We start from the raw sequence: 144,179 nt of genomic DNA on the forward strand, positions 1-144,179 counted from the left end.
GGAATGTTACCTTCCTCTATGGGCAATTTATACTCACAAAGTGCCTAAACAACTAGTCCATGCTTAAAATGACACCGGATCCCAACAAATCAAACACTATTAAATATGCTTCCAAAATAACTCCACCTATCTCTGAGGGGCATTCTACAACGACTTTGGTGCAAAATTCATTGCTCCATTGGGTAACATTATTGAGACTCCCTGCCACATCGATTTCGTTCGAAGACTAATCATCCTAGCAAATGCAATGGACACGAATGATTGGGAAGCACCCGAGTCAAATAATGTACTCGCATAGAAATGTGATATTCTAACTCGTCCCAAAATGATCAACTGGCTTACTACTCAAACTACATTCCTACAAATATGACTAATTAATCATGGGTTGAGATTTCGTACTTGTGATGACACCTGCTTCTTGGGTCTCTAGGGCATCTTCGTCGACTTCTCTTGGAGTGAGGGCATACACTCTCGCTTGTATGCCCAGTTTGTGGTCTCCACATCATCCATCATAAGATGCTCGCTGCACTGGTATTGCCTAGGGGCAATCTTTGGCATAGTGTCTCGTCTGCTTACAGCGATAATACAAGATTGGGCTGACACTCTCCCTTATAAGCCCTATGACAACTACTACACACTGGCGTTCTTCCTCCCATGCGCATTGCAGGGATAATTGGCAGTCGTCCTCCCACCCTAGACATGAACTTTTTAGGGGTACTCGAACTGCTTCCCTCACTAGTAAATGTTCTCCTTTTAAAACCCGTAGGCACAGCCAACGAATTGCACTATTCTTGCTCAGCGATGGAGGCCACATGTACCAATTTCTAGAAATCCTTAATCTCCAATCACGTTTACTTGAACCCTAATTCGCATCTGCAACCCATCCTAAAATTGCTTCTCTCTCATGCTCTTAGTAGAAATGAGGTGAGGCGTAAGCCTCCACAATTCCATAAACTTAGCAGCATATTGCTCAATAGGCATGTTGCCTTAAACCAAGTTAGTGAAATCTTTTGACTTCTATTGTCTCACAATAGTAGGAAAGTAACGATCGACGAACACCTTATTAAATCTTTCCCACGATATCCTTTCAATGGCTCCCAGCTCCATGGTAAGAAGTTGTCTTTTGGAACCCCTCCATAGTGCCACCTCTGCTTGGAGCAAATAGCTTGCATACAAGACTTTTCTGACTTTCGGTGCAATCTCATATCTCAAAAGTCCTTTCAATATCCGTAATCCACCTCTCCTTGACTTCATTGGACCCTCGTTACTAAGGAATCTCAGGTAACAGTAAGCCAAAGATCTCTTCCCTTCGAGAACCTAATGATTGAACCTACAGGTGACGTGAGTAAAGCTCACGTTGCTACCCCCAACACGTTTGAGATATGAATAAACGCTCTTACTAACTCGCTATCTCTCTTTCCACTCGGTGGCTCTCCCTCAAGACTACCCGATTCACCATGCGAAACTCTCGGTCGCACCATTTTTTGACCCTGCCACATAACCTAAACCAATCACTTTCTACCTTAACCTTCACCCACTAAACACAATTTAAGCCTATCATGATCTACGATTCAAGCTTATGATACTATAGATCAAATCCTATGTGTCTGGTACTTCCCCTATGTGACAATATGGATTTACCCAGAGCCGTATAAATGCTTTGATACCATGTTGTGGTGCCCTGTTCATCAGTAAAGGACCTGGTGAGGATCCATGGTGCAAAGGGTGCCAGCTGGTCGGCAACACAAGGTTCAAATCGAGTTAGACATGCAATGTTCACTAGAAAGTGCACGTGTAAGGAAATAGATATCTAGATCGCAGAAAGAAAGTAATTGTATAGTCCGCAGGCTAAACATTATAGTGCCAAAAGTCTAAACCATCTATACATTTGCACAACGTCCATTGGTTACTTTATTTCACAAATAAATATACACATGCCCAACTGTCTAGTTCATACAACCAAGATGAGGCAGACCAAACAGATATGGTCACCTGACCAATAAATATGTACAACTCCTAAGAGGTAAACAAGTCCTACAATGGAAACAGGCCTTCATGCCTATTGCTCAAGCAGGGTCGGTTCTTCCACCTCAGGTATCACTCCTGCATCTATCTCTTCATCAAAGTCTATGGTTTTGACATCGAAACCATAGGCAAGTTGGGCATCTATGACAAAATCGTTGATGAGAGACAATGCTTGTAAAAATGCAATGTACAGTTTCATGTAACGAAAATGATGAACACATATATTAATGTGTGGCAAGGAATCACCCTCTCAAGCAAAAGAACATATGTATTCGTAGATATGGCAAGAAATCACTCTCTCAGTAAAGCACAACTATATAAGTATGGCGATAAATCACCTTCTGAGGACATACCCTCTATACAAAACTCATTATGCATAAGTATCACCGAGATGAGGAATCACTCTCTTCTTAAGCATGTAAAATTCATCATATTCATCACATAGATGTACATGTTACACTGGGAAAAAGCCTATCGACTAACCAACTCGAAGACACCACACGTGATATGCCTGGGATATTCTCCTTCATGTTTATTAGGTGTGGCCAATACGATAGTGTCACACCCCAATCATCACAAGGGAGTCTCTTTTCAAGTATGAAACTTGTGGTAATGCACCACAGGAATGGTTCAAGGAATCCTCCTTCTTGTCCATGATGATTGACACATGATAAAGGTTACTCATACAAAGATATCACTTAAAACAACTACATTCAAGATCTCAGAAAACATGAAGTAAAAATATTCATAAACATTGTGGCGAAAATATTTATTAGCTCATGATCAAAAGGGGGTTATAGAGTATGCATATGCCAAATTACATAACATTCTCCAGCACTATCTTAGAAGTTAACTTACCTCATTGCCTTAGAAATTACGACGGCGCTACACTACTCATTTTTTTGTCTCCTTTGAAGTCACTTGCTTTCTCTGAAGAATCCGACTCCAAGGACACTCAGGTGTATGCAATCTCAAAAGTGAGATTTTATCCATTGTCCAAACCTTTTATAGGGTAGGATCGTCAGATATCCTTCTGACATACTTCTTCTAGTCATGCTTAAATAAAAGTCTTATAGTCTCAATCACTCTACTGCATGATGATAGATACAAACTGGCAAGACATGGTTCATACGTCCTTACGGCCTACCTTATGTCCAATCCTCAGTCTCTCTCCGAGTAAGGGTCTCCCATGTGGCGTTGAATCATATATTTGAGTTCAAATGATATGATCTGCCGAGTCGTAATGTTTTCTTTAAACCCACTCCGGATCTGACTCTGTAGATGGAGTGTGGGTTTCTATGTATGACATTGTCACCTTCAAAGCGTTTCCATGTTATTCTCAAAAACTCCCATATCTATTTCAGTCTTTCCTTGATCATTGATCGCGTTGAGCTTGTTCCTCGCCTACATACGAATGGCTCATTTTCCATAACTACAAGCCTCTTCAGCTCCTCGTTCTCGTCTACACGCATTAGGCAGCCTTTCTAGCTCACCTACCACAAGGTGAAAAGTCCTTCATTACCTTGTGTTGGGATGTATTTGCCAGGCTTTATACATAGTGTCGCTTGCCCATATGTTGGACTAGCTGCACTTTGCAACTAATGGAGTTGCTCTCTTTGCCTTTCACTCGCACTCGATTGGTGGTCTATCCCCTTGCGTTGGTGAGATCCTCACACAAATGCACATCCATGTGAACTATTACATCAAGGAATGATTGTCAATATGTGTTTTACAACTTATATAGTATGGCAATATCTTATCCATTCATTCCAAGGCATTCAACTTCAATGTTTGAGAACCTAGATCCTTGAAGAATGTACCCCAACTTAGTGTACCCAATTTAGTCATTGCCATGAACATCCGTCATCAATTATCAACAAATCCCAATCAATAACAAACATTACAAAAATAAATGGCAACCAAGGATTTTTATCTCTCATATCCAACGTACAAATGCATACATGCCTTTATGTTTAAGGCATATTCATTTGGTAACTTGACTTTTATCAACCATTAAAAACAATATTTTTTCATCTTTTGAAAATGTATATCGTCCAAGTGGTTTAGAAATGAAGGAGCCATATGTTGGGAAGTGCATCTCCTTTTATACTAGCATGAGAGAAACTAGGATTTCGGCTTGCACGAGATAGAAACATACCGATGAATCTAAAAAGGTGATGATCAAAGGTCTGACGAATGATGGCGGTCTCTGCGATGGAAATGGCGGCAAAAGCTTAAGATTAGAGAGAGAATGTAAGGTTTTGAACACAGAGAAAGAGTGAGAGAGAGAGAGAGAGAGAAAGAATGGGGTTGGGGATGGATAAACACTATCAAACCTAAAATGACATCATTTTGTGTATAAAGTTATGTTTTTTTTATAAAAATTAAAAATTCAGGTTGCGGGTGTCGATTCTAAATCTAGTAGGGGTGTAACGGGTCTGTTTTGGTCTCTTTTTTTATATATTTTATAACCGAATAGGTATACACCCGTTTTGAGAATTAAAGAACTGATACCGGACTGATTCATCATCGAAACTAGAATTTCCAATTTTATCAGTTCTAGTCGAGTTCAGTCTGGTTTTATCGATTTTTTCGGTGAAACTTTAATGATGAAAACCTCACAAAGTTTGCTAGAGCAAAGAAATATAGCAAGAGTTGTGCCCAATTATTTAGGAAACTAAAAATACATATTTAAACACTAGTTGTCAAACATTCAACACTAGCTGCAAACAAATAATTTGGCACATAAAAAGAGTGGCACGCTAGTTCATACACAAGCTCCCAAACCAGCTCATAAAAAATCTGGCACATAAAAAGAATGGCACACTAGCTTATACACAAGTTGCCAGCCTGCCACATTAGCTCATAAAAAATCTGGCACGTAAAAAATCTGGAACCAAGAGCCCAGATTACAAAATAAAACTAAAAAAATAGTATTAACAGTTTCCAAGTGTCCAGATTACAAAATAAAAATACAGTACCAAGAGTCTAGATTACACGATTACAAAAATAGAATCAGCCTATATAAGCCAACTCCAAGAGTCCATTCAAATAAACCTTACAATTTATATTAGGACCACAAGTATAACGAGTCCCACAAAAATTACTTGCAACCCTAGGTTTTGACTTATCTTTACTTTTAATATTTGTAAAATATTCTGTAACACTCCGTATTTTAGTATATTTTCACTGAAGGATTATTTTTATTAATTCAAAAATTTATTCTCTTGTTTTAAAATTATCGGATATTTTAAATGGTTTATTTTATGATCTTTAAATTGTGAAAATTAATTTCTTATGTTTTCTTGATATTTATTTATTGTTGTACATTTAAATTGTTCTTCTTTTTAAATTAATTGATTGTGGGATTTAATTATTTTATTTTCATTGTATCATTACGTTTAAATTATTTTAATTGATTTGCTGTTTTAAAATCATCTTCGTTGGATCATTTTTGTGACCTAAGAGGTGAGGATTGGACCTCATTTCTTTCCCCTTACTTTTCTTTTTCTCTTTTTCTTTTCCCTTTCTTTTCTTTCTTCCCCTTTTCTTTTTCTTCCTCTGCTTTTCCCCTTCCCGCGCGACAGCCTCCCTCTCTCTCCCCGTGCGTTTTCGTCCCTCTCCCAGCCCACCGCCGCTGCGCCGCTATGGCCCTCACCGCCCAGCCCATTCTCTCCCCCACCGGCCAGCGACCACCTCCCTCTAGTCTCAGCTCCTATTGCGCCGTCGTTAGCCTCCACGATCCATCCAAAGCCGCGGCGTTCTCTTCGATCGCGCGCCGCCATCGCGCCACCACCGGCTACCATCTCTTCACCACTTCATCCTTGACCTCCTAGCAATCCAATGGACCCAACCCCAGCTCCGATCCGTCACCGGTGAAGCACATCCAACCCCATTTCCAATTTGAGTATTTTTGGTCTTCAACTACCTTTTGTGCCGCCACCCACGGCAAACCACCACCACCATTGGCTTCACCGACCTCTCTAGGCCCTACCCTATCAATTTTGGGTCTTGGTTTGTCTTCGTTCAAAAGTGAGTTTTTGAGACCCACGGCCATAGTGTATTTTACACTGTTACGTTGCTGAGCCGCCACTTCTTGCAGCTTTGTGATCCTTCGAAAATTATTATATAGCACTGTAAGTATTTTTCCAAAGAACTTTCATGATTTAAATGTATTTTTACACTAACACATATTATTGTGATCTGGTTGGACATGTCGGACTGAGTCCGAGGAGTTCGGGGGTTGAATGGATTATAGACAGAGTTATTGTGTGATTGGTTTGCATTATTGGTTGTTGTGGTGTTGTTTCATGTATATGGCATATTTGCATGCATGTTCATGTTTGTAAATGAAAACTGGGTTTTCACATGATTGCATACATGTTCATGTGTTTATCTGAAAATTAGATTTTCATGTGAAATGATTTGAGTGTGTTTGAAACGACTAGATTGACTGGTTTGAGAAAAAGGAAAAGAGACTGTAGGGATGGTGGTAAGCAGGGATGGTGGTAGAGTCCCGCCTGTGATTCCCTCCTACGGTGCACGCGGTAGGGATGGTGGTAAGCAGGGATGGTGGTTGTGTCCTGCCTGTGATTCCCGCCTACAGTGCACGCGGTAGGAATGGTGGTAAGCAGGGATGGTGGTATAGTCCCGCTTGTGATTCTCGCCTACAGTGCTCTGATAAGTATTCATAGTGTGTGATAAATATTCATTTTGTGTGATAAGTATTCATTGTGTGGAAATGAACTGTAGGGATGGTGGTAAGCAGGGATGGTGGTAGAGTCCCGCCTGTGATTTCCGCCTACGGTGCACGTGGTAGGGATGGTGGTTGTGTCCCGCCTGTGATTCCTGCCTACGGTGCACGTGGTAGGGATGGTGGTAAGTAGGGACGGTGGTAGAGTCCCGCCTGCGATTCCCGCCTACAGTGTTCGATAAATGGTTTGTTTTGTACGAATCATTTTCTAGGAAAATGATAGACTATGTTTTTGGGCCAAAATGAGATTTTGGCGTGTGTTGGAAATAATCATTTTTAGGGAAAAACGGTATTTTATGGCTAAGTGGATTTTGTCGTATGAATGCATGTTGGTTGCATTAATATGTTTTTATCCCGAGAGTTGTTTGGTTTATACTTACCTGTGGTACCATTTTATGGTATCGCAGATTTTGATGCAGATGAGGATGATGAGCCTTAGCTTGGCTCCGTTGGTGGAGTGATCTGGGATTGCTCCTGTTTATCGAGTTTCGTTTTTTATCAATTTATGTATTGCCTTTGTAATTTATTTGGGATGACTGTATAACTCTTTAAAGGTAAATTGTTTTGAATATTTGTATTTAAACTTCTGATACTTAGATGACTTATATTATCCGCTGCGATTTTTATTGTGCACTTTTGTATGTTGCACACACTTGAGCACATTTCGTTGGGATGCGTGACCCGTGTTGTCATCATCCTGACGTCACGATTTCCTTGTTTTTGTATGTGGGAGTCGGGGCGTCACATATTCTCAAACTACAAATCTTTCCCTACTAGTATCGACAATTGTCTTACTTACATTAGATTTGGGTGAAAGTAGACCATTAGTCATTGCTGATTCAACCGTCTTTTCCATTGAGGGTTGAACATTGGTGGGTGTTCATTTAAAGCATCCATCTGTGACAACAAAACAACTAATTTAACAACCTTTATCAGTAAGGAAACAACCAGGAGGAAAAAACTGTCAAACTCTAATTTAAACAACATTTATCAATGAGAAACCAAACAAACAATCAGCAACCAATGTTTTATTAAACCCTAAATCAAAAAATACATGGGGCCAAAAAAATTACTCGATTCGTTGATTTAATCCAATAGCAATCAGTAAAAAATGGAATAAAGCAATGAAACACTCAAAGTAAATGTAAGATTTTGAAAACATACCGAGTGGCAAGAGGGAAGACATCGAGGATGCCGAAAGGAGAAGAAAACGATGGTGAATGGCAATGGTGGCCGACGGCGAGGTGCAGTAACCTGTTAGTTTGTGATGGCCACACAAAGTGATTAAGGGGCTGCGTGAGTGTCTAAGGAGAGTGAGAGAGGAAGGAACTAAGGAGTGAGGAACTACTGAACCGAGGTACAGGGGGTGGGGTAACCCCATGTCCTAGAGTACAATTAAAACGGTTTCATTTACTTGTCTAAAAAAAACGTCGTTTCAATTAGATGGTGGTTGTGTGTTGGGAAGGTATCATTGAACAACGTTGTTTCGGATGTTTGGGCTTGGATGTTCCCTACTGGCCCACTAAGTTTTTGTTGTTTTGGGAAATTTTTTGGCCCTTTGGGCTTCTAATTCTAAACCCTAAAACCAAGCCCTCTTTTTTTTAGAACCCTAAATTTAACTTTAATATTTGTCTTAGGCTTTTATCCATAAGTCTTTTTTATTTATAGTTTTTATAATTTTTTCAAGACTAATTCTATTTGTTAGAAATTAGTATTTATTATTATTGTAAGTGGTTTTTCCCCTATATCTTAGTGGGCCTGAGAAGGGTAACAAGGGGACCAAGAAGTGAAGGCCCAGCCCAAAACAGATAAACTCTTCAACCCGCCCCACGGGTAGTCCGCCCATGAACACAATCTCCTTAAGGGAGCGTACTACTGGGGGATGGGACTCACCAACCTGGAGACCCCTCGAACGGTGTCTAGCCCTTAAGTACCTATCTACGTAAACGGGCAGGAAGTAAGGAGAACCCTCGATCCTCTGACATGGAGACATCGACAGACCACCAAGGATGCCAGCAAGGTAAGGCAAATCTAGAAACCACGCTGCATTAATAGCACCACTACCCAAACTATACGCCACATCAATGATGCCGTCGTAAAGGCAGGCTACATTAAATGACTCTGACAAAAGGAACAGTAAAAGGACAAGGACTCCACAGGGGTAGACAAGATTTATCCTCCCAGACTCCTAGTATAAATAGCAAGTCCCAAGTATGAGAAACTCTCTCTGATCCCTAAACTCTCTTACTTATTTACAAACTTCTAAGAGACTTTATTGAGTTTGGCATTGGAGACTCCCAGTCCCCAAAGCCGTACGAAACACGATGTTAACAGTGATGCTGTCTGTGGGATCACTATAGATCTTGCGTGTTTTTTGTATGCCTGCAACAACCCATTCTGGATAGCTTAGAAGAGACAAAAAGGAAGCCATGGAAGCAAGGCTACAAACTATGGAGGAATGGGTGACAAAGCTAATCGATGAGGTGCAAACACTTCGCAAAGAGAATTAGGAGCTCAGAAAGCCTCAACGAGGGCAGGACGAGGAAGCGGAGCCCAACGATAGTGAGCACATGGGGTCCCTGAACACAGGAGCTGGGGCAAATAGGGAGGAGGAGAGGAAGAACATGTTGGACGAGCTCTACAATCTCAAGGGAAGTACGAAGAGATTGCAAGGAAGGTGGGCACATTGTCGTCGGTGGACCAACTGCTCACGAGCACTAGTTTACCTTACACAGAGGAGGTGATGGTCGTGCCCTTACCACTAAAGTTCAGGGTACCAACCATGGAGATGTACGATGGAGGGAGAGACCCCCATGAGCATCTGGAAACCTTCAAGGCTCACATGACGTTGTATGGCTTCCCAGGCGAGGTGGCATGCAGGGAGTTCCCGCTGACCCTGAAGAGGCCAGCACGAGTATGGTTCGGGTCTATTGCGCCAAGATCCGTAGATAGTTTTGGCAAGTTGGCCTGACTTTTTCTAACCCAGTTCATGTCGAGTTAGAGAAGGTGGCACCCAGCAGCGTACCTTCTCACCATCAAGCAGGGAGAGGAGGAGAGCCTAAAGTCTTACTTGTTCCGGTTCAATAAGGAGTGCATGAACACTCACTACTAGGACGAGAAAATAACCCAGGCAACGCTTCTGGGAGGGGTCTAGCCACGATCCCAGTTCATGGCCAAGTAGATAAGGAGAATTCCCATGAAGCTGCGGGAGTTCATGGATCAGGCTGGCAACTTCATCAACTCTAAGGAAACTCTTCGGGCCCTGATGGGGTCAAGAAAGAAGGAGTTGGAGCGAACGGAGAGGAAGACGAAGACCCCAGCTAGGGCTAAGAACCACGAGAAGCTGGAGAAGAGTTCCCAAGATAAAAGGAGGGAGGAGGCTCCGATGAGGGGACCAGGATCTCGATTCAACCGACTTACATTTACCATCCATGAGGCCGATAGCTCCACTGCCTGTGAAGATGATGACTGAGGTATTGCTCTCCGTTACTGCACATACCACAGGTCCACCTAGCACAACACCGAGAACTGATTCTTTCAACAAGGGAAAAGGGAGCATGCGGAGCGGACGAGGTAACATTATCCCCCCCCCCCCCCCGCCCAGAGACTAGAGCAGGAAAGAAGGGGGGAAATGAGGGAAAGGAGAGCGGACCGAGTCGACTGGTGCAGAAGGGAAGAAAGCCCTCGGGGATGACCACCAGCACGAAGGCCATAGCAAGATCACCTTCGCTCACCACCTCAGAGGGGACCTCCACTTGGGGAAATCCAGACCATAGCGGGAGGATTCGCAGCGAGGGCACTTCCTCCTCAAGCAAAAAGGCACATGCCAGGTGGGCTCGGTACCACGAGGTGTATTCGGCGAAGTAGCACCATGCCAAGCACCGAAGGGGCGAGTCGACCCCGGTCATCTCCTTTGCAGAGGCTAACGAGGAGGGGGTCTTGTACCCCCACGATGATGCGTTGGTGGTGACCATGTTGGTTGCAAAATTCACCACCCGGAGGATCATCATTGACAACGAGAGCTCTGCGGATATCCTGTTCTGGGAGGCCTTCACCAGGATGAGAATAGATGTTGTCTGGCTGCACCCAGCCCCCATGCCATTGAAAGCCTTCTCCAGGGGTATGGTTCATCCTATGGGAATCATCACGTTGTCGATCCTCGCATGCAATGCCCCCTGCACGACCTCAATCATGTTCGATTTTCTAGTGGTGAGAACCCCGTCGTCGTACAACGCCATCATCGAATGCCCACCCTCAACAGCTTGCGGGCCGTCACATCAACTTACCACCTCAAGATGAAGTTTCTAACCCCTCGTGGAGTGGGAGAAATCCAAGGCAAACAAGTCCTGGCGAGGGAATGCTACGTTTAGGAGCTAAAGTAGAAGGATGGTTGAGTTACCCCGGACGACACCTCCAGGAGAGAGTAGGCCATGCACTACTTGGAGAGCCCTGGCACACTTTAGTTTGTGACTTGCCCTGTCGGGCTTCAAGGGGAGTGGAAAGGTGCATGGCCCCAGAGGCAGAGACAGAACGAGCGAAAGCTCCCCAGGTGAAGGCTTTATTTCCTTTCTTTTGTAATGCGTTATTTCAATACTGTAAATTCATGTTATTTAATGAAAGGAATGATTTTCCAGGACAATGAAACACATCTACTTCAAACTTTCACTTTATCAACAAAACATCGACAAGACGATCTACAATTAACGAAATCTGCAATGACAAAATCAATGCCTACCTTCCCTGCGATGTCAACGGGCGGGAGCGAGTCCAGTCCCAAACTGCCCGAACAGCATACCTCCTGTGGGATCAAAGGGAGAGCTAGGTCGAAGGCCGCTCTACCCCTCATATAATGGAGAGCAGTTCCGACTCCCCTGCAGCTTTAACAACTTACCCTGACCCCCATCGCAGTAAAGAGCGAACCAGCCACATCGTTGTCCGAATAAGTTATCTCCCTCGCGGGTACCAAAACGAGAAGTACGACAAAGGCTACTTCATCCTTCCCACGGCAAAGTGTAGGCCAGCCCTTGGCTGCCCGAAGACAAAGACTTATCTTTCTTGTGACCATCAATAGGCGGGAGTGAGTCTAGTCTCAAACTGCCTAAACACCGTACCTCCCTCGAGATCAAAGGGAGAGTTAGGCCGAATACCGCTCTACTCCTCCCGCGATGGAGAGCGGGTCCTCCCCCTTACAGCTTGAACAACTTACCCCGACCTCCACCACAACGAAGAGTAGGCTCAGTGCCATCCTGACCCAACACTTACCTTCCCTGCGATATCAACGGGCGGGAGTGGGTCCCGTCTCAAACTGCCCAAACAACATACCTCCAGCGGGACCAAATGGGAGAACTAGGTCAAAGGCCGTTCTACCTCTCCTGCAATGGAGAGCGGGTCATGCCCCCGGCAGTCCGAACAACTTACCCTAACCCCTATAGCGGTGAAGAGTGGACCAGCTATATCGCTGTCCAAATTACCTCCCCACAGGGTACCAAAGGAATGGGTGTAATGTGTAAGGCTGAGTGCGGGTCAGTCCTCAGCTACCCGATGATAAAGACTTACATTCCTTATAAGCATCAATAAGCGGCAGCAGGTCCAGTTGCAAACTGTCCAAAAACTTACCTCCCCGCAGGGTTCAAAGGGGTGAGTCATGCCAAAGGCTGCTTTATCTCTCCCGCGGAGGAGTGCAGATCTAGCCCTCCTGGCTGTCCCAATACTTACCCCGACCTCTGTTGCAAGCGAAGAGTGGGTTCAGTGCCAGCCTAACCTAAATCTTACATTTTCCTACGATGTCAACGAACGGGAACGGGTTTCGTCTCAAACTGCCTGGACAAATTACCTCCCTGCGGGGTAGCAGGGACGAGTTGAGCTAAAGGCTGCTTGAACCCTCCCGCGAAGGATAGCGGGTCTAGCCTTTCAACTACCCAAATACTTACCCCGACTCCCATTGCAGCGAAAGAGAGGCCCGGCCCCAAGGTCATCTGAAGGGAATCAAAGGGGTGGGTTTGACTTGAGGCATCCTGACCTCTCCCTGATGGAGTGTGGGCCTAGTCTTTTGACTACCCAACATGAACAAAGTCTCCAAAGATGAAATGTCGAAGCAAGGGGCTACACGATGTCAACGAGTGGGTGCGGGTTCAGTCTCAAACTTCTCGAACAAATTACTTCCCCGCAAGGTAGCAAGGTTGAGTTGAGCCAAAATCCTCTCGAACCCTCCCACGGAGGAGAGCAGGTCTAGCTTTTCGGCTACCCATACACTTACCCCAACTCCCATCAAAATAAAGAGCCCACGGTTGCCCAAAGAAATTACCTCCTCGGGGGTTAAAGGGCAGGTCGGCTTAAGGCATCCTTACCTATCTCCGGTGGAGAGCAGGCCAGGTCCTTGACAGCCCGAAAACCACCAAGGAACACGAGCGTCAATAATTTGACAGAAGTAGCAGGCAAATCGCATCATAGGCCATAAGGCCCAGGTTTGCGAAGTCTAACTCCAACAAAGCAAAAGGATAAAATGATGATACATTCTTATCTTACAACCAGGGATTAAATGCATTATACCAACGGATGGGAGCGGGTCCAGTTCCAAGCTACCCAAAAAGCCTACCTCCTCATGGACCAAGGAGACGGGTCGAGCCAAAGGCTGCCTTGTCTCCCCACGGCGAAGCTATCAGCCCCACGACTACCTGAATAAACTACACCGACCATCAATGCAGCAAAAAGCAGCCCAATATATTTATGGTCAAACTCCGCGGCCAAAAAGCCACTTGGGGGGGGGGGGGCAAAGAGGCGGCTAAGCAGAGTGGTTCCCAAACTCTCCCCCAAGGAGGCGACCAAAGTCTCCCTAACTCAACTTAACTCTAAAGGGGGGTTTCCATACCCTCCAAGCCAACAGCAACGAGCAAGGGCTGACACGCGTTGATGACACTTCTCACTTCTTTTAGTTACGTACTAGAATAAAGTGTAGAACTCAAAAAGGAAGAACAAATGGACTAGGCGGGGTAAAGCACCTCCAAGAGTCAGAGGACAAACAAGAGAAAATCGGCGAAGAGACATTGGCCCATCAAACCAAGTCGTTAAAGGCCCCAAGGGGACGACTACCTAACAAAGGCAAACGAAGGCAGCACAAGCATAAGAACAATCAACCAGTGGGAAAAAAAAGGAAGAAGAAAGGTAAACATCGAAGGAAAAATCGGGGAAGAGCAAAATCACAAAAAGGAAATATCGAAAAGACAAGTAGCCCGGCACAACAAAGTATAAAGCAATTTCATTAATGATCAAAAATTACATACAAGCCGCATGGCGACGACACACTAGTATATACATTTACAAAAAGGAAAAGAAAGAGAAAGAAGAGCAAAATAAAATAGCAGCAGTGGCACCAAGAAGCTAGGGCATAGCGATGTCAGGCACCATGACCGGAGTGTAATAGCCTACTAGAAATTTACTGGTGGAATTTCTATTGACTTTAGGAACCTCGTGAAAACCTCATAAGTCTTTACGAATCGACCAATTGCTCAGATTTTAATCTGTCAATATAGTTAGTGTTATCACTCACTATGGTGCTAGAAATATGAGTTTAATTATTTGAGGTAGTTAGAAGTGTCATAATGTGTTATGGTCTATGTCATTAGACTCAGTTGATTATTTAGGATTTTATGGCGCAATAACTCATTTTCATAATTTCAGACCAAACGGTTGTTCGAAATTATGAAATTTTTTTTAGGGAAACTTCGGGGTTGAATTTCGGTAAACGATTTTCACTATAGGTTAATATGAATATTTAGAATTTTTTCAGTACTAAGTTTTTATGCATTTTTTTGGAGTGAATAGTAACCTCGATGAGCACACCCAGTGCAGTGTTTTCAAAATCACAGTGTGGAATGTCTAAATTAGGTTAGAGAAGTTGTATTTGGACACTTGGCAAGATCTTAGCCACACAAAGTGAATGGTATTAGACATTTGGAACAAAGAGGAACCATTAGATAGATTTGTGAAGGAAATCAAGTTGTGAGATTATGCCACCTAAGCAAAACTTTGTTTCATCTGTTCAACCAAATTGTGTCAGACCAAAGAAGGTTTCAATCCTAGCGAAACCCTAAATGGTTGGAATCAAATTGAAACCCCAAAAGTTTGGTTGAAACCGAAACCAGAAACGGTTTTCCAAACCCTAAAGTTGGCCTCCAAACCCTTTTTAACCCGATTTCTAGCATTCTGTTTAATCATTTGATTAAATCACTTCCACATGCTATTAATTAATCAAATCTTTGTTATGACATATGACATCGGCTTATCCGTTATGCCCTAAGTGTGGAAAGCGTCATCCTGGAGAATGTCGCAGTGGTTATGGAGTTTGTTATCGTTGCGGGATACCGAACATTTGATCAGAGATTGTCCCAACACTGCACAAGGTAGTGGAGCTGGTGATCACAAGCCAAGGCCCCACATCCCAGCATGCATGTATGTTGTAACCCTAGGTGATATCGATGCTGACTCATCAGAGGTTGAGGAAGCTAGCGTCATCACTGGTATTTTCCTTAAAGTCTTTATGCTTTTATTATTAACTTGAGTGTTGGAAATGTAGTTATTAATAGAATCGCGTTATTTTATTAGGAAACGTCAATCTATTAAGGTTCACAGCTTGTGCGCTAGTTGATTCTAGCGCGTCGCAATCCTTTGTGTCTGGAGTGTTTGCACGGATTTGTCATTTGCAAACTGAGCTATTACCTCGACGGGTTGTAATGTTAATTCCTGACAGGAATACGGTAGCTTGTACCCATTTCGTTAAGGATTGTCCTGTTGAGCTAGAAGGGAGGACGTTGAAGGCTAACCTACTAGTATTCGGTCAGATGGAGTTTGACCTAATCTTGGGTATGGACCGGCTATTCAAGCACTATGCTAAGATAGACTGTCAGAAGCGAGAAGTGGTGTTTGAATCCCCAAGTGAAGACATAATTAGGTACGCGGGAGCATCAGTTAAGGCCACCCTGCCAGTGATTTCGACTTTACAAGCCAGGAAGTGTATTGAGGATGGAGCCTCAGCTTTTCTGTTGATGTTTATGGAGAAGACAATTGGGAGTGAAGAAATCTGTGGGATACCAGTAGTTGAAGACTTTCCTGAAGTTTTTGTCAACGAGCTACTTGGTTTACCATCGGATAGAGAAACTGAGTTCAAGATAGAGTTGGAACCGGCAACAACTCCGACTCACAAGGCCCTGTATCATATGGCCCCTGCCGAATTGAAGGAGCTCAAGGTGCAGTTGGAAGAACTTTTAGATAAGGGTTTTATCCACCCCAGTTCCTCATCGTGGGGAGCACCTGTGCTATTCATGAAGAAGAAAGATGGATCTATGAGGATGTGCATAAACTACAGGGAGCTGAACAAGGTGACAATCAAGAATAAGTATCCGTTACCCAGGATCGACGATTTGTTGGATCAATTGCAAGGAGTATCAGTGTTTTCGAAGATCAACATGCGATCTGCTTATCATCAGCTGAAAGTTAAGGAACAGGATGTGCCGAAAACTACCTTTAGGACAAGGTACGGCCACTACGAGTTTTTGGTAATGTCTTTTGGGTTAACCAATGCTCCAACCGCACTCATGAACATGATGAACAGAATATTCAAACCTTATCTGGATAGTTTTGTTGCCGTATTCATTGGTGACATCCTAATTTACTCGAAGAGCGAGGAGGAGCACAGAAAACATCTAATTATGGCTTTAACTATACTCAAGGACCAAAAGCTATATGCCAACCTCAGCAAGTACGAGTTCTGGCTTGATGAAGTGAAGTTTTTAGGTCACGTGATCTCTAGTGGAGGAGTAGCAGTGGACCCAAGCAAGATTGAAGCCATAACAAACTGGCAGAGACCGACCAGTGTGCATGAGATTCGAAGTTTCTTAGGACTGGCTGGTTATTATAGGAGGTTTGTTGAAGGATTCTCTAGTTTGTCTGGACCACTCATAGCCTTGACTAAGAAAAATGTGAAGTTTGTTTGGAACGATAAGTGCGAGGCAAGTTTTCTTGAGTTGAAGAAAAGACTTACGACTGCACCGGTACTTACATTGCCAGAGCCTCTTAAGCCTTTTGTAGTGTATAGTGACACATCTAAAGCAGGACTCAGATGTGTGCTGATGCAAGAAGGTAGTTGCTTATGCTTCACGTCAACTGAAGAATCATGAGCAAAATTATCCTACGCACGATTTGGAATTAGCTGCAGTTGTTTTTGCTCTTAAGATTTGGAGACACTACTTGTATGGCGAAAAGTGTGAAGTTTTCACAGATCACAAAAGCCTCCAGTATCTGTTCGAGCTGAAGAACCTTAATATGAGGCAGAGAAGATGGTTGGAATTAATCAGCGATTATCAGTGCAACATCAAGTACCACCTCGGAAGGGCCAATGTGGTATCTGATGCTTTGAGTCGCAAGAGCAAATCAGAGGATTTGTCTATCTTGTCGTCAGAAGTAAATTCACTCTTATGTAGTATGAGGAAACTGTTGATCGAGAACCGTAGTCGGGAAGTCGTTCTGACCACCGTTCAGGAGTTCATTCCATTGGATTGGGAAGAACTAAAAGACCGTCAGAAGAAAGACAGTAAGCTTGCATAAGTCATCGGGAAAATTGAGAAGTCGGAAGGACCGAAGGACTTTAGCATCAAAGAGGATGGAACTTTATATTTCAAGAACCGAAGGGTCATCCCAGCAGACCAAGAGTTAAAAGGAAAGGTAATGAAGGAAGCTCATAACATACTTACACTGCTCATCCCGGTAGTACAAAGATGTACCGGGATCTGAAGCAGCATTTTTGGTGGGAATGAATGAAGAAGGACGTAGCAGAATTTGTGAACAAGTGTTTAGTATGCAGATTAGTTAAAGCAGAACACCAGAAACCAGCAGGTGAATTGCAGCCACTGCCAATCCCAGAATGGAAATGGGAGGATATCTCGATAGATTTTGTAGTGGCATTTCCAAAAGCCTCAGCCAAAAATAATGCTATCTAGGTAATAGTGGACTGTCTGACAAGAGGTGCTCACTTTATACCTATCAAGAATACAGATTCTTTGGAGAGATTAACGAGGATTTATATAGCAGAGATTGTCAGATTGCATGTAGTGTCTAAGACGATTATGTCTAACAGAGACCCTCGTTTCACGTCACGTTTCTGGCAAAGTTTGCAAGACTTGATGGGAACTAGATTGAAGTTCAGTAGTGCTTACCATCCGCAAACAAATGGGCAAACAAAAAGGACGATACAAACTTTGGAAGATATGCTAAGAGCCTGTGTATTGGAAAATGATGGGAACAGGAGAAGCAACTACCTCTGATAGAATTTGCTTACAACAATAGTTTCCAGGCCACAATTCAAATGGCACCTTATGAAGCCTTGTACAGCCGAAAGTGTAGATCGCTGTTGTATTGGGACAAAGTAGGGGAAAGCAAAGTGTTTGGGCCCAAAGTCTTGCACGAGATAAAGGATCAAGTCCACATGATCAGAGCAAGGATGAAAACTATACAGAGCCGACAAAAGAGTTACGATGATAATCGAAGGAGGAGTATAGAATTCGAACTTGGAGATTGGGTCTATGTGAAGGTATCCCCTATGAGAGGAGTAAGCCGTTTTGGAGTGAGGGGAAAATTAAGTCCAAGATATGTGAGACCCTATGAAATAGTGGAGAAGGTGGGAACAATTGCGTACCGTCTAGAGTTGCCAACTGAATTCCATGGAATCCACAATGTATTCCACGTGTCCTCATTGAAGAAGAGTTTTGAAAACCTGATACCAGCAGTGGTGGATCCCGCTAGTGTACCTTTACAGTCCAACTTGACCTACGAGGAGAAGTCGGTACAGATCATTGACTGGAAGGAAAAAGAATTACGGAACCGCAAGATTCCATTGGTCAAAGTACTTTGGCAAAACCATAATATTCAAGAGGCAACTTGGGAGAAGGAAGTCGATATGCGAGCCAAGTACCCCCAGTTATTTGATACCTAACCCAGTCTTGTTTTGTTTTGTTTTCGGCTCAGTTGATATTTTATGCTTCACTTTGTATGGAACTGCTATATCAAATGTGGTACTTCGTTGTTTGGATATCAATAAAGTATATGTTTCCATTTCAGAGTTTTGTGGGCCATTTTTAGTGTGTATGTTGTAGAATGTTCTCTGTATTGATTATGTTCTTTTGCAGTTCCATGGCTCGAGAGTGCAAGATTGCCCGTAAATCGACCCTTTCCGCACAGCAAGTGCGTGAGATGCGAGAAGAGCGTCGTAGAAGACGACTAGCTAAGCTGAATAGGAAGGTGTCCGTTTATTGGCATAAGATGGAACGCCAAGAGCACCACTGCACACACATTCTAGACAATGATAGTAACGAAGCAGGTTATGAGAGGAGAGCTTTACCTCATGAGGAGCGTTACCCTCCGTTGCACCAGACCACATGGCTTGATCGAGATAGTTTCAATGCTAGGATGGCACGAGACCGAGCAGAGTCTAGCAGAGCAGCGGAGGAGCATGATGCCGTCGTGGACTCTAAGCTCGCTACCTCAAGCTCATCCATGTCGTCGACTCACCGTGAGCATTTGTTGGATGATGGTCAGGAGCCTGATAGCAGTGATGAGGAGGTCGTGCAACCCCCCAACCTAGGTCATTTTGAAAATTTGGTGTATGATTCAGAGGATGATGTGTTCTACTACTTACCCCAACACACTGTGCCAACGGACATCAATGCACCTCCACCGGAGCAGACCAGTAGTGATACGTCCAGTGATGGACAATAGTTCTGGTGAGCAACATCTTTTACTTAGCTTGTTAATGTTTGTTCTTACGTCGATTTCGAGGATGAAATCTTTTTTTTAGGAGGGGAGAATGTAACAGCCCACTAGAAATTCACTGGTGGAATTTCTATTGACTTTAGGAATCTCGTGAAAACCCCATAAGCTTTTACGAAATGACCAATTGCTCAGATTTTAATCTGTCAACATAGTTAGTGTTATCACTCACTATGGTGCTAGAAATATGAGTTTAATTATTTGAGATACTTAGAAGTGTCAGAATGCGTTATGGTCTATGCCATTAGACTCAGTTGATTATTTAGGATTTTATGGCGCAATAACTCATTTTCATAATTTCGGACGAAACGGCTGTTCAAAATTGTGAAATTATTTTTAGGGGTACTTCGGGGTTGAATTTCGGTAAACGATTTTCACTATAGGTTAATATGAATATTTTGAATTTTTTAGTACTAGGTTTTTATGCATTTTTTTTAGTGAATAGTAACCTCGATAAGCGCACCCAGTGTAGTGTTTTCAAAATCACAGTGTGGAATGTCCAAATTAGGTTAGAGAAGTTTTATTTGGACACTTGGCAAGATCTTTGCCACACATAGTGAATAGTATTAGACACTTGGCACAAAGAGGAACCATTAGATAGATTTGTGAAGGAAATCAAGGTGTGAGATTATGCCACCTAAGCAAAACTTTGTTTCATCTGTTCAACCAAATTATGCCAGGCCAAAGAAGGTTTCACTCCTAGCGAAACCCTAAATGGTTGGAATCCAACTGAAATCCCAAATGCTTGGTTGAAACCGAAACCCTAAACGGTTTCCCAAACCCTAAAATTGGCCTCCAAACCCTCTCTAAACCTATTTCTAGCATTGTGTTTAATCACTTGATTAAATCACTTCTACATGCTATTAATTAATCAAATTCTTATTATGACATCATTATTCAACCTTTTAAACCTTGTAAATTTGATTGGGTCAAGAAAAATTGGTTTTGGGCTTGATAGCATCTCAAACCCTAACCAAACCCCCTTTAAATCCCAAATTGAAGCCCACTTAGTTGGGGCCCACCAAGGGCCCACGAAATTGGCCACCTTGGCAAAGCTTCTTGAAGAAGTTTCCTCCCTCAAATGGCAGATCATCCACTACCATTGGCTGCACCCATTAGTGCATTGATGTGAAGGAGAAGTTCATTCCATCAACCTCCATCTCTCACGGCTGCTGCAGGCAGTCCTTTGCCCTCATTACTCTCCACTTTATATCACATAGCCAACTTCAATCAAGGGTTTTTCAAACCCATAACTTCCCCCTCCAGGAGTCTAAAGTTGTATAAGACACACTTCTCTCCATTTTATCACTTTTTCCCCTGTTCTTAGAGAGAAACCCAAAAGAGCTCTCGGGCAGATTTCTGGGTCGTTTTGCGTGGCCATTTTCGACCCTTTTTATGTATTTTCTTATGATTACTCTTTCATAAAAGTTGTTCTTTTTTTAGTCTAGTTTCGGTGGATATCTTCTTAGTCTCCTTCTATGCTCATTTGTTCAGTCAAAAGTATTTTTAACCATGGAAAGGTCATTCTGGGCGTGAAACTAGAGAGTATGATATGTTTTGGAATTTTTTACCAAGCTAATGGACATATCTTGGTCCGAAAATTTTATGGAGTGTTTTTAGCATGTGTTTATGAATGTTCATTGAGATTTTGTTGCATGAATAAATTTTTTGATAATAGATTTCCTTAACTTTAGAAACTTGAAAACTGGAATTGGAAAAACTGTTTTTGTTTTATGAAAGTTTGAATATTTCGTGGTTTAATCTTATTCCAAAGGCTTTGATATTTTTATATGATGATCCTAAGCCTCTTATATACATGTTAGGATGTTATTTCGAAAATATTTAGTATTAGTTTTAAAGATATGATTTTCTATGCAAGAGGATTTCGGTTTGGCTTAAGATTTGATTTTTTAGGTTAGATCCATGTTTTGTTGAATTTTAGCCATGAGATTTTAAATTTGATGGTTGGATCTTCTTTAGTACACATTTTTAAACCATGAGATGTTTTAGTTTGAAGATCACATGTCTTTAAGCCATGGATAAAGAGATTGACCAAAGTTATTGGAGAGAAAAGTTTCTGTTTTGGACTAAGTTTAAAACCAAAAACTCCAACTGTTGTTTTGTGATTTTTGGTAACTTTTGTTTGATGATTTAAAACATAGTTGATCTTAGGATGATGTTATGAATGTGTTAGAAGTAAGATTTGATTTTTTGAGAATTCTTGGAGATGTTTTTATTAAGGTCAAAACTTGTGACTCAAAAATTTACTTTTTGTTAAAAAGTTTGGGTCTTTTTACAAAAAAAAAAAAGTTTAGTGTTGATGATTAGCTCTTTCTTAATGGATATTTTTAGTGTGTTTTTAAACTTAGGATAGAAAGATCTTTGTTACAAAATTTTGGTTTAATCATTGGTTTTGAATATGGAAGAAAATCCTATGAATGTTTCGGCTATAGTGAGTTTTCCATTGTTGTAAATGATTTTAAATTTTTTTGATTTGATATTTGAGTTTAGGACAAAATTTACATGAGTAAAGTAAATTTGGTAATTTTTAGAATTAGGATGTGAAATCTTTAAAATAAGGAATAAAATAGTCATTTTTCCCTATGTAGAGGGTAAAATGGTAATTTTACTCTAAGTTGTCTCTTTCACATTTTTAATTGTTAGTAAATTAATTTCTAACTTTTAGAATACCCTCTTACAGTTTCTCATGTTTCGCACTTTATTCTCATAGAACGCAATTATCGAGGTAAGTTAACTCTTAACTTACTATCAGTTTACGGTGTATGTGTGATGGGTAAGAGAACTACAGTTTATGTTCGTATGTTATTATATATGTCATGTCATCACATGTTTATCTATTACATGAATTATTCTGTCATGAAAATCTTATCTGTTATACAATATATTCTGTCACATATTACTATTTGTTGCAAGTATCTCACATTATGTACACCCATCTGTTACATGTATATCATGTGACATAATATTCATTGTCACATGTTATGCCATGTTACGAAATATTGTCTGTTATATATATGCCATATTATGAAATATTTTCTATTATATTTATGTCTCGAAGTATGTCATGTCTGTCATCTTACATTCACGTCACGTTATGCTACATCAGGACTTCTGTCTTTTCGTATTCATGTCATCTCGTCTCGAATACAGTTTGTGTATCTTGATAACAGTCTTGTTAAGTTATTCATGTCAATCACGACCCTAAGCGCTAAGATGGGTTAATATCCTAGTGGAACTCCTTTGTTCATGCTGGAGTGTCTAAATATGTTTGAAATTTCCTGAGTTGACGAAGTACAATCAACAGGTTGCGAATGGGGCCTAACTAGCTGGTCACCGGAGCGCACCAGACACTAACGCTGATGGACCCACACTTTATTTTACGTGTGTCCACAGCAAGTGTGGCACAAACAATTCATGGAGCCACAACAACTATAGAGCATACACTGCGTTAGACACAGCAATTGTGACACGCAGAATACGTGGGGCCACAACAACTGTGGAGTACGTATTAACGCACTCACAGGTAGTATAGACACTTGTGTTGTGATGTGTTAATCTGGAGGACACACGGCTCAAAGGGACCCGTGTAGCACCCACATGGTCACTTTATGATTAAGTCTACTGAATAAGAGTACAAGTTCATGTATTTCACATTCAAGTCATGTTTTACGTTATGTTATGTTCAAGTTTACGTTCATGTCAAGTTTCAAGTTTATGTCACGTCAAGCTAAGTTTCAGTTTCAGTTCAAGTTATGTCAGCTCATACCATGTTATGTCAAGTCACGTTTTGCTTATTATTTAATGCCATGTTATGTCAGGTTATATTATGTTTACTATTTACTTTAATTGTGCATTTATGTCTTTATTGCCATACATACATCATTAACCTGTGTGAATGTTTTTTGTTAACTTGCTGAGATTTGTAATCAAATCTCACTATAGTAGTCCCAACTACCACTCCCCCCGAATGGTAGATCTTGTTACAGGATCTGAAGGAGAACAGGGAATCGACCAACTGGAAACGGTCGACTAAGAGACGGTGCGATATAGATATAGTTGTCTTAGATTACTACTTGTATTTTGTGGAGTTCAATCTCCAGCACTCTTTTGTTCACAACCATTTTGAACTAGTGTTGTGATCTTAGTTGTTTAGTATGTCTTTATGTATGAAGTATGTTTTAAGTATTTGGGATATTATAAGTTTGGTGCATAGTATTACTAAAAAAAAAAAATTATCTGTTGCGAATATTGCATAATGCTAGATGCATGTTAGGATCATTGCATCTTATATGTCATGAACGGGGGCAGGTAACTTTGTGTTGCATGTCCTGACACTTCAGATGTCCGTCCGATCCAAGCGGAATCTGTGGGCGTCACAGACCTTGGCTTCGGGAGCGCCAGCCTCAGGAACGTCGAGATCAGGATCGCGGGGCTCAGAAGAAGCAGGCCTGGACGCGGTTGGGAAGACATGACCCGCAAAAGCATCGAAGATCTCTATCCTCCCCAACCTACGGTTGAACGCGAAGGCTTCTTTGTCAACGACGACCTAGATAAGGTCAAGGCCCCGCAAATATTTCTCGAGAGTCGAACATAGTTGCAGTCTCTCCAGGATGTGGTCCCTCATCAACCTAAGACCCTCAGCATACCCATGCCCCCACGCGATATTGCAAACTCCCGGGACCGACTTCAGCTGCCTGTCCAGGCGGGAGGCGACTTCTTGCACCCGGGATAGGTCGTCTCGAAGATCTATAACAAGTCGCTCCATCCGTTGGCCGCCTTCCCTCACATTCTTCTTTAGCCTCTTCTGATGGTGGTTCAGCTTCTCGAGTTTCCTGTTCTCTTCCTCCAAGGCAAGTCATACCCTCATCAGCTCTTACTCCAGCCGCTCCCTCTCTCCCCTCTTGCGGCGAGCACACTAAAGGGTAGTCCAAGTCATCGTGCGAAGGTCCTGGTTTTCCTGCTCAACGGCCTCTTGGCCATCCACAATAAATGATGCTAGCTGAGAGAAACCTTGACAACAAGAGAGGATGACATGGAATGGTCAGTAAAGGGAATTTAAGAAATAGCAAAAGAAATGAAAAAGACGCAAAAAGAGTCGCCAAACCTTGTGGAAAAAGCCAGACAAACACTTAGCAACATGGCTTATAGCTTCGGCGCGACACCCCCCCATTTCCAGCCGGGCCAAAGGGGGATAACTTCCACCAAACCCTCAGCATTAGACGCTTATGCAGTCACCTCAATCCGATGAGGCCTGTCAGCAACCTCTTCGGATCTCATTCTCACTTGGGTGGGTGGATCCCCGCGTGGACCCCCCAAACCTGAGCCAACTACAACATCTAGAAGGAGACCACCTTCTGCTTAGTGCTCCGCTTAGGCAGGCGAATCTTCACACGGACCCCCTGAACCTGCATCGACCACAACATCCAGAAGGAGACCACCTTCTGCTTGGTGCTCCACCTCAGCGACAAGGTTATTGGAAGTAGCGGGCGCCACCCTCTCAATAACGGCATCCAAGACTCCAAGTGACTCGAGATCCTCCCCACCTGTCGCAGAGCCAGGACCCCCAAGCGAACCTTGACCTCGCCTTCAAAGGAGCAACTAGTGGCAGCAGAACAAGCAGAAGAAGGGAAGGAGACCCCCGGAGAATGCCTCCCCACGACGGGCCGCTGAGGAATCCTGACCACCAAGACTCACTAGAGTAGGGCGTTAAGGTCGGCAGTTTTTGGGAACTAGTCACAAGCATCAATCAGTGGGGGCGACACCACATGAACCTTAGCCGAGGAGCCTTTCGCCGATGGGTCAAGGGCTCCAAAGGAAAAGGTCCTACTGGCACCTCCATGCCAACAGAACAACGGGACGCTTCCACTGGCGTAACCAGGACAGCGAGATAATGGACTTCAAGCATAGCCAATGCTCACCCTTCAGGAATAGGGGTGCTAGAAGGGGCCTGCTGGTGGCCCCAGCCCCCTCCAAGCGAGGTTTCTTCCCCTTACCCGGTGGAAAAGGATCCAAGAGGGGCTTTCGGCCAAGAGTAACCCTAGGCTAGGCAACGGTCACCCTGTCTTCAAAAGGAACGTGACTGAAAGGAGGCAAAGAAACCCTTAGTCTCTCCTCGGAAAGAAGGGCTTCCGAGAAGATGTTGTTGGAATTCTTCTTCACCCACTCCCAAAAGATAGCGATACGCCACGACTCGATAGGAGTGGCTGTTGGACGCACCGCACCCGCTTATCTTCCAGAACCCTTCCCCAATCAGTGCAAATCAAGAACTTTGGAGACTAGTACTTCACCTTACGATATCGCAACTCCAAGTTGACAAGGGTGTGCATTGCCCTGAAGCTGCAAACGTTCCCCTTCTGCCACAACACCTTGTGAGTAAGGAGGAACTCACGACTGGTGAGGTCAGCTAGCTCCGGGTTCGCCTCCAACAGGGCTTGTCACCCAATGATACTGCAACAAATCAGGATCCTCTAAGCATTCAGGTGAAGCTGGGACGGGGCTAGGCCAAGACAATCCAACAAATCGCAAACGGAGCAAAGGAAATGAAACCTCAAGCCACACAAAAACATAGAATGAAAGAGGGCAACTCGGGAAGAGCGACCCTCAGTGTCGACAACACCCTCGTATGGACCATGGACCTCAAAGAGCACCGATTCTGGCACCTATTAAGTAAGGGCCAGTGATGCCAACATCGTTGCTTGGATGTTGGAATGCCAAGTGCTGCCCAAGAAAGATGGCCCGGCATTACCAACCTCTAGAGCGTCTCCCCCGTCGGAAGCCGTGGGTTGGGTGGATTTCTCAGAGGCCATTGACGAAGAAGTAGTATATAGCAGAGAAAAGAGAAAATAATATAAGTGAAAAGTAGGGAGAGTTAGGAGAATAAGGATGACAAAGGGATTACAATGTGGTGAAAGGAAAGAAGACCCTAATCTAAATTGCATTTATATAGAAGGAAGGCAGCAGTTAATCTCCCACGCTCCGTGGCAGAAGGGAGAGGTATGAGATGTTTCGAATCTCAAAAAATAAGCACCACGAGGTGACGTGAAGACAAAGAGCTGCCTGACGTCCTTGATACTAATACAACTGAAAAGACACCATCAAATTTACTAAGAAATGTGCCAACAAAAGTGGAAAGGGAAACGATATCAGGATAGCCAAGTGACAAGGAACCACCTCAAACTTCAGAGTCGTGTACACATCAGTAGAGGGAACCTCGGCCACAATGATAAGGCGAATTTAAGATTAATAAGAATTCACACCGTACGAGTCTAATGAGAATTAGCGGGGTAACTATAAGGGGTTTTTCTTTCTCTGTCTTAGCAGGCCTGAGAAGGATAACAAAGGGAATAAGAAGCGAAGGCCCAGCCCAGAACAGATAAACTTTTCGACCCGGCCCACGGGTAGGCCTCCCCTGGACGCAATCTCCTTAAGAGAGCATACTACAGAGGGATGAGACTCGACGACCTAGAGACCCCTCGAACAGTGTCCAGCCCTTGAGTACCTGTCCACATAAACGGGAGGAAAGTAAGGGAAACTCTCGATCCTCTGACACATCGATAGGCCACCAAGGATGCTAGCAAGGTAAGACAAATCGGGAAAGCACGCCGTATTAATAGCACCACTACCCTATGTAACGCCCATCCTTGTGGTGGGATTTTTTATAAAAATATTTTTATAAAGGACGACGGGAATTACCGTCCGATTTAAAACTTTTACTTGCATACCCAAGGTGCAAGACTCTACGTTTATATCATAAAATGTGCTTTTAGAATAAAAGAGGTTTACAGCAGAAAACATTATTCTTACAATAAAAGGGTCCCTCGTACGATTAAAACTCGTGCCTAGACTTCCGTGCTCCATCCCATGGGCTGTGTCCGTCCTGATCGTTTGGTTCCTGTGAGGGGGAGGGACATGCATAAAAACTAAAATGAGTCGATGACTCGTAAGCATTACTTCATACAATTAAAATATACCAACATAGGTTTTTATTCATGCATTCATCATTCATACATACTATACGTACATGCATACGTGCGTTCATTTGAAAACTTCACTGGATGGGGTTTCCTTTTGAAAAGGGACTTTCTTTTCATAAAACGTTTCCCCCGTCAGTGCCTTCATTTCTTAAAAGTTTGTGCGTTCGTGCGTATGTGCATACATGCGTACATACATTCTTTCTCATCACTTTCATAGGTCAGTACACACTGTTACGTCCCGTGTGTTGGGGTTAGCGGCCTTCCTTTGGACCTGGACTCCGCCCGTGGCCACGGGTTGGGAATCCATTTCATAGGGGGCAGCACTGGGTGCACTTCCAGTACTACTTACCCGGCATTGCAATCTGCCCATTCATTGGTACCCTTTCATTCATACATGTGGTTGTTACGTGTCTTCATACATTTCATGCTTTCATGGCTTTCTTGCTTTTCATTCGTTCATGCCAGCTCTAAAGAGCAGGAGCTTTCATTCAGTTCTTTCTTTCATTTAAGATTCAAGTCATGAGAAAATATTCATTTTCGGGAGAAAACATTTCTTTTCATGAGAAAACATCGTTAACAGTTCGTTCGTGGAAAACTTCATTTTAAGGCATACATGAGCTTAGACGTCGGCTTTCGTGGCATCCATAAGCGTCACCTTGAACGTCATCTTTCACGGCATCCACAAGCATCACCTCAAGGCACACGTGAAAGCCTCGGTTCGTAGGATCCGTAAAAGCGTCCGTCTTCATGCCTTTCGTGCAGTTCGTGGATTTTCTTAGAAAATACATACAATAGATACATCATATAGTCATCCATTCACATGCGTACAATTAATACTTTGATTGCGTAAAAAGGGCTGCCAAGGAGGGCCGTACATACGTATACCATTGAACACTTAGCATTTTCTTTAGTAAAAACGTCCTTCGTGTCTTTTCGTAAGGCATCATGAGGAAAATCGTTTCTTTTCATTTCTTTTCGTTTCTTTATATTTTAAGAAGACTCTAGAAGGGTATGAACGTAACACTTACCTGGACTCCATGCTACTTGCATATCATGCAGTCCATTCATATGCGTGTCAGATGACAACCTACATGCATACACATAACCTTAACGTCATTCTCTATCAAATGCATAATCAACTTAAACTAGAAATAGAACTATGTTTTACTTAGAACACTTTCCTTCTACCCCGTGCACTTACGTGCCCTTCACTATGCTAAACCCTTCGGGGACCATTACGGTCACCACATCTTCCAACTCAAGGTCTTGCCTCGAGTGCTCATCCACTAAAGTGAACCCATGATTCACCTTAGGATTAAGACACTAAGACCTTAGTCTTACTCTTCTTACTAACCACATTCGACGCATGATTCCGACCGATGGAATCACGCACCTCAATCCTAACAATACACTCGTCACTATCTTCATACACCTTAGCCCATACTAAATCCTCATTCCCATCCATACAAGCTACACGGCCCTAAGCCAACTCTGAGGTTTAAGCATTGTGTAACTGTGCTCAGGACTGATTACCCATTACATATGGTGAATCCGTCCGGCACATGTGTCTAACCAGATTACACATGTACCTTACCCATTTATCATCTAAGATCAACATATGACACGTTGATCACCTGCTCGCAGGAACAAGGGTCATACTCCGATACCAACCTTGTCTTAACCCGGCTAGCATGACTCTTCATGCTACCCGTCCCTTTTGACAGTTCATCCCAACACTTAACATAATAAGACTCCATTCACAACCACATCTCATGTCATGTTATATAGCTCGAGACTACATCCGAGCTACACCATGAACTTGTCACGTCACCTGACATCCCGCTACGTCATTTCTTACATCAACCCTTAACTCATCACGAGTACGGTCCCTCACGTACTCTTGTCACATCGTGACATTTCGTCACGATCCTGCTACACCATTTCTACACTAACTCACCCATCATAAGCACGACTATCAGTAACCACGTCACTTCGTGACGTTGCCCAGTCATGCTTCCGCTGCGTACTCTTATACTTGTTCTGCTACTTCACGCATATTCCTAGCCATAAGTCCATCACGGTGACACTTGTCACCTTAGACTACAGGCTATGCCATAACTATTTTGAGACACTATTCCACAGTTCTCGACACTATTCACCACGTTCTACGCCCATCAATCACACAACCATCCTTATCTCTACGACACGCCACACGGAGTGTCACTGCCTCCCTATTCACACACATTACGCCACATCACCATCATGGCATACCCGCCATATGGTGCATTACTCTACCGCATAGAGTACACTCCACGTGTACTGTTCCCATTCCACAATACGCCAGGAGGGTATATTCTACATACACTCTCCTTATTCCACACTACGCCATGTTACCATTATGGCATACCCGCCATATGGTGCATCACTCCATCACGTGGGGTACACTTCTCATGTACTCCCTTCATACACACTACAATCCATCACCATTATGGCATACTTGCCATATGGTGCATCTCTCCACCACATAGAGTACACATCACGTGTACTCCATTCACACACGTTATGCTACATCACCATTATGGCATACCGGCCATTTGGTGCATCACTCTACCACATGGAGTACACTCTGTGTATACTCCCTTCATACACTCTACGCCATATCACCACTATGGCATACCCGCCATATGGTGCGTCACTCAACCACATGGAGTACACTTCGTGTATACCCCCTTCATACACTCTACGCCATATCACCACTATGGCATACCCGCCATATGGTTCGTCACTCCACCACATAGAGTACACTTCATGTGTACTCCATTCACACACTACGCCACATCATCATTATGGCATACCCGTCATATGATGCATCACTCCACCACATGGAGTACACTTCACGTATACTCCCTTCATACACACTACGACCTATCACCATTATGGCATACTTGCCATATGGTGCATCTCTCCACCACATAGAGTACACTCCACATGTACTCTCTTCACACACGTTATGCCACATCACCATTATGGCGTACCTGCCATATGGTGCGTCACTCCACCACATAAAGTACACTTCATGTGTACTCCATTCACCATTACGCCATACAGAGTACACTCTACGTGTACTTTTCCCATTCCACAATGCGCCAGGAGAATATATTCTACATATACTCTCCTTATCCCACACTACGCCACACACACAGAGTACACTCAGCGTGTACTGTTCCCACTCCACATGCCATGTCACCAATACAGCACATACTCCACAACCACACTACATTACACAATCCATAACACTGCACAGCACAATTCCCCACTACGCTCCACACTTCACAGCGCACTACACAGATAAGCCCAACACTTCACTACATAGAATGCCCAACACTTCACTACACAGAATGGCTAACACTTCACAGCACAACACATCTCCATACTACACAGCCACTCCCCTAATACTAACAGCACAGTCCACAACCTAATCAACTAATCAATATCTAACATAAATAACGAGAGATAGAGGGTTATACCATCGACGGGATAACCCATGCGTTGCTCGCTGATCGTCACAGCCAATGACGTCGGAAAGGTCGTACGTGGTGGCTAACCCACATGCGTTGACTGTTTAGGTGTTTGGATAGCTAAGTGTGGCCTTGGAATGGCTCGTGAAGGCCTTGTGATGGTGGCAAGGAACGTAACACGGTGGATCTGGCTGTGTACAGTGGCGGTCAGTCACGCGCAGTGACTGTCCATCACATGCAGTGGTAACCCACCACATAAAGTGGTGGTTTGGGACCTTGGGTTCAGCTAAGGGAGGTGCGGTGGGACTCGTGGTGGCGTCGAGGTGGCGCCATGGTGGCTCACGGCTGCGGTTCAAGGTCGTGAAGTGGATGAGAGGCCGTGGGAGAGTGAGAGAGAGTGTGCGTGCATGGGTGGCAGATCGGGGCCATGGGTGGTTGGGTTGACTTGGTGGTGGCCTGAGGAGGCTCATGAGGGTGGTTACCCGTCGTGGGTGGCAGCACACGATGTGGATGTGTGCAACCCGTGCACTTGAGGGAGAGGGAGAAGCCGTGCATGGATAGAGGCTTCTGGCCATGGGTCACATGGAGGAGGAAGGGGGAGGCTAGGAGGTGCCTGTGGTGGTGTTCGGTGGCTAAGGTGGCCGCGCACGGCAATGCTAGGAGCATCGATGGCCTTGAAGCCGTGCGAAACCCATACATGGGTTTCGTGCGTGTGCTCGACGGAGGAGGAGAGGGAGGCTGAGCTTGCTAGAGGATGATGGTCGGCAGAAGGAGAAGCTGCCATGGGAGTGGTGGTGCCGTTGGGCGGCGCACGGCGGTGCAATGGGCATCATGCCCATTCGGGCTTTGCACTTCCGAAAAGGAGAAAGGGAGAGCATGAGGGAGAGAGATCGGGCAGGGGAGGCTTGCCGGCGTGAGGTGGAGCTGGTGGTGCTGGTGGTGAGGCTCACCGGCGCACGGCGGCGCCGGGCTGTGCAACGGAGGCTTCGGAGTGAATGGGTTACGTACAACGTACGCCGAAGGAGATAGGGAGGAGAGAGAGAGAGAGCTGGGGAAAAGTGAGGGAGAAGGAAGAGGGGTCTGGGTATTTAACCCAATCCCTTCGTCTGGGGATCTTCAAAACGATCTAACGATGAGATATTAAAACACTGATTTGAAAATGCGTAAATATTAACTTAATTAAAAGCACTTAGAGGAATTAAAGTAGAATATTAGTTAAACTAACTTTAGTTTATAAAATAATATTATTCATCATTAATAAATGATAAAGTCTTATTTAATATATTTGAAAGGATAAAACCATTTAATTAATTAAAGCTTTCAACATATTAAACCCCATAATATTTTAAATGACTGAAATAATTTTAATAATTAATATTGAAATGATTTCCATCAATTATAATATTTTTTGAACTCTTCAAGAATATTATAATTGTTGTATTTAAAATCAAGCTTAGTTCAATAACACTGAAAATACTCCTTATAAATATTTTCAGTACATTAAAAACATTGGGCGTGCCTCATAAGTCACCTAATATCTTGAGAGACACGTCATCGTGGTTCGATACGCATGAAGAGGCTCGCAGTCGCTAGATAGAAGGGGCAGATAGATCACATAATCTCTGCCCTCGGGATTTGCTTACGTCATAAAAAGAGAACGTATGTCAGAAAGAGAGAAGCGTACGTAAGAAGGAAGGAGTAAGGTGTTATACCCTAGCTACAAGCCACATCAATGACGCCATTGCAAAGGCACACCACATTAAAGGACTCTGACAGAAGGAATAGTAAAAGGACACAGACTCTATGGGGGCAAACACAATCTGTCCCTCCACAGACTCCTGATATAAATTAACAAATCTTAGGTACGAGAAACTCTCTCTGATCCCTAGACTCTTTTACTTATTTACAATCTTCCAAAAGATTTTACTGACTTTAGCATCGGATACTTCTCGATCTCAAGGCCACCCTCTCCCAATTATCTTCTTCTCTATTTTCACAGGCATAGTTTTGAAAACCTGAGTTGTTGAAACCTGGCCCAAAGGCGTATGAAACACGACCTTAACAATTAGTAATTACTAATTTATTATTGTCTAATTATATTAATATCTAACTTATTAGTGAGATTAACTTATTAGTTATTACTATTAGTGATATTAACTTAGTATAGTATAATTAGTGAGATCAACATATTATACTACACTTATTTCTATATTAGACTACTAGTAAGTAGTATAGTGGTGTTTAATTTATTTCCATACTATTGTGTCTAAGTCCATATTATTATACTAGTGCCTAACTTATTTCTATATTTGATTATATATATTAGTGATAATATGATGGTTATATATACTAAAACTATTAATCTATTTATATTATAATATAGGTATATTATTTTATAATAATTAGTGCATACTAGTATAATATTAAAGTTTCCTACAGTTTATATAAGTTATACTATACACATTTTATATGAGTACATATGATCAAATGTGTAGAAATTTATTTATAAAAAAGGATTTATATTATAATTCATTATGCTATAAAATGTTTTTATCCTTGATATATATATTTATATCAAAAGTAGGTTTATTTGAAAAACTTAAAATTAATGATCATGTTTAAGATTAAAATTTTATATTATATTAATTTTAATATTTTATGTTCTAAATTTAAAATTTATATGTTGTATCAAATGTTATTACTTATATTAAGATTTGTTATATAAATTTTATGTTATTAGATTGTTAGACATGAATAATAAGATTTTAAAATTTAATGTTATATTAATTAGCAATTTAACATATAATATTTATAATATAACTTAGAAAAAATTATATATAATATAAAAATAGTTTCTATATAATTTAAAAAACAGAAAAAATATATACATATATGAACCGGTTTGGTCCGGTGTTATAAAAAAGCAAAACCAAAACCAGATTGATTTTGAACCAGTTTTGCAAAATTGGAACTGGTTTTATATTGAACTGACCACACTGATTTGGTGCGGTCGGTCTGATTCACCGGTTTTTCAATTTTTTTAGCCTTAAAATCTAGTATCTACATTCTCTATCTGTACCCGCCTACATGTATGGGACGGGTAGGTAGGGAATCCAATTATCGACCTGGTAGAAATTGGGTAGCTACTCGTATGAGTCTAGATTTTTTATGGAATAAAGAAAAAATCGACCCAAATAAATAGTCTAAGGCCCCGTTTGAATTTTGAGATGGTCTCAACCCATCTCATCTCATCCCAATATCCAAATACCATTAAAAAATAAACATTTTTCAATTTTAAATTTTTAACTTTTTCATCTAATAATTACCTAATGATTACAACTTTCTCAAACTTTCATACAAAATACAAAAAATAATTTAACTTTTTCAAATTTTAAAACAAAAATAATATTATAATAATATTTTAACTTTATACTATTTTTATTCTATTTTTTCCTCTCATTTTCTAAAATTCTATAAAATATATTACTACAAACCATTTCACTACTATTCACAACCCATTTCACTACTATTCAAATATTTCTTATCTCAACTCATCTCAACATCCAAATGAGACATTAACCTAACTAGTAAAATAGTTGTAAAAATTTCTTGGTGTACCATTCCCTTATTAGAAAATATAGAGCATACGGGGATGTTTGGAAATAGTTTTCATTTCATCTAATTTCATCTTATTTCTTTCTCAAATATTACTCAAATACAAACACTTTCAAATTAATTATTACAATTTTTTAAATTAATTATTACAATTTTTCTAAACTTTTAAACAAAAAATAATTCAACTTTTTTAAATCTCAAAATACAAATTATATTAAAAAATTATATTCTAATAATATTTTAATTTTATAATATTTTTTATTTAACTTTTTTTTTTCTCATTTTCCAAAACCCCGTATCACCAAACATGGGTTGTGTTTGGACAGTGAGATCATTGTATTACTATTTAATATTTTATCATTATTTTTTATTAGCTTTTACTATTATTTACTATTATTCAATATTTTATAATTAGTTTTTTATTACTTTTTCATTACTATTTACAGATTATCTAAAATCACCTCTCTACTCAAACATAACCTATCTCAAACTATCTTATTATTATTTATAAATTATCATATTATTATTTATAAAATTCTCATTTCATCTTATTTTTAAACATTTTAGGATATGTTGATTGTAATTTATACCAAAAAAATTACCCTTTTTCGCCATAGATAGAATAATAGATCGGTAGATGATAGGGTAATAGACCAACAAAATCTAGGGCACGATCTTCCAATCGCGTCCCAAGCTCCCAAAATGGACGAAATGGCCGCCTACTACCAACATCCCCACTACCCCTACTATCAACCACCGCCACCGGCTCCTCCTACTCAACTTGGCGCGCCACCGATACATTCTCATACGGCGGAGGCGCCACCGCTACATCACCACCACCTGGCTCAGCCATATCTCACTCACCCGCAGCCACCTTACGGTTCCTACGCGCCTCCTCTTGTCCTTCAGGCTTCGTACGACGAGGTCAGAACCCTTTTCGTCGCTGGGCTCCCGGAGGATGTGAAGGCCCGCGAAATCTACAATCTGTTTCGGGAGTTCCCGGGTTATGAGTCTTCGCATCTTCGGACCCCGACCGAAACGTCACAGGTATTTGATTTAGCCGCACATCTTTTTTTTTTTCTTTTTTGTAATGTGATTTTCAAGTTAATTCTCGTTTCTATGCATGAGTTTAATGCATCACATATTTTGCTAATTTGGTGAATGGCTTGTGTCAAATTTTCATAACCTAAAGATTGGTTGGGGGGGGGGGGGGGGAGGATCTGACTGATAGGTCCCGGTATGAAATGAATATGGATGGAATAAAAAGATAGAAAAGAGATAATTCTCCACTTGGGGCGCGGTGGAAACCACGGTAGGAACAGTTTAGATTTCTAAACATCCTGGTAACTTATACTACAATCCTACAGAACCGCCACTTACACCACTACAAAACTTATCTAGTTGCCATGTACATAAATGATCACACAGATTTAATAGTTACATAACAATTGCTGGTCTACTTAATAACTACTGCCCATGATCTGAAACTTGCAAGTAACTGCTCTCCATTACATAATAACTGCTATTCTCCATGTCAACACGATTCCGGGAGCTTTGGGGGTCTATCAGAAGCTAAGTTGAAGGTATTCAATGAATGGAGCTGTGTTGTCTCAGCTTAATGAGTGCATTATTGGGTTGCTATGGGAGTGAGTAAACTTGTATTTCTGAGGGTTTATTTTCTTAGCTGGCCTACTGGGCACTTTGAGAGTTACTTGTCACAAATCTGATAATGCAGCTTAGGCTGATGGGCGTGTAGTTTTCTTGCTGCTTCCATGCAAGAAAACTTGGATCAGTTGGTTTGCAATAAGCTAAGAAAGAAGATTGACATTGCGCATTACAATGTTGAACAAATAATGATCATGAAAAACTTATGCTTTTGCTATTACAAGCTGCATCTAATGAATTTTAGTGTTGCTTATTTTCTAGCTTGAGAAGCTCATTCCTTCATTGTTGAGTATGAGCCATTGAAAATAAGGTTAACAGTTCATCTGGGAGAGAGGAAGTGCAAGGGGAAAGGAAAGGAATGGAATGGTGGATTTTTGGAAAGATGAAAAGAATAGGGGGGAGTGAATCAAACTTTTACATTCCCTCTGCAAAACATCTCATTCCTATCATCAACCAGAGTAATTCATGGTGGGGGATGGCTCTAAGATATGCTTTTGGCATGATGTTTGGTGTGGGGATCAATCCTTGAGAAGTATTTTCCCAATTCTTTATAGAATCACTTGCATGAAGGAGTCATATGTGGCTGAAATTTATTATCCTTGGTATGATTCATCATTCTATGACAAATTGTACGCATGTATGGTGGATCAAAAAGTGTTGATATGTTACTTTTGACCCCAGCTAAGAGGTGTTTTTGAAGTGGTCTTTCTATAAGATGCTATGTAATCACGCCAAGGAACCTTTCCCATGGGAGCTTATTTGGATAAATAAGGCCCTCCAAGGGTGGCTTTCTTCACGTGGACAGTGGCTCTAAGGAAAATCCTTACCCTGGATATGATAGTGGTCAACCGGTGCTGCATGTGTAGAAGAAATGAGGAGACCAGGGATCAACTACTTTAACACTTCCCATTCCTTTCCAGCCATAGGCACCACATCAAACATAAATGTATCATATTCCAAATATCAGCAATGCAGTGACTACCATAAATGCTTTCCAACAAGCCAAGAGATCCACCACCCTCTTAGGCATCACCCAAGCAATACCCGACCTGTTGAAAATCTCGTCCCAAAAAATCTTGGCCACCTCACAATGCAAAAACAAATGATCATTTGATTCACCATCTTTTTTACACAAATAGTACCAGTCTAAACAGATTTACCGCGCTTTCTCAAATTATCCATTGTCAATATCTTTCCAAGGGACACCAACCGGCAGAAAAAAGCAACTTTACTGGGCAACTTGGATCTCCAAATACACTTCCAAGGGAATTGGTTGACACAATGCCAAGTTAGCGTTTTATAATAAGAGCTGACAGTAAAAATGGAATTTTCAGTATGTTTTCATAGCAATCTGTCCTCCATTCTCTGCACAATTTTCATATTATACAACCTACTGAAAAAAACTGAAACAACGGGCACTTCCCAATCCTGAACATCTCTAATAAACCTCACATTCCATTGGAACAAGAAAAAAAAAAGGCCTGGCGAGGTACTAACTTGGCCAAGCCGTGGAATTTTAAAAAGCTCTTGCAGAAGAAATCAAAGAGGTATCAGCCATTGTAGCTTCTTTGTCCCTTGCAATCCTAAAGAGGGAAGGGAAAGCATTCTTAAGAGCCAAGTCCCCACACCAAAGATCATGTCAAAACTGAATCCTATCTCCTCCACCCGCCTTAAATGAAACATGGTTGAGAAATTCCCCCCAGCCATTCCGAATATATTTCCACAAACCCATACCATACACACTCCTTACTTTGTTAGAACACCAACTCCCCCGAAGCCCTCCCGTATTTAGCATCAATAATATTTCTCCACAATGCATCCCTCTCTAAATGATACCTCCAAAGCCATTTTCCAAGAAGAGCTTTGTTAAAACGCCTCAAATTGCAAATCCCCATTCCTCCACAAGCATCCGTTGAACAAACTTTATCCCAACATACTAAATGGAACATTCTATCTTCCCCAAGACCGCCCCACAAAAAATTACGGAAGATTCTTTCAATTCTACAAGCCACCCCAATGGATAAAGGAAAAAGGGAAAGAAAAAGGAAGATTAGAGAATATACTTTTAATCAGAGTAATTCTTCCCCCTTTGGACAAATAAATCATTTTCCAACCAGCCAATCTTCTCTCTATTTTCTCGATCACTCCATCCCAAATCGATGAAGATTTATAAGGAGCGCCCAAGAGAAGGCCTAGATATATGATAGGGAGGGATGAGATCTTGTTCCCAAGAGAACGTTCGTTGGGAGAATTTAGAGAGTTTTTCTTTCGAACTCTATGTCTTTGGGCAAATGTTCATGTATTGAATGGGGGTAATCTTCTTTTATCTTTTCCTAGTTCCTAGTTTCTAGCTTGTATTTAGGTGTTTCCGTTTGTATACTCCCTGTGTACTTTGGGCTATACCTATTTACTTGCCTTAATAAAACTTCTTAATTACTTATTAAAAAAAACATTGTGAGGTTGTGAACATTTTATGTCGCATGTTCTTCAATCTCTTTGGGATTATGTGGCAATTGCCTTTAAAGGTGGTGAAGTTGTTAACATGTTGGAATGGACAGTTTGGTCGCCATTTGTATGTTTCATTGTGCAGGATGGTCCTATTGTGCGTGCTATGGTGCATATGGAGAGAAAGAAACCGTTGTAAATTTGAGGGTAGCAAAAGATCGGTGTCGGAGTTAAAGTATTATGTTTTAAACACTTTGTATTAGTGGAAAGAAACCCATTATGATGTTCACTTTTTTATTCCTAGTTTTTAGGACTTTATAGCTCTTTCCCACTTTGTTGGCTGAGTAAGTTAATATATACTTCATGTATTCTAGGATAATACCCTTTCTTATTAACAAACTTTGTCCTACTTATCAAAAAATAAAAATAAAAATGAACCCTATCGAATGAGAGCGAATGTAAATAAAAATATAAAATTACATATTCCTCTCCTTTCCATTCCTTTCCTTTATAAGCTCCCAAACACATTAGAATGTTTTTTTTTTAAGTAAAAATATTATATATATCAATAGGAGTAACCAAGTATGCTGGACGTATACAAGAAAACACTTAGCCTATACTAGCTAGCCCCAAATGACCCAAAAAGCCCATGAAAATTTGAAATCTATCCAAAATACATCAAGCCCAAATTGGAATAGAACACACCTCCCCAACTCCCGTCTCTCGTAAGACTAAGGCCTCGTTTGGTTATGCTGTTCAGATGAGATGAGATATGATATTTTGTTAAAAATTGAATAAAATATTGTTATAATAAAATTTTTAATATTATTATTGTTTTGAGATTTGAAAAGGTTAAATTGCTTATTATATTTTGTGTGAGTTTGGGAAAGTTGTAATGATGAAATGAGATGAGATGAAATGAGATAGATTTGTGTATCCAAACCGAGCCTAATACTCCACCCAAAACTCCCTCTACAAGGACGTCTTCATAATGCCCTCCCTTTCGTCTTCTCTTGACTTGGGTTACCTCCCTTAGCGTCATAGTTGATTGTCCAAGAAAGACGTTTTAACTCCCTGCTTTTTTTAAAACTTGATTTGGTTTCAAGCAAGTGGCCCGCCTCTATCGAAGTGAGTAGTGCTTTAAATTAGTCTTCACATCCTCCATATGAAAGCCTCAGCTGAATTTCGTTAACCTTATGCAAAACTCAATCTGATGGTGAATCCGCTATATTGTTTGTCGGAGGAAGAGAAACTAGGGGAACAACATTATCCCCAGACACAGTTCCCAATTGTTTCTCCCGACCCTAGACGTTCCTCCTCACAACACCAATGATAAACCTGTAATTTCCTCCCCTTAGTATCCTTCATTCAAATCCCGAACCTCCTCAACAACTATATTGTTGAGGTGCTCCACCCCTCGACGACCCTTTCTGTGCCACTTTGTCAGACCCTACTACTGCCTCAGGGGGCATAGAATAGGTAGGAGAAGCACTAATTTTTGTTACCCCATTTTCATCTTCTGAAAGAAGCTCGTTTGCTTCTTCCAAAGTACTCAAAACCCTGGAAGGACCCCATCTTCAACTGAAAGTGAACCTTGGAAAAATGTACCAACTCCAATTGCAATTGGTGAATGAGGGTAGTCAGACGGCAAACCGGTGTGAACAGTTATGCTGGTGTCCGACGACCCTATCTGTGATGGTGTTGAAGTGCCCTTTGCCGGCGCAGTTGAGCCCCCACCCCCCCCCCCCCCCCCCCCCCCCCCCCCGCGCCCCGGGGGGGGTGTCCAATTTCAACCCACCACCCAAACCCATGACCAGGTCCAACCCCTTATCCCCATTAATTATAAGATCTCTCACATACTCCATAACTCCTGTCAATTGAGCTTTAACAGCCCACAAGACCCCATCCACTTCTCCCACATTAGAATGTTAATGCTCTAATCCTTTCCATTTCATTCCATGTAATCTTAATTTATTCTTTCTTTTCCATTTATTTAAACTTTCAATTCCTCAATGGGAAGTAGAGTCTATTCAAGCAGCTTAGGATTGTGGTTTTATTACTTCACCTTATTTATGTTAGGTTGTATTCTCTCCAATTAAGATTGCGTGGGGAATACAAGATGCGTTGGAGCATATTGAAGAGGGGTGTCTCGAGTGAAGTCCATTTTTGAAGCACTAGTGAAGACGGGAATCAAGGGGAAGGGGTTGGGGTTGGGTGTTTAGGTAGAGTTTTAGTTCTATGGGAAACAAGGGGCTGGGATCGGGTCTGGTGTATTTTGGGTTTTTTTCCACGGGCTTTTTGGGTCATTTTGGGCAAGGTGTTTTTTTGTATACATTCAGTGTACTTGGTTTCTCCTTTTGATATATAAAATTTTTTACTTAAAAAAAAAATGAAGCACTAGTGCTTCAAGTGAAGTCCTCTGCTTGGATGGCTGCACTTGGTAAGACCCTTCATTTGGGATTTTTTTATAAGTAATAATTATTTATTAATAAGCGCAAAGGCGAAATTTAGACAAGTGGGAAGTATACAAAAGAAATGCCTCGCTAAGAGGCTAATGATGCCATAAAATCATGTAGTCTAGGCCATTAAAGTCTATGGAAGCAGTCCAAGATAGAAGAGTATTGATAAAATAATTTTATGAGCTCCTGCATCGTCCTTTCTTAGTCCTCAATTCCTTTTCTTCCAAATGCGCCAAGGCAAGTGGGAACCGCCTTCCACACATCTGCAATTTGTTGGCTGCCCCCTAATCCTCTCCAAGAAGAAAATTGATCTACAACTCTGTTGGGCATGACCCAAGCTAAACCAATCCAACTTAAAAAGTTACTCCACTCCACATGACACTTACAGTTTTGTAATGAAGTAAAAGATTAGCAACTGACTCCGCACTTCTCTTACTCATACAACAATTGATTATCACCATATGTCTTTAAATTTTCCGTGGTAATAATCTTTCCTATTGAACGCTAAACATCCCATTTTTGGACAGGACCCAGTGAATTGTGTCTTCACTTTTGCTTCTTAATCTAGTGGAATACAACAAATTAAAATACTTGCTAAATGCATCCAGCTTCTTATCTTGAGCTGCTCTGATGAAGCTTATATTCCGTTGAAGAGAGTCACTACTACAAATTATCTGCTATTGAAGCCTCCTTAGAGCGAGCAGATGTTGTTGGGAAAATTTGATCCTGGAGCCATCTCCACCTCAAGTCTTGTGGGCAAGCTTCCCTCATTTTTTCCTTATATTATTCCATAGTCTAACCTCATGGGGTCCTTGTGGACCATATTTGAACACCGCCCACTCCACATGCATCCATTTATAATCCACTACTACTCTCCACCACTCTCTCTCGTTCTGGCAGTGCCAAAGACACTTTTTTCAATAATGGATGGTTAAACATGAGCATGGTCTGAAACCCCAAACCACCCTCAGTAATCGGAGAGCAAATCTTGGCCTAGCTCACTAAATGATGTTTTGCCACTTCCCCTGAACCTCCCCAAAGGAAATTCTGCTCTGAAGTGGAGGGAAAGATATGCAATATGTAGGCAAATTCGTCAAAGTACTTTTATCAATGTAATCCTGCCTCCATTGGATAGATACATCCTCTTCCAGTCAGCCAGCTGACGCTCAATCTTCTCAAAAACTTCATCCCAAATTGTCTTTGCTTTGAACGTAACTGCCAAGGGAAGGGCAAGATACTTCATGGGTAAGAAAGATGCCCTGATCTCCAAAGTATCCGCCAATCTCTCCATACTTTCAACATGGCCCACCGGAACTAACCCGATTTAGCCAAATTAATCTTCAATCCCAAGACAGCTTCAAAGACATAAGAATATAGCTCACAAGCCCCAAAGGTAATGTGGATTTGCCTCACAGAACACCATTGTTTCATTTGCACATCGAAGATGATTTAGGTGAAGCCCCCCAACATTTATATTCCTCACAGAAAAACCTGAAATAAATCCCCTTCAGTAGACATTAATAACATCCTGCTGAGTGCCTCCATAACTATGATAACAAGCAAAGGAAGCGACACATCATACTTATAAAAAAGGAAGCAACAAGTCATGGTGGTAGAATGTGGTGTGTGTGTAAGCAAGATGGGAGTCTCTGAATATGTTTTATTGCATTGTGATGTAGCTAGCACATGAGTTGTTCTCAACTTGTTCTAGCTTGTTGGATAATGCTTAGAAGGGTGGTATATGATAGATCTCTTTGCATGCTACATGGGGCGATTTGTGACCCAGCATGGTGAGACCTTGTGGAGGATGATTCCGAGTTGCTTGATCTGGTGCATATGGAGGAACATTAAGGACCAAATTCGAATGCATAGCAAGAAACATTGAAGACCTCAAGGCTCTCTTTTTTGGTCTATCGAGATTTACTTTCTAGGACTTTCTTGCTCTTTTCTCTCTCTCTTTTTCTCAATAGGTGAATTTGTTATATACCCACCGTGTACTTCGATTATGCCTCTCTTACATTTCTTGATCATTAATAAAATTCATCTTATATATATATATATATATAATCAGAGCAATATCACCTTAGAAATAGTTAAGATGAGAATCTGCTTCAACATAAGAAATTCAGAACCTAAGTTGGCAGATAATATAAAGTATGGTTAATGTGATAATAATTGAGTAAGCTTTTCAAGTGACTTCTCTCTTTTGACTGTTTCTTTGGTTAGGTGAGAGTTGACTACCAATGTTCAGAGGGTAGCTTGTCATCAAAATAATTGCTAGCTGTTGTGCTCATGGAACATCATTTTTCACCTCATCTATCCATGTCATGGTTGTTTCAACTTATTAAAAATAATTGAAGATGTGGATGTTTCATTAATCTCTTCAAGTCATGCTTATCTGTTTCTTAATTGTATCGGACTCCTCATGTCATGTTCTGACATGATTTTGGGATGTGACAGCCATTTGCTTTTGCCGTATTCTCAGATCAGCAGTCTGCAGTTGTGGCTATGCATGGACTGAATGTAAGACTATCACACCACATTGACTTGTCCATTTAGTAGTTGGAAATTGGCATACAAAGTGGATCATTATGTTATATCATCATTTGATTTCTTTGTATGATGTAATGCTGTCCTGATATTTTAGGGTTACAAATGCATATTAAAGATTATGCAAAATTTATATTACATTTAAGTGAAGAAACACTCGGAACCCAATGTGGATGTTCAAAACATTAATACAATATTATATATCTTTAATGAAGAGGACTATACCCCAATTTTATTAGAAGCCTTCACTTATGGCAGATGAATGTCGTGGTTACAAGACAAACTTTATGTAAAAGACAAGAAACACGGATCCTATATAACCAACTATACAACCTGCAAAATACATTGAAACAATACAACTATACGAAATGACTACAAAGCTAAACCATTAACTCTAAAGATAGAGAAAAAATAAAGTTCACTATCTATGTAGGTATTTAAACCTTATGTGCATGGGCCATAGCTATAGACTTTAATGGCCTCGATTTGCATGACTTCCTTGTCTCTATTGATTCCAGATAGATTAGAGTGTACCTTTGTATATCTTCTTGTGTACTTGGGCTATGCCTATCATTACTTAATAAAATTGTTTTACTTATAAAAAAAAAAAATTAAATCTTTGTACTTATCGAAAAGAAAAAAATTAAATCTTTGTAATTTAGTAGCATGCATTTGTAATTCCCCCAAAGCCATTTTAGGTAACTGAGAAGTAAGAAAATAAGCATCTGAAATCCCTGCAGCCCGTGATTTGGCGAAATGATCTGCTACAAGATTACCTTCCCTGTATGTTTGTTGAATAGAAAATGGCAACCCTTGTTGAAATGAAAGAATATCGTCCATAAGCTATAATACTGCCATGGAGGGGAAGCTGAATGCAGGAACCAATGGACTATAACACATCAAGTAATCAGGAAATCCTATTTGTATGCAATATAACAACCCTTGTTTCAAAGCATCAACTCTGTGAAGTGTTAGTGCCAACCCCAAAATGGAAGAGAAAGCCAAAAATAAAAGCACCATTGTTAGAATGAAGAATACCCCCACAACCTGCCATACCAGGATTCCCAAAGGCCGAACCATCAATGTTGAATTTGAGCATCGCATGTGAAGGAGGCATCCAGCAAACTAAAACAGGTCTTTACATCTAACCTGAATGGAATTTAAGCCCAAAGTCCTCAAGGAAAATTTTGAACTAAATCTCCTAAGCTGTGATGCTTAACAAATGCATTAATTTAGAAAAGCCAGCTTGTAATCTTATGAATAACTGCAGAAAATACTGGCTTCTTTTCATTAGAGCAGTGCTCATTCCTAGATAACAATATTTCCCGTTTAATGAGTAAGGGAGTTCTGGAAGCAAGTGGAGAAATTTTATCTTTCCTGTGATTAGTCATCCACCATCTTGATAACCTTCCTTCCAATGAAATTCCAGTGAAGATGGAAATAACAAAAAGGGCAGCATAGTGTCTCTCCATACAACTGAGTCTAATTCCCCCTTCATCAAATGATGAAGGGGGATTGTCTCAATACTTGCATTACTCTTGCAGCAGCAACACTTTGAAGCTAAAGGAATACCACAAATCTTAACAGCTGAATCAACTGGCACAGCATCAACACATCCAACCATAAACAGAGATTTTTTGGGAACTAATGGATTCAATCCATAGAACTTTTGCCAAATGAAAATCTGGGTGTGCCAATTGTATAATCTGCCATGCAAATTTCACATAAAAAGTCCCATCTGTAGTGTTCCAAATTCTCTGATCAATGCCAGGCCTTGAAGATGACTGAAAATTTGGAAATTTCTTGCGCTAAAGCAGGACCCGCAGTCTTTATCATAGAGAAACTTCAGCTAGAGCCCACTATAAGATCTTTGAGCAAAAGGTGACGATGAGTAACTGTACAACCTTTGTGCATAAGAGAGCCATCTCCACATCAATTTTCGGCGCACAGATTAATAATCCCCTCTCTGATCTTCTAGGTTCTTCAGGTAAGATGAGAGGTAGAAATCTACCAATAGATTTCCAAAGGGAGGAATGAGAAGCTCGAACCTTTGGCTGAGAGATTTCATGCGAGTGGGTCATACTCTTTTTTTTTTTTTTTTATAGCAATAAACAAGATTTTATTGATAAAAAAAAAAAAGGCAAAAGCCCAAGTATACGGGACATATACAAAAGCAATGCCTATGCGTGCTTAGTTTAGGGATACAAGGAATTCATGAAATGACAAGCCATTAAAATCAATTACAATCGACTAATGGAGTAAAGTATTGAAAAATAGACTTCTAAGCTCTTTCCGTTGACCGTGCTTGATCTTCAAAACTTCTTTCGTTCCTCTTCCTCCAAATACACCACCATAAACATATTGGAACCATCTTCCAAATAGAGGCAATTTGAGAGTTACCCTGAATGGCTTTCCAAGAAGCTAGGAGGTTCCACTATCCGTCTCGACATCACCCAAGCTAATACCACCCGAGCAAAAACATCATTCCATAATGTCCTGGCAATCTCACAATGATGTAGTAGATGGTCAATCGACTCTACACTCTTTTTACACATACAACATCAATCCAAGACTATGATTTGACGTTCCTTAGATTGTCTAGAGTGAGGATCTTCCCCAAGCTGTCCATTACAAAAAAGCGTTGCCTTTAGGCGCACTTTTTTCTTCCAAATACTTTTTCTTTTTTTTTTATAAGTAAAAATATTATATATATATTCAAAAGAAGTAACCAAGTACACTGATGTATACAAGAGAACACATTGCCCATAATAGAAAACCCCTAATAATCCAAAAAGCCAGTGAAAAAACAATCCAAAAATACACCAAGCCCGACCCAAACCCCTTGCTTTTCGTAGAATTAAAACTCTGCCCAAAAACCCCATCCGAACCTCTTGTTTCCCGTCTTCACAATGCTCCTCCCTTTAGACTTCCCTCTAGTTGAGCTTCCACCCTTAGCGTCGTAGTTGATTGCCGAAAAAAGACGCTGTAACTTCCTACTTTTCTTGAAACTTGATTTTGGTTTCAAGCGCGTGGCTTGCCTCGATCGCAGTTTTTAGTTTTTAAATTGGTCTTCACATCCTCCATGTGAAATTCCCACGAACTGCTGAATTTCGTTAACTTTGGGCAGAATCCAATCTGCTATTGGAGTAAGGAGACCAAGGGAGCCACAATATCCCCAACTACAGTATCCAGCTGCACTCCCGACTCTAGGCATTCCTTTACGCAAGGCACCAACGCCAAATCCATATTCAAATCTCATACCTCCTCAGCAACTCCATTGGTTCTCTCCAATGGTATGACATCAAGTCCCTTCACCTTTGGTGACCCTTTATGTGCAACTTCAGCGGATCCCTTCACCAATGGTATGACACCATTTTCCTTCAACTTCGACGAGGGAGCCATAGTTTCTTCGGGTACATAAGTCACATGAGGCGAATGACATTCTATTACAGATGTCTCTACACCGATACCCGACATAGAACCCACTTCAAATAACCCATACTTCCTTTTGACCCGTCATACACTTCTGGATTTGGTTATAAGAATAGGGGCCGAATCCGATTTTCCGTTTTCCTTTATCTGAGTTTAAAGGATTCGGCCTATCTTAGTCTTGTTCCTTACAACCTTGTTGCCTCCAGTTGAAAGCAGGTCTATTTTCGTATACAAAAAAGCTATCGCTGCCTTCAATTCGACAAGTTGGGTTGCATCGCGACAAGCTGGTTCTGAGGTGTGATCTGCAAATGACTAACATCATTCCCCTCACTATGAAAGCTGCCGCATATGATTGCCTCACCGCCGTGGATGTACTTGGGTCTTTATGATTCACCTCCAAGTTGATGTTCTCATTCTTCTTTTGGTTTTCCTTCTTTGACCCATCAGCAAAAACATATCTGCAGCTTTGTTTAGAAATCCTTCTGACTTGAGCCACATTTTCTCAAACTTGAAGTACCTTGGGCCTTCGCGGAGACCTCCACAATCAAGGAGGATAGGAAAGTGACCTGAACACAACCTACGTAGTCGTTTTTGAATGAGATCAGGATAGTGTGCTTCCCATTTCGGTGATACTGGATATCTATCGATCCTTGACCAAGATGGGAGTTCTCGGTTTCTAGACCAAGTGAAAGAGCCATCTGCAAGAGGAATGTCCAGTTAATCGTGTTCAAAAGTAAAAGTACAGAAATCCACCATAGCTGGGTTAAGATTGGAGCCACCCCCGATCTTTCACTCGGGAAGCAAGTGATATTGAAATCACCACCAATACACTAAGGTAAGTCTCATATGCTACTTAGTTCTGCCAACTCATCTCATAATAGACTTCTAGTATGATCTATATTTGGGCCATAAACTCTAGCAAAAGCCCACCGAAATCCGTCTACAACATTCTTAAATGGACAAGCCACCATAAAATCCCCTAAACATTCCCCATCATTGCCACCACCCTTTTATCCCACATCACTAAGATGCCACCCAAGGCCCCTTGGGATGGTAAGTAATGCCACCCGACATGATGACAACCCCACAAACTCCTTATAATGCAAAGGGGAATAAATTCCAATTTCGTTTCTTGCAAACATACGATGTACACTCTCCATTTATGGAGCATGTTTCTAATTTTGAGGCGCTTTCTCTTCTCATTCAGCCCCCTTACATTCTATGAAACAATTTTTAGATTCATAAAACAACCTCCATTGCCCTTCCCTTCAGTCTTCTACGGTTAGAGCTCCTCTCACTTACTTCATCATTGACTGTCCAATCAAGCCTTTTTAATTTTCTAGCTTTTTCTTAGAAGAATTGAGCTCCCTAGGCAATCTAAGATGAGACTGTCCAGCGTCAATTGCTGCAAGGAGAGCCATGAATTGGTCCGCAAAGTCTTCACACAAGATTTCCACACAACCTTGGATCTCCTTTGCCTTGTGAAATACCCAATCTGAGGCCTGAATGTTGTTGCTGCTGTTGCTTGGGTGGATAGAAACTAGTGGAGCAGGTTCTTCCCAGTGCGCAATTGCATTGACCAGAGGACTTGCTTGTGCCTCCCCCAACTGGTCTGTGTCATGATGTACCATCTTCAAATACTCTCCCTGAGCCCTAGCCGAGTCAACCACTACCAACACGTGGTCTGAAATTTCTTCCTCCCTCATAATACACTCTTCACAGTTCCACTCCACTCATTGAACAAAACTCGGGCTCCTTATCCTTTTGATTTCCATGATCGGTACTGTCTGTGATGAGATCAGGGTGGTCGGACGGACTTTTCTGCTTCAGAAACGATATCCGTAACTGTTGTTCTTGTCACGGGCGTTGCCACCATGGCTGCCTGGATGTCGACCACCGATTCGCCTTCCTTGGTTGACCTTGTTTGTGATGTCCCCGACCGGAGTGACGTCCTCTCCGACGGTGTGGTTGTAGCTCCAGATGTAGACCCAATTTCGAAGGGCAGGTGACCCGGCATTTTAATCCGCCATTGCTGGATCGGATGGCCTGTTGGGTCCTTAATCTTCATTTTCCCTTTCTCGGCACATGTAGCCCACCTTTCTTCTGTGCCCAACCTACTGTCCTAAGCCCCCTTGGACCTAGCATAACGGGCTTGTCTTCCCTGTCTCGAGCCCAGGCCCATATTCTGGTTTATTTTGTGGATTAAAACACCAAGTCGCTCCCTCAGTTCAAATAGTTCATCTCTGATACTTAGATTAGAAACTGTTTCTGCATCTCGCCCCTTGAACAGAGGGCCTCCATCCTTCCTGTGCAAGTACCTCTGGCTTTCAGTGCAGCAGCCATTGTCTCTCTACTATTTTCTTAATGTTAGCTTCTATCTCCTTCAAAATACTCATACTGCCCTTCGTTCCCTGGTTTGGCTACTCTACACTTCTCATCTCCTCTGTTTTCCTGTCAACTCCTCTAATGGCTGGTGCTGAACAAGTGACTGCATCAGTGTATGATTTGGGGGCAACTCCTCCACTTGGAGCTTTTGTGCATAGTTGTTGTTTGAGAGTAACAAACCCGCTCTAATCCTTATCACCATTTTTTCCCGCACTTCCATATATCACACGAAGCTCCGTTGCCATCTTCCTCCAACCTTTACCATCCCCTTCTTCAAGGATGATGATGAGGCTTCTCCTTCCTCCACCTCTGTACTGTACTATGGTCAGATATCGACCATATTCAATAAAGGACCTTTGTGCTATGTAAGCAGTACTGCCTAGGCTGGATGTTCTGATAAATTCCTTATTACTTTCAGAATGAGAGCATTCATCCAAAGTCTGCACAACCCAGTTCACTGTTGGAGTATTGAGTTCTAGCTCTTTAGTCACCTTTCATCCTCTCTATGATGTGCAATGCTCAACTTCCTACCCTTGAAATCTCAAATGTCTTTGTCTCAATCAGGACTACCTTCGAGCATTCCATCCTTACAATAGTCCTAATGTCACTTATAAAAAAAAACAATAGTCCTAATGTCGACCAGAAAATGCTAGAGAATCACCAGCCATAGAACAATCGATTTAGCATAGGATGTGAGAAAGAGTGTTTGGAGAGAATTGTTGGAACACCTCCTACACATAAGCACTACGGTATAGATAATTTCTACGTATTAACACAAAGGTATTGATATTAAAGTGCGAATATAACTATGGCTGCTGCGCCAAAAACAATTAGGCAATGTGCTTTCTTCATAGCAACATTGGGGCAAGTTAACTGACCAAAAGCAGATCTGTGGAGACGTCGCCTATGGGCAATCTTCAATATCTTTTGAACAGTAGTTATTACTGAAGCTTTATTCCTTATGGCTGTAAACAATATATGACAATATTTGCCTTATATAGCTCTCTTGTAGGCTTCTTGTATGTTTGAAGTCATAGTAGTCTTTAGTTGTCTATCTTGTTGAGATGATTAATTGTATGTTTTTCAATCTTGTTTGTGCTTTTGGCAAGTTTGTTGCTATAGGAAAAATATTGGGGTGGCAAGGCATTATGGTGCTGTAGTTTTTAGATATGGTAACATTCAATACTTTTTTATTCATAATCTTGTTTGCAGGGCACGGTGTTCGATCTTGAGAAGGGTTCAACCCTATATATTGATCTAGCAAAATCTAATTCTAGATCCAAGCGCCCAAGAACAGGTCAACCACTCATTGATTTCTCTTTAATTTGACTATAATTTTATTGTACAGCTTAACTGTTTCAAAACTGAATTTTGTGGATTTGTTGACTAATGACAATTAGATGATGAAAGATTTGGCTCAGATAAAAAAAGCTAGAGGATCTGCTTTTCCAAGGGGCACTCCTGATTCTGGTAAAGATTATTTACTAAAATTGCTTTGAGATCACGGAATACTTCCTAAAGGTTTCCTTTTTTCCTTTTTTGCAAAATCTTATCTCAGTTTCCTGGCATACTTTATGCCATCTCTCTCTATACTTGTTTGTTAGTTGTAGTTTTATCTGGCATCTTACTTGGAGTGCAAATTGATTGCTTAGTCACATGGAGGACACATACTTCTAAAAGCTCACATTGCACATGTTTTGCACGCTTGGGCACTAGCAGGTCTTGGCAGCATTCACATGCCTGGAATGGGTAATTCTGCTTACAACACGATTGGTTATCCATCTGCACAAAGGTCATATGCACTGCTTAAGCACATCTCTATTATGTCCAAGTGATTACTTCTAGCTCAATAATAAGCACATTTTTTATTGGTCATAATTACTTCTAGACGAGTTCGAGGGCTTAGTGAAAATCAGCCCTGTTTCCTGAAGTTGGGTATATAGTTTTCCCCCTTTAAGTTATCATTTCTAGCTCATCTAATATATATACTTTCATCTTTCAGTCCTGGAAATTTTGATGGCAGAACTGTAAATGAGACGGCTGCAAATTTGGTAAGGTTACTTTTCAACTTATTTAATTTTCAAGTTATATTCATCTCCTACAACTTTCTTGGATTACCTATTTGGATGACATAATAATATATGCATTGTTTCATGTCTTATGTGTACTCTGTGAGCTAGTGTAACCTTCTTTGTTTCATTTTATCGATCAAATATAAACTGCTCTTTCTTTCATTTTGAAAAATATTTTTCACTTTCTTCTGGAGTTTGTTTTTAATCTGTGTTTTTCTTGAATACTTTGTTTCTGGATCTGAACAAGCGTTTCTTCACTGACACCTGTATTAGTGTGTATAGTTATGTAATAAAGTGGCCTTTCTTTATGACATTGCTGATTGCTCACTGGCAGTTACGGAAAAACGTAAGCAAAAAAATTTTTGAAGCAGGAAAATGATTTTCCGCATTTATCCATGATTGTAGCCAAAACATAATGCATGAGTGCCAAGCCCTGGGGCAGTTTCTTCTTTCCTCCCCAGGCACAGTTCACTGCCAACTAACTGGCAAATGGCCCATAAGTTTCTGTGAAATATGATTTTATTTTGGGAAACAAGCCTGAATATTTGAACAATTTTATCATCCATATATAAGATGCCTGAATATGCTTTTAGACATTGGTCCATGTGAAAAAATTTCCATGTCCATCAAGTTATTCTGGAGACGACTTAAGTAGGCATCCCTATTATCTTTTCAAAAGAGTTGTGAAGTGGGTTGCTATGCAATGGATCACTAAGCAACACTTACCCATGGGGTCATTGCATATATTTTATACAGCATATCACTTGTGAACATTTGGATTCATTTTAAATTCAAAAGCATATGATTAGTACTTGCACTATTCTGTAATTTTTAGAGTTCTGGTGGTATTTCTTACAACAGCATAACCCTCCGCCGCCTGGTGTTCCACAAAATGCACAAAATGCCACCTCATGTCCAACACTTTTTGTGGCTAATTTGGGACCAACCTGTACAGAGCAAGAGCTAATTCAAGTATTTTCAAGGTTTGTAGTAGTTTGTATTATCATTAATTTTCTATTTGTGATGTCTATAGAGCTTGGGTATAAATTTCTAATTATTCATTGTTTCTATCAGATGTCCCGGGTTTTTAAAATTGAAGATGCAGAACTCATATGGTGCCCCAGTTGCCTTTGTTGATTTCAAGGTACTTTTTTGCTGTCCTTTGTGATATCAGTTATAATTTCAAGGAAACTATAGTAGATTTTCTTCAACAAAGGCAAGAATGGTAACTTTATTTTTTCCTTTGTTTTTACGTTTATGTAGTAAATTTCTACTATGCACAGAGATGTTTTTTGAGCAAAAACGCACTAGTAGCTATCTTCTTTTTAATTCATTGTAAAATTGCAAACTTATATTGCATATTTACTGTTTGATGCATATACTCTTTTCATGAAACGACGCATTCTCTCCCTCTCTCTCTCTCTCTCTCTCTCTCACACACACACACACACACACATCTAAATACTAGCATCTTGGTATGTGCATGCTATAAAAAAGGATAGTGAGATTTTGAATGACTAGAGAGGGTAAGAGAGTTGTCGAAAAAGGATCGAGGTGGAGATGGGAAGGAGAAGTTGAAAAGTGGGTGGTTGAAGTCAGTTAAGGAGATTGGAGGGAAATTTTCAAAAGTTGGCGGTTGGAGCCATTAACCTATCTGGTATTATATACTTGTATATACAGACCTCGCATGGGCTATGTCCATATGCATGGTTTGATTAGTTGGAGATTGAAGGTTATTTTTGTTACTCATGTCATTTAGAAATGATGTCTCTTATGGTTGCTTTGTTAGATCATGAGGGGACAATTTATGTTGCAGTTACCCACTCTTGATACACTTTCGAGAGTGTAGCTAGTAGCTCTGTTGTTTGGGGTTATGCCATTTTAATGATTTTCTTGTCTATTTCTATTTAGGGGTTTTCTTTTGTATTCTTCTTTCTACTTGGACTATGCCTTTTGCGATTTCTAATCAAGTCATCGATTATTTTTTTAAGAGGAAAAAAATAGCTATCTCAGTTGCTCGATCAATTTGGTCACTGCTGATGGCATGTTCAACGTCTGAAAATGTTCCATCACTTGCTCTCTTTCCCATGTCTATAGTGTAGATTTTAATTTTGGACGTTCATAAATTACTGTTCATGTTCAAAAGTATGCAAAAAGTGACGAGTTGGAATATGACATTATTTTAAAATTTTCGTGTAATTAATTAATGTTTGTACTTATTAAAACTAGGTGTCAGATTTGCTAGTTTAGGTCGCAGAAAGCAAAACCTCGGATAGTTTGAGTGCAAAATGTTTTTCTCCCATAAAAGTAGTCTCATTCTAGAGATTCTATGTAAAAAAAAGGTACCATCCTACCAAAGTAGCATGAATCATTGCAACAATTGCAACAACTACAACTATGATACTCTTGACTACACAATACTTCATTGTAAAGATATTCGTGTGAAAAATAATCCAGGTTGACTAGTTTTTACTTCCACCGCTACGGTCAGAATTGGATGAGGATGCATAGTGTATGTTCTGTAGTTTGGGGAGCAAAATGCAAAACCTCATATAGTTTGAGGGTGCAAAATATCCTTTTGCCATTCATGTATCTTTAATGAAAAATTTTCAATGTAAATTTTTCTTCATTGCTTTCACATTGTATCTCGTGCTTCAAATTTGAGCGGTTTTGGTTCTGGTTTTGGGGCTTCCCATCTTATTATCAGCATTGTCGCTGTGAACTTTTTGTTATTCACATTTTGTGCTTTTGCAATCATCACATTGCTTGTCCACCCATCTGAAGGATACTGCCTGTTCAAGTGGAGCTATGAATCATCTGCAGGGCACCATTTTGTACTCATCTCCAGCCGGCGAGGGCATGCGGTTACAGTATCCTTTGATAATAACTTCATTTATAGTATTTGTTTACTCTTTTTATGGCTCCCAAGGTTTCACTTAACAAGAAATCCAGGTATGCGAAATCACGGATGGGAATGCGTAAGAAGTCGAGGTAAATTATTGCACATACATGACAAGGAGACATATGGCCATTTGGTTGTACCTCTCGACTACTGTAATGCATATCTTACCGCAGTTTGTATCATTCCCCCTTGGGGTGGAATTTCCTTTTGATTATTCGCCAACTTTTTCATATTGGTAAAATGGATGAGATGCAATTCCGTGTGATGCTACCTTTTTGTTCTTGCACGTACGTGGTGAAATGGTGCCATAAATTGGTGGGGTTAGATATATCATGAATGTAGTAAGCAAAAAGAAGCGGAAATTGATGTTATATTTTGCGGCTATAAATAATTAACTGACATATAAATTGCTGGAAATTAAGGGACAGTCTAAACGTCTTACCGTAATATTCAGCAAAAATCGAAAATATAATAATTAAATTGGAAGATGAGTTCTGTTATTTAGAAATCACATACCTCTCTTGTGACGTCCAAGAATAATAATGAAATAATAATAATAAAAGAGTAATTCTACTCTTAGGCTGGTTTATTCTCAAACACTACACACTAGTGATGTGGCAAACCTGGTTTCTTTTGGTCTAATGAAGCTTCCTCTCTCTCTCTCTCTCTCTCTCTCTCTTCCCTCTCCCTATTGAATCCATCTTCACCCCACCTCTCTCTGTGAATCCCTCTCCCCCTTCCCAAAACCACTACCCTGCCAACTCTGCTCTCCCCCCTCCCTCATTTCTTTGCTCTCTCCCCTCCCTCTGCCGTATCCTTCTCCCCATCCCAAAATCGGAGTTTAGTCATTAAGAGAGAAAACGAGCCCCAAGTTTTCATTACCCAGAAAGGACGTGGAAGAATCGACCAGTTTGGGCCTTACCTAGAAAAGAACACCTTTGAAACTATTAGCGTAAAGTTTTCATCTTTATTATGCTTAGAGCTTCTCACTTGCAATGAAGTAGTGGGAACAAAGAAATAAGTAGACTTTACATAGTAAACTTTTGCTCATAGTAAATCTCAATTCAATGGTATTGAAAAGAAAAGAAGCTTCTCTGTGTTTTGTGGCTTTCCCCTCTTTTGGGCTTCTGTGTATGGATTATTTTCTCCGAAAGGTGTAAACTTTGAAGGTAACTCCAAAAGAGCTACTCTCATCCCTAAAAATGTAAAACAACAAACTCTAAAGCATTAAATCCCAATCCACCCTATACGATCCATCCACGCCATGAAACAATCCACAAAGAGAATGACGTGCCTCGAGAGAGAGAGAAGACAAGAGCCACGACAGAGCAGAGTAAAGCCCACCCCAAGAACGGGGAGGTGGAGAGGGTAGTGGAGGTGGGGCTAGGCGTCGGGGCTTCAACTGTTTGGGCTTGAGCGGTACCGACCAATGAGAGAATAGCGACCATGAGAGTCATCAACAATGAAGCCTTGGAGATAGCCACCATTGGTGAGAATATCTGATCTCTTCCTCTAGATCTTTGAATGAATGAAAGAGAGAGTCCGATGAAGAAGAGTTGGTTGTAGTTCATGAAAGATGTGTTCTTTGGGTGACTATATGGTGCGAAATTCTCATCTTGCTGCTTTTTTTTTTTTTTAATGGGAATAAAAACTTCTTTAAAGGATCAACTGTTATGAGAAACCCTGCACAACAATGAAAGGAAATCGTTGTTTTTCATTTGTAACTATTGCTTGTTTTTGGCATCTTAAGTCAAGCAAGAAAAAGGTCCATGTGTTATTTGGATGGGCTTCGGCAGGGAGGGGGAGAGCAGAGAAGGAAGTGTAGAGGGAGAATGTGGGAGGAGAAATTCGAATGGAAGATTCAGGAAGAATGTGGAAAATGTAAGGAGTAATCGAATCGTTCTGAAAAATAAAATATAAAAGAAAAGCCAGCTTAGCTGGTGTGTGGTGTTGGATACTTAAGTGGCCTAAGAGTATAATTACTTATTAAAGAAAACGCGTTAACGGTCTCTGAAATATCTAGTGCAGGTAAAATCCGTAACGGGAAGATGTACATTGTGTTTGACTATGTCAAGACACTGTAACGGGAAGGTATACATTGTGTTTGACTATGTCAAGACATTGTTTGAAAATCCCACGTCCTCTGCACTGTTGGATAGAGTAGGTGGACAAAAATCACTTCTTGAAATCTCAAAAGCTGGAAAGTGAGCTAGCGCTAGACGTCAAAGAGACATGGTAGATTAACTTTAAGCACCTACAAATAAAAAATAAAAGAGAGGTCGAGCAACATCATAGGTTGGCTGCTGATCGTATTATATAGAGGCGAGATGTTTTGGGGGAGAGAGAGTGGGGTAGCGTATTTTTCTAGTGGGAGATCGGGTGATGATGCGTGCATGGTGGGTGCCATGCCATGCAGCTGGTTAGGGACGCGACCAAGCTGGGTAGATCATGTAAGACAAGTGCGTGTAAGGCGTTTGGGATCAAAGGGTTGTGTAAACTTCGGTTAGCAAGGGGCTGATGAGGTCCACATGCGTGTGGCTTACACCTTGACCATTTGAAGGCAGTGATTGCCTTGCTGAAAACAGAGAGAGAGAGAAGTCACTGGGGCAAGTGTTGGGTAGGGCAGCCGGGGGCCGTTGTCGATTGGAACTAGATGAAAGTACAAAGTTCTCTACAAAAGTAAAAAATAAAATAGGTGGTGCTAGCGGCCCTCCCACTACTTATTTCTGGCATACTGCTGGCACAAATGTGTAATTTGATTTTTTTTTTTATCATTTTTTTGTAAATATTTTTTAACATCCTTAATCATTAAGAAGAAATTAAAAAAGTATATACAAAATACTAATAATCACTTCTTTAATCACTAACTAAAATTAAAAATAAAATAAAATATTTAAGCAGTAACTTTAAACAGTAATATTGAAGGGATTAAGTAGCATTTTTTAATAAAATACCAAAAAATGTAGGAAAATGGTTATAAAAAAGGGTGGATTGACTAGAATGAAGGGTATTGGCGGTGAGAAGGGGAAGAATGGAAGAGGTAGGGCTCCTCCCTCAACCTTGGTGGTGGTCTTTGGAGGGCGCAATATGCTGGTGCTAGTTGTAGTAGTGGTAGTTTTGACTGAACTACACTCTTTAAAGCTTACCTTTTTTTGTTCACGCATGTAATAAAGGAAAAATTTTATTCATCATCTTTACACATCACATACTATATATTTTTTATTTTTTTTATTTTATTTTTTCTCTTATCAAATGTATGGTATATAGATGATAAGTTGAAGAATTCAATAAATTTAAAAAGAATAAAAAAATAAAAGGTTAAAATTTTTTTTTTAAAATATAATATATAATGTGTAAGGATGATAAGTAACAAAACTCGTACTAAAGTAGAGTACCCTTCCAACCCAAAAAGTAAGAAAATGAGTCTTTATTGTTCTTACAACATGGTGCTAGTAGACAAAAGGTACTATTGTCGTTTGGCTAGGTAGCCGCGGACTTGTCCATTAACGTGATGACTTGTACGTGTTGTGCCATTAATACCACTTTCTATTTCATCAAGGGTATATTGTCTTCTGCCAACACATTGATCTTTTAGATTGTTTTTACATTTGTTTCCAAAAACTTGAAAAAAGATAAGACACACTATTTAAATCTAAAATAAATATTGTTTCGATCAACAACATTAAAAGTGTAATATCGCATGTACATTTTATTTTTCTTTTTAACTTGGCCGCTAAGTTCGGACAGAAAAACTTACAAAATTAAAAGTCTAATGTTTCCAGAATAATCTGACCAAATCTGTTGCCCCCAGCAACAAAAATATCCACAACCCTATATGTCCTTAAGCGCCGTGTCTGTCGATTCATTCAATGTTTGAGTATGCAAAGCATTGACGTTATGCAGAAGATGAGAATCAAACCACAAGGAATTCCAAGTACGTACTCACCTAAAGATTGACTTTAATTCATTAATCGGACCACCATGCATGCATGCACCCTTTCCCCCCTCTCTCTGTCTCTCTCTCTCTCTCAAACTATCTTAAAATTAATGTATCTATATAAGCTCATGGCTTCCATCCTAAATTTTCCACGCGTATCTATGACTTCTTTGCAGTCACAAGGCCTCTAAAATTAGCCTAGCTACTAGCTTGTCGCCTCATCATTCGGTGCATCTCTCTCTCTCTCTCTCTCATACATATATATTGATTTAATAAAGTCCAGTAATTAATTAGCTGCCCCCAAAGACTGCTCACTTGGTACATCAACGGTTTGAATTCAGAGATTATTTTAGATAAAATATAAAAGTTAAATAAAATATTATTTTTTAATAATATTATTATTATTTTAAGATTTGAAAAAATTAAATTTAAAATTTTAAAATAATTAAATTATTTATTATATTTTATATAAAAATTTAAAAAAATTATAATGATAAAATAAAATGATATAAAACACTTTTCGATTCCGGCCAAATTTATAATCATTTCCTGGTGGAAGAAGTCATGTTGTCTTGTTGAGCTCTTCATAATAATTAAGCTGTGCTTCAAACAAGCTCTTGATCATCATCATTAAACATGCATCGACCCAGTACGTACTCCTTTCCTGAAGGATGCCAATTAGATGCACGTACGGTCTGAGATCTTCATGATTGAATTGTACGTACGTATGTAACCATTTAAGTACTCTTGCATGCATGCCTTTCTTGTTAGCGTTGGGAGTACTCTTAATCGCCACATACTAGCTACATGCATGCATATATTTTTATTATAAGAAAAATAAATTTTTGTAATCAGTTAATTCTAACGAAATAATTATTTATAACAAATTTTGATTACGAATAGTCTTTTAATTACAATAAATTAATCACAAAAATTCATTTTTCTTGTAGTATTTATACATATATATATATATATATATATACACAACACAACAGTACTACCATGATGTTCTTTCGTTTGTTTTGCTCCCCAACTTCATGCAACGCGCGTAGATCAGCAAGTGAATGTCCATGCATAATCTGTGGTGAATTTATAATATTTTCTCATGAAAAACAAGAAGCTAGCGATCATCACAATCTCCACGTATGGCTTTGATCTGTATATATTCCACTCTTCATGACTGTTTCGATCCTGCATGCAATGTGATCGATCTACTCATGAAAAACAACATAAATTAATTTGTTGTTAGAATATATATATATATATATATATATATATATATATGCTCAAAAGCTGGCCTAGCTATATCCCTAAAGACATTATTTTTTATAAATCCAAATTCACAATAATTAAGTACTACCAGCTCCCTGTTCATAAAATGCGGAATCTGCGGCCACCAACTGATCAATTCATATTAACATTTTTGTTGTCTAGCGGGTGCTTTTAGATACTAAGTCTCAAATATATAAATTTTGTACAAATTTTTTTATAAAAATGTGGATCCCATAAAAAAAAATTTTAATTTAATATTCATACTTTTCTATGATTATATTTCTTTTGCATTGTGTTGAAATCAGAAGTTGACAGGCCTCGTTTGCATTACAAATCCACCTCAATTCATCTCATTTCATAATTATAATTTTTTTTAAATTTATACACAAATTATAATAAATAATTCAATTTTTTCAAATCTCAAAACAACTTTCTCAAATTTTCATACAAAATATATATAGTAAATAATTTAACTTTTATTTTACTATTTACAAACCATCTCAGCTCATCTCAAATTATCTCTGAATCCAAACTACTCCGCTCAAAGGGATGATTTTAAACCTAAAATTTTAACTTATAAATGGATGAAAAGACAAAAGAAAAAAAAAACTTTCAACCTCTCTTTCTACGTAAAAGACATGTATTTTCGAGCTTAATTAGGCCGTCTCTACCCCCTAAGTAAAATTTATTATGATTATAAAAGAAGAAATTAAGGCTTCCGAGCTTGACTAAATGTATAATAGGCCACAAACAAATTGAATGTTTGATATTAGTTATTATTTATTTTCATATTTTATATTTATAATTTTTTTTTCATAAGATATGAAAGTATTTTTTATAAGATATAAGGTGTAGAATAATAAATAGTGATAGATAAAAAGAGTTTTTATTTTCTATATATATCCCTCAAATCGATCGGTAATTGCGCGCGTAGAGGGAAAGTCAATTCCTAACGGAATCCATCCACCGACCAATTGCTACCCACCACTTTCTCTTTTGATCATTTCAAAGTGACATAGGCTGATGGATGTGTTATATATTTTTTTCTTCGACATTTTGTTTGAGTAATTTTATTTATTATTTTTTCTTTTAATCATCCTTTCATTACTTCATTGTCTTTTTAAATGAGTGAAAATTATTTATTATTTATATATAATCATTAATGTCTAAGGTATGTAGAGATAATAATGATAAAAATATGATAAATAGATTTTTTTTAAAAGTTTTTTAATATCCGTAGATTTTTATAAGGTTATATATAGTTGGGATGACATAAATTATAATAGAATTATTTTATTTTTAAGTGGGTGTATAAAGCATACGGCCATCAATATCATTTAAATTATAAAATTTAATTTATAAAATTTAAATTTTAAAATTATTATTTTTTAAATTAAATTATGTCATGTAAATAATTTATTATATATATTTTACATACTGATTTGAGAATATAATTTTTTTTTATTATAATAAAATGAAATTTTCTATTTGAAGTTTATGTTGTTTCTTTTTACAAAAATATATAGAAGGGGAAAAAATAATCTTTTCTCCCCTTCTCGTAGCCAAATAGAGCCCAAAAACAAACTTCATCAGATGGATAGTTTGTTATTCTTTTTTTGTTTTACAATAAAATATCAAAAACCAAATTCCTTTTTTTCCACATGTCAAATTCTTCTCAATAAAATTTAAATATTAATGTGATCTATTAAATTATAATAATAATTATTATTATTATACAACGAAGTCTTCGGTGTCCATCTATAATGTTATACTACTGAATAATATTTAATTTACAGCATTCAAAATTTAAAAAGTATATTTATAAAAAAAAAAATCTATTCTCAAGCACATTTAATATAATGATTATATGACATAATATAATTTAAAAGATAAAATTTAAAATTTAAATCTTATCAATCAAATATCATCATTTAAATGACCTAAATGATATGCTCTACTATTGAGTTGAGAATAGAATAACTATATGAGTAATGATAGTTGTAGTCATGAGTATACAAGCGTTGTATAATTATTTTAAAAAAATAAATAAATATAAAATTTATATAAAAAAAATTAAATTTTTAATAATAAATTTTTTTTTTTAAATAACTGCACGACGCTTACATATTTTACGAGTCTGTATAAGATTACTCGCTCTTAAAAAAACAATAATAAGAAAAGGGCACGGAGCATTTGTCGGTGAATTTTGGACCCTCTTTAATTTATTTTGTTTTTTACCCTTTGGAAGAATTAAAACAACGTGGAGGCTTACCCAGATGACAACCTCCGTCGCATGAAATAAAACCTCCTCTCTTTCGTTCGGTCCTTCTCAATAAATGGCACTGCCGTGTCTTTTACTCGTTTAGTTTTTATATTTTCATGAAGATTCACCTTCTCCCTCTATAATTCACAAGTCGATTTTGGTAGAAAGACAGAGGTGCTTCGGAGGAGAGTTGCAGAGATGGAAGGTGGTGTTGGAGGAGAAAGAGGGGAGGCGAGGAGGAAGAGAGGGGTTGTCGAGATGTGCGAGAAACGGTACAAGGGGATAAGGATGAGGAAGTGGGGCAAGTGGGTGGCCGAGATTAGGGAGCCCAATAAGCGCTCCAGGATCTGGCTAGGCTCCTACTCCACCCCCGTCGCTGCCGCTCGAGCCTACGACACCGCCGTATTTTATCTCAGGGGACCCTCCGCTCGCCTCAATTTCCCAGAGTTCTTGGCCCCCGGTGAAGCGCTAAGGAGCGGTGACCTGTCTGCGGCTTCCATAAGGAAGAAGGCGACCGAGGTGGGAGCGCAAGTCGACGCGCTCGAGACGGCTCTGCATCATCGTCTTCATCATCAGCATGCATCGGCGGCGGCGGCGGCGGCGGCGGATGCGACGAACGAGTTTAATTCTTGTGGTGGGTTTGTGGAACGAGTCGACTTGAATAAGGTGCCCGACCCGGATGATTCGGACGGGGATTGGGAGAGGAACTAGAGGAGAAAGTCCATCTCTTCCTTATGTGAAGGCCTCTGCTATGTTAGTACTCAGTACTTCTCTGTACATTTTGTCTTGGCTTTTATTTTCTTTTCCTTTAACTTTTGTTAGTATTATTATTTTCTAATCAAATGAAATTTTGGCCTTTGTAAAAGAGTGGGAAATGTATATTACCTTTACCATCTTAATTATTAGCATGTTTGGAGTTTTTTATTTATTTTATTTTTGGGGTCTTTTTCTGTAGTTTATGAATGGAGTTTGAGTGAGATAGAACTTGTTGGTGGGAATTAGGAAAGTTCAAAAAAATGGATACTTGGGAAGAAGAAGGTAAAAGTAGGAGTGTGTATGTGTTTGAGTGAGGGGAGGCAAAACAGGAGTGACCTCCACTACACTGCATAGACAGCAGTTGGGTGCAAAGAGCCATGCTAATTGCTGCTAACCACTAAAGTTGACAAGTACTAAAAGAGATAAAGATTTTTAAAGAGTTAGGTATTTCTGCTTCTGCAATGTAGCTGATTGTGATCTGTGTGGGGTACCCCACAGAGAGAGAGAGAGAGAGAGAGAGAGAGAGAGAGCTGGTTATATGATGATGCCCTGCAACTTATGGTCGGTGGGGTTTATTTCTTTCTTAGTCATCTCTCAGATAGTATTATATATGTAGATGGCTGTGAAAATGACCAAAAAATATGTACTTTTTTTAAGAATGGGAAATTAGCAAGCTGCTTGGCTTGCTTAAAGAGTGTTGGTTACACCCAGATCCCAGTTCCGATGAAAAGGTTGTTTGACTAGACTGATTTGGCTGTTAATCCATGTTTTCTATGCCTTTTCCATTAGAGGACAAGAGGATTACTCCCTAATTAGCGGCTAATACCTGCTTTTGAGATATTATCAAATTTTTTAACAAGATTCTTTCACCATAGGAAACTGTGGGGTTGCAGATCTATAATATCCCTTTTGCTATATAGAAGGACGTTCATCTGTCCAAAAACTGTTGGGAGGGTTTGTTTTATCGGTGGATACTCACTAACCTCTATATTTTATTGATTTAAGGATGATTTTGAGTAAACTCAGCGTTCAGAATTTTCCATTCCAAATACTTATCAGAATTTTTTTTTCTTTTTATTTATTTTTAATTTCTAAAGTAACATGATACATTTTCGCATTCATTTGTCAAGATAATGTGAAATGACTCAAATATCCCGTACTTTTTATGCATATTATCCATTTCAAAGTGAAAAAAAAAAAAAAAAAAAAAACTTTCTTTTACCATTAAATTCTAGAAATAATGATTCCAAATCATAGTAGTAGCATCATCATCAATCATCGAAACGGCTAAGGCTTAATTGAAACTTGTTATATAGAACTTGGTTTGAGTGAGTTTGCCTAGTCAATCCACTGCAGCCGATTTTCCTTATGTAATAGCTAAATGTGGGATATTTTTTGCTTTTGCCTATTCAGAATGCTCTAAGGGTATAAATGAAGCAAGTTCGAGCGAATAGTGGGTGATCAAGTCTTGTTCGTTTAATTTTATCAAATATCCTGTTTAGTTATTAGGACAAAATTTTCTCTAATCTCTTTAAATATTAAAAATATTTTCATTCATCCATAAAATAATAAATATAAAATTATTCAAGTGGAGCCAAGTTATTGAATTGTATTATTTAATAATCGATCATAATTTAAATAAAAAAAAATCAATTTAAACTTAAGTTATTGTATTGAACACGGGCTTTACACGTTTGGACACATCCAATAGCATCGATATTTTTGAGTCATTTTACTGTTGACAACAATTCTTGATTTCTGGTCTTTTTTTCTCTATCTGGGGAAAAATTTCAGGACAATTGGTGGTAGGGGTGTAAATTGGTATGGTCTCAGCTTTGGTCCGGTCGGTTTTTCCAGTCCGGACCGACCACGTTACAGCCCTAATTGTTGGTACCTCATACTAACAATCACATCAGTGATTTTATACATATACAAGCCAAAATTGTACAATAGAAAGAAGCTGAGATCCTCTGACCTCTCTCTTAGCAGTGTTGGGGGGAGAAATTCAGAAGTACCTCAATTCAGAACAATTGTTGGTACCTCAACAACCTTGGCCTTTGTAATTACGTATAACAATCACATCAGTGTTCTTATACATATATAAGCCAAAAATTGTATGTAGAATGAAGCTGAGATCCTCTGACCTCCCTCTCAACAGTCTCAAGAGCTTGTATGAATAGACTCATTCCTGCTTGCCAAATCGGACAGCCTCAGATTCATACCACAGAGCTAAATTTTATGCCTTCATTTCACTAGCACGTTTTATCTTAAGAGCAGCTCCAACTACATTTCCTCTGGTGATAATCCCAACCTGCAAGTTATACAAAGTGGGTAATTAAGAAGCGGTAAACAGCATGGCAAAGATATAAGGGTGATTTTCGAAGGGAAATTACTTACCAGCTTACCATCAGCATCTACAACAGGAAGCCGGCGATATTTTGTCTCGAGCAATATCCTAAATTTGATAAACCGTCTCAGAATTGTCTAGCTGCAGCTATCCAGAAAGCTGGAAGAAGCAGTAGTAAGGGAAGTGGAGAAAGTGCAAACAGAGAAAAGAACCTGGCAGCGTCCTCAAGATTAGTGGTTTCACGAACTACAACTGGGGCTGGCGTCATCAAATCACCAACCAACTTACCATTGGTTTTACTGAGCAATTTCTGTACCTCATTAAAAGTCTGCAGTGATATATATGCAATTAGAGAATCCCTAGGTTGGACAATATAACTATTAGAAGGAAAGAAATGAAAAAATCTTTTAACCAGTACTCCAAAGAAATGAAAAAATCTTTCCCAATTTATCCACATCTTGATTGCATCTTGCACTTCTTTAATAAGGTCATCATATCATAATGCTTCACCACATTGCTTTGAACCCGTAAGGCACAGACAAGGGACTCAAATATAGACAAGACGAATCACAGCAGTAGAGGTACTAAACAAAGAGGGCACAGAAAGAGCTGAAGTACTTTGGATTGGGATTCCAGCTTATGGGGCTAGAAGTGTTTTAAGTATAAAAGCAACTGAGCAATGAGGATGAGTTGAGGGGAAAATGACTGATGGAACTCATATACCGAATCCAAAAGATGCACAGCAATAGGGAGGAATTATTTCAATGAAGTGTAAGGCCACCCAAAAGATTCAAGAAAACCCAAAAATATGGTGGTCAACATGGTCAGATAACACTTGAATGTGACAGATAAGTGAAAGTTAGGGATCTTGAAGGTAAATCCTAAATAGATAAAATATAAGGAACTACCAAGTTACGGTTCGGTTGAGTTGAATAGCAGATTCTCCCTTCTTCTTCTTTTTTTTAAACGTTTATCATGTTATATGATCCACACGAGTGGATCAATCCCCCTTTATCTAGAAGTTAATGCCTCGTTTGTTTTCAGAAAACATTTCATCTCATCTCATCTCATCTAATCATTACAAATTTTTCAACTTCCAATACAAAATAAAATAAACAATTCAACTTCTTCAAATCCCAAAACAAAAATAATATTAAAAAATATATTCTAACAATATTTTATTTAACTTTTTAACTTTAATCTCAACTCATCTCATCCCATCTCATCTCATCTGCAAAAACAAACGAGGCCTAAATGTAAAATGTGCATAAAGAAGACCAAAAAAGAACCTAAACAAAAAACCACTTTCTAACTAGATGTGAAAGCCAAAATAACATACAAAAATAGGCGGATAATTTGTGCCCCACAAATGATCATCTTGGGGCCATGGAATCCTAGGGGCATAATTCAACCAGTTTGCAGTCACCATATAAATGAAAAATCATCCCACTCTTATCCCACTATGATGAGGTACATTATCCATCAAGCTTTGATTTTCTTTTTCAAAATAAGAGATGAACCAAGGAAAAGTGTCACATCTACAAAGTGAGATAAAAGTGGGATAGGAGTGTAATACATAGCTACTCCTATATAAATATGCCCAGCTACAATGGTTGAGGCAAGGGGTGACAATTTTTACTCAACCATAGAATCAGCCCCACATAATCCACTAGACAGTTCTCTATGCGTATGGTTGCAGCTCTTAGGCACTGTGTCCAACCAAGAGCGGAGGAAAAAAAATATCTTCTGCAAATTAATAATCAGTTTGCCCCTATTTTCTTCTGTCCTTATTATTCTACTCAACAAAAGAAAGTCTTGATAAATTTCTTTTATTCACTGCATTGGGACATACTATAAACAATAATGGTTTTGAAAACAGAATATTCATCAGACCACATGTGTAAAATAAAGGTGAGAAAAGGGTAACCATGAATATATAAATTCATTTTAAGAGCGGGAAGGCTCTCCATACTTTCCAAGAGCTGTCAACTTCAGGAAACAAGCTGGTGTCGTTTGGCGTGCCACCTAATTTAAAATATCGAATCCCATCATGTAAGAAACTAACAGTACAAATTGTTCAAAGAAGACAATTCAAATCATGCATTCACACCATTTTCCTCTCGCACCACATAAATTGAAGTCTAGAAGTTCAAATTATTCTTCAAAAAAGAGTTTCATTCAGAAAAGTAATATGGTCAACATGGTTTATGCTTTTGTGGCTTTAATTAGTGAGTATGAAAAACAAGTTCTAAGTGGCAACAAAGAACAAATAGAAATGTTATGACAACACTTCTTATGATCATCTACTGATGGGAAATATTAACTCGTTTGTACTAGTTTGAACCAACGTCCTATCTTCCATCGTTTGTGTGAGGCGCCAGGAGATGTCACTTCCAAAAACAGTTGATGCATTTAATTTAAGCATTGTAAAACAGCAAAAACTTCTCTCTTCTTGCAATTAACAAAACCATAAAAAAAAAAAAAGATGAAAAAATAATAAATATTATTCCACCAAATCGGATATCTTGATTTAAAGCCAACAGTTTCCCTCGTACAGGATAATTATTTCAAGGCTAGCAACTATAAGCCTCTTAAGGAGTGCTTTTATACAAATGAATAACACCAACAAATATTTTTTCTTAGAAACATTAAAAAGGCAGAATATAGGAAGAAAATTAACCTAATATGGAGTCCAATGCCAGTAAGTCATAATCTGAAACAAGACCGACCTGCGTTTTAAGAGAACATTCAAAAATCATTCTAGGATATGTTCAACCAATCCACATCACGTCATTCATACAACGTGCATTTGCAAAAGAAAACACAGAGAAGTCAAGAAACTGAAATTAACTACGGATGCATGAGTACAGATAAAACAGCATGAGAAAGTTTATATATTGATTTGGAATCTGGATATTTGTTTTGAGTGTAGCAAGAGGTTTTGACATTATGCTGAACAAATTGAAGGAAAGTTCTCTATCTCAGGGAAGCAGGCGAAATTCCTATTTTCAACAATTCATTTTTTCTTTTGAAGAGATGAGACGGGAAGTGACACTTGGATTTGGGGACCTGTGGGAACAGTTGAAATATCTAGTTCTTCTACTTAACTCAAAATGTCCTCAATAATTAGAATATACGCTCATATGGAATTAGAAAGCATTTGCAATGTCTGATACTGGACATTAAAATACATCCAAAACCCATAAATCAGGTAAGCCATTATATCCAAAGACGAAAATATATAAATGATTTGTGAAGGGGTCAGCACATCTTACCAATTTCCAGTCATCATCAATGACTGGAAAGCCAGTGATTCTGTTTTCTACAAGAGCGTCCAGCGCTGTTGGCATGAAGGCTCATAAATTAGGAGATTAAAAAGTTTTCTAGGACGAGTTGTAAATCCAGGGATAACAAACTACCTTCATCCACTGTTGTCGTAGGCTTTACCACAAGCAATTCTTCTCTTCCTGTCATAAAATCACCAACGGTGTATACTCCACTTCTTGACTGAATGTTAACAAGTCAATGTAGAAGAAGGATAAGGTCATGGAAATCATCATATACTCATCCAAATCATACTTGTTCTTCTGTTCCACCATTAGTAAAAAGGTTGAGCATGCAAATACCTAACTTATTATATACTTCTTATTCAAAACTTTCGACTAGACGGCTACTAGCCTCCTCGCCATTAATTTGTGCTAACTTGCCACTGAAAATCTGTTGCAAACAATATGAATCATAATGTACCGCAACTTCTAATTACTTGATGCCCTTCTTACAATTTACGATGTATTTTTGGGTCTCTTAAGAGTGGAATTTTGTAGATGAAACCGGACCCCATTTCCTACAGCTATACAAATAAGCATAAAAAAAAACTGAGATTCAAAAAAAGATTAGGAGGCGAATACTATTCTTCATAAAGACTCGTTAATAAATACCCAAAAAAACAAATTAGAGAGGCGAACAAGGATGAAGATAACGTACGGGTACGGAATTAGCCATCAAGGTGCCAGTGGAGGCGAGAGCCAAGGACCTCCGGAAACCCAGTAAACGATGGGTGGGCACCTTCACAAGTCTCCTCCCGGGAGGCAATAGGAGAGGGCATGGTACGTGGTAACTGAATGAACGGTGAGCCACGGCGGCGGCGCGGGGGTTACCGACGGCTAGAGGCTCCGAGAGAAGGATGGAGTCCATGTCCTCTTGCTTGGCTTCTGGTTGGAATTGACGAACCGTGGGCTCGGAATGGGAGGCTGAACTGTCTGGGAAAGGATGAGATAAATTTCAACTGTGGCTGCATATATATCATTATATTGTGAGGCCATACGACAGAGACCGCGCTGTTTAGTACAGAGTTGAAGCATATACCAGCCAAAAATATCATTGATTTCAAAAAAGAAAAAAAAAAAAAAAATTTAGGCTGTTTCCCAGAAACAAGATAAAAATAAAAGTAAAAAAAAAAAAAAATTGTAATAATCAAATCGGATTAAATAATACTAGAAATGTTATTTTAAAATCTCTACATCATATATGATATACCATCTATATATAAATTGATTTATAATATTTAAATTTTAAAATTATCTTTTAAATTAAATTATATCACATACATAATGTGTAATAATATTATAAAGATTTAGAAAAATCTCAATCACCTCGTACTAGTTTCCTCTCGACTCGAGAACTTTTTGGTGAGGAGGAAGTTTGTCCTTTACTTTCGGTGGAAGGGATCTTTGCCTAGGGCAAGTTATTACTAGCTTAACTTTACTTATGTTAACTCAGTTTAAGCTTTGCTTTACTTCTGGTTCAGAGTTTGGTTCAAATGGATGAGGAACTTTCATAATTATGGAGTAAGTTTTCCTTAACTGAAGAGGAAAGGTATGAGATTGTAATAACTGACCATGAAATTGAGAATAATATGAAGAGAGGGAGATTATGTCTGGTGAGAAAAGTAATAGCTGATAAAAAGATTAATAAGGATGTGTTCAAGAACACGATGTTAAAAGTGTGGAAATCTTGTGTTGGAGCAAAAATTCATGAGGTAGGAGAAAATCTTTATGTGTTTGAATTCCAAATTGAGGAAGATTTGAATAAAATTTGGGGAGGTCAGCCCTGGTTATTTGACACAAATCTAGTTTACATAAAAAAATTCGATGGTGTTACTCCACCTGCTGATCTGAATTTTAATTCCACTACTTTGTGGGTTCAACTTCATAATCTACCTCTCAGATGCATGAATAAGGAAATTGGAGGTAGGATTGGATCCACTATAGGTAAAGTTATTGAGGTGGAGGCTGATTATGATGGGAATTGCTGGGGAAAATGGATTAGAGTGCAAGTTGAGGTTGATTTAATTAAACCTTTAATAAGAGGGAAAATTATGGAGCTGATGGGATAGAAAAGTTTTATTCCTTTTAGATATGAAAGGTTGCCTAGATTTTGTTTTAAATGTGGGACTATTAAGCATGGTGTTCAAGGATGTATGGGGATACACAAACAGACGGAAGATACAAAAGATTACAATATGCAACAGTATGGATCATGGTTGCGTGCTTCAAGCTCTGTTGCAGTTTCCAGCTATGGCAACACTTCAGGTCCATCCTTTCCTACTATAATAAAGCTAGGGTCATGCAATAAGGTGGAAAAACTGGCTCCAAAAGAAATTCAGTTGGTTGATGTGGAGTCAAGTCAGGAATTGTTGAAGCATCATACAATAGAAGAGGATAAAGCAGAAAGTAATGTAGGCTAGCTTCAAATTACTAATTTAACTGTGCTCGACAGGGAGGCAGAATCAAAAGAATTAGTACTTGATAATTCAAAGCACTTACTGGACCAGTCAGCAGTTCAACCTTTATCAATAGTGGTGATGCCTAGTCAGCCTGCTCAGTTAGAACTCCTGCAAGATCAGGAAAAGTTGTGTCAATCTAAGCAAATTCCTTAGGTATGTACTACTAGATGGAAGAGAAGGGCAAGGGGACAACAAACTACTAAAGTTATGAAACCTGCTAATCATGCTACTAGGAAGAGAAGAAATGATGATGAATATGATATGATGGTAAAGGAAAATCAGCAAAATAGTAAGGGCAAAAAACAAGCTTTAATATTTGATTTTGATATATCGGCGGAGGTTATTAGTCAGCCCTGCCGGGAGAAATGAGGCTTCTAAGTTGGAACTACCGAGGGCTTGGCAACCCTCAGACAGTTAGAGATCTTAGCCTGTTGGTTAAGATCCACAAGCCTAGCATTTTGTTTCTTATGAAAACAAAATTGCATAAAAAGAACTTAGATGCTTTGAAACTGAAATTGGAATTCAAGTGTTTATTTTTAGTTGATAGTGTGGGAAGAAGTGGAGGTATGGTTCTGTTATAGGCAGAGGATGTTCAGATCAATATAAGCACCTACTCACAAAGACATATAAATATGTGGGTTGTTCAACCAACAGTTGAGTGGATGCTCACTTGTTTTTATGGTAACCTTGAAACAGACAATAGACATGAAGGGTGGGGTATCTTGAGACATCTAAATCATCTTCAGCCTAAAAGATGGTTATGTCTAAGTGACTTTAATGAAATTTTATATCATAGTGAAAAGTATGGTGGGGCTAGAAGGGATGAAAAACAGATGGCAGATTTTAGAAGTGTTTTGCAGGATTGCCAGTTGAAGGATTTGGGTTGTATCCAAGGTAAATATATTTGGTCTAATTTAAGAGAGGATCATAATTTCACAAAGGAAAGGCTTGATAGAGTCACTGCCAACTCTGAGTGGTGTGCAGCTTTTGGTGGGGGAGAGGTACAAGTGTTAGCATCATACTCTTCAGATCATTGTCCTATTTTGATGATAGTTGGGCAAGAGAATGAGTGGACTGGGCAACCAGCTCATCTTTGTAGATATGAGGATAGTTGGTCTCTTTTCTCTGATTGTGAGGAGGTTATTACTAATGCTTGGCATATACATGGGAGAAACAAAGAAGGTCTTTCCAAAATAAACACAAAACTTGAAGGCTGCTTACAGGTGCTGAGACAGTGGAGTTACCAAAAAGAATGTGATTCTAGAGCCAGTATCTAATAGAAAAGGAAATCCCTTTAGGCTTTGCAACAATCTGTTACAGCAACATCAGTTTAGCAACTTAAAGAATTACAAAAATAAATTGATCACCAGCCGGAAAGAGAGCATGTGAAATGGAAACAAAGGGCAAAAGAGATTTGGCTGCAGAAAGGAGACATAAACACTAGATTTTATCATCTTTGTGCAACTCAGAAAAAGAAGAGAAATAGTATATCCAAGATTATTGATGAGAATGGAAGGACAATTTCAGATTCCAAGCACATTGGAGAAGCTTTTACTCAGTATTTCAAAGGGGTTTTTGCAACCTCCAATCCCACAAATATGGAAGACTCGATGCAGGCAGTTACAAGGAAAGTTACTCAACAGATGAAGGAAGCTCTATTGGCACCTTTTAGAAGAGAGGAAACTGAGGAAGCTATTTTTCAGATGGGACCACACAAAGCACTAGAACCAAATGGGTATGGAGCTTGTTTTTATCAGAAATACTGGTATGTGATAGGGGAAGAGGTCAGTGAAGCTATTCTTAATTTTTTGAATTCTGAGTAGGGCATGGAAGAAATCAATTATACCTATTTAGTGATGATTCCCAAATGTAGTAACCCTGTGCACATGACTGACTACAGACCTATCAGTCTTTGTAATGTTCTTTAGAAAATTATCACTAAATTGCTAGCCAATAGACTCAAACAGATCCTCCCATCTATAATCTCTCAAAACCAGTCTGCCTTTAGTCTTGGTAGGCTAATAGCAGATAATATATTGGCTGCTTATGAAATCTTACATTCCATGAGGACTAAGATGAAGGGTAAGAAGGGATACATGGCTTTGAAACTAGACATGAGTAAAGCCTACGATAGAATTGAGTGGAATTTTCTAAAAGAATCTATGTTGAAGATGGGTTTGATATTAGGTGGACTGAGCTTATTTTGAGGTGTATTTCCTCTTCCTCTTTTTCTGTGTTGTTAAATGGTGTCCCTCAAGACTATTTTAAACCCACTAAGGGACTTAGACAAGGCTCTCCTTTGTCTCCTTTCTTGTTTATCATTTGTGCTGAGGTGTTAACTGATCAGTTAATGGAAGCAGAACAGAAAGGGCATATTACTGGGGTTCCTATTGCAGAGGACAGATCAAAATGACTCACTTGTTTTTTGCTGATGATAGTATGCTATTCTGTCAAGCTACTATACAAGAGTGGGTTAATTTGAATAAGATTTTATATAGCTATGAGTAGGCCTCAGGACAAAGGCTCAATAGAAATAAGACTTCTTTATATTTCAGCAACAACAATATGTTGCAAGTTGCTAGTTTGAGAGCCTCATCAAACATGGAGAAATATTTGGGATTGCCATCAATCATTGGAAGATCAAAATCAGTTGCATTTAAAGGAATAATTGAAAAAGTGAGTAAAAAACTGGAGAATTGGAAGGTTAAGTTCCTCTCACAAGCTGGTAAAGATATTCTAATCAAGGTTGTTGTCTAGGCTATACCTACATATAGTATGAATGTGTTTCTTCTTCCAAAAACTTTGTGTACTAAGTTGAATTCATTGATTTCCAACTTCTGGTGGGGCACTCAGGACAAAGTTGCAAAGATTCACTAGAAAAGATGGGACTGTTTGAGCAAAAATAAAGCAAGTGGGAGACTTGGTTTTAGAGATTTGGTGGCTTTCAATTTAGCTCTACTGGCCAAACAGGTCTGGAGAATTCTCAATAATCCTACAACTTTAGCAGCTAGAATTTCCAAGGCTGTCTATTTCCCACACAAATCTATTCTGGAGGCAAAAGTTGGTTTTAGACCTTCTTATACATGGAGAAGCCTCAGTTCAACAATTAATATTGTTAAAGATGGCATGATTTGGCGAATTGCTAATGGAAAATATGTAATGATATGGCAAGACCAATGGATTCCAACTAATGAATCTGGTACTATAAGGTCTCCGGTGAACACTTTGTCAACAAATGCAAAAGTGTCTGAGCTCATTGATCCAATTACAAAGTGGTGGAATATACAAATGCTCAAGAATATTTTCTGGGAAGAGGAAATGCAACAGATTGTAAGGATACCTGTAGCACATACTATCATTTCAAGAGACAAGATGATATGGAAGCATACAAGAAATGGTTGTTTTACAGTTAGAAGTGCCTATCATCTTTATAAGTAGAGGCAAGATCAGAAAAAGGGAAAACTTCAACACAAGGAGTGAACAAAGAATTATGGAAGCAAATTTGGCAAATGAATACTAAAAATGCTGTTAAAGTGTTTATTTGGCTTGCTTGTAATGATGCTCTACCCACAAAGCAAAATCTGTGCAAGAGGAAAGTGATAAATGAACCTTTTTGTCCCAGGTAGAAGAAACTCCTTCTCATGTTCTGTGGGATTGCCCTTTTGCACAGGATTTGTGGATGTTAGGAAGCAAGAAATTTCAGAAAGCTGCATTTACTCATCAAGAGTTTGGAAAGATTTTTATGCACATACTTCATAGACTAGGAAAATCAGAAATCTCTTTGTTTGCTAAAATTGCTAGAATGTTGTGGATAAGAAGAAACAAGATGATTTTTTAAGATGGTCTTATAGCCCCTTCCATTTTGATTATGAGAGCAACACAGGAGTACAATGATTTTCAACAGCTGTATGATCAACAACTCAACTCCAGAAATCATGGTAGAATGGCCCAAACAGATTTTGTACATTGGCAACCTCCAAAGACAGATTGGATAAAAATAAATTGGGATGTTGCAGTCAGAGAGAAAGGGCATAGACTTGGAGTTGGGATTGCAGTTAGAGACTCGGAGGGAGATATACTGGCTTCATGCATGCAACCACTACATTTCTGCCCACAAGCTGAAATAGCAGAAGTTAGAGGTTTAATTTTAGCAGCCAATTTGTGTAATGAGATGAGTTTGCAAAAAGTAATTTTTGAAGGTGATTCATTGCAGGTTGTAAAGGCAGTGAAACAGACGGTTCAAAACAATGGTTTGCTGCAATGTCTTGTGAATGATGTGCATTTGATCTTGGCTAGTATTACTTGGAAGATATCACATGTCAAAAGGGATGCAAATCAGGTGGCTCACTTGCTAGCACAGAAAGCACTTTATCAGAGTTGTGAGATTATTGATGTTGATTGTCTCAACCCTGATATTAGTGATCTGGTTATGGCTGAGAAACATAGAGCAGGTTTTGGTACAAGTGTGATAGATGTAGCACAGTCTGATGTCAATGTTCTAAACTCTTGTTATGCAAAGTCAGTTTCTAATCTTGTACATTTTGATCATAATGTTGTAAATTCTGGTAGTGGTGTGTCTGCTCCTGACCTTATCAATGTAATGGCTGAGGGCCATAGTGTTGTTGAATGAATTTTCAATGGTTTTTTTCAAAAAAAAAAAAAATTATAAAGATTTAAAATAGAATTATTCAAATAATATAGACATATAAATCAATAATATTAGGGTGTAGAGCAAAATATAAATTAATATTTTAATCCCAATGATTAGTCCAAGTGATGAAAGCCTTCATTTTGAGTTATCACTTCTTTCAAAGTTCAATATTTCATTAGTGCAAACAATTTTTTGGAACCACACCGCTGGTGAAAAGCTAGCGATTTAATCGGTTCTATGTAGGAAAATTTCTGAAAATGCATTACACAGGATCAAAATTTACTCTGTATGGGTGGATCCAAAGAGCTCTCCTTTGGAGAGCTTCTGACGTTAAAACAAATATAAATTAATATTTAGATATTAAAATAAAGCAATAAAAAAATATGTCACGAGTCTGCCTTCAAGCATGCCACATAGCTCTCTGAGTTGCTCGCAACGAAGTGTCCCTAGTACCTGATGATATTTTTTAATAAATAAAAAAATGATAATTTTTTTATAACAACAGCAGGACACATCTCTCCCCGTTTGACAACAGCAGGACACATCTCCCACCGAAGAAATAGTGGCAGCTGCTTGCACTGAGCACGTAGGAATTGAGCTGCCTTCGTTTGACACATCTCCCATGAAAGACCAAACTTGACTTTTGTTCCTTGTTTCTTTGGTCTTACCCGTAGCCTCCATTTTCTTTTTCTTTTTTTTTTCTTCTTCTTCTTCTTCTTCTTTACACTTCATTTCTTGATCTCCCTCGATTTCAGGTTTGCAAATCCCTTGTTAATTTTTTTGTTTTTTAATTTTCACATACCATTTAAACCATATCCTCCAACATGTATATATACCGACGCTCAACCTAAAAACCAGCGGAATATTTTGCAAGCTTTAAGGACTTAAACCGGTAATTAGTTTTCTATGCTTCTAAATTTATGTAAATTTTTAATTTATAGTACTCATGTTAGTTGTTATTATAGATTATTATATGTGTGATTGAATGGTAAAAATTTTGAGAAAAATGGGTCAGGGATCTTGGTTTTACCATGTAAAACTTGGGTTAATTTATTTTGTGTAGTTAGTGTATATATCATGATCGTGGGATGATATTTGAGGTGTTTGGAGTTGAATTAATGATGAAGAATTGTAGTGATAATTTTGAAGAGAGATTTTAGGGTTTCGGCTAGCACTTTAATTTTAACATTTTGAATTTTTAGTTAATAAACCATTTATTTAAATGGATAAAAAATATTATTTGAGGTTAATTGTGTGTATAAAATTAATTTGGGGTGAAATTGTAATTATAGAAGATTTATAGGTAGTTAGGGGTTTTCAATATTTAAAAAAAAAAAAAAACTTAAAAGAATGATGAAATCAGTAACCTAGTTTAATGGTACATTAATTTTGATTTAAAATGAATCCAGAAAGTTCTTGGAAAATTAATATGTAACAAAATCTCTATGAATAGTGAAATTTAATAATAAGTAGGAATTAGGGTTTTAGAATGTATTTAGGTGTTAAAATGAGTTTTTAATAAAAATAAGTTTATGAATGAGTGAAGTTTATGAAGAAAATGATTTTGATGATAAATAGTAAAACTAGAGGTTAAAATGTAACTTTAGCAAAGTTTAGGGACTAAATTACAATTAATAGAGAGTTGGCAAAATTGTAGTTTAACCTAATGTTAGGGGTAAAGTTGAAACTTAAATAAGAAATAATATAAAAATATATTTTAATGATCTAAATTAAAATTTTGGTAAGTTTAGGGATTAAAATATAAATAATGAAAAGCTAATGGAAGATTTTAATTAAATAGAATAAGGGAGAAAATTGAAATTTCCATAATTTATAGGGTTAGATGAGAAGTTTTTAGAGATTTTAATGGTTAACTAATAATTTTGAGAATGATTGCATAGAAATCAAGGAGCGCATAGAAATCAAGAATTTTAAGGGAGGTTTGGATTGTAACAGTCCGCTAGAAATTTGCTGGTGGAATTTCTATTGGCTTTAGAAACCTTGTGAAAACTCCATAACTTTTCACGAATCGACCAATCACATAGGTTTTAGTCTGTCAACATAGTCAATATTATCACTCACTATGATACCAGAAGTGCGTTTTAATTATTTGAGATAGTTAAAAGTGTCATAATGCATTATGATATTCACCATTAGACTATTTTCACTGTAGGTTAATATGAATATTTAGGATTTTTCAATACTAAGTTTATTATGCACTTTTTGGGAGTGAATAGTAATCTCGATAAACGCACCAAGTGCAGTATTTTCAAAATTACATTGTGGAATGTCCAAATTAAGTTAGAGAATTTTTATGTGAACACTTGGCAAGATTTTAACCACACATAGTGAATAGTATTAGACACTTGGCACCCTGAGAAACGTTTGATGGATTTAAAGGAATCAAGGTGTGAGATCATGCCACCTAAGCAAAAAATCATCTATTCTTTATACTTTTCTTTGATAAAACACAAAAAACACTCTTGGGCAGCTTTTATGAGCTCTTTTGCACGCCTTATTCAAAGCTCGTGTAAGTTTTTCTCACAAAGTTTCATCATGAAAATTGTTCCTTTATGAGTATAGTTTACATGGATACCTTATTTGTTCCATTAGAAGATCTTTTAATCGGTCAAATGTTGTTTAAACCCCATAAAGGTCATTCTGGACTATAAACTGGAGTGTGTGTCATATTTCGGAGTTTTTTACCAAACAAATCGATAGATCTTGGTCCATAATTTTTTATAGAGTACTGTTAACATATGTTTATGATTATTAGTTGAGGATTTGTTGCATGATTAAAGGTTTTGATGAAAGATTTTCTTAGATCTAGAAACTTAGAAATTGGAAGACGAAGCACCATTTCTGTATTAAGAAAGTTTTGATTTTTTGTGATTTAGACCTATTCCAATGACTGATGATTTTATTGGAGGATACTAAGCCTCTTATATACACGTTAGAATATTATTTTGATGGTATTTGATCTTATATTCAAAGAGATACATTTTTATGGAAGGAGATATTCAGATAGGTCAAAGAATTGAAGTCCTTAGCTAAATCCATATTTTGATTGATTTTTAACCATGTGATCTTGAGTGTAAAGCTTACATATGTTTTAGGAAACCTTTTTAAACCATGTGATGTTTTTATTTGAAGATCACATCTTTATAAGTCATGGATCAAAAGGTTGATCAAAACTAGTTTAAAAACAAAAATCTATTTTTGAACTTAGAAAGAAATCAAAAATTTCAAGTATTCTTTTAAGTGATTTTGATGATTTTTGTTCATGATTAAAAACATGATTATTCTTAGTAATATGTTATGAGTATATTAGAATAAAATTTTTGGTTTAATCGTGAGTTTTTAAATTTGAAAGAATTGGAACAAAAATCAAGGAAAATAGCCTATGTAAGTTTCGACCCCTATAGAGTTTTCATGATAGTGTTTAGTTTTAAATTTTTTTGAATTGATATTTGAGTTTAGGACAAAATTTACATATCTCATATAAATTTTGGTGATTTTTGGAGTTATGATGAAAAATCCTTAAGTTAGGGGTAAAATAGTTATTTTCTCACTTGTAGAGGATAAAATGATAATTTTACTCAAAGTTAAAATTTTTCCATATTTCTAATTGTTAGTGATTAAGTTCTAACTTTTAGAAATCACTACTTTCAGTTCCTTGTGATCGCGCTTGAGTTTTGCTTAAAAACGCGAAGACTGAGGTAAGTTTACTTTTAACTTACTATCAGTTTAATGTGTATGTGTGATGAGTAAAGGAACTACAGTGTATGTATGTATATTATCATATGTGCCATTACAAGTCATGACATATTCATCTGTTATACAAAATTTATTCTATCACAAATTTTTCATCTGTTACACAAGATAATTGCTATACTTGCAAGTACGTCATGTTAAGTTTGTCATCTATTACATGTATATCATGTCATATAATATTAACTATTGCAAGTATGCCATGTTAAGTATGTTGTATGTTACATGTTATGCCATGTTACAAAATGTTGTCTGTTACATGTTATGTTATGTTACAAAATGTTTCTATCTCAAGTAAGTTGTGTCTTTTGAGTTACGTTCAAGTCATGTTTTGTTACGTTAGGGTTTCTGTCCTTTCATATTCCAGTCATGTTTCGTCTAAAATACAGTGTGTATTTTGAGAACAGTCATATCAAGTTGTTCATGTCAATCACGACCCTAAGTGCTAGGATAAGGTAATATCCTAGTAAAACTCATTTGTTCACGCTAGAGTATCTAAATAGGTGTGAAATTTTATGCGTTAACGAAATACTGTCAACAGGTAGCAAGCAGGACCTAACTAGCTGGTCACTGGAGCGCACTAGGCACTACTGCCGATGGAGCCACATTTCAGTTCTCTTGGGGCCCACAGTCAATTTGGCACACAAAGTATGGGGTCCACAGTGAGAGTGGCATAAACAACGCACTCATAGTTGGTGTAGATACCTGTGTTGCGATGCGGTAATTGGCAGGGACACGTAGCTCTAGGGGACCCATGTAGCACTCATAAAGTTAAGTTTAATCAGTTAAAGAACAAGACTCTAAGTTCATGTTAAGTCAAGTCTCAGATCAATTTCATGTTAAGTCAAGTCTCAGATCAAGTCCATGTCAAGCAAGTCAAGTTTAGTTCATGTTTCAGTTTAAGTTATGTCAGTTATGCTATGTTGTATGTCATGTTATGCTTTGCTTACTTATGACTTTGATTATACATTTATACTTTTACTGCCATGCATGCATTACTAACCTGTGTGGAGGTTTTCTGTTAACTTGCTGAGATTTGTAATCAAATCTCACTGTGGTAGTCCCAACTATCATTCCCACCCAATGGTAATTCTTGTTACAGGATTTGAAGGAGAGTAGGGAATCGACCAACTGGAAACGGTCGACTAAGCGACGGTGTGATGTCAATGATAATATAGTAGTTAATTTAAATTACTACTTATACTATAGAGTTGAATCTCCAGTAATCTTTTGATCACATCCATTTTGGACTAGCATTGTGATTTCAATTGTTTAGTATGTCATTATGTATGAAGTATGTTTTAAGTATTTATGATATTTTTAGTTTGGTGCATAGTATTGCTAAAGAAAAAAAATTATTCACTGCAAATATTGCTTAATGTTAGATGCATGTTAGGAACATTATATCTTATATGTCAGGAACAGGGGCAGGTAACCTTTTGTTGCATGTCTCTACACTTCAAATGTCCGTCCTATCCCAAATGGGATTTGAGGGCGTCACAAGATGGTACCAACGCAATATGTCTCTGGGTTATAAATCTACATCCTTAGGAAATGCACCAAATATGAGAGGTAGCACGTGGTTATAATACGTGTACTTGTGTGTTTCAAGAAAGGACACATGACTTATGGTAGGATACCTCGTAACCCTAAGGGAGGCACCAATCAGGGGAATTAGAATCCCCAATGGATGGAGGATTTACTGAAGCTATTCGTCTGATTGCTTAGACATTATTTGCAGCAACAAGCGCACATACCCAGACCCGAAGTTAGGGTTTGTTCGTATGAGAATTTTTTGATTCACCATTACCTGGATGTTTCTGGTAATGAAGGGCCACTAAGAGCCAATAAATGGATTATGGATCTCAAGAGGACGTACGAGATTGGTGGATGTACTGAGGACCAGAAGGTCCCATATGCTAGATACCTATTCGAATGAGAAGTTGGAATATGGTGGGATACACGTAGGCAGCTTAGTTGGGGAACTAGGAAGTTTGGCTTCACTGCCATGGGAGAGGTTCAAGGAAAATTTCGACAACAGATTCTTCCCAGATTCTGTCAAACAGCTAAAGGTACAGGAGTTTGCATCTTTAACTCAAGGCAGTTCGACCATAGAGTAGTACGCCGCTAAGTTTATGACGTTAGGAAGGTTTGCACCATACTTGATTTCTACTCAAAGGATGCAGGTGCAGAAGTTTCAAGAGGACTGCAGCTTAGGATCCATAGTCAAATAGCTTGCCTTAGAAAAGAGAATTACTAAGAGCTGGTAAATGTGGCCGCGATAGCAAAGACTGAGTAGAGAGGTTTGGCGATTCATAACCTTATTGAACAGAAAAGGGCCATGCCGTTTACTGCAAGTGGTAGTGTCGAGAAGAAGAAGTCTTTTTCCAGCCCGGCAAAAGGCAAGTGAATAGTGACTGGAAGGCAATTGTCATCTTTTTTTTTTGTCGTGCCCCAAGTGTGGAAGGCAACATCCTGGAAAATGTCGCAGTGGTCTTGGAGGCTGTTACCAATGCGGGAAACCTAGACATATAGTCAGAGATTGTCCCAGCGCCATGCAAGGTAGTGGAGCTGGTGATTAGAAGCCAAGGCCCCACATCTCGGCATGAGTATATGCAGTAACCCTAAATGATATCGATGCTGACGCACTTGAAACTGATGAAGCTGGCGTCATCACTGATATTTTCCTTTTAGTGGTTATGCCCTTGTAGTTAACAGGAATGTTAGAATTAGTACTAATACTAGTATTGTATTTTACTAGTATTCGGTCAGATGGAGTTCGACCCGATTTTGGGGATGGACTGGCTATCCAAGCACTATGCTAAGATAGATTGTTGGAAAAGAGAAGTCGTGTTTGAACCCCCAAGTGAAAACATGATGAGTTACACAGGAGCATCAGTTAGAGCCATCTCGCTAGTGATTTCGGCTTTACAAGCCAGGAAGTGTATCAAGGATGGAGCCTCGGCTTTTTTTTTACGACTATAGAGAAGACAGTCGGGAATGTAGGAATCGGGGGATACCTGTGGTTGAAGACTTTCCCAAAGTTTTCGACGATGAATTGCCTGGTTTACCATCGGATAAAGAAGTAGAATTCGACATAGAGTTGGAACCGGCAACAGCTCCAACTCATAAGGCGCCGAATCATATGGCCCCCTACCGAATTGAAGAGCTTAAGGTGCAGTTGCAGGAACTTTTGGAAAAGGGTTTTATCCGCCCCAGTTCTTCGCTATGTGGAGCACCTGTGCTATTCGTGAAGACGAAAGATGGATCTATGAGGATGTGCATAGACTATAGAGAGTTGAATAAGGTGACGATTAAGAATAAGTATTTGTTACCTTGGATCAACGATTTGTTGGATCAATTGCAAGGAGCAGCAGTGTTGTCAAAGATCGGCCTGAGATCCGGATATCATCAGCCAAAAGTCAAGGAACATGATATCCAAAAACTGCCTTTAGGACAGGGTACGACCACTTCGAGTTTTTGGTGATGTCTTTTGGGTTAACCAATGCTCCAGCCGCATTCATGGACATGATGAACATAATATTTTGGCCCTATTTGAATAGTTTTGTTGTCCTATTCATAAATGACATCCTAATTTACTTGAAGAGCGAGGAGGAACACATAAATCATCTAAGTTTGGCTTTGACTATACTTAAGGACCATAAGCTTTATGCCAAACTTAATAAGTGCGAGTTCTGGCTTGAAGAAGTGAATTTTTTAGGTCACTTGATCTCTAGTGGACTAGTAGAAGTGGACCTGAGAAAGATTGAAGTCGTAACGAACTAGCAGAGACCGACCAATGTGCATGAGATTCAAAGTTTCTTAGGACTGGCTGGTTATTATAGGAGGTTTGTGGAATGATTCTCTAGTTTTTCTAGACCACTCACCGCCGTGACTAAGAAGAATGTGAAGTTCGCTTGGAGCAATAAGTGTGAAATAAGTTTTCTAGAGTTGAATAAAAGACTTACGACTGCATCAATACTTACACTGTCGGAGCCTCTTAAGCCTTTTGTGGTGTATAGCGACGCATCTAAAGAAGAATTCGGATGTGTGCTGATGCAAGAAGGGAAAGTAGTTGCTTATACTTCATGTCAACTGAAGGATCATGAGCAGAATTATCCTACTCACGATTTGGAGCTAGCTGCAATTGTTTTTGCTATTAAGATTTGGAGACACTACGTGTACGACGAGAAATGTGAAGTTTTCACGGATCACAAAAGTCTCAAGTATCTGTTTGAGCAGAAGAACCTTAATATGAGGTAGAGAAGATGGTTGGAATTAATCAGGGACTATCATTGTGACATCAAGTACCATCCTGGAAAGGCCAAGTGGTAGCTAATGCTTTAAGTCGCAAGAGCAGATCAAAAGTTTCATCTGTTTATACGTCAGACGTAAGTTCCCTCTTATGCAGTATGAGGAAATTGTTGATCTGAAACCATAGTCAAAACATTGTGCCGACCGTAGTCCAAGAGTTCATTCCATTGGATTGGGAAGAACTAAAAGACCGTCAGAAGAAAGACAGTAAACTTGCGGAAGTCGTTAGGAAAATTGAGAAGTCGAAAGGACCGATGGACTTTAGTTTTAGAGAGGATGGGACTTTGCATTACAAGAATCGAAGGGTCATCCCAGTAGACCAAGAGTTAAAGGAAAATGTGCTGAAGGAAGCTCATAACACACCTTACACTGTTCATCCTGGTAGTATAAAGATGTATTAGGATTTGAAGCAACATTTTTGGTAGGAAGGAATGAAGAAGGAATTAGCAGTTTGTGAACAAGTGTTCTATCTACAGATTAGTTAAAGCAAAACACTAGAAGTCGGCAGGTGAATTGCGGTCACTACCAATCCCGAAATGGAAATGAGAGGATATCTTAATGGATTTTGTAATGGGTTTTCCAAGGACCTCAATGGGAAATAATATCATCTTGGTGATAGTTGATTGTCTGATGAAAAGTGCTCACTTCATACCCAAAAAGAATACAGATTCTTTAGAAAGATTGACGAGAACTTATATAGCAGAAATTGTCAGATTGCATGGAGTGCCTAAGACGATTGTGTCAGATAGAGACCCTTGTTTTACGTCATGATTTTGGCAAAGTTTGCAGGATTTGATGGGCTCTAGTTTGAAGTTCAGTAGTGCATACCATCCCTAATTCCAAAGTCTGTTTGTGGATGGTATGCACTACTGAACTTCAAACTAGAGCTCACCAAATCCTGCAAACTTTGCCAGAATCGTGATGTAAAACGAGGGTCTCTATCTGACACAATCGTCTTAGGCACTCCATGCAATCTAACAATTTCTGCTATATAAATTCTCATCAATCTTTCCAGAGAATCTGTATTCTTTATGGGTATGAAATGAGCACTTTTCATCAGACGATCAACTATCACCCAGATAGTCTTATTTCCGGCTAAGGTCATTGGAAAACCCACTATAAAAATCCATTGAGATATCCTCCCATTTCCATTCTGGGATTGGCAGTGAATGCAATTCACCTGCAGACTTCTGGTGTTTTGCTTTAACTAATCTGCAGACAAAACACTTGTTCACAAACTCTACTACGTCCTTCTTCATTCATTCCCACCAGAAATGTTGCTTCAAATCCTGTAGACAGAACACTTGTACTACCGGGAATTGACCAACTGGAAATGGTTGACTAAGTGACGGTGCGACGTCAATGATAATATAGTAGTTAATTTAAATTACTACTTGTACTATGGAATTAAATCTCTTGTACTCCTTTGATCATAATTATTTTGGACTAGCGTTGTGATTTCAGTTGTTTAGCATATCATTATGTATGAAGTATGTTTTAAGTATTTGAGATATTTTTAGTTTAGTTCATAGTATTGCTAAAGGGAAAAAAAGTGAGTTGAGATAAGATGACTTGAGAAAGTTGAATAAAATATTGTTAGAATATTATTTTTAAATATTATTTTTGCTTTAAGATTTGAAAAAAGTTGAATTGTTTATTGTATTTTGTTGAAAGTTTGGAAAAGTTATAATGATTAGATAAGATAAAATGAAATAATTTGAGAGGCTTCTTGTATCCAAACAAGACCTAAGTAGAGATGTACAAAATAAATATTTTAGTTATGTTTATAGAATTAGATTGCCTTTGGAATTTATTGTTTATTTGAAATATGAATTGATTATATTGAATATTTATGACATACTTAAGAATGATGTTTTATTGACTCTAAATTATAAAATTAGGATTTTTTTTTTTCAGTACCCCACGTGTTGGGATGGGTATAATTTTAGTAGAATTCTCCTGACCACTCTGAAGCGAGTAAAAATTGAGGGGTATTCCTTAGATTGATGACTAACAATCAATGACCTCGGACGAAGTTTACAAACTTCAAGTAGAGGGCTCGCCTTCTCACGGGTGGGGGTTAGAGGAACTTGGATCACTACAACAAAAAAAATGAGATGTAGCGACGAATTTCAAATTTCATTCCAAAAAAATAACAAAATGTCTTTTCAGTTCGAACAGATTATTTTGGAATGAAAAATTTGTCCCTAATAAGATAACCGTTTGAACATAAAAAAAGAAAAAGAAGAACACACTCGAACATACTCAAATGAACATTAAATAGAAATTATATACGGTCGAACGTTAACTTGGCTCATTTAGTGAAAAACTTTAGTAGGACATTGACTCAACATTCGAACAACATTAAAAAATGTTTAAACTTTAAGGTTAAACAATAACAGATTTTAATTATGATCAAACATTAAATTAGTAGGTTAAGTCAATAAATTTTGGCGGGACATTTGACTTACCATTCGAACATATTACTATACTATTTGAATGATAAGTTAATTCATATTTGAACGTAAAATAAAGTGTTCGAATGGTGGTTAGAGGAATGCTACTTTACATATTGAGTTGTTCTACTTATCATCCATACACCACATAATATAAATCAATAATTAATCTAGAAAAGACAAAAAAGATTTGATTTATAATTAAATCAAACTTACAAAACACCAGATTATATTGTTCATACCAATATATACATATATATATAAAAGATAGAAAGTACTACTATGATCCCAGCTCTTTGCACACATCCTCGACTACAGCTAATTGTCTCTACCATTGTCAGTCGAGTATTGAGCGTAACCTGAGTCGTAGTAGTGGCATGAATCTTTGTACGTAACTTAGAGATGCTAGCATTAAGCTATGTACGCAACTCTAACAAAGTAATACAAACTGCATCGATCACCACTGATGTGTGTCTGCCGATCTCTTCGTACAGTATGTCAGCCATCTCCTTATGAGTAGATGTCTGCGATGCCTTGGCCTGTGTGGATGCCTCACCAGTCGATACTCCAGGATCTCCCGGCTGTGCATCTCTTTGAATATCAACCCGATCAAGAACAGGTCAATGAAGATTAAATCTTGAGTGTCCCGTGCTTCGTGACAGGGTAGTGCTGTTGTTCAGTCTCGTCTACTCCCGTGCACGCTTGGCAACATCTAGCATGACCCCAGAATATAGTAGAAATTTGGTGATCAGGATCTTGAATGGCAGTATATCTGTCGTAATGTACCGGGCCTCTAATCGAATCCTCTCGATTAAATATCCCACGAGGTCGATAGGAATGCCAAGAGCGACCCATATCATAAATTTTGCTCTGTCCATGCCAACCTCGGTCTTGTACTGCCGAGGGTCAATATTGTTAGCGAATTAAAAACTATAATGTATAATTAAAAAATAAGTAATATTTAAATTATAATTAATACTTAAAAAATAAAAAAAACATAAGAATTATTAATAGAATAAAGTTCAAATCTACTTATGCTAGGCCACCATCTCCTCCCTATCCTTTACCTTGTCGTTTTGCAACTCCAAAATCACACACGATATTGGGAACATTACCACAAAATAGTAGGTCATCTTACTATCCATTTTCACCATTAACTTCTCCGAAATTACGAACATACTCCAAATCTGTTTCTCCTTCTTCCTCAACCTCTTCTCAAATGATTAATCCTCCATTATCATCTTAGCCTTTTACATCCCCTGTTATCATTAAGTCTCATTAGCATTCAGTCTTCCCTATTGAGTCCGAAATCCAGCACCTATCTGATCATCAAAAATCACTTGATGTCTTTCTCTTACCAGACTGACATTATGTTCCACAAAACATTCATTTATTTTCATAAAACATCTCATCTTATCTCATTTCATCTCATCTAATCATTACAACTTTCTCAACTTCCAATACAAAATAAAATAAACAATTTAACTTTTTCAAATTTCAAAACAAAAATAATATTAAAAAAATATTCTAAAAATATTTTATTCAACTTTTTAACTTTAATCTCAACTCATCTCATCTCATCTCCGAAAACAAACGGGCTCTAAGAAAATCCAAAAATTTTATGAATTCATATTAGTAGACACATATTCCATTATTCTTTCTGAAATCTCTTGTTCTCTTCAAACTCAACATTCTCCACCTTCATCCCAATTATTGCCTTTCACAAAGTTACTATTAAACAAGTTCTCACCCTGGGACAATGAGGAAAAAATTTCTATTTAACAAAGAGATTTTCTCAACCTTATGATTCTCCATATTATGATTATTATGATTACCAACAAGTATGGACAAAAATGTTCTTAAACAAAACAAAAATTTGCATCATTTCTGGTTTCTCCACTTTGATAAATTACAAGAAATAAAGACACTCCCACGATGGTTTTTACTATGCTGAGATTATTATGGACCTAAGCCCCTTCTTCTTCCTATCCCTCTCCAAGAAAGTCTTCAGATTTTTTCTTCACAAAATGATTATCCACTCTCATTAAAGTATTGTTCACCACTTCTTCTTTTCTTCCTCAAAACAAAATTAAATTGGATTATAAAGTGAAAATATGTCATCAAACCTCATCCCTTTCTAAAAAACAACAATATAATATAATACCAATATAATAGCCAATAACTCGGATACCAATAATGTATCCCAGGTGATATATATTAGATATTAATATTATAATAGGCTGTATAATCAACTATATACATTATACAATATAAACATACGGTATAATTGACCATATGCATGAATTAATAATTCTATATATATATATATATATTTATATACTAGTAAGGCAGCACGTGCTATGAACGTGTGCCTAGTTGATATTTTTGCTACGTCTCATAACTCCAACATTCCCAAGTTTAACTATGAATGGGTAGAGTTTCATCTATATTTTAAGACTTTCTTCCTGATAAAAAAAACATCACATATATTATCTGCAAAATATCCATAACTATAACATAGAAATTTCTACCAACATATTTACAACTACACATAAATATTTTGTACCTATTTATTACAATGATTGAAAGTTTTAAAGAAAAGTTTTGAAACAGTTATTCTATTCTTTCTGGCAAATTATTAATTGACAACAAAATAAGCTTATTTTGGCGTAATTTTCCTGATTCGTTCATAAGTGCGCCAAAGACTATCATCCATTCCCAATCTTTGATTTTGTTTGCAATATTCTCGATATATGAGAGGTGCTCCTATAATGAAAGAAACATATAAAAACGTAATGTATTAACTTTCTTAAACGTACTTAAAAGTATAAATCCTACCTCTTCTGCATGTTCTACTAGATCTGTCGTTGTACAATCCAAAATTCGTTCCATTGTAGATTCGAAAGCGACTACTAGGGTTGATGCGCTGTCATCATACGCTTCTAAATAAACTCGATATCTAAGAATAGTAAAGAAATTATTATTTGTTAATATTAGCAATTAATATGTTCTAATTATAATATAAAAATTTTCAAATTCAGAATATGAGAAAAAATGTTTACCTTGGTTGTGAAGTCGCTATTTCTTTGCAACTATAACATAAAAACTTCTCATTTTTTTCATGTCCAGTTGCTTTGTTGCAATTTCCACATGACATGTAATAGAATGGTTGATGTAATGTAAATTTTCCTCTAAGAAAAAATGATGATTGCTGCGTTAAAATGAAACAATCAAATGCATAAATAAAAATTCAACATTACCATATTAATTCAACCCAACAAACACTCAACATTCCAAATTTAAGCATATGCACAGTTCGAAATCCATAGCACAATTCACAAATTTCCATCTTTCATTTCATCCCAACCAACCTCCCATCTCTATATTTGAAAAAAATATAAAAAAAAAAATCATTCAAAGGAGTTTAAAAAAGTATTTTTTTTAAAAAAAATAAGAGATTTGATTTTAAATAATAAAATTATATCGTCATTGCCGGTACAGATCTGAGACTTTTTGCAATGTCAAATATCTTTACTATCGAATCAACAGAACTGCTGGAAGCTGATGTGCCTGGCCTATCGAAATTGTTTCCAATAATTTCTTCTAGTAATGCATTGTTTTGTGTTGCCATGAGAACTTGAATTAATAATTAAAGTAAAAACAAATACATGTTAGATATATATGGTGGTACATCGAAAAAAGGCAATATAAAATTTATATTGCATTTAAATAAGAAATGAAATCCGTTTTTTTAAATAAGTTGTTTACCACGTACACAATGGAACAACTGATGGAAGAACAAGCTCAATAGTGAAAACATTCATTGGTCTTGATGACAAGGATAAATCTACATTATAAACATATATGAATAAATATATAAATACAGGATGGATAATTAATATGAATGTTAATACTAATAGGAAGTACCATTATAAGAAGAAGTTCTGATTCGTGTTCCAAGAATGATTGGCTTTGCCAAAATAAGGTTATAAATTTCGTGGCACTCATTGTGAACAAATCGATTCCACATCGTTAAACGTAGAAGTTTTAGACTCAAGGTTATAAATGATGTTAAATTTATAATAATAAAAGTATTATAAGATATTAAATTAAAAATTTCATCAATGCAAGAGGATATATATTCATACTTTGGATCAAACAGGTATACGTCTTGGACCAACGCTTTTTTGTGGCTTGTATTCACTTCCTTTGACGGGCTCATATGAATTACAAGTGCCAAAATATCTAATTTATGAAATCTTTTTCGTTAGTCTATAGCGACAGAGAACCATATAAAGATATCGACATATTTATATAGTAGTTACCTATTTCGGGGTCTGTGTCTTTGTATACGCCAAGTTCGTTCAAAGGAATGATGTTATATTCTAGCGGTCTAAGTGCTTGGTTGTCATCTTCGATATCTTCAACAATGGGTTTGGAGTTTATTATCCATTGGAAATCATATGCTTCTCTTTTATGTCTTGGATCTAATGGCTTCATGAAGGCATTGCTAATATAGTAAGATTGGTAGATATGCAGTGTGTCATCATGTAAATCAACGTCTCTCCCAAAACTCACTGCTTGCACGTGATTTCCCTGTAAAAAGGCAAGTATAAAATTTATTTGTTTAATTTTAAATGACAAATAAAATAATAATAAGTAATAAAGAAGAATATTTTAATACCTCAACATCTATTAGTATCAAATTTTGATATTTTGTTGGTGAATTTTGCGTCACACGTTTTGGCGACTTCTCCGCGAAGATCATTTTAATTTTTCAATTTTTCATTATACTCCATTATTGGCTTCTTCAAGAAGACACAAAAAGGGAAAACAAATTTATAATAATTATTATGACAAAAAATGAAAATATAAAAGATCTTATAAAAAGACAAAAGATAAATAAATATAATAAACCAATAAAATATACAAAAAAGTATAATAAAAAGAAAAAAAGATTATTTGTTATAAATGTGAAAAAATTAGACATTACAAGTCAAATTGTAAGGTTAAACAACAGATTAATAAACTAGATATACCTGAAATATTAAAAGAAAAATTATTAAATATCTTTATAATACATTCAAGTGAAGAAGAGTAAAGCTCTTTAGAAGGAGAATAAATCTATCAATTAAAAGAATCAAACTTTTCAGAGTAATCTTCTGATAATGAATCAGAAGAAGATGTACAAGTTTGTAATTGCCTAGATAAGAATAATTGTATTTGTAATAAAATTATTAATGTACTTTCAAAATATGAAGGTATTAGAATTAATTGATAAAATTAATGATCCATAAGAAAGAAAAGATTATTAGGTAAAACTAAAAGATACTTTTACTAATCAAACCACTTCAACACGTTATAATTTTTTAGAAATAGTAAGTAGATTTAAAACAGAAAAATAAAAAGTTACATGACAAGATCTACAACAAGAAATTAATGAAATAAAATAAGATGTTAGAAATTTGAAAGCATCTAATCTTAAATAGATAATCAAATGAACAATTACTACAATAAATTATATTATCAAAAATAGATAAAAAAAAATACTTTTGATAAAAAACAAGGAGAATGTTCAACAATAATTATTAAAGACGAAACAGATAATTTTATTAATATCCTTGATAGATAAAATTTCCAGAAATGGTATACTGAAGCGACAGTATCTATTAACTACGATTTTTCTTTTACTACAATTATCTTATTAGACACAGGAGTAAATTCAAATTGTATATAAGAGGGATTAATACCTTCCAAATATTTTGAATAAACAGAAAAGACATTATCCTAAGTTAATGGAATAAAATTAAACATAAATTATAAATTATCTAATGCACATATTTGTAATAATAAAATTTTCTTTAAAACAACATTTATTTTAGTAAAAAATATTAACATCAAAATAATATTGAAAAATCTATTTCTTGCCTTAGTTTACCTTTTCTCTGTAATAGAAGAAGGAAATTCTACTAAAATACTTGGACAAGAAATTCAATTTAAATTTTTATTTCCTCATGTATCAAAAGAAATTAACTCCTTGAAATAAGTTCCATTAACCAAAGAAATTAATTTTTTTAACAAAAACTAAGATTAAAAGAAAAGAAAAACAGATAAATTTCCTAAAATAAGGATTAAAATATAAGAATTGAAGAACGATTAAAAGATCCACTATTAATTCAAAAAATTAATAATTTTAAAACTATAATTGAAAATAAGTATGCTCTAACTTGCCTAGTGCTTTTCGAAATAGAAATCAACATATAATTGAGTTACCTTATGAAAAAGAATTTTCTGAAAAGAATATTACTACTAAAGCTAGACCAATTTAAATGAACAAAAAATTATTAGAATTATGTAAAAAAATAAATTAATGATTTATTGATAAAAAGATCAATTAGTAAAAGCAAGTCACCATGGAGTTGTGCTGCCTTTTACGTTAAAAAACAGGCAGAATTAAAAAGATGAGTTCCTTGATTAATTATCAACTATAAACTATTAAACAAAGTTCTGCAAGGGATTAGGTATCCAATTCCTAATAAAAATGACTTACTATCTCGGCTCTATAGTGCTACAGTATTTTCAAAATTTGATATGAAAAATGGATTTTGGCAAATTCAAATTGCTGAAAAGATCGATATAAAACAACATTTACAGTCCCATTTAGACATTATGAATGGAATGTTATGCCATTCAGATTAAAAAAATACTCCTAGTCAAGAATATTATGAATGAAATATTTACTTATTTTGCTTACTTTTCAATAGTTTATATAGATGATGTATTAATCTTTTTCTCATCTATTGAACAACGCTTGAAACATCTAATACCTTTGCCCAAATTATTAAATAAAATGGATTAGTTGTTTCATCACAAAAATTAAAATTATTCCAAAACAAAATTTGATTTCTCGGACATAATATCTATCAAGGAACTATTACACCAATTAGTAGAGCGATAGAATTTGCTAATAAATTTCTTGATGAAATAAAAGATAAGCAACAATTACAAATATTTTTGAAAAATCTTAATTATGTTGTAGAATTTTATCAATCTCGCAGGCCATTATGTAAACCATTATTCAAAAGATTAAAAAATAATTCACCCCCATGGACAGAAAAGCATATAAATGTTATAAAACAAATTAAGTCTCACGTTAAGAAATTACCATGCTTAGGACTCCCATCACTTCATACTTTTACAATTATTGAAACAGATGTCTTTGATCTTGGTTATAGAGGAATTATGAAACAAAAATTACCAACTGATTCAGAACAGATTATTTGATTCCATTGAGGATGTTGGAATCTTGCCCAAAAGAATTACAACACTATTAAAAAAGAAATTTTAGCTATTATATTATGCATATCTAAATTTCAAAATGATTTGTTAAATCAAAAGTTTTTACTTAAAATAGACTGTAAATCAGCCAAGGAAATTTTGATTAAAGATGTGAAAAACTGACTGCTAAACAAATATTTGCTATATTGAGTATTTTTTATTTTGATATTGAACATATTAAAAGAGAATATAATTTTGTTATTGATTTTCTATATCGAGAATTCTTACAGGAAAAATCATGTCATCGTCAAAGTCAAGAATAAAATCCAAATATTCTTATGCTAGGACACCATATCCTTCCTATCATTCATCCCCAATTATTGCTCTTCACAAATACTCATAATATTTTATGATAGATATATTAATTTGTATACTTTTTAAGTGCTCATAATATTTTTCTTAGGTGTAATCTCGTTCTAGTTTTGTAAAGGTTGAGAAGAATACTAATCTTTTTTCATATAATCTTATTTGAGATATTCTTTGTTAATCTTAAATTCCTCTTTATTAAGATTGTATATTTGGGCATAGGCTCTAACTATTTGTGAATATATTGGAGAAGAAGGATCTTAATCTACTTATTTCTCTTTGGATATTAGAAATATTTGCTTTTAAAACCTGTCTCAATGAATTCTTTATTTAAATCCAATGATTCCACCACTAGTATTTCCATAAAGCTTGATAACATCAATCAAGAAGATTATAGTATAATAGATATAGAAATAAATTTATAGGATTGGACAATTCCTAATGTTCCAAAAAATCAAATATACAAACAATCTATTTTTTCTTCTAAATTATCACTTCTTACTACTTATACTATTAAAACAGTAGAAAAAAATCATTAGTTTAAATAATGATTATGAATCATTACAATTATTAACAAAAGAAGCTATTAAACATCATAAAGAACAGAAATATTATTTCATACATATTGAATTAGTATAGATTGCTATAAAAATTATAATTAATACTTAAAAAAATAAGAAACATAAGAATTATTAATACTTAAATTTAAATTAATAGTTATAAAATGATAAACATAAGAATCATTAATACTTAAAATAACATTAATACTTAAAAGAAACTTTGATGTTGACCAAACAAGACAGTGAAACAGATTTTCTGTATTTTCCCAACAAGTAAGTCCACTTGGTGCAATGCGTGGTTATGATTTGTGTGGAAGAGAATTCAACAAAGCTTAATGCTATGTGATAAACACTTGCCCCAAGATAGAGAGCTACTTGATGTAAGTTCACATTATCTATTAATGAATATAATGACTTACTTTATAAAATTATACGAATATTATTTTTTTGGTAATGTTTAATTTCAGTGATTATATTAATGTGCTCAAAGAACTGTGAGTAAATGATATAGACCAGAAACATGAAGAGGAGTTCTCGAAATAGTTTGAAAAATAGGTAATGACATTACAGATGCGAGTTTGTACTTGATTAAAAAATACATTGGATTTTTTATTTTTAGATGTTTATGCATAATTTAATATGTAAGTTGTACAAATGCATGCAAGTAATCTAAATGATATATTGACGAATTGTATGCACTGGCACGTGGCTCCTTGAGACATGCTGTTTGATATTCTGCATGTATTTCTTGAGAAAGTAGGTATCACACAATGGATTGAGAACACTATAGGAAAACATAAATAGTGGTGTCCTAGTCGAAGGAAGTCATGAAGGAGACAACGTTGATTTCTATGAAATTATTGTCGATATAGTTGGAATGAGATATTTGGAAGAGCTTGTAGTGTATCTATTTAAGTGTGATTGGTGGAATTTAAGCAATCCTCGAAGGAAAAAATGTCGTGATGAATATTTTTTAAGTATTAATACATCAAAAGAATGGTATGAAAATGATCCTTTTATTTTGGCTTCCCAAGCATCTCAAGTATTCTACTTAGATGATCCTGAGATAGGGAATGAATGGCGAGTAGTACAAAAATTCTCTCCGAGAAATATATATGACGTTATCACTGAGGTGGAAGGACAATATGATGAAGAAGATGATCCCTCTACTCAAGAAGTATACTAAGAGAGTCAACCCGTCTTTAACTTATTTGTGGATTTGTGCTAGTATGAGGTGATCCCATTATATAGGAAAGATATTGAGGCTCAAATTGTTAATGCGACAGTTGAGCAAAATGTTGAGTCATCTGAAGTATCTACAGATGATGAGAGCAAATCTACAAATGAAACTGATACAGGTGATTGACTGGTTTTGTGTTCACATTACACAGTATCTCAAAATTATGTCACCGAAGAGGATGGAAGTTTGAATCCCATCTTCACCTGTTCCTAACTCTCCGTCTGATTTACCACCAGAGACTGACTCTATAGAACAAGGAAAATATCTAATCTAATACAATTTTTTTCAATTAAGATAATTAATAATTGATACATAACTAAATATTTTATAGAGTTAACAGTACAATCTTGTCAAGGTCGAGGCACTACTAGAGGCGTGATGTTGGAGAAATATAGTAAAGTGGGTAAGATTAAGGTTAACATTCCTGATGAATATACCGGAGACAAGGAACAACAAACAGCTTGGCTTGCATCGCATGTGGATGCTCTTACGCAGACTTATGCACCTTTGGTTACGAATGCATAGCCTAAAGTCTCGCAAGATGTGAAAGAATTTATAAAGAAGCATTGTTTGGTATGTAATATTTAAATAATTAATTTATAGTAATATTATTTAATATTCTAAGTGATAATATTTGTGTATATATTTTTTCAAGGATGATTTCGAACTAAATCTTAGTCAGAGAGATGAGCATAAGACTGTTGATGAGCTTATGTGTAATGCATTCTGCAAGTATAAAGTGAGAGGTTATGCGCATTACAATAAGTACGAGAACAAGGAAGATGCATGCCAGCATCCTTTTCAGGATGTTCAACTTTTTGATTGGAAAAAACTTTGTGACATGTTTGAGGATCCATCATATAAGGTAAATTAAATGAATTCTTTACGTATCTTATTTATAATTTTTGCTTACTAATATTCACAACTTCTATGTAGGAGCAAAATTCTATAAATAAAACAAATAGATTGAAGTTGAAGATTCATCATCATGCAGGCTCAAGATCTTTCCATGCCTCTCTATGAAATTGGTAATATAATTTTTATGTTTTTATTCTATTTAGTTTGTTTTTTGGAGGTACTAATTCTAATATTGACTTTATATCTTAACAATGTCTCTTGTAGCAAGAGTTAGACATTAATTATGATCTGACAAAATTATATACTGCATCACATACTGATCGTAATGAAGAGTGAACTCATCTCGATGCTCGTGAAAATCATATAAGTATTATAATCTGTTTTTATTAAATATATTTGAATATTTGTGATGATATTAATTTTTTATGTTGTATGTAGGAAAAAATGGTTGCCCTACGTTCTAAATCTGTGTCAGATCAAAATTCCACAACAAGTGATATTGACATGTTTACACAAGTTCTGAGTCAACGTTTAGGATATTTGAGGTGTTTGGGTCGCTGTGTAAAGCCTTCTAACTCTTACTCAATGTCAAGTACCACTATAGCATTAAAGAATGCGAATTATAGGATCGAAGAATTGACAGCAAGACAACATGAATTAGAGGCTCAATTGGCGAAACAATGAGACATAGATATGCACATGAAACAACAAAAAGAACAACAAAAAGAGTTCAGGAGAGAGATGCAACTCCAAATGCAGATCCTTATGCAACAGTTCAGGCCTCCAAGCAATTGATTTTCATGTTTTGCATACATTTTGTGATTTAATTCTAAAATTCTGTACGGATTATAGTGTTAGTACTATTATTACTATTTTGTTTATTTAGTTCAGACTTATGATTAGTTTTATTTGTATTGAACAATTTGTAATGTATTTTTTTAAATATTATTTAATTATGCCTATTTTGTTTTAAATTTTTGGTTTAAATAAATAATTAACCGTTCGAATGTTCATTAAACATTTGAACATAATACATCGCAAACAACCATTTGAACATCACAACCATTCGAATTTCCGTTAACTAGCAAATCGTTCGATCCTTTCATTATACATTCGAACAACTTACTCAATTTGTAAAATTGTAAAAATATAATTTCTGTTCGATCATCAATTTGTTTGTTTGAACGTTCTCTCATATGTATTTAGTTGAACGAACTAGTATTGATTGAACACAATATCAGTTCGAACGTTTTTTGTTGGAGTTCAAACAACTTTCTGGGACGAAATTCAAATGTCCCAGAAAAAATGGTCGTTCTAACAATCAAACAAATTTTCATCCGAAAAGATATTTTTTGGGATGAAATTAAGATTTTTATCCAAAAATACCTTTTGGGGACAGTGATATTAGGACGACCTTGAGACGCTTTATTTTTGTCCCAAATTTATTTTGGGATGAAAATACAATCTTTTGGGATGAAACTTTATGTCCCAAAAGACCTTATGTGTTGTAGTGGATGGAGGAAGTCACACTGAACGATATTTTCGTGTGTGATCAAGAGAAATTGAACACTTGTGCGGTGTGAGGGGCTATAGGATTTGAATTAAAGTAAAAGTAGGAAAAGTGAAAAGGAAAACAAAAGAATATGGTTATGCTTTGAAAGAAAAGGAAAAATGTAAGAAATAAGTTATGGTTTATGAAATGAATATTTATTAATAAAGTTTATGAAGGATTGATTGATAGTGTACGATACAATTTAGAAATGGTGAATGTATATGACCTTGCGTTTTACGATTAATTGTGAATTGTATATATTTCTTAATGTAAATGCTCATTTTATTCATCAATATATGTTTATGCATTAAATTTGGAAGTGTGAAAACTCATGACAATCATATGTCTAATTTATGGATCTCGAATATCAAGACGAAAATTCCACATTAGTGGTTCACTTGTGGTTTCAGTATTTACTTGTAACGGAATCACAACATTTATTGTAGAAAAATTCTACTCATCATCCCACACATCACACACCATGTATAAATTTTTATTTTTTATTTCTCTTACCAAATGTATGGTGTATGAATGATGTGTAGAAGACCTCAATTAGTTTAAGAAGAATAAAACCAAAAGAAGTATAAAAAATACAAATTAAAATTAAAATAAGTATAGTGTATAGTATGTGGGGATGATGAGTAGCACAACTTTTTATTGTAAGGACAATAGTTCCCGGAATAGAAGAGGAGATCAATCAGCTTGTATTTATCATTCCTCATTTCTCTAAACAGTTTGTAAGCAGTCTTCACACTATACCTACCATTCTTTTACATTGTCCAAATTGGCTTGTTAGCTTGCTTCCTGAACTAAGAACGATTGCTCTTATCTAAATCTCACCACTTTGTGTTGTCATCAATAGGCAATTCACCCAACTATCCTTCCATATGTCAACTGCCTTTCCATTTGCGACCCTCCATCCGCATCCCTGGGTCAGCCTTTTCCTCCTTTGCTTCTCAAATACTTTTCCAAATAAAAGACAAATTATTTCCTAAAGATGAGTTGTGAAAATGTACTTTTGGGAAGTATTTGACCTTAAAGGTTTTGTACAACAATGTGTTCTCTTCTTGCATAATCCTCCATCCTTTTTGCATTAGGCCATATTAAAAGACTTTAAATCTTTAAAACCCATCCCCCTACATGTTTTGATTCACACATCTTGTCCCAATGGAGCCAATGTATCATTCTTTCTTATCCTTTTATATCACTAGGATCTTGCCATTATTCATTCAAGCTCATTGTAGAGGTTACCCAATAGTTTGAAGCAACTCATTGAATAAGTAGGGATTGAAAGAGCCACTGCTTTAATAAGTATCTCTCTTCCCTCTTGTGACAACATTTTCTCCTTTCACCCTTGAAGTTTTGACCAAACGTTATGCTTTATATCAGAAAAAAGTTTGTTCCTTGGCCTGCCTACCATGGGAGGTAGGTCTAGATATTTCTCATATTGTTGAAAGTACTGAACCCCCCAAAACTGCAGTATTTTCTTTTGTTTTCCAGTGTCAACATTTCTGCTAAAAATTGTTGGTCTTTTCTCTACTAATCTTCTGTATCGAGGTCTGCTCATACTTGTTAAGTAGGTGAAGCACCTTCCTATTTTCCTCAAGGTTTGCTTTGTAGAAAAGGACACTATCATCAACAAACAATAAGTGGTTTACTCTTTGGGCTACCCTGCAAACTTTAATCCCAGTGACCAGATTTTCTACTTCAGCATTCTGTAGTAAATCTACCAATCCTTCAGTACACAACAAGAATAAGTATGGGGACAAAGGGTCACCCTGCATTAATCCTCTGGTAGGTGTAACAGGTCCATTCGGCTCACCATTAAGGAGAATTGAAAAAGTAACAGTCTTCACACACTACATAATAAGGTCTATCCATTTTGACTGATATCCCAATCTTTGCATCACATTTTCAAGAAATCCCCACTTAAGCCTGTCATATACCTTACTCATGTCCAGTTTCAAAGACATATAACCTTCCTTTCTTTCCAGTGTGTTTTTGCCTCAAGAAATGAAGCATTTCATAAGCTACAACAATATTATCCGTGGTCAATCTTTTTGGGACAAAATCACTTTGGGATTCAAAAGTGATAGCTGGCAAGATCCTGTTAAGTCTATTTACTAACACCTTCAAGATCAGCTTAAGAATGACATTACAAAGGCTTATAAGCCTATAGTCGACCACCTTCTTCGGATGCTTTTTCTTTGGGATCAAAGTGATAAAAGTGTGATTGATAGAGTTTGGACACTTACAACTGTGGAGGGCTTGTAGCAATGCTTGAGTCACAGACTTTCCCACTATATGCAGTATCTTTGGAAGAAAACAGGTGCCATCCCATACGGTCCTAGAGCTTTTGTTGGGTGCATTTGGAATAAAGCTTCTTTTACCTCATCCTCACAGAACTCCTTCAAGAGCTCATTGTTCATTTCCTTAGTAACCTTGATTGGTATTCCTTCCAATACACGTGTATCCATCCTTGCTTTAGCTTATGCAAAAATATTATGAAAGTAATCAACCACCACCTTGTCTCTTTCTTCTTCTTCTTTCCATACATCCTGATCATCTTTCACTCTTAAAATCAAAATTTTTTTCTTCTCCAATGTGAGACCTTACCTTGAAAGAACTTCCCCTCCCCTTAGCCATAGTGCTTTCGATCATTTCTCCACATAATCTCCTATCTTTCTAGCCACATTTGCATAATGTCTCGAGCAAGTTTTTGATCTATGATATTCAAATAGAGAAGGTCATTTTCTTATAACTCCTTAAATTTCTCGCTATGTACATTGATATTTTTTGCACATGCCCAAAACTATTTTTATTCCACACCTCTAGGTCCTTACTGCAAGTCCATCACTCTCTTCATATAAGCATTTTCAACTCCATTCCCCCATGAATTTTCTATAACCATTTTCACACCCTTCTGATTTAGCCCACATTGCTTCAAAATGGAATAATGTTTTCCTCCTCTTTTGATGAAAACCACCCGTCAAGTTTAAAGTGATTAGTTTATGATCTGAGTGTGCTGCAAAACTATGAGTAACTGTTGCTTGTGGAAATTGGTTGATCCTCATAGAATTGGCCAAGTGATATGAACCAGTGGGAATGGAATCCCTTGAACCTACAATCAATTTAAAAACTCACCCAAGAAAGCCAAAATAAAGTCAATGGAAAATTTAGACTAGCTGAGGAACTCGTTTCAAGAACCTAGATTATATGAAAATCTAGACCCTTTCAAGATCCTGTCTCAGGAATCTAAATTATGAGGAAGAACACTACAGAGGTTGTGATTTGCCTTTGATAAGATCAAAGTTTATTCAAGAACAAGAGGATGTAAACTCAACTCACAATGAATAAATTCATTAAATTTCATAAAACTGATGAACAATGTTGTGGCTAGAGTAACTTATATATCTCTTCCCCTAAACAAAACAAACCCTAGGCCAAAATAAGGCCCCATTGTTCCCAATAGGCCCAAACAATAACTCTAAGTCATGTCTTCCACAGCTTGTATCAAATGGATCAACACTGGTTCTTCTTCTTTAAAGCCCATCTTGTGTGTTGAGCTCTTGCTAGTTTCATTTCAAGTGGATTGCACCAATCCTTGCATTACTTTCTTGATCTTCTTAGCTCTTGATATAATAATTGGCTCATCTAGAACTTGCAAAAGATTTTTAAGACTAGGTCCATATTGGTACCCATCATTCCCCCTCTCCTCAAAAGGATTCTACCTCAAATCTTCACCTACATCAAAAAGAGAAAGGTAAAAAACATTGAAAGTACAAGACATATTGTACTCACTTGTAAGATCCACTTTATATGTATTGTCATTAATTTTTTCAAGAATTTGGAGCGGTCCATCTCCTCGAGGATGCAACTTAGTCTATTTATGGGTTGGGAATCTTTCTTTGCGCATGTGAACCCAAACCCAATCTCCTGGTTCAAAGATGACACACTTTCACCCTTTATTGGCTTGGAAAGCAAACCTCTCTTTCTCTTGGGCAATTTGAAGCCATACCCTCTCATGATGTGACTTTACTAACTCCGCATTCTTTTGTCCATCCAAGTTACTCTTGCCATCAACAGGTAAATGCATCAAATCTAAAGGAGTAAGTGGATTAAAACTATTAACAATTTGAAAAGGAGAATACGAAATAGTTGTATGCATGGTCCTATTATATGCAAACTCTATAAATGACAAACAATCCTCCCAAGTTTTTAAATTCTTATGAACAACAGTGCGTGAAAGCTGAGTTAAAGTCCTATTAACTACTTCAGTTTGACCGTCAGTTTGTGGATAACAAGTAATGGAAAATAAGAGCTTAGTACCTAATTTCCCCCAGAACACCTTCCAAAAGTAGCTAAGGAATTTAACATCCTTATTGGAAACAATACTCCTAGGCACACCATGGAGTCGCTCTTTCTTCTTGAAAAACAAATCAGCTATGTTTGTAGCATCATCTATTTTATGGCATGGAATGAAATGTGTGATCTTACTAAATCTATCCACAACCACAAAAATAGAATCTCTACCCCTTTTGTCCTAGGCAGACCTAAAACAAAGTCCATAGATATGTCTACCCATGGTTCACTAGGAATCGGTAAGGGTGTATACAACCTATGTGGCAAAATCTTAGATTTGGCCTTTCTACATGTGCCTCAAGCACCAATAACTCACGCATAAAACAACTTGGCACACAAAGTTTGCTTTCTTTAAACAAATAACCATCATGCTTGTAAAACTTACCAAATGCAGTCTTATCACATGCTATATATACATAAGAAAAATCAGCGTCATTGGTATACACGTCTTTCACATATTCAAACCCAAGCATTTTGACACTCAAAGAAGTAAGAAGGACATACCTCTGGGATAATGTATCAGCAATAATGTTCTCCTTACCTTGCTTGTAACGGATGACATGTGGAAATGTCTCAATGTATTCCATCCATCTAGTATGCCTTTTATTCAACTTACCTTGACCCTTGAGATGCTTCAATGATTCATGATTGGTGTAGACTACAAATTCCCTAGGCCATTGGTAGTGATGCCAAGTCTCTAAAGCACGACAAGAGCACAAAGCTCATTGTCATAAGTATGGTACTTCAGGGATGCCCCATTTAGCTTTTCACTAAAAAAGGCTATAGGCTGCCTATCCTGCATCAAAACGGCTCCAATCCCTATTCCCAAGGCATCACATTCAATCTCAAAAGTTTTGTTAAAGTCAGGTAGTAAAATCATTCTCTTGATCGACCCCCAATGAAACCCAACATTTTTTTAATTACTTCAATGAGTGGTGCAACAATGGTGCAAAGTCTTTAACAAAATGCTGATAAAAGCTAACTAAGCCATAAAAGCTTCTTACCTTAGTGATGCTCTTAGGCGTTGGCCATTCCTTGATGGCCTTGACTTTCTCTTCGTCTACCTCAATACCTTTTGTACTAACAACATAACCAAGAAAAACAACTTTTTCTATGCAAAAGGTACATTTCTTAAAATTAGCATACAAATTTTCACATCTCAACACATCAAACACATCAAACACATATCTCAAATGCTCAATATGTTCATTTAAATCCTTACTGTACACTAGGATATCATCAAAGTATACAACCACAAACTTGCCTATGAATGCATGTAGGACCTGGTTCATTAATATCATGAAAGTACTAGGCGCATTTGTAAGTCCAAATGGCATAACCAACTATTCATAAAGCCCATACTTTGTCTTAAAAACAGTTTTCCATTCATCACCCTCTTTCATTCTAATTTGATGATACCAACTTTTAAGATCAATTTTATTAAAAATACATGGGCCATGCAATTCATCAAGCATATAATCTAATCTAGGAATGAGATGGTGATACTTTACCGTGATATTGTTGACAGCTCTGCAATCAATGCACATCCTCCACGTCATATCCTTCTTTGGCACTAGTAGTACTAGTACTGCACATGGGCTCATGCTCTCCCTCACATACCCATTGCTCATCAAATCTCAACTTGCCTTTGAAGCTTCTTTGTCTCCTCTGGATTACTCCTTTAGGCTGGTCGATTCAGAATAGCAGCTCCGAGTACAAAATCAATCTGATGCTCAATGCCTTTAATGGGTGGCAACTCATTTGACATCTCCTCTGGGAATACATCCTCAAATTCCTGCAACAAAGAAACAACCAAAATAGGAAGAGACTGGTTAGTTTCATCAAAATTAAGATAAGACTCTTTATAGACAAGAAAAATCATATTACGATCTGCTAAGAAAGCCCTGTTAACCTCACTCTCTTTTATATAGAAACTCACTTTTGTCTTTCATTTTCTCTCCACAGGCTCTCTTTCTTTTTTTTTTCTTGTGGCTCCACTCTTTTTTCTTTACTCTCAACCACCTCTCTATTTTCTCTTTCACTTTTTTTTTTTGCTCAATCTTTTTTTATCACTCTCACTTCCACTCATTCTTTTTTGATCACTCTCATTTGCACTCTTTCTTTTTTGAGCAACCCCACTTTTCAGTTTCAGTTGGTCCTCATGGACCTGTCTTGGAGTTAAAGGAGCAAGTTTGATGGTTTTGCCCTCCTTGAAAAAGTTGTACATGTTCTTGAACCCATCATGGGTCACCCTCCTATCATACTGCTACGGCCTCCCCAACAAAATATGGCCAGCATGCATAGGCACAACATCACAAAGCACCTCATCCTGATACTTCCCAATTGAAAAAGTAACTAACACTTGTCTATCCACTTTAACCTCCCCACAATCATTCAACTACTGCAACTTGTATTGTCTAGAGTGTTTCAAGGTAGGTAAATTCAATTTCTCAACTAAAATAGTGCTAGCCACATTAGTACAACTCCCCCCATCAATAATCATACTACATACCTTGTTGTTGACATGGCATCTAGTATTGAAAATGTTCTCCCTCTGTTTCTCTGCATCATCCATCTTAGTATCTGTATTGAGAGCATGCCTGGCAACAAGAGACTCACCTGTCATAGCATATTCCACTCCATCATCATCACTAGTATCAACCAACTCAGGCATTTCATCACTATCAACCTCACTCTCAGTCACCACCTCCCCATTGTTATGCATAATCATCTCCCGCTTGTTTGGACATTAAGAAACGATGTGGCCTTAACCCAAACACTTAAAACATTTAATATCTCTATTCCTTGAAGGTTGGATATCTACCTTCTGTTTGTTCTTGCTAGTTCCCTCATCTTTTCCCTTAGGTGGTTTGGTCTTTCTCTTTTCAACAACTTGATCATTCTTATCCCACTTTGGTTTCGAAGGAGTGCTAGAAACTGAAGTGTACCTTGTTGTCCCGTTTCTTTTTAACTACTTCTCTACCTTCATAGCCATGTGCACCATGTCCTCTATCTTCACATAATGCTGCAATTCAACTACATTGGCTATTTTCCTATTCAAACCACTCAAAAATATAGACATGGTGGCCTCTTGGTCCTCCTCTACATTAGCCCGAATCATCGTCACCTCCATCTCCTTATGGTAATCCTCAACACTCCTATACTGCTGTGTAAGATTTTTTAATTTCTGGTAAATGCCTCTATAGTAATGGTTAGGTACAAATCTCTGCCTCATGAGAGCTTTCAACTCTCCCCATGTCTCTACAAGCATCTCATAATTCCTCCTCATATTGGTCATTAATTGATCTCACCAAATAAAAGCATAATCAGTGAACTCAATTACTATCAATTTCACTTTCTTCTCCTTGGAATAATTATGACAATCTGAGATCAACTCTATCTTTTTCTCCCACTCTAAATAAGCTTCAGGGTCATTTCTACCTTGGAAAGATGTTATTTTCATTTTGATGCTCTCAAGGTTCCTATCTACTCCATCCTGACCTCCTGGGTTCTCCATAAGTTCTCTTTCACGCCTAACTCCTCTATGTCTGCCCATTCCACCCATCCCAACTTTCGATGTTACATCTTCCTCATCATCACCAGATTCTTCATTCTTATACCTATTTTCAACACTAGGCTCACGTCGCCTCCTAGCTCTCATACCCTGTAGATTTCTAATCACTGCTTCTTGATGATCCATCCTATCCCTCACTTCACCTAACAGCAAGTTCCACTGCTCAAACTGTTGTTGTATGGCTTGCAACACAAAGGATGAGTTATTTGCCATCCCCTTTGGTGATGAGTCACTCCTATGGGACATCGTAATGTGTTGCACAAAAAGAATGTTAGTGAAAAACCACACACACTCACTTACGTGTTTACACTCGAATAATGGCACTTTACTCATGTTTCACTCTTAATTGGTTTTTTCCCTATAATAGTCTCACGCTCTCTTGCCTTTTACCTCAATAGTTTTTCCGCTCAAATTCTTTAAGAACTAGTTGAACTAAATCAAGATAATACAACTTTGTATTATTCCAACCAGCAATAGGTTCAAGGAACAAGAACAAGAAACAAGAAAGGAATAAAATGACACGAGATTCAAAGAATTTATATAAGGAAAATAGTAATTATAAAACAAGTTACCAACTAGAAAGATGTATTCAGCCCCTTTGATGATAAAGCTTAATCAACAAATATTTTTCTTTCTCTTTGTTGTAACTATGTAGCAACATTTGAATATGCTACCATTTATTTATTTTTCTCCTTTTTTTCTCTAATTCAATCACAAACAACAATATTCAATTGTGAAAATCAAGCAATTGAATTGAAACGCACAAGAATTGACAATAAAGTAGAAGAGAATCAATAGAACGACACTCCAAGCAATTGACAAAATTAGAGATGCAAGAAACTCTAGGTGATGCAAATTTCAGTCAAACCAAAAAGCCTAAGAATTTCGGCAGCCTAATTTTTGTTTTGTTTTTGTTTTTTTTTTTTTTGCAACTCTAGAACAATGAAACCCTAGAATTAAATTTAATGATGCAAGAATTAAAAGATAGAGTTAGACATTATTGGAAATCTAGCTCTGAATACCAAACGATATGAATCCGTGGGAATGGAATCCCTTGAACCCACAATCAATTTGAAGACTTACCCAAGAAAGCCAAAATCAAGCCAATGAAAAATTTAGACTCGTTGAGGAACTCGCTTCAAGAACCTAGATTATATGAAAATCTAGACCCGTTGAAGAATTTGTCTCAAGAACCTAAATTATAAGGAAGAACGCCACAATTATTGTGATTTGCCTTTGATAAGTTCAAAGTTCAAAGTTCAATTAAGAACAAGATTAGGTAAACTCAACTCACAATGAATAAATTCATTAAATTTCATAAAACTGATGAACAGTGTCATGACTACATTAACTTATATATCCCTTCCACAAAACAAAATAAACCCTAGGCCAAACTAAGGCCCTCTTGTTCCCAAAATACCCTTGGGCAAAATCCAAGGCATTCCCAAAAGAAACCCTAGCTAAAAATTAAAACAATCCCTAAACCACCCTTAAAAATTTCTCTTGAAATCCTAGTTCATAAAACATAAAATATATGTGGGCCAAACATCCTCAAACCCAATTATTTTAAACTAATAAAATAAATCATTTAAATGATTTAAACAAATTGAAAGCCTTCATTCTAAGTGGATTACACCAATCCTTTATCTTCTTAGCTCTTGATCTTATAATTGGCTCTTTTGGAACTTGCAAATGATATTTAAGACTAATTTCATGTTTGTGCCCATCACGAAGAATCTGTCAAGTCTTTTACTTATGTTGTTTCCTGCTTCCCTTCTTTTGCACCAAATGTATTTCACCCCTCAGAAACCTAAGTCTCTTAGTTCACAATCATCCAGAAGAGTTTTGAATTTAGTCATCTGTCCTTCTGGTCATGTCCTTCCTCCTCTTTTCTCATGCTTTCCTAGGATTTCATTAAAATCGCCAAACACTAGCCAAGCTTGGTTTTCCCTCCCTTTTAAAGCATGTATAAGATCCCAGGTTTCAATTATTTTCACAGTCTTAATATGCCTATATATTCCTATCAAATGCCACTTAGACATGACATTAAAGCCAGCCCCCCATTCCTCCCTTCACAATCCATCGACATACAGCTTGTGAATCCTAAGCTGAATTTCCACTTGTCCATCCTTCCTAACTATGTCATGAAGTGGTCAAATTCTAGGTGTATTCCCAAGCCCATGGGAATTCCAACTTATGAGTTTCATTGCTCCCGATGAGGCTGCACCTACCCTTTACCGATATAACAAAATTGTCTTCCACATCATCATTCTCCATTATTTTTTGTTTGTATCCTTTGCCCGGATGAGCTTCATAGTCTTCATCCAGAGCCTCTGTTGCTCTTCCATGTTTCTTTTTGGGATTAACTTACTTGTTGTCACTCTCTTAATTCGTCTTCATTTTCTATCTCTCGAGATGGAAGGCTTGCCTATCAAATGGGCTAGACATCCCTCCTTTGAGCCCTAGTCTGTCTATTCACAAGGCCCAATTTATGCTGGAATACCCTCAAGGTCCATATAACTTTGAGAGCTTGTATCTTGCTTGTTAACTTCACCAGTTTCGAAACTTATTATCTTCTAATATATTTCCATACCCTTTCGCCTTGTATCATCGATCCTTAGTTCCAGATTTGGTAGTTTTAGTCTCAAACTTGCTCCTTTTTTCACGCTGATCTTCCTCGTCCCATTCTTGTATGTTTCCTTTTCCGTTATTACCAACCCTTAGACAAATCTTGAAGATCTTCCTCCCTATTTATATTTTCAAATCCATCCATATTCTCCGCTGATAATTGGGCTTCTCTTATTCCATCCCAAGCTTGCTTAATTACCTATTATTTATTTATTAACTAACAAAATTATTTACGTTTGCTTGAAACAAGAAGAAGAAAGTCACCGATAATGCCACTTCGGTAAACCAAAATTGAGTTTCACTTTTTAAAAATACTTTCTTTTGAAGGATCTCTACAAAAACGCCACATCATGCACATAACACCCACACGCTAATTTTTTTTTTTTTTTTGGTCCTCGATGGGTCTAATATTTTTTTTGTTTCATAAAATAGAGTTGGAGTATACAAATTTGTGATTTATGAGTATACAAATAGACATGGCTGTAGATTCAGATATGGATCTGGGTGCTCGGCATTACTCGAATCCGTATCTGGGTACTCAGCAATAACTGGATTCGTATCCCGATTTTGAAAAGCAGACATATATTCGCTCAGGTAAATCCGGCCAAAACCTAGAAAGATATCCGATATCCGAGTTTATTACTTAGGTTCTTTTATGTTTTTTCTTTTTTTTTTTTAAAAAAAAAAAAAAATCTTTCTAACACTTTTTTTATGCATGTACAATATATACATGCGCATGCGCGCACGCGCACACATATATAGTTCTACTATACAACTACCCATTGTTCACGCACCCTTCGCACTCCAGCCGACGTGGCATTTTTTTTAAAGAAAACGTGTGTTTTGGTGCGTTTTCTCCAAAAGGTACATTTCAATCCCCCCCCCCCCCCCGCGTTCTTCTTCTCGTCTTCGAAATCCTTCCCACATTCTCCTTCTCTCATCCCCTCCACTCCCCCAGCTGGTGTCCTTTTGCCGGTCTCAGCCTCTCTCCGCCCCGTGTGGCTACATCACTCCGAAACTGTGTGGCTCCATCACTTTGGCACCGTGTAAGAAATATTCTCCTCTGGGTTCACCATTTCCACATAGCTTTTGTCCTTCATTGGTATTGTATTGTAGTTGCTGAGAGCTACCGTATGTCGTCTTACAAGGGTAAGAAATTAAAGAAAAGGGTTTTTATTTTTCTCTTTTCGTTTCATCCTTACATTTCTAGCATTACTCATTTTGTGTGTTTATGCATTTATGGATCTGCAATTTGATGTTTGTTTGATCTGTGTTTTGTGGTTTTTTTTGGTTGTTGATGTTGTATGTATGCCACTATGAAAACCATGCTAGTTGTGTCTGTTTCCTGTTGCTTTTTGGATTCTGATTCGAATAAGTTCGGTTGCTTTAAAAGTTCAAATCTACTTGATTAAACTTTTCTCCGTAGGCAAGGTCCGTATGTGGATGTTATTGTTCCTAACCAATATTCCTTTTCTTTTTAACCCTTTAGGTATTGTAACTTTGCTTCACCATCTACTTCCAGTTGTTTGCATTGTTTTCCAGCAAGATATGCCTTTGTCATAGTCTAGGGACCCTTTTTTTTCTTTTTCTTTTTTTTTTAGGGGAGCGGGGTAGCGAACAAAGTGTTTTTACCTTAAGAAGTTTACAATATGGGCTATTTTGGACAAACATGGAATAGTGCCAATGAATGACCCAAAATGGAGTTCTCGACTTCGAAGTGATGTGGGGGAAAAGGGCCTAGGCATGCTGAGGACTCTGTGCTATGCATATGCATATTCATACGCAAGTCTATTATGTATGTTACTAAAAAATGTACTGCAAGGTTTTAAACCAATATTATGATTCTCCCTACAAGTGTATTTTTTGTTTGAAGTGAAAAGGCCCATATCTAGAGTCTCCACTACTCATTTAAAGTTTGTAGAATTAGCAACATATTCTTATTGAAATTTAATTTGGATTTGTGGAATTAGCAACCGACCCAAGTTTGATTGTACAACTATGTGGTTATTATGTTAGATACACTTGCAGTTTTTAAGTTACATGGGCACCTTTATTGTAATGTCTCAAGAACAATTTTTTTCCTGTTTCTGTTCTTATACTGCAGTGATCTTGGTAATTCAAATTTATCTGGACATTTGGTGCTTGAGCTTGTGAAGCTAGAGCATCTACAGTATCTGTATGTTTAATTTTTTCTTGAGAGTATGCTCACTTGATTTATTGTTAATTCTGAAATGATCACATATTTGATAGACTTTGGAAGCATACAACATCCGAATTTGAATAGACATTGCCAGTCCAAAATTAAAGCCAACTACCTCCAAAAATATTGTCAACTCCAAAGATCAATAAAAAAGATATTGCCAATGCCAAATATCACTCCAAAAATCATGCCAACTGCCATGTAGAACATTGAACTTAAAATTCATATAAGCTGTCATAATTAGACTTCATAGATAATATATCACACTTGTTAGGATTCGATCTTTCTATTTACGTTTAAAACTAACATGATACATCTACATTCAGAACCAACCAAAAGCTATTACAAGAGATACAATCCAATATAGACACAACAATATACGTACAACCCTATTCTCCACTATCCTTCTTCGAAGTTCGTCCTCTTGCTTCTTCAGCATTTTCTCTCTCTCTCTCTATTAGTTTGTCCTTTTCTTTTTGAGCTTCATACTCACGCAGTAATAAAACATCCTCCCTCTTCCGAATTTCATTCTCTCTTGTTAGGTTTTTCTCAGATACTACTGATTGAGGTGAAGAATTTTCAAGAGTTAATTTTCTTATGAGCTCTAAAGTGAGGGCCACATTGGATTCAAAGTGCTTTCTGCCTTTCTTGTGGACCATGTGTAATGGCAGCCTCTGAAAACTTGATTTAAATAGATAAATCAAGTATCATATATACGTGTATGAAGTCTTAATGAATGGATGCTGTGCCACTCCTACCTTAGTTGCATCAGAAATCAAATGGACTCTAATTATGGTTCCCTATTCAGAAGCAGTTGCTATGTACATCCCATTGGAACATAGGACAATTGCAGCTAGAGATGCACGATGAGCATCTATCTGAAATTCAATTTGATTAAGAATATAAATGAAATGAACTAGGTAGTGCATAAGGAAAAAATTTCGTTTCAAATTTAATAACAGGCAAATAAATGCACAAAAGCTAGAAAATCTGCTCCTTCATGAATATAATAAGATTAACTCAAATCATTATCCATAATTATAATGAGAGATTTTTCTTAAAGCTCACCACATTTCATACCTCAAGGCAATTAATACTGCTGGCCCACTAGTCCTAAATTGCATCCAGACTGCAAAAATAAGATCTTGCATGTCCTAAGGCTTATAATAGCTCATGTGACAGCTGTCCTGAACTTTCAAAATTTTGAAAACAACAGCACAAGTATGGATTAAGAGACAAAAGAAAGGAGGGGAACAAGGGGGATAGAGAGAGAGAGAGAGAGAGAGAGAGAGAGAGAGAGAGAGAGAGAGAGAGAGAGAGAGAGAGAGAGAGATGAACTTTCTATATTAACAACTAAAAGGTAGATCCTAGATTATTATGTTGCCCATTTCACAGCTACAAACACAAAAGTTGCACTTTTAGAAAGTTCCCTCTCATCATGTCAAAAAAAGGAGAGAATAGTGACGACTAAAAAAAGTATTTAATCATGATAGTTAAATATACTGAGGTGGAGTCCAGGTTTTTTAAATTATTTCATCACTCATAAGGGAGAAATATTAGCTCTGTAACCTCACAATGTGATTGGAGCTCCATGACATTGTACGACAACACAGACCCTTTGTGTGATACCCCGTACTTACGTCTAATTTAAGTAAGTAAATTTTTTTAATTAATTAAGATTATGGGCTTCCTTATTTTAAATTTTAGATGATTTACGTTATATTATTTTAAGATTTTTTAATTGTTAATTCAATGTGTTTTCTTGTTATTAATTATTGTTCATTATATAAATTGCTCTTTATTTTAAATTAGTTTGTTGTTGGGTTTAATTATTTTATTTTCATTTAATCATTACGTTTAAATTATTTTATTTAACTTGTTGTTTTGAAATCCTATTCGTTAGATCATTTTTGTGACCCAAGTTGTGAGGATTGGACCTCATTTCTTTCCCTCACTTTTTCTTTTTCCTTTTTCTTTTCCTCTTTTTCTTTTCTTCTTCTTTTCTTTTCCTCCTCATTTTCTTTTTCTCCTCTCTCTCTCTTCTCCCCCGCGCGCGAAGTCCCTCTCTCTCCCTGTCCGTGAGCCGTCCACCACTACGCCGCCGTGCGCCGTCCGTGTGCGTCACAGCCCCTCCCATTTCTTCCCCTCCGGCCAGCGACCAGCCCCCTCCATTTCCAGCCCCTCTCGCACAGCCGTGAGTCCCCACGCACGGCTTCAAGCCGGGGCACTCCTTGTGCTCGCGCGCCACCGTTGTGATGCCATTGGCCACCACCTCTTCACCACATCACCAGCTACCCCCAGTTACCTAACCCACCCATCCTCAGCTCCGACCTACCACCGGTGAAGTCCATCCGACTCCATTTTCGTTTTGAACTTTTTGGACTTCAACCACGCTCTATGCCGCCACCTACAACCAACCACCACCACCATTAGCTTCACCGACATCCCTAAGCCCTTCCCTAGTAATCTCAAGTTTTCGTTTGTCCCTGTTCAAAATCTAGCATTTTGAGATCCACGACCATAGTGCATTTTGCACTGTTACATTGTTGTGCCGCCACTTCTAGCACCTCTATGATCATTCGAAAATTATATTATAGCACTTTAAGTATTTTTTCAAAGAACTTTTGAGATTTAAATGTATTTTTGCACTAACTCATATTTATTGTGAACTGGTTGGTTGTGCCGGATTGAGTCCGAGGAGTAAGGGGGTCGGTTGGATTGGAGGATGGAGTTGTTTGTGTTATTGGGCTATGTTGTGATTTGCTGGTTGTTAAATATTTGTGTTATGTCATATACAATGCATTTACATGCATGTTCATGTTTGTAACTGAAAACTGGATTTTCACATAATTGCATACATGATCATATGTATACTTGAAATACTTGGTTTTCATGTGAGAAATAATTTTGAGTATGTTTGAAATGATTGCATTGACTCGGTTGAGAGAAAGGAAAAGAGACTATAGGGATGGTGGTAAGCAGGGATGGTGGTATAGTCCCGCCTGTGATTCCCACCTACTGTGCATGCGGTAGGGATGGTGGTAAGCAGGGATGGTGGTATAGTCCCGCCTGTAATTCCTACCTACGGTGCATGCGGCAAAGATGGTGGTATGCAGGGATGATGGTAGAGTCCCGCTTGTGATTCCCGCCTACAGTGCTCTGATAAGTATCTCTTGTGTGAAAAGGAATTGTAGGGATGGTAGTATAGTCCCGCCTGCGATTCTCGCCTATGGTACACGCGGTAGGGATGGTGGTGTAGTCTCACTTGTGATTCCCGCCTACGGTGCATGCGGTAGGGATGGTGGTAAGCAGGAATGGTGGTAGAGTCCCACCTATGATTCCGGCCTACAATGCTCTGATAAGTATCTCTTGCGTGAAAAGGAACTGTAGGGATGGTGATAAGCTGGGATGGTGGTATAGTCCTGCCTGTGATTCCTACCTACAGTGCACGCGGTAGGGATGGTGGTAAGCAGGGATGGTGGTATAGTCCCTCTTGTAATTCCCGTCTACGGTGCATGTGGTAGGGATGATGGTAGAGTCCCGCCTGTGATTCCTGCCTACAGTGTTCGATAAATGATTATGTTGTCGGTTTATGATTTAATGGTTACGAGCACATTTTTTGGGAAAATGAAGGATATTATTCATGGCGTGTTTTTGGTCAAATGGGGTTTTTGGTGTGCGTTGGAAAATAATCATTTTCGGGAAAAATGAGATTTTGGGTCACATTTGTGTATCGTCATGTACTCATGTTTGTTGGCTGCATTAATACATTTTTATCTCTTTGGTTGCTTGGTTGATTACTTGCTGAGATTCATAATCTCATGGTATTCGATATCCTACGGTACCGTTTTATGGTATCACAGATTTTGATACAGATGTGGACGAAGAACCTGAGGATTCGGCTCAACCGGAGAAGTGATTTGGGATCACTTGCTCGTGTATTGAGATTTGTCTCCCACTTTTTGGCTATGTATTTGGTTTGTATTATATTTATATTAGATAATTGTATAACTTTTTAAAGGCAATTTATTTTGAATATATGTATTTAAATTTCTGGTACTTAGTTGGCGAACTTTTAATTAACCGCTGTGACTTTTGTTGTGCACTTCTTGCATGTTGCACACTTGAGTACTTATCATTGGGATGCATGACCTGTGTTGTCATCATCCTGACGTCACGATTCCCATGTTTCCGTACGTGGAAGTCGGGACGTCACACTTTGGTGATGCTGGCAGGAAGAGCTAAGGAGCAACCATCTAAACTGGGAGAGAACCCACAGAGCCATGCAAAATAAAGACAAAAGGGGGAAAACAACATTTAGAAATTTAAGCATCTAACATGATGTCAGGTCTGCAGAACTCAAAATTTTAGTGTGACATATAAAGTTCTAGAGATTCTTTTTTATGTGACCACTAGATGCTTTTAGTTGAATCTCCAATACATTCCTGTGTATTTGGGTAGCACCCTTATAGCTTTTCTTTAATAATTACATTAACTTACTTATCAAAAACCTGTGACTATTATATGCTATGAAATATAAGTATTTGATGAATAGGTATGATTTTGATTCCGAAATTACAAAATCAATTCTATTAAAAAGAAAGAAAGTCAGAAATTGAAGAGGTATTCCTTTGTTCCTGATAGTCATGACCACAGAAAATGACATAGCACGAGGACTTATTTTAAAAATAAGAAGGCTTACAGGAAGAATAACACTAAATTACAAGATAAGTTTATAAAATAATAATATTCTTATAACTCTATTTTATAAAAACAAGCTTCATTTAAAATTTTAAAATAAATTTATAAAATTTTGAAAAAATAGTTGTCTTAGATCACTTTTCATTTGAATTAAAAAAAAAATAACTGGAATGGGATTACTTTGAAAAAATAGTGTCTTACCTTTCATTTGAAAAAATAACTGGCTTGCTGCTCACATTTACAAATAGATCGTATGTCTTGAATGAGACTACTTTTAATAACTTTTTATGCAGGTTTTTTTCCAGCTCTTAGCTTCTAATTATATGTCTTCCTTTTGTGTACTCCCTCTATACTTGGACCATGCCTAATTAATTATGAGGTGTAGTTTAGATGATCAATGCATAATTGTTAGATATATAGGATATTTCCTTCTTCTTTTTAGTATATAAACTATACCTTGTGAATGTAGGTTGGGGGATTTCTTATGCTGATATGATATTGTAATACTCAATAGTTATTGAATAATAACGTGATGGGCAAAGAGGAAGATGGAAGGCCACCTAGGCCTTCTACATCGATTTCACTCACTCAGGTATGATACACATTGGTTATTTGAAAATATTGCAGTGTGAGATATTGTAGCATTTAGTTAATCCATTGTTTATTTCTATATTATAGGGATATTATGGAACTGTAAATCCATATAACCTGCCATATATGATACCTCCAAATATATATCCACATCCATATTCGTATGCTTGGGGTAGCCAGGTAAAGTTATTTAAGTATATTGATTTTTTTTAATGCGTGGGTTTGAGTCATTTTAACAAAGTGGGTAGTTGCAGCATCTGGCACTGCCACCCTTTGGATCAACCATGCCATCTCCTCTGTCGAGTAATCTGGAGCAGTTGAGACGAGGTGAAGACAACCCAGGTAGTTCATTTGAGTCTCTTTTTATTGTTTTTTCTTGTACCTCCGTATTTTCCTTACTAATTAACGTACTTTCCGAAAAATGCAGCATTTGGCGATGCCACCATGTGTGCCAACTATGCCCTACCCACATTGTGCAAGTGAGTCATCAACTATGCCATCCAATGTTGAAGGTGAAAAGAATTTAGAAGGTACACTTTTAACCATATGAGTTAGCATCCATTGTATATATTAAAAACCATTCATCCTAACCATGCAATCTTCCTTGTCAGAAACATATCCACATCCATATCCATATGCTTGGGGTAGCCAAGTAAAGTTATTATAGTATATTGATTTTTTTTTAATGCGTGGGTTTGAGTCATTCTAAGAAAGTAGGTAATTACAGCATCTGACACTGTCACCCTATGGACCAACCATGCCATCCTCTCTGTCGAGTAATCCGGAGGAGTTGAGACAAGGTGAAGATAAAACCCAGGTAGTTCGTTTGAGTCTCTTTTTATGGTTTTTTCTTGTACCTCCATAATTACCTTACTGAATAACGTGCATTCTAAAAAATGCAGCATTCAGCGTTGCCACCACGTGTGCCAACTATGCCTTACCCACATTGCGCAAGTGAGTCATCAACTATGCCATCCAATGCTGAAGGTGAAAAGAATTTAGGAGGTACACTTTTAGCCATATGTGTTAACATCCACTGTATATATTAAAAATGCTAATCCTAACCATGCAATCTTCCTTGTCAGAAACCTCATCCTACATAAATATAGAGCCAGATGCGGAGGGGATGAATGAAGTATCAGTTGATGATAATAGAGTTGAGCCTCCAAAATCTGGTATGCAATTTGCTACTGATAAAGAGGTTTTAGATTATTACAAACGATATGCCAAACAATAGGGTTTTGGTGTTATCATAAAAAAGACAAAGAGAGATCTGGATGGGGGTGCGAAGTATGTGACGATTGGTTGTGCACGTAATTTATCAAAGCCACGACCAACGACAAAAACTGACTGTAAGGCAAAGGTAAATGCTCGCTTTGTGAATGGGGTATGGGTGTTGACCAGTGTTGATTTTGTTCACAATCATAGTACGGTTAGCCCACAAAAATCTAGATTTTTTAAATCTCACAAATGTTTAGATAAATATAGTCAGAGGATGCTCGATTTGAATGATAGAGCAGGTATTCGGATGAATAAAAATTTCCAAGCACTTGTGATTGATGCCGGGGGGGGGGGGGTTGAGAATTTAACTTTCCAAGAGAAAGATTGTAGGAATTTTATTGACAAAGCTAGATATTTAAGAATGGGTAAAGGAGGTAGTGAATCACTAAATGACTACTTTAAGTGAATGAGGAAAATGAATGATGGCTGTCAAAACTTTTCCTTTTTCAATATATCTTGCATAACAGAGTACAAGAGTATAAATAGATACAAAATGAAGCTATTCTAGGATATACGAAATCTAAGGCTAGAAATAATGGTTGACCCTTTAAGGACGGGATTTTACAATGAAAGAATTCCTATAATTAACATGATTTGTTCCCTGTTTTACAAGTCACTCCAACATTCCCGCTCAAGTTGATGCATAGATGTCTCTAATGCCCAACTTGTCAAGTGAGATGTAAAAATTTCTCCTAGATACTGCTTTCGTGAGTACGTCCGCTAACTGGTCTTCTGACTTCACAAATGGGAACTGAATAATTTTCTCTTCAAGGTTCTGTTTAATGAAGTGACGATCGACCTCAACATGCTTGGTCCGATCATGTTGGACAGGATTATGAGAGATGTCAATGGCTGCTTTATTATCACAGAACAGGTTCATTTCTGAGTTGGGAGCAAAACCTATCTCCGTTAGCAACCTTTTAAGCCAGAGAAGTTCGCATAAGCCCTTGGTATCAGTATGTGCAATGATCAAAGAATACTTCGTGAACAGATGAGAAATAGTAAGAAAGCCAAATATGAAATGGGAATTTTTTGTGAACAATTTGGCCTTCCTTCTATTGCTCCATCTAAAAGAAAGTATAAATATTCTACTAAGTTTTATTAACGTCATGGTGGTATAAGGAGAAAACTCCATGATGATTTTTATAAAAAAAAAAATCTAAAAAACCATTTTCTAAGAAAAAGAATTTTCAAAATTCTTTAGAAGGAAAATGTTTCAATTGTGGCAAATCTGAGCATTTTGCTGATAAATGTCCGAAGAAGCCCAATAAATTGAAAAAGAAGCTTAACCAATCGAATATAGATAGCAATGATCAAGAAGAACTGTTTCGACTCCTAGAAAAGGATCCTCTTCATCATCTGATATCCAAGAGATCGGCTCCAGTGATTCAGAATATCACTCAGAGACCGAATCTCCAGATTCTTCTGGTATTAAGCTTGGTTGCAACTGCAATGATTCTGAAGAAGACAACAATTCAGGAGCATCATCAAAGGCTTCAATTAACGCTGATCCAAACAACAATATTTTTGGACATGATTCTCCAGATACTCCAAAATTATCTGAAGATGAATGATCCATCTATTTCATAGACAAAGACGGCCATCTCAAAGACTGACTAGCTCTTTTGTCTTATTACTTTATGACCGAAAGCAGATTCCTTCATACAGTCTGCTAAAAGGAATAAAGTTTTTTTGTCACCTTATGCCGAAAGCAGTTTTGCCAGAGACATAATGATGACCCCTTGTTTCACGTGTTTAAACAGTTCACAGGACTGTTCACTCATGGATTATTCTATTGTTTTACTTTTGTAAGCAGGAACTCCTTAATCTATAAAAGGAGAACCTCATTTCGGAATTAGGCAGAGCTCATTTTCTGCCTTCTATCCTTACCATTCCATTTTCTGCTCACTTATTTTCACTTGCTTCACCTTGTAAGTACAAATCTATACTACTTGTTTTAAACCTTCTAATTAATTTTATTAAGGTGATATTTTAATGCAATTACTTTTCTGCTTATCTCATGCATACATGCATATCGTCGGTTTAATCGCTTGCATTTAATTGTGCATACTCTTAATTCCTCTTTCTGCTGTTCTTTCCTCTTCTTTCTGCTGTTTTTGGTATCAGAGCCATTCTGGTATCTAATTGTTGCTATCATTTCTCTTCATTTCTTTTGTTTTGTTGTTCTACAACCCCCACCCTGAGTTCTTACTTTGGCTGGTTTATCCCCTTTTTGTGCATCTAGTACCTTGGTAAGTCCCATTTGTCAGAGAGTGTTTAGGGCAGTTGGGTTGTCGGGTCGGGAAAATGATGATACTCGCAGGCCCCTGAAGTGCGAAGGTCGAAGTTGTCTAATAACAAAATGAATAGAATGTTTAGATCTAATTCAACCATTAGTTTCAGGTCGACTATGCCGCCAGACATAGTTAATGAGGAAGATTGCTCTTTCGAAGAGGTTGTTTCACCTGCTTTGGAATCATGGGAGATCCCAAAGCTTGATTCTAATTCAATCTACCGAACCTCTTGGGTTCAAACTGCTTTTAATGTTAGAACGGTTGAACAAACATATGCTCTTTCAAAATCTCAAGAAAAATGTTACCTATTTTCAAAGGATCATATTACTGATTTCTTGAAAAAAGGTTACAAATACTTGCATATTGGTTCTGTTCAAATTGCTGCCAAACCTTTAACTAGAAAAGGTATAAATGCTTCTGTTCTATTTTGTTTACGAGATGCTAGGTTCAACAATTTTGAAACTAGTATTCTTGGAATGATCCAATCCTCCCTTTCGGAAGGACCAGTTCATTTTAATTGTTTCCTGATTTAACACTTGCTTTACATGACAAAAATATCCTTAAAGCTTTAACTTTAAATATTTTAAGTTCAGGTTATAACATGCTTGTAGGAAGCAAATCCCTTGCTCTTATTTTTCGGATTTACTATTGTCTTTTAAAAACGAATTTAAATCCAAAAGGTATTGCAAAATGAACTGGTGGAAAAACTCTACTGATCCAGAGTTCTACCCCAGATGCAAACATCCAAGTTCCAAAGATGGTTTATTGGAAAGATATTTCTCTTCCCAATGAATGGACTTTGGAACATGAAGTTCCTCCTATCAGAAATATTCCCAATGATTGTAATCTTGATTACATTCTGCAATATTTAGATGGGACGGTTAAAATTAGTTTTGATCAGACTAGCACTCCAAGCCCAAGAAGAAATTCTTTTGCTGGGTCTAGATCTTCCTTTGCTGGTTCTGTTTCTGAAAATCCAGTACGAAGAGACCAAAATCTCAAACGATTTCTGGAAGATTCAGTATAAACACCCCAGCCTGCTAATCCTATTTTAAAACTGAAAGGATTGTCCACATCCTCTCAGGTTACTTCTGCTTTTTATTCTGCTAAGGATGCTGAATCCTCTAAGGATAAGTCCATAAATGATGAAGCCGATAAAGAAGAAGACAATTCGTCTTTATCACCCACAGATTTAGATATGGCAGCTCCTGTATGTCCTGTTACTCCTATTCATCATAGTTTAATTGTTTTAAACAAACCTTTTAGGTTTGATTTAGTTGCCCTTGTGAATGAATACGGTTCAAAAGAAAATTGTGATAAGCGTAAAGCATATCATGCGAAATTTTTTGATAATGAAAAACTACGCGTTAAGCGTAAATGGAAAGAAGAAATGAAAAAGCTCCAAAGGCATATTCTTTTCTTTGATTTTTTTGAAAATTATTATGTTTCTAAAAATACTTTAAATGTTGTTAAAACATATTTTGTCAAGGAAGAAGGTAAGATGGTAGTCCAAGCAAGCCATCCACCTTTAGAGACATTACTTATTCCTTATAAAGGATCTGAAGTAGTTGCTTCCCCTTTCAAAATCCCTGAAACTGTTTCTAGAGATCCGAAGAAGGACAAGATTTTAAAAGAAACGAAAAAAGTTATTCAGCATAATAACTTTGTAAACCTTGCTCTTCATACGATCAGGCAACAGTTAGATCGGATTGAAGAAAAGGTTGAGAAGCCTATTTTTGCTTCAAATCCTGTTTTCAAAAATGAAAATTCTTTGGTTTTCCTTAAAGATCAGTCAGAGAAAAATCTGAAAAAACTTGAAAAACCTTTAATCGTTTTACCAGAAAGTCGGCCTAAAATTGATTTTAAAAGTTCACAGGCCAATACGATTGATAAAATAGATCAAATGATAACTGATCTTAAGAAAGAACAACCTTCTACCAGTGCTTTAACAAGCAATGAGAAAGAAGTAGTTCTAGCTGAAACCACAGAAGAATCATCAAATGATGATTCAGCTGAAGAAAATGATATTGATTCACTTGAAAATAATTTTCAAGATCTCGATTTTAAACCTAAAATTGCCAGGTTCTCTTTAAAAGGACCCAAACCAATGAGTCTCATGAAAAACTGGTATTCCAGGCCTACTCCTCTCGATTTACAGTTTGAAGAAAAAGTTTTCCAAAACCAATCTTCTTACTTTGCTGACAAAGTTTACGAATGGAATATTGATGGATTATCTGAACAAGAAATCCTCAATACCATGAGTAAAATGTCTTTAGTTGCAAATGCTTATATTAACAATAATATCAGACAACCTGATATTGTTATTATTTTAACTCAATGTTTTTCTGGCGTACTTCGCCATTGGTGGGATAAACATCTCACAACCACTGCCAAGGAAAACATTCAGAACGCAATAAAGTGTAATGACGACGGATTACCTATCTTTGATGAAACTATTGGGATTGCGCATCCTGATGGTGTCAATACTTTGATTTATACTATTTTAAAACATTTTATTGGCACACCATCTAACAAAACTAATCGCGTCAATGATCAGTTGAATAATCTTCGATGTCATCAGATGTCAGATTACAGATGGTACCAATATGTTTTCATTTCTAGAGTAATGCTTCGAGATAATGCTTCGAGATGATAGCCAGAAGCCTTACTGGAAGGAGAAATTTATTGATGGTTTACCTCGTTTATTTGCTTACAAAGTGAATGAAGAACTTACTGATATATCGGGATTTCTTAATTACGAAAATTACACCTATGGTGATATTTTCAGTGTAATAAAGAAACTTGGTATCAGTATGTGCAATGATCAAAGAATGCTTCGTGAACAGATGAGAAATAGTAAGAAAGCCAAATATGAAATGAGAACTTTTTGTGAACAATTTGGCCTTCCTTCTATTGCTCCATCTAAAAGAAAGCATAAATATTCTACTAAGTTTTATAAACGTCATGGTGGTATAAGGAGAAAACCCCATGATGTTTTTTATAAAAGAAAATCTAAAAAACCATTTTCTAAGAAAAAGAATTTTCAAAATTCTTCAAAAGGAAAATGTTTCAATTGTGGAAAATCTGGGCATTTTGCTGATAAATATCCCAAGAAGCCCAATAAATTGAAAAAGAAGCTTAACCAATTGAATATAGATAGCAATGATCAAGAAGAACTGTTTTGACTCCTAGAAACAGGATCCTTTTCGTCATCAGATATCCAAGAGATTAGCTCCAGTGATTCAGAATATCACTTAGAGACCGAATATCCAGATTCTTCTGGTATTAAGCTTGGTTGCAACTGCAATGATTCTTGTTGTAAAACTTTGAATAAAACAGTCAATGTTTTAACCAAAGCTGAAGAACAAGAAAATCTTTTGTTAACCTTGATTTCACAAATTACAAATCTTGAGCTTAAAGAAGAATATATTCTTAAACTCAAGACGACAATGGTCCGTCAAGAAACAAAAACTTCTAAGCAAAGGATCAGTTTTCAAGACACTTTGGAAAGATTTCAAAAGAAAAAACCCAAAAATGTTTCTATTTCTAATTTACAACATGAAATAAATTCTGTTAAAAAAGAAATCATAGAACTCAGATAAGAGATTAACAACCTCAAATCTGAAAATAAAATCTTGAAACAGGAATTTTTATGTTTAAAAATTGATAAACAACTTGATCAGGATATTCCTTCTGACAATGAGCAATCAAATGAATCTGATTCCAGTCAAAATGAAAAAACTGGTAACAATCAAATATGTTTGATCCGTCATACTATTCCTCCTAAATGGTTTTCATGAGTTACCATTGTTGTTTCTCGAGATTTTCAATTTCTTGTAGTTGCTATGATTGATTCTGGATCAGACTTGAATTGTATTCAAGAATGATTAATCCCTAGCAAATATTTTGAGAAATTCACTGGACGATTATTTTCGGCAAATGGATCCAGATGAAGATATTATGAGCTCAACAATGCTCATGTTTGCCAAGATAATGTTTGTTTTAAAATTCATTCTGTTTTAGTCAGAAACATGTCCGACAAAGTAATTTTAGGAATCCCCTTTATTTCTTCTTTATATCCTTTTTTGACTGAAAAAGATGGTATTACTACCGACCATTTTGGTCAAAAAGTTAAATTTAAATTTGCTTCTCGTTTTGAGATCGACATGGATAAAGGACAAATCTTTACTTTCTGCAAAAACCAAACATTTGAATTTCCTTCAATAGGAAATCAAACACTTTTTGGTCTCAGAACAATTATCCAATGATTTTTTGGTTTCAAAAATTGCTGATTTTAACAAACGCCTGATTTCAGAAGTTTGTTCTGATTTACCCAACACTTTTTGGTATAGGAAGAAACATGCCGTTACTCTTCCATATATCAAAGATTTTAATGAAAAAGATATTCCAACTAAAGCTCGACCTATTCAAATGAATAGCCAGACTTTACCTTTTTGCCAAATCGTAATTGCAGATTTTAAGAAAAAAAGGATAATTAGGGATAGCAAGTCCCCTTAGTCTTGTGCTGCCTTCTATGTCCAGAAAAATGCTGAGCTAGAAAGAGGAACCCCTCGTCTAGTCATCAATTATAAACCGCTGAACTGAGTCTTGAAATGGATTAGGTACCCTATCCCCAATAAAAATGACTTGATTCATAGGCTGAGTAATGCAGTTGTCTTCTCCAAATTTGACCTAAAATCAAGATTTTGGCAAATCCAGCTAGCTGAGTCAGACAGATATAAGACAGCCTTTAATACCCATTTTGGTCACTACGAGTGGAATGTGATGCCTTTTGGCCTAAAAAATGCCTCTAGTGAGTTCCAAAATATCATGAACGACATTTTTAATTCGTTCACCCATTTTACCATTGTCTATATCAACGATGTCCTTGTTTTTTCTAAATCTATTGATGAACACTGAAAACATTTGAATTTGTTTCTTAACATCATTAGATTAAATGGTCTTGTTGTTTCTGCAAAAAAGATTAAACTATTCCAAACCAAGATTAGAGTCCTTGGTTATGATATTTCCAAAGGCAAAATCAGACCCATCCAAAGGACCATTGAATTTGCCGACAAATTCCCTGATGTCATTACTAACAAAAAACAATTGTAGAGATTTTTTGGATCTCTCAATTATATTGCTGATTTCTACCAAGATATGAGAAAATAATATCGACCTTTGTTCAAAAGGCTTCTACAAAATCTTCCCCCTTGGTCAGAAACTCATATTGCTCTAGTAAGGAAAATCAAAGCATATGTCAAGACTCTTCTATGCCTTGGTATCCTTACTTCTGATTCTTTTAAAATTGTTGAAACAGATGCCTCTAACATTGGTTATGGCGGCATTCTAAAACAAGTTGTTTCACCAGACTCTTCCGAGCAAATTGTTCGCTTCATTTCAAGACTTGGTTTTGGCGGCATTCTATTCACTTCCAAACAGACAAATTTCTGAGTTTGTCTGTGAAATAAATTCCTTCATTTCAAGACTTGTTAGCCTCGAAGGCTCTAAGGAGCTCATCAAGGAAATTCTCTGGAATTGGTCTAAATTGGTTCCACCATTGAAGAAACCAAAAAGGCAGTTTTCCTTTGAATTTCTTGTCAAAATTTATAAACAAAAATGACTCATATCTAGTACCTGGAAAAACATAAACCTGTTCCAAGTAGTGATATAGTCATAATAATTGTAAGCAGTGTCTGTATTGGCGAGTCTTTTGGAAGTAAAAGGGTTTGTACCCCAGTCTTCTTCTATGAAAACTCAGAAAATGTAGGCACTGTGGTAGATTAACTTGGTTTTATCAGTCTTGTCAAAAATAGGTTTTTATGACAATTGAATTAGTTTGGACCAGGATACTGGAATAGAACTGGAGATTCTTGGAGGAATTCTCTGGTATCCAATGAAATCCTGGGGGAAAATAAGATGAAGCAATTTTGAATGGATCTGTTTGGTCAGATCTATTTGGCTCTATGTAAAGCAGGTTGATAGATAAGCTTTTCTAATGTACTAAATTTTTCTTTTTGGGAGGAAATACTGGGTGACGCAATTGCTTTGGCATAGGGGTCAAATGAGGTAGAAACGGTTGAAGCAACAGTAGCAGGTTGGATTATTTTACCAAGAGGGGTAAACCTATTGGCAATTTGTAAAGCAGTTGAAACAGGGTTTGAAGTAGGTTCATTCTTGATAGTTTTCCTATCAGGAATGGAGGGTGGAACATTGGTTTGTTTTTCTTTTCCCTTTTTCTTGCTCATGGTTTGGTGTCTGTAAGAATTCACGGGTGAGAAAATCAGGAATAGAATTATTAGTGCTTTTGATAAATTCAATGTCAAAATCAAAAACACTTAAAATAGCTTGCCATCATGCGAAATTATGTTTTAATGCAATATTTTTAACATCATTTTCTAATACATACTTAGTACTTTTGCAATCAATCCTCAATAAGAATTTTGAGTATCATCATAGTCCCTGCACCAGACTCGCAGTATATATATATATATATATATACAGCTAATTCAAGTTCCAACAAGCACATCCAGGAACTCCCTTGGTGTTCCTAACTAGAATTTTGATTCTTTAACATCTTTGTGGTTGTGCACATGCAGTTTTGTATGGGGGAATATCATCATCTTGGACTTCTACCATTGAATTGTGGGGAGTGTAGAGAATATTACTGGGTGGATTCGATCCCATTTGAAGTCAAACATAACAAGCCAATTTTGGAGATCTTTTATTTCTTGGGATTTAGAAGCTTGCGTTCGCATCCATTGTGCTTTAAATATTTGTGAAAGTCTAAATATTTGTGAAAGTTCATTATATATTTGCATTTACTATCTTTGTGATACTCTTGCAGAAGCAAATGGGTTCTTTTTGGTCTTGATCAACTCTTCTGGAGGTTATGCAAGGCATACAAAGTGGACATTAGGCAGATTTTGGAGGTTATGTATTAGAAGTTGCAAGGAATGTTCAACATAAAAATGACACAGCTCAAGTTGGAAGGAGAATGACTTTTGTAAAGAAATTTGTATCACCACTTTGATGAATTTTGAAGTTATCATGGATACAATCTTGTATTGTTTGTAAAAAAATTTGTATATGAAATGGAGAATAGTTCGACAGTTTTTTAGTAGTGTTTTAATTAAGGTTGTGTAGCTAATTAAAATATATAAGTTTGTTGTTGAAAAATATTTAGTACTAAATATACACACTGAACGTGTATAAATAAATATATATATATATATATTTATATGTTAATAAATATATATATTTTCCTTAGAAATTTAGCAGAAGCATGCAGAATCCAGGAAGAACCTTGGATGGCCATTTCAACCTTTTCATGTGCTTGAGGACATTAAAAAGTGAGAATGCACATATGCATTTATCATTGTTTGTCATACCACTATTATCAAAAAACAAGGAATTTGTTTGCCATGTCACCAGGGTTGATTTGGTATCACTCAATTTTTTTGGCTCTTCTCAGGCATTGGAGCTGCCATGTCCCCGAATGTGCTGCTGTTGAAGCTGCATGGAATGCCAAGTTTGTTGAATGTGGTAAGAAGTACAAGGAGGAATAGGCTGAGCTCAAATGGGTACCATTGGTGGTGAACTACCTGCTAGATGGGATAAAGTGCTTCCTGTAAGTAACAAATGACCATTTTGGTTGCTCTGCTTCCTTACGCTTCATCATTCTAAAATGAACATAGGATTGAGATGTGAAGTTTTATAGTGGCGAAAAGGCTTGCAATAATTGAGCTTTCTCTTTATTTGTTTCTGCAATAATATTTTCAATACAATATGCTGCCATGCTCCCAACAGGGTAGTTTACAATATCATATTTATTTGTGATTGTTCTAATAACGTGATGCTCTGATACTTGTTGATTTGATTTTAAAGGTTTTTTTTTTGGGAAGAGCTGTAAAGAACGATGTGTCTCTGATTTGTTTATACTGGGGATTGGGTGGTGTGCTAGTTGGTTTTTCTTTTATAGTTGGTTTTTCACCAAGGATTGATTTGTATTCTATTATCGTTCTTTTTTTTCATATAACCAGTTATGCTTCAAATGATTCCTGATCTATAGCTAGAATGCCTAGCATGCTTTAATTCCTTGCTGTAAATTGCATGTAATACTAGTTGTAGTAGCAAGTGAATTGAAGGAGGTGTTAATTGAAATTACAAGACCAACTGCCCTTATGAATGACTTTTCTATAGTTCAATTGGACACATGTTCTATGTTGTATTTCCTTTCAAGAATTCGTAATTTTTAATCCACTCTACATGATCCACTCTTAGCATCATAATGAAGTATTGAACCATTTGCATAAGCTGTTGATTCCTTGGAGTCTCCTTTATGATTAAGCTGATTCAAGGGGAGAATATAACCATCATTACTCATTGGTGCAGATTTCTTCTAGTCACACCATTGGATCCTGAAGATTGACTTGACTTGATAATGGAAAGGCTATATCGTGCTTGGATAAAACGAGAATACACCCACTTCTATTCTTTCTGAGTGAATACATCCACTTTGATTATTTCTGATGAAGGTATATGATCTGGACAACTTCTATTCAAGTATTAGAAGTATATATCTCTTTGGTATATATGTTTGTTCTGTCTAGGTTTGTATTGGGATTTTACAAAGTGGCATGTAGTGATCGGTTAGTCTGGACATTCATACTATAAGGTATATATTGTTGTGTTGGTGCCATTGGATCTTTATAGGATGAAGCTGTATTATTTTGCTACATAGACTGAGTCTCGTGTTTGCTACTTCTTTGCATCATGATGTTTTGTTGCCTTTTATCAACTTTGAAGAACTATATTATTGAGAATTTTCTCTGCAACTGTGGTGATAGGTCTAGGAGAACTTGGAAGCAAAATGTCCTGGAGAAGCGGCTCTTCAGTTACATTTTAGACCACCATATTTGAGTTAAAGTCACCACTGTGCCCTGAGTCGCATAGACAAGGCAGGTGGAACTGATGAATACCTGCTGAAAACTCCTTGCCGAAAGATGGACACAGAAATGGGCATATTTTAGAAAGCTAAGATTGAGACGCTGTATGAAGAGTTTGGGAAGATGGAAGTTGCTTTGTTTTCACCAGAGGATGAAACGAGAGAGAGTATAGTTTGCGATTTTTCGTGAATTTGTAACAAACTCTTGGACCTGTCTTGAGTTTTGCAATGTTATGTGGTTGATTTTAACGGGAGTTGTGATCATACATTGACGTCTTCATTTTAGTTGTTTTTACATTTTGAAGCAACTGGATCGTATGTGTGGGAGAACTGGAATCATTTATCAATCTTATTATAACAGTTATTTTTCCTCAAATAGCCGGTCAAGGATTTTCATATTGGCCATAGAAACAAAATCACTTCCTCTATGGGAACGTCATGGATAAAAAGTGCTTACCTTTCCTCTAATAAAGCCAACTCCAACAATATTGCCAACTCCAAATATCTAATACAAAAAATCTTGCCAATGCCAAATATCACTCCAAAAATGGCTATGCCAACTTCACATGCAGAACATTGCACTTAATATCCATATAAGCTGTCATAATTATATTCATAGATAATATATCATACATATTAGGATCCGATCAGTCTATTTTCATTTAAAACTAACATGATACATCTACATTCAGAACCAACCAAAAACTATTACAAGAGATACAATCCAATATAGACACAACAATATACGTACAACCCTATTCTCTACTATCTTTCTGCGAAGTTCGTCCTCTTGCTTCTGAAGCGTTTTCTCTCTCTCTCTCTCTCTCTCTCTCTCTCTCTCTCTATTAATTTGTCCTTTTCTTTTTGAGCTTCATACTCACACAACAAAAAAGCATCCTCCCTCTTCCGAATTTCATTCTCTCTTGTAAGGTTTTTCTTAGATAATAGTGATTGAAGTATATCTGCCCAAATGAAGAATTGACATCTTGTTTCTCCCTGTGTACAATTGATGAATTTCAAATTTCATGTAAATAAATATTTTTGTACATGCATTCAAAAACAATACAAAAAATTGGCAAATTATTTACCGTTCCATGTGGGTGTGGGAGATCTTTAATGGCGCTTTCAAACCACACCAACAACTCATTGATTCCATTTCAAGATCATTAACTACACATGATGATGATTGACTCGAAGCCATAGTTGATCTACATGATGATTGATAGATGACTACTTTAAGTGCAACACTAAATTATTACCCACACGGTTCATTATCAGAATTATTACAAGGTAGGAGCAAAATATTCCACATCATATAAACTACGATTAATATTATGCTAACAATTTGTAGACAGAATAAGGGTATGCCAACAACAAATCTAGGTGCATCTATTGTTTGACATTATTATTTTTTCAAACCAAGTAAAAATCTATCTAAAAGTAGTTAAGATGAAGTTGAAAATGCTAACAAGCAAAATAGCATTAAAATGCTAACAAATCTGGGTGCATCTACAGCATACATCTATTGTTTGACATTATTATTTTTTCAAACCATGTAAAAGTCTATCTAAAAGCAGTTAAGATGCAGTTGAAAATGCTAACAAGCAAAATAGCATTAAAATGCTAACAAATTTGGGTGCATCTACTTCATACATCAATTTGACATTATTATTTTTTCAAACCAAGTAAAAATCTATCTAAAAGCAGTTAAGATGCATGTTGAAATGCTAACAAGCAAAATAGCATTAAAAATCTATCTAAAAGCAGTTAAGATGCATGTTAATATGCTAACAAGCGAAATAGCATTAAAATACTGACAACAAATCTAGGTGCATCTATTGTTCATATCAATTTGACATTATTATTGTTTCAAACCAAGTATAAATCTATCTAAAAGCAGTTAAGATGCAGTTTAAAAAGCTAACAAGCAAAATTGCATTAAAATGCTAAAAAAAGATCTGGATGCATTTATTGTTCACCTCAATTTGACATGATTTTTTTTTCAAACCAAGTAAAAATCTATCTAAAAGCAGTTAAGATGCATGTTAATATGCTAACAAGCAAAATAGCATTAAAATGCTAGCAACAAATTTGGGTGCATACTTATAAAAAAAAAAAAAACAAATCTGGGTGCATCTATTGTTCACATCAATTTGAAATTATTATTTTTTCAAACCAAGTATAAATCTATCTAAAAGTAGTTAAGATGCAGTTTAAAATGCTAACAAGCAAAATAGCATTAAAATACTAACAACAAATCTGGGTGCATCTATTGTTCACCTCAATTTGACATGATTTTTTTTTTCAAACCAAGTAAAACTTTATCTGAAAGTAGTTAAGATGCATGTTAAAATGCTAACAAGCAACAACAGTTAAAATGCTAACCACAAATTCCTTGTATTGCATTCTGGGAATCAAAGCATGAGACCAAAAACTATCTAAAGTCTCGATTCCTATTAAAAGTTTCTGTCTTTCAAAACAGAACAAGACATGCTACTTGAGTCAATTCCCAAAATGATTATATGATCTTGCCCATCACCTCATTCTCTAGATAAACCTAAGTCGACTTAAAAGTTACTGAAATTTAAAGATCTAACCCCAAATTCCTGATTTCAACAAGCTCTGGTTTGGTATCCCATCTAAACTCCACAACTGATGAAATAAATAAGTACTGATCCAACCTTACTTCCATTCCTGCTTTAGCATACCAAAAAAAAAAAAAAAAACTAAATACACCAAAAAAATTAAGTGATATAGAAGTGATATAGAACTGAACAGCAAAAATATCAAGAAAATTCAAGTAAAATATGGACAAAGTTTCTTGCTTTAGCAATATGAAGATTAAGCAATATAGAATAGCATACCAAAAAAAAAACACTAAATAAGCCAAAAAATTTAAGTGATATAGAACTGAACAACAAAAATATCAGGAAAATTTAGGTAAAATATGGATGAAGTTTCCTGCATTAGCAATATAAAGATTAAGCAATATAGAATGCTACAACAAAGTAATATTTCAACGATGTCCATGTATCTTCAGACTACTTTAATTTAGTGGAACATGGATTTGATATGTAAAAAATGAAAAAAATGTAATGATTTTCTTGTAGAATACTCAATTATTACATTACATTAGATGTGGACATGAATTTTGATGAATTCTTTCTACACAAAATAATAACATGAGAAAATAAAGAGAAAAATGTTTTCCATTTTTAGTAAGTGTATAAACAACACTGTGATATTGACATGCAGTATTAATTATCCCCGTTTTGTGGGCAAGAGGACACATTTATTAGTAATTACCACCATAGAAAAATGTTTTCCATTTTTAGTGAGTGTATAAACAGCACTGTGATATTGACATGTTGTATTAATTATCCCTGTTTTGTGGGCAAGAGGACACATTTATTAGTAATTACCACCATATTCATGGTTTTCCTGAAAGCTATGGAACTTTTGACAACAAACAGCGGTAAGAACAGTCTAAAGAGGATCTCATGTAGCTAGAGCAAATAGCAATGCACAACAAGAAAGGAAGATTGCAAACAATCTATGCTATGGTTTTCCCTGAGACTGGACGATGCTGTAAATATTTTAACAGCTATGTTATGAACAGCACAATTTGAACAAAATAGATCAAGGTATTGTATATTATGTACTAGAAAACTGCAGGGAGTGAAAAGAAGGCAAGGAGTGTTTTCAAAACCCTTGAGTTCTTTGGATCTTGCATGAACTATATGATTGTGGGCAAGTCAGATTTCTTAGGTTATTAATTTGTTTAAGACATGCTTGGCCTGCCTTACTAATAGAAAAATTATAGACTATTACAATACCTTTTGGTTTGATTTATAAGTTTTTTTTTTGTTTTCAATCTCTGTATTAAGACATTGCTTTTGCATGTTCAATCTCATGATACTGCTACTAGTCTTTTGCCATTAGAAATCTATATTTTATTGCACAAAATTATGAATGGAATGCACCTAGCAAGAACGTTTGCAAAGATGAAATGTCCTTGCCTTAATTTTCTTTTGGCAATAGTGGAATCATTGAAATAATTGTCAGTAACTTGATGACTAGTAACTAAAAAGAAAATTGTGTCACATATGCAGCCGAGCTCAACTCCAGACTAGCATAAGTAGGATGAGATCATGAGAGAATTGTTTTAAACAACAAAGAAGAGGCATATAATTTACTAAAATACCAATTAATACAGACATAAGATTTAGCTACAACTAACAAAACATATCTGGCATAAAATATTTTGGCAAATTGCTAACTGTTTACATGGTAATTATTTTACATTCAACACTTAACATAGTTCATAACATAGAGCTTTTACAAAAACAAAATGTAATTTACAAGGGGTGTAACCTAATTTCTAAAGGGTTTTTTATTTGGAGTATAAAAAATACTAGGGTTTTCAGTCGGCTTTTGCTTTTGTGCATTGTACCATAGAAATGATACATGGCCATTAACATTGGAATTCAGACGCAGTGCATAAAAAAAATTCTCAATTTAATGTGTAAACATGTGCGACTGAGAAGTGAGTCCCATTAAAGTGTGTATCCAAAAAACATGTAGAAACTCTGAGAGAGAGAGAGAGAGAGACGCAGCATTGACACAAAGGTAGACATTTAAAATGAATTGGAAAAAAAAATTACCTTTGACGGAGATTTCTTCAACTGAAGGGGGTGAGGGGGAGAGGGAGATGGGTCTTTAAAGGTTGTGGTGAATTGGTCCCTATGTCTAAAAAAAAATGCAGAAACTCTGAGAGAGAGAGACACAGCATTGACACAAAGGTAGACATTTAAAACGAATTGGGAAAAAAATACCTTCGACGAAGATTTCTTCTACTGAAGGGGGTGAGGGAGATGGGTCTTCAAAGGTTATGGTGAATCTGTCCAGCGCTCGGGGCTGAAGTGGGGAGAGAGAAGGGGTGAGAGAGAGAGAATGGCTTTGAGTTAGATGTTCTAAGGAGAGGTTGTAAAATTTTTCTAGGGTTAGGGAGATTTTGGGATTAGGGCGTCGGGGTGAGAAAGAAGGCGTGAGAGAGAACTATCTGAGGTTCGAGAGGGAGAAGAGGGAGAGTTCAGAGGTCTGAGCTCGAAGAGGGAGATGTGTTCGTCGAGTGAGATGTCTGAGGGAGAGTGAAGCAGCTCGGGAGGGATGTTTGATAAACCGTGACGTGGGCAAGAACCTAGTTCGGCCACGTCAGAAGTGTGGCGTGCGGTTAGGGAACCGGAGGTTGAGTAGCTTTTTTGAATGCAAAGACCATTAGATCAGATAGAAAATCAACTTAAAACAAAAAAACTGTTTCTTTTCATTTTTTTAGCCAAAATTGTATCAGATTGAAGATTCCAATTACATTGAAAACAAAGAGAAAATGATCGGATCGAAAATTAGGCATCAAGGCCCCCATACAAAATAATTATTCTGCTTTTCCATATGACATATGAAAACAAAAAAGAAGAGAAAAAAGTAAGATGAACCCGAGGTGGAGCGCCTCTGGGTCCAAACATTGTTGTCTTGGCCAAGGATGGCCACGACGGAGAGGTGATTGCCTTCGATTTCACACATGAGATGCTCATCTACATAGGTTTGCCACGACATCCCCTCCTCCTCGGCCTCCTTCTTTATTCCTCCGTCTATCTGAGACTTGTTTCTATTTCCTTGGAGCTTGGCTTGTGTTTTCTCCAATGTTCGGTAGGGTTTTGTAAAGGAGTGTGTTACTGAGGAGAAAAAGTTTAATGAATGCAGACCCAAATCCAAGGGACTTTCTCTGTGAAGGAAACTGGCGATGGTGGCTCAAAATATGAGTTAGGGTGCACACAGAGAGAGAGAAGGCTGAAGGATTCAAGAAACCTAGGACAATTTTGTTTTATGCGCAGTTAAACTTTTTTAAAAAAATAAAACCGGATACAGATACCCAGGTCAATACCTGTATCCGTAATCGAATCCAAGCAGATAACCTTCCAGATTCACCCAGATTGCTGAGTTTCGGACTGGACTAGAAAAAAATCTGGTCTGGATACACTCCCTTACAAATAGAGCTGTTTTGTCGTTAATTGTATTGAGCAATGGGTTGCCATAAGTTTGCCTCGAGTTCTTGTTTCGGTCAACTTTTACAAGAAGATAACGTTACCCTTTTGTGGTTCTATTCATATTTTTTATTTATCTAAGAGAGCCATTATGTAAATTCTCAATTCTCGATCTGGTGTAATAGAATTCATCCTTACCTAAACTTTATCTGGTAATAACTATATTATTATAAGTTGACTTGCATTTCAAAGAATATGTGTGGGCCATATTCCTTGGGGAAACATTGTTTAATTTTTCTTCTAACCCTTTGACTTGCAAATTTGCAAATGGCCATAGTGTACTTAGACAACACTGATAATTTGAGGAGTCGGGCGTTGCTGCCATATGGTGCCAATATCTTTGAGATGTTATCAAGGGAGTGCCTATTTGTTAATTAGAAGAAGTGTTATTTTTTTTCTATTTGTTGTTTCTATAGATGGTGTTCATGCAAATTAGTCCAAGGTAGGAGCCATTTTGGAGTGACCAACATCCGGAATCTTTATATTTTCCTGCCATATTTGCGTTGGTCTATCTTCTTGAGATAGTCCACCACTATTAATATGGAATCTATCAACTCAACATTATCAACCCAGATCCCTGGCCTGCAGCATAGATATTATTGATCACCTAGAGGTAGGAGTGGCAATTCAAGTTTAGGCATTGTGTTAAGGGCTCGTGCGTGTGTGTCGTATTAAGTCATGAGTATTCGATCAGTTATGTGGGTCAACGCCCTAACAAACGGGTTAGATCCTTCATATCTAACACGATTCATATAAATAATTGGTGATACAACATATCCCACATAAGCTATTTAATGATCAACTCTTATTGAATTAACCTGAACGCGACTTGTTTCATATAAATGGATTAAGTTGAGTCGTATATTTATTTAAACAAGTTAACATAATTTCATATATAAGACGAGAATAAGTGCATAAATTATTCACAATTACAACTAAGTTCACGATAAAGTATTTTATGATCAATATCCAAACGAGTAATATACAAGAAAATTAATATCTCTGAAAAATAGAATTACATATTATAAAAAAAAGTTTAATATATAGTTTGAGATATGAAATAGTCAAATTATAATATTAATATTACATTTCCTTAATACAAATGAAGATATATGCATATAAATATCCAATTAACTTAATGCATGCTTAATTTTTGTTTTTGTTTTTTTTTCTACTAAGGGGTACAAATTACACCCAAATTTCAAAATAGGGTCCAGGTTGCTCTAAGCTCAAGATTTTTTAATGTAAACGAGAAACACTTTATAGTTTTCATGGATTCGGTGGAGTAAAGAGAAGATCGAAAAATAATCCTGGACTGCATGTTGCGTCTGCCCTTGTGCTGCTATCTTCACTTGTTCTTCAAACCGAAAGCTTGTTAGAAAACTTGGTCAGCTCCGAATTCTTGCCAAAAGAATTCAAACTTCCCTCCAGCTGGCCATGTACTTTCAAAGGCAATGTTTGTTCAACCGAAATTCTTTTTCCAAGCTGCATGCCTAGCCAATTCTTGCCTTCCAGCGTGTTTTGAGAGGAAAGCATGTCAATGATTGTGCCTCTGTGTGTGTGTTTTTTTAAATGATAATATCTGACCCAACTCGAATGGTATGGGTCGGATTGGGTTGGTTTGGTGCGCTTCATCCCACTGACCTAGGTCGGGTTGGGCCCAAATCCGACTTTTCCTGATCGGGTTGTAGGCGTAGTGCATTTTGTTTTCATTAGACAGATTGATTACCCTCGGCCAATAATTCGTGATATTGGTTAAATTAATAAGACCCAGTAGTACTATGAGAAAGAATAGCAGATGAAACAATCCCATATCAGTTTGAATGGTGGGGATTGGTGTAATTGTTAGGAACTCAGAAGGAGCTGTTATGGCATCCTTATGTTCTTTGATGGACCTGTTCCCAGATCCACTTCTTGGTGAGGCCATAGCAGCTCGAAGAGCCTCTTCCTTCTGTGCAGATCTGGGTTTTCAGCATGTCATACTCGAAGGTGACTCCTTGCTGGTGGTGAAGGCAATCCAAAACAAGGAAGATAGTTGGAGTGATTCTGGCCTTGTCGTTAGAGATATTAAGATTTTGCTTTCTAAATTCCTCTCTTGGTCTATCTTACACGTCCATAGGGAAGTTAATGTAATTGCACATCACTTGGCAAAATTTGCTCTTAGTTGCCAAGAGGATTGCATAATGATTGAGGACTGTCCCCCTTGTATCAAGCAACTACTATGATGAATGAAATAGTTTATTTTCAAAAAAAAAAAAAAAAAAAGTTTGAATTAATTAATTAGAGTTGAATCCTCTTATTCTATCTAGAGTCCCTCTATACCAAAGTTTTAAAATCCATTCTGTTCCTACCGGAATGGCTAGAATTTTATGTACTAGAACAATAACCAGTATGGGGTAGTTCACTGTTCCATACCGGTCAAATTCTGGCCAGTTTCGGTCCATTTGGGCCGGATTCCGATATTCTGACTGGAATGGTGATTTAGGTCCGAAATTAAAATGAACGCCTGAATGAAGTCAATGGTCCTTCTGTAAACTAGCTGAAAAATAAGGGACAAAATGGTATTTTTATGCCTAGGTCCGAAATTAAAATGAACGCCTGAATGAAGTCAATGGTCCTTTTGTAGACTAGCTGAAAAATAAGGGACAAAATGATATTTTTATGCCCTAGTCAACTACCCCATTTTCTACTGAGTAATGTTATATACAGTTGTGTAGTCCATAAGCATCGCACAATTCTTATGAAAAAGAATGAGGTCTACTATTAAAAAATAATTTTTTTATCATGTAGGTCTCATATTTACTCACTTTTTTCAAAGAAATTGTGCAGCTCTTATACATTACACGACTACAAATATCATTTCTATTTTCTCTCCTTACAGTGCGAAATCTCCTTCTCGAAATCCCCAAAAGGCTAAAAGCCTAAAAGCAATGTAAGCATGCCTCTCTTTTGTGCTTTTTATTTGTTCTCCTTAACATTTGTGCAATTTTTTTTTTTTCGTGCCAATTTCTGACATTTTATTGTATATAACATCATGTTCTAATGTTGGGTTGGGAAGCAATAGCAGCTTTGTGTTCTGTTTAACAAACTCCACATTTTATTCAATTCCATTTAGCTTTGAGTTCTGAATTTCTGAGTTTCTTAGCTATATGTTTTTAAAATTTGTATTGATGTTATTTTGGAATGTAGTTTATATATATATATATATAATTTATCCATTTAATGTCCATCTTGAAACGATACACCGAAACGTGCCACTACCAAAATATTCTGTTCCAGTGCCTCTTGCGAAACAGATTTCTAAACTTTGCTCTACACAGCCCTATGAAAATCCACTCCTCAACAGAGTTCTTCCTTTTCACCCTAGAAAAATAAACCAAACTACAAATCCCACTTCACTGATGCATATGGATAATCTGATCACACAAACAAAAGCACTTTCTTGGAAATATCTCATGCTCGAACCTAGGCCTGCAACCCGCTCAAGATTTAAGCCCGACCCAACCCGACAGGTACTTCTGAGTCTGTTAGATTGACCCGACCTGACCCACATATTTTTGATCGGGTCAACTCGTGTTTTTTTTCCTTTTTAATAATCAGATTCAAATACTAATATACAAATATATAATTACATTCACTGAAAGCCAGGGAGGTACAGTACGCACTTGTCTCTCTCTCTCTCTCTCTCTCTCTAGTAATAAAGAGTTGTGTAGAAGAAAGTAATAGAGTACAAAGCAGAAATTGACCTAGAGAGGTGATAAGTGTTATTTTTATGTGATTTTTATCATTCTTTTATTTATGGAAATTGTTATTTTCCCTTCAATACTATTGATTTTTATTTTATTTCTACATATTTTTATTTATTTTCTTGAATTTGAAGGAATGAGAAGATTTAGTGCAAAATGATTGCATCTTGGTACAAAAGAAAAGACTACAGAAGGCGTGACTAGAAGGCATGACGACTTGGTAACAAGGCTCTAGGCTGTTAGATTGGGCGACTAGTCTAAACGAGCAACTTCAAAGACCAACCTAAACAACATCATGGGCTACAACTAGAAAAGGCGAGAGGAGTGTTTCGCCTCGATCGGGAGTTTTTCCACTCAATAGGGGAGGAGAGGGCTGTGTAGTCTTTGTGAACTCCACGCCCGTTCATTTGTGAACTTCATGCCCATTCATTTGCTACCTCCACGCCTGCCAGTTATATTCAGCACACACCGCATCTATCCGGTGGGACCCTTCCGAGTTTCGCAATCAATCTATTGGCAACCAAATCCTCTCAAACTCCGCAATTCAAGTAGCATATAGCTGAATCTTCCATTTTAGATAATTTCGATATTCTTGGGATAAATTCATTTTAGGTTAACATCTATTTTTAGAAACTATTTTTCGGATTTTTAGGCTAGATTGTAGTCGTATTTTATTTTGTTTCCAGATTTGAGTTTTGACATTATTAAATCCCGTCTTGTGGGATGAAGAGAGGCTAAATTCTTAATCTTAGTTTTTAGTTTAGTCTGAGTTTGAGTTTAAAGTTCCAAAATTTATTCTTGAAGTGTTCTTTCGAGAAGGCGGATTTGTTGAGTAGAGGCGAGAACCGCATGTTTCTCAACCGACTTCAACGAAGAATACTAGTTTTATTCTTTTAAATTCCATTATTAACTAATGCCATTATCTAGAGCTTTGATGTAGCATAGCATTGAACACAGTTTATATTCCAATTTATTTTATTTTCAATATTTTCATGATTGAGTGTTTATTCCTTGTTCTTAATGCTTATGATTTTCTAGCTAACTATTGTTCGATCTTTTGGATTGCAATGCAACCGAGAGGTGATTTGTGATTAAAGCTCTAGGATTTAACACCATTAGTTGTGCGAAAGTATAGATGCTTTGCTGCAACTAGTATGATTTTCAAGAAAAATCCAAAAAGCTTAATGAGTTTTCAATTAGTTAAATTCACATAGAGATATGGAGTTATTAGTTGGAGATATTTTTGGTATTGCTTGAGAGAAAATATTGAATAATTAAAGGATTTTTATCATTAACTTGGGATAATTGAGATTCTGTAATAAGGAAGAATAAACTGTGCGGGATTTGCTAGGTGAATTTAAACGCTCTAGATCTATCTTATTATTATAAAAATCTTAGTTTTAATATTCTTTTCTTCAGTTTAATTTAGATAATCCACTCTTCAAATTTTGGTTTTCCAAATAGTTATTAATTTAGTCAATTTCAATACTCAATAGTATAATTATTCCCTGTGTATTCATATACCGGGGAAACTAGTTATTTGTTATTCATATTAATTCCAGCTAGATTTTTACTACTTATTCCCAGCTAGATTTGTTATTCATATTCAATAGCATAATTATGCCGGGGAAACTAGTTATTTGTTATTCATATTAATACCAGCTAGATTTTTACTACTTTGGAGTTTATTTTATATCTATAAAAAAAATTAATTTGATCTTAGTTTGATCTTTTTCTTTTCAGGAATCAAAAGTGCATGCGCCGATCTAGATCGTTAGAGCATACATTTTTCGATTCCGAGATTGAAAGAACCTTATGTTAGATCAATAAAGAGAGAAAAAAAAAAAGAGGTCACCACCTGTAAAGTTAATATGGCCGACCAGGAGCACAAGGCGTTAAGAGACTATGCGATGCCCTCGGTCAATTGGGCGACGTCCAGTATAAGGCGACCAGCTATACAAGCCAATAGCTTTGAGATCAAGCCGGCCATCATTCAAATGATCCAAAAAACCGTCCAGTTTGGGGGGCTGTCATAAGAGGATCCTAATGTTCATATTTCAAATTTGCTAAAAATTTGTGATACTTTTAAACACAACAGAGTGACAGATGATGCAATCCGATTGAAATTTTTTCCTTTTACACTTAGGGAAAAAGTAAAAGCATGGCTAAATTCTTTGCCGCCCGGAATCATCACCACCTGGGAGGAGTTGGCACAAAAAATTTTAGCAAAGTATTTATCTCTGGCCAAGACAACGAAATTAAGGAATGATATTACTACCTTCGCCCAATTTGAGGGTGGATTATTGTATGAGGCGTGAGAGAGATACAAAGACTTATTGCGCAAGGGTCCACATCACGACCTCCCCGCCTAGCTTCAAATACAAACATTCTACAATGTTTTGGGACCCACAAATCGATCTATGGTTGATGTGGCCACTGGAGGAGCATTACTAAATATGACCCATGAAGCTGCCTATGGACTTCTAGAAGAATTGGCATCCAACAATTATCAATGGTCTGCAGAGAGAGCAATGCCAAGAAAGGAGGCTGGAGTTTTTGAACTTGATTCTATTACCACACTGACGGCGCAGATGGCAAATATTTGACAACAACCAGGTAAAATGAACGTTAATGTTATTCAAGCTAATATTGTTTGTGATCATTGCGCAGGAAATCATTCAAGTGTAGATTGCCAAGTGGGGAATCTTTTTGTCCAACCAAGTCAAGAACAAGCCCACTACGTGTCCAATTTCCAACGTCAAAACAATCCTTATTCAAACACATTCAATCCCGGATGGAGAAATCACCCTAACTTTTCATGGAGCAATAACTAAAGGCCGGTTATGTTCATGCAGTACATGCAAAAGACTGATATGGTGATCCAAAACAACTTGGCTTCCATCTGCAATCTTGAGGCACAAATCGGTCAGCTCTCCAACATGCTAACCGAGAGGACAATAGGGACTTTACCGAGCAATACCGTGACCAATCCGAATGAGCAGGTCAAAGCCATAGTATTGCGAAATGGGCAGACATATGACCATCCACAAACAGCAAGTATCGAGCGAGATGCAGAAGTTGAAAATGTGGAGAGCAACAAGAAGGAAACTGAGGAAGATGTGAAAGAAACTGGTTGGGAGGCGACCGACCAGCAAACTGAGAAGACTAGAGAGAATAAGGGGCTACAAAATCCAAGAAATCCAGGGAGTTTACTTTGAAATTTATTTTCCTTCAATTTATGACACGCCAATTCATTTTCCTCAGAGATTAAAGAAAACTAAAATTGATAATCAGTTCTCTAAATTTCTGAGTATATTTAAGCAATTGCATATTAATCTTCCTCTCATTGAAGTCTTAGAGCAAATGCCTAAATATGCAAAATTTTTGAAGGATATATTATCAAACAAGCGGAAATTGGAGCATGAGACTGTGATGTTGACCAAGGAGAGCAACACAATTTTACAAAAGAAGCTGCCGCCTAAGTTAAAAGATTGGGGGAGTTTCACGATCCCTTGCACTATAGGAAATTTCTACTTTGATAAAATTTTATGTGACTTAAGGGCAATTATTAATCTAATACCTTTCTGTTTTTAGGAAATTGGGTCTTGGAGAAGTAAAGTCGACCACCATCTCCCTGCAGTAGGCAGACAGATCTATCAAATACCCAAGAGGACTCATTGAGGACGTATTATGAACGTTGATAAGTTCATCTTCCCCACCGACTTCATTGTGCTTGATATGGAGGAGGACGAGGAGATCCCTTTGATACTAGTTCGACCTTTCCTGTGACGGGGAGAACTTTAATTGATGTCCAGAAAGGGAAACTCGTTCTGAGAGTCGGCGAGGAGCAAGCCACGTTTGACGTGTTTAAATCTATGGAATTCCAGTCCGAGGTACACTATTGTTTTCAAATAAGCGACCGAGACATGGTCAAGGCTGACGAGACTTATGGAGTCGAATTTCGAAAGCTACCACTTGAGCTATGTCTTACTCACTCTAAATATATTGAAACCGAAGATGAAAAAGTCAAGGAGTGTGAGAGATATTTGGAGGCTACACCTTCCCTTTCTCCCCCAATAAAACCAAAAGTAGAAGAGCTACACTCATCTCAGCCGATGCCACCCAAGCTGAACTCAAACCACTTCCATCAAATTTAAGGTATGCTTTCTTGAGCTAGAACTCTACTTTTTCAATTGTTATTAACAGTTCATTCAGTGATGTAGAAGAAGAGAAGTTGATGAGAGTCTTGCGGGAGTACAAAATGGCTTTAGGTTGGACCATCTCGGACATCAAAGGAATTAGTCCTTCAATTTGCATGCACAAGATTTTAATGGAGGATAATTTCAAACCGATCGTCCAACCCTAGAGGAAATTGAATCTATCAATGCAAGAAGTGGTGCATAAAGACGTATTGAAACTTTTAGATACCGGGATTATTTATCCAATCTCAGATAGTGCATGGGTAAGTCGAGTGCAAGTTGTCCCAAAGAAAGGAGGGATAACCGTGACAAACAACAATAACAATGAACTCATACCGACAAGGATGATCACAGGGAGTATGCATAAACTATTGAAGACTAAATAATGCAACTCGGAAAGACCATTTTTCGTTACCGTTTATTGATCAAATGCTAGAAAGACTTGTCGGCCATGCCTACTACTATTTTCTAGATGGATATTCCGGGTACAATCAAATAACCACTACACCCGAGGATCAAGAGAAGACCACTTTCACCTGTCCTTACGGCACTTTTGCATATAGGTGCATGCCTTTTGGTCTTTGCAATGTGCCAGCCACTTTTCAAAGATGCATGATGTCCATTTTCTTGGATATGGTGGAAAATTTTTTAGAAGTCATGGATGACTTCCTGGTTTTTTGTCAATCTTCTGATAACTGCTTATATAATTTATCTTTGGTTTTGCAGAGATACAACGAGACAAATTTTGTTTTAAATTGGGAAAGATGTCACTTCATAGTTGGGGATGGAATAGTGCTCGTCCACCGCATTTCCTTCAAGGGAATTGAGGTCAACCAAGCAAGGATAGAAGTTATTGACAAACTTCCACCAGAGACCAATGCGAAAGGCTTGAGGAGCCTTTTGGGTCACGCAGGGTTCTATCGTCGGTTTATCAAGGATTTTTTTCAAATTACTAAACCTCTCTGCACTCTGTTGATTAAAGATATTCGGTTTGAATTTTCTGCTGAATGCTTGTATGCTTTTGAAACATTGAAAAAGAAATTAATTTTTAGCAACTATCATTGTGTCACCGAATTGGAATTTACCTTTTGGATTAATATGTGATGCTAGTGATTATACTATAAGGGCTGTTTTGGGCAGAGAAAAGATAAAATTTTTTATGTTATCTATTATGCAAGTCGGACCTTGACAGGAGCTCAACTTAATTTTGCCACTACTGAAAAAGAATTATTAGCAGTTGTGTTTACCTTTGACAAATTTTGTTCTTATTTGATAGGTTCAAAGGTAGTCGTATATGCTGATCACTCAGCTCTTAAATACTTATTGTCGAAGAGAGATGCCAAACCAAGACTGTTACAATGGATTATGCTACTACAAGAGTTTAATTTGGAAATAAGAGATATGAAAGGTACCGAGAATGTAGTGGCCGAGCACTTATTTCGCCTTGAGATTAAAGATGCAGCTGGCGAGGAGAATTTCCCAATCAATGAGACCTTCCCTGACGAGTAATTAATGGCT

General features: G+C 37.2%; 4 protein-coding genes and 2 long non-coding RNA genes across 6 annotated transcripts; 5 read left to right on the forward strand and 1 right to left on the reverse strand.

The window, feature by feature from the left end:
- The first annotated feature begins 35,334 nt into the window (after positions 1-35,334).
- Positions 35,335-55,002, forward strand: LOC121251805 (RNA-binding protein L). The gene is given in 11 exon segments (XM_041151170.1): positions 35,335-35,768; positions 43,751-43,813; positions 50,870-50,954; positions 51,058-51,080; positions 51,082-51,127; positions 51,377-51,449; positions 51,660-51,708; positions 52,591-52,712; positions 52,804-52,873; positions 54,514-54,599; positions 54,682-55,002. Coding segments are annotated over 11 exon segments (1,005 nt in total). The 5' UTR covers positions 35,335-35,423; the 3' UTR covers positions 54,725-55,002.
- A 7,101-nt stretch (positions 55,003-62,103) lies between these two features.
- On the forward strand, positions 62,104-63,002 carry LOC121251807 (ethylene-responsive transcription factor ERF010-like). Its single transcript, XM_041151172.1, has one exon. It carries the CDS (start codon positions 62,302-62,304, stop codon positions 62,812-62,814), a length of 513 nt encoding a protein of 170 aa, XP_041007106.1. The 5' UTR covers positions 62,104-62,301; the 3' UTR covers positions 62,815-63,002.
- Positions 63,003-64,760: 1,758 nt separating this feature from the next.
- On the reverse strand, positions 64,761-69,515 carry LOC121251806 (CBS domain-containing protein CBSX1, chloroplastic-like). The gene is made up of 8 exons (XM_041151171.1): positions 69,191-69,515; positions 68,626-68,713; positions 68,482-68,546; positions 67,887-67,935; positions 67,179-67,231; positions 65,419-65,534; positions 65,257-65,314; positions 64,761-65,170 (listed from the first exon to the last, which is right to left on the reverse strand). The coding sequence occupies exons 1-8, from the start codon at positions 69,398-69,400 to the stop codon at positions 65,096-65,098; spliced, it is 714 nt and encodes a 237-aa protein (XP_041007105.1). The 5' UTR covers positions 69,401-69,515; the 3' UTR covers positions 64,761-65,095.
- LOC121251808 lies at positions 68,839-80,538 on the forward strand. Its single transcript, XR_005938122.1, has 3 exons — positions 68,839-69,016; positions 71,539-71,549; positions 80,528-80,538. It is a non-coding gene; the product is annotated as an uncharacterized LOC121251808 (long non-coding RNA).
- Positions 80,539-128,129: 47,591 nt separating this feature from the next.
- On the forward strand, positions 128,130-128,636 carry LOC121251809. Its single transcript, XR_005938123.1, has 3 exons — positions 128,130-128,205; positions 128,281-128,345; positions 128,518-128,636. It is a non-coding gene; the product is annotated as an uncharacterized LOC121251809 (long non-coding RNA).
- Positions 128,637-136,539: 7,903 nt separating this feature from the next.
- Positions 136,540-136,941, forward strand: LOC121253426. Its single transcript, XM_041153436.1, has one exon. It carries the CDS (start codon positions 136,540-136,542, stop codon positions 136,939-136,941), a length of 402 nt encoding a protein of 133 aa, XP_041009370.1.
- The last annotated feature ends 7,238 nt before the right edge of the window (positions 136,942-144,179 follow it).

Source organism: Juglans microcarpa x Juglans regia, chromosome 2S (genome assembly GCF_004785595.1).
Source record: "Juglans microcarpa x Juglans regia isolate MS1-56 chromosome 2S, Jm3101_v1.0, whole genome shotgun sequence".
Taxonomy (NCBI): domain Eukaryota; kingdom Viridiplantae; phylum Streptophyta; class Magnoliopsida; order Fagales; family Juglandaceae; genus Juglans; species Juglans microcarpa x Juglans regia.

Excerpts from the sequence above, each read along its gene's own strand:
- LOC121251807 (XM_041151172.1), top strand. The coding sequence starts at position 62,302 with ATGGAAGGTGGTGTTGGAGGAGAAAGAGGGGAGGCGAGGAGGAAGAGA.
- LOC121251806 (XM_041151171.1), bottom strand. The coding sequence starts at position 69,400 with ATGGACTCCATCCTTCTCTCGGAGCCTCTAGCCGTCGGTAACCCCCGC. Across the intron at positions 67,936-68,481 it reads TTGATGATGACTGGAAATTG|GTCGGTCTTGTTTCAGATTA; the intron begins GTAAGATGTGCT and ends CTTAAAACGCAG. Across the intron at positions 67,232-67,886 it reads GGCATTGGACTCCATATTAG|GTGGCACGCCAAACGACACC; the intron begins GTTAATTTTCTT and ends ATTTTAAATTAG.
- LOC121253426 (XM_041153436.1), top strand. The coding sequence starts at position 136,540 with ATGGTGGGGATTGGTGTAATTGTTAGGAACTCAGAAGGAGCTGTTATG.